We start from the raw sequence: 144,179 nt of genomic DNA, 5'->3' as shown, positions 1-144,179 counted from the left end.
ATGCACAAAATAAACATGTATAAACCCAGCCCTCTGAGGAAGTGTTTGACCAATGAGAACCAGATTGGAGGCTTGGCATTCCTATGGAAACTGCCCTGGGATCCATTGGCCCATGGAGATATGCAGGATTTTGCTAATTTCAAAGGGTTAAACTTTACTCTTCCCTACCAATGGGAACATTTGGAAGCACATCCCCACAGGGACCCTTATGGAGTTTTCTTTTGTAGTGGCTGTTCCAGCCCAACCTTTCTGCAGTGAACTAAACACTGACAACAATGAGAAGTATGCTTTGATGAGTCAAGTCCCTGTAAATTTGGATGAAAAGTTTGGGGGGTTTCCTGCTCATACCCATTTTAGTAGCTGAACAAAACTAATTGCCATGTGGCTCCAGTATTCTAAATACTTGAATGATCAAGGTTCACATTCCCATAGTTCACTGCAGTTGATACCTTTCATTGGCTTATCAATAATCAGTGTGTTTAGTTTACTTATTTCCCTTTGGTAGCTTTGCGGTTTGAGTGGCTGTTTGTACAGCATTAGTAACTTAACAACACACACATGCCACTAGGCTGTCATTGTGGACAATTATTTCATATTCATGCACTTTTATTATCACACTTTTACAGCCTGCTTGTCAGTTTTTGGGTGGGGAAACTTACTATGATTGAACTTGGCATAGCAAGACTCTGATATTGTGAAACAGCTCCGAGAGGCTCAATAGCTCAGAATAGTTTATAGTGGCAGGTGTAGGAGATAAAAGAGGAGTGTCATATTTACTAGGATACGAGATACTAGGATATGCCATAAAATCTGAACCAGTGCAGGAGAACAGAAAGTAAATTATTATTTTATGATCACCTCTTTTTTAACTTGGTATGGAAAGCATTGCAGTAGTTCGAAGTAAGAAGGTAAAAGGGCAGCGCAGAACTGAATGCTTTAAGTTCACCTCAATATGGTCATCAAATTCTTTCCTTTGCAAATAAAAACAAAAGAAAAATGCTGTTTACCTGGGTAAAAAGGGCTACAAAAGTTTTGAGGAGATCTGTACAACTTTTTAGTATTAAAAATGAAAGAAGGGCTGGTAAGGCAATGTTTGGATCCAGATACGGATCTAGATCAGACTTAGAGTGGAGTTTGGATTCAACACTGGCTGAGGGGGAAGGTTTGGGTTCAGGTTGAGAACTAGGTGGTGCTGCCATCTTCTGAGTCACTCCTACAAGAGTGATGGAAACCTCATGAGATCAGAGAAATCCTATGTATCCAAATACAAGTCAAAATGTGAAAGCCCCTAGTTGATTTAGACTGAAGCTACAGCCAGCACAGTAGTGGTGGGTTCTGGTTCCAAGTTTTGAATTCAATCCCCTTCCTAAGATTCAAAAGAGTTCATAATAGAAGGTCAGGGTTTGGTCCATCTCCATTAAGAATAGTCTGTAGCGAGAGCTATTATCATAGGATTTTTACTACTATCTAGAGTAGTTTGTCAGCCACAGTTTAATTACCCTGGCACCTGGAGTTGTAAATGTTATAGCTGGTCAACATTTTTCAATGAAAAGTGGATTTTTTAAATTGAAAAATGGTATTTTTCAAAAAATGAAAACATTGACTTTTTAAATCAAAATTTTTCTTAAATCGTTATAACAGCTGGTACTGAAATGGTTCATTTGACAAATACCCATTTTTATAGACACAATCACTGTCTTAATTTGGTGAATTTTAGACATTTGTCTGTGAGATGGAATAAATCGGAAATGTCTAGTCTGGTGGTTATTTCCTTGTCACACCAGGACCATACTGGCTCAAACCTGCCACTGAGTTTAACAGGACCTGTAATAACCCATTTAAAACGTAATGCATTTATCACTTTGCTCAGATCAAAGGCATGCAGCTTCAAAGGCTCTAGTTACATTGGGAGGATGTAGTGGGCTGACTTTATCTATTGGTTAATGTAGAGTTTGAAATCTGTCTGATGCAAAAAAAAATTGAATTCAAAATTACAAAACTCCTTTTAAGATATTTTCACCCTGGTAGCTAGTAATTGTGTTATTGTAAATCCAAGTGTCCAAAGTTTCCCAGTGGATCCTTTCCCATGTGCCCAGATGGTACCATTCAAGACATAAATATTCATACTTTGTACATAGTGCAACTTTTATTTCTCTTTTTCCTGTCCTCCTTGTCATCTTCCTCATCTCCCTCTTTGACCTTTTACTTTCATGTCCATCTCTCTCCTCAGTGTTGTTAAATGTTGGAATGGAGAGGGAATGTGTGGAATGTTTGAAAATTTCATAAGATTGCCTGAAAACACATGACACTTGCCTATAATTTCAAGTTCAATTTCAAATGCAGAACTCAGGTCAAATTTACTTAAATGCTTATAAACCTTTTGGGCCCAATTTTGATCCTGTGCTGTAGTGAAAATAGTAATTCCAAGTCAAAAGAGTTACTCTTGATTTGCTCAGATGTAAGTGAGGACAAAATTTGAATGGACTGTTCATGCAAGATGTTTTGAAGTTTTTGCTGAACCTGGGGCAGGTTTAAATAAAAATTTGGCCTCTTTGTGATTTTAGGTGGAAACTACAAAAAACTACATACAAACTACACAAAACTTAGCCCTGGTCTACACTATGAGTTTAGGTTGAATTTAGCAGCGTTACATCGATTTAACCCTGCACCTGTCCACACAATGAAGCCGTTTTTTTTTACTTAATTGTTCTTAAAATCAATTTCTGAACTCCTCCCCGATGAGGGGATTAGCACTGAAATCGACCTTCCCGGGTCGAATTTGGGGTAGTGTGGTCACAATTCGACGGTATTGGTCTCCGGGAGCTATCCCAGAGTGCTCCATTGTGACCACTCTAGACAGCGCTCTCAACTCAGGTGTACTGGCCAGGTAGACAGGAAAAGGCCAGCGTGGCAATCTGCAGGTGAGTGCAGATCTTATCAGCAGAGGTGACCATGAATCGCAAAAGAGCTCCAGCATGGATCGAACGGGAGGTACAGGATCTGATCGCTGTTGTGTATTTGGTTGTCATGGGTTTTGTTACTATGGCAACTGAGTTAGACTATTAAGGGATAGCTCAGCCGGTTTCAACCGGCTGAGTGAGCTCTCTGTCTCTGTAAATAAAATGGAGGTTTTGGTTAGCTGTCTGCTCTCTGGCCTCAAGTGATTGCTTCCTACACCGGCTGCCCCAAGGATACAACACTGGCGACGAGGATGGGATCCTGGTGCTGCTCCAGTAACAGAAGGAAGTAGAAGTCAAGGTAAAGACCAAACAAAGAAAAAAAGCTGCTTGTTGCACTGACTGTGAAAGTGAAACTAAAAATCATGGCTACTCTGACCAGGCCCCTGGAGCCTTTTGATGAGAATACAGAGCAGTGGCATGTGTATACTGAGCGTTTTGAGCTTTTTGGTATTGCAAATGACATTACAGAAGCGAAGAAGGTGCCAATATTCTTAACTGTTGTAGGGGCTAAAACCTACTCTCTGCTACGCAGCTTACTACACCCTGTTAAGCCTGAGACTAAATCTTACAGTGACATTGTGGAAATCCTGGGGTCTCATTTCTCCCCAAAACCACTGGTAATTGCTGAAAGATATAGGTTCCACAAAAGAGACCAAAAGGAAGATGAAACAGTTGTACAATTTGTAGCCATTTTAAAAAGCTAGCAGAACACTGTGAATTTAAAGAGATGTTAAATGATGCCCTGCGTGACAGGTTAGTGTGTGGCCTCTGCAGTGAAGCTATACGGAAGTGCCTACTGACAGAGGCTCAGCTTACATTACAGAAGGCTGTTGATATTGCTGTCTCCATGGAACTGGCTACAAGGGAGGCACAATACATCGGTGCATCCCCTAGGGTGCAAAAAGTGTCACAAGAACTGACCCACAAAATGGTGCAGAGTCAAGAATGTTACCGCTGTGGTAAGCTGGGTCACCAGGCATCAGAATGCTGGTGTAAGGACCTGGTGTGTCGACACTGTGGCAAAAAGGGACACATTGAGTATGCCTGTAAACAAAAGAAAAAGAGGCCTGTGGTCTGGCCGACAAAAAGAGGAACCTTGCATACCCTAGAGCAGACCCAGGATGATCAAGGTGACACCTCCTCACAAGAGGAAGTGCCACTGCATGTTTTGTCTTTGGCAGCGGGCTCACATGAATACTGGGTAACCCCTTATTGGAGGGCAAACCTATACGCATGGAACTAGACACCGGTGCAGCTGTCTCGCTGGTTCCGGAGACTGTGTATAAGGAAAAGCTACAGCATCTTCCGCTTAAGGCAACAAAAACTGTTCTGAAGACGTATACAGGTGAAGCTGTGCCCATGTTGGGCACTATTGATGTTAAGGTGGAGCTCAATGGACAGGCGGCTAAATTGCCACTGTTTGTGGTGAGAGGTGACTACCCAGCCTTAATGGGTAGGTCTTGGCTTGGGAAGATTCAGCTGAACTGGGCAGAAGTGCACCGGATGACTAAAGAAGAAACCAGTCTAACCCCTATACTAAGGAAACATGCTGCTGTTTTTGGAGATGATTTGGGAAGTATGAAGGGAATCACTGTGACATTGAACATTAAACCTGGCAGTCCACCAAAATATCTGAAAGCCCGAACTGTGCCATATGCCATCAGGCCAAAAGTTGAAGCAGACCTGGAGCGCCTGGTCACCAATGGAGTCCTAATACCAGTTACCCATAGCTCATGGGCCACTCCTATCGTTCCAATAGTGAAGAAAGATGGCTCTCTCTGGATTTGCGGTGATTTTAAAGTCACTGTCAACCCAGTGTTGTGTGCAGAGCAATACCCGCTTCCCCGCATCGATGACCTCTTCGCAGGCCTGGCTGGGGGACAAAAGTTCAGTAAGATTGATCTGAGTCAAGCATATTTACAGATGCACGTCGATGAAAAGTCCCAAGAGCTGTTGACTATTGTGACTCATAAGGGGCTTTATCGATACTGTCGCCTACCCTTCGGAATCACATCGGCTCCCGCCCTGTTCCAGAGGGCTATGGACCAGATCTTGTGTGGCTTGTCAGGAGTTCAGTGCTATCTGGATGATATCCTGGTCACTGGAAGAAATGAAGAGGATCACTTAAAGAATTTAGAGGCTACCCTACAAAGACTGGAAGAGTATGGCCTAGAAGTTCGCAAAGACAAGTGTGAATTCTTCAAGCCCTCTGTTGAATATTTGGGACACATCATCGATTCTGCAGGTCTTCATAAGGCCCCTGCAAAAGTTAAAGCTATTGTGGAGGCAATGCCGAGGGAGAGAATTAAAATCAACAAAGGGGGTGGGTTTGCATTAAGGAGAAACACACACAACTGTCACACAGAATGGCCCCCAAGGATTGAACTCAAAACCCTGGGTTTAGCATGCCAATGCTCAAACCACTGAGCTATCCCTCCTCCTGCCCTAATCCAGGCAGGACTGAATCTCCATTAAATTTTTCAAGGTGCTCCTGACAGACCTCACCAAAACAATTGTTGGACGTTGATTTCAGGGAGGGAGGGAGAGGGGAGCAAATTAATACAAAACAAATCTGGTCTCTTTCTTTTTTGATCCACTCCATCTCTCTTATACATTTTAGGCTGGCAGCAGATGGTGCAGTATGATTGCTAGCCATCGTCATCTCCTGGCTGATCGCCAGAAGGCAGTGCAGTACGACTGCAGGCAGGACTGAATCTCCAGGAGAAGAAACTTAAAAAGAGAATGACCTGGAGTCACTCCCATTTATGTCCAGGCACCCCTGACAGACCTCACTGAGGTCAGCTAAAAGAGCACCCAGGAGATGACGACGATGACTACCAATCATAATGCACCGTCTGCTGCCAAAAGGCAATGAGCTGCTGCTGTGTAGCAATGCAGTACCACATCTGCCAGCACCCAAGAGACATGGTGACGGTGAGCTGAGCGGGCTCCATGCTTACCGTGGTATGGCGTCTGCACGGGAACCCATGAACAAAAGGCAATAAATGATTGTTTGCCGTTGCCTTCACGGAGGGAGGGAGGTGGGGCCTGATGACATGTACCCAGAACCACCCCGACAATGTTTTTGATCCATCAGGCATTGGGATCTCAACCCAGAATTCCAATGGGCAGCAGAGACTGCGGGAACTGTGGGATAGCTACCCACAGTGCAACACTCTGGAAATTGACACTAGCCTTGGTACTGTGGATGAACTCTGCTGACTTAATGGTCTTAAGTGGGGACACACACAATTGACTGTATAAAATTGATTTTTAAAAAATCTACTTTTATAAATTCGACCTAATTTCGTAGTGTAGGCATACCCTTAGTGGTTTTGCAAGTTTTGACTTGAAACTAGGCAAACCTCAGTGATTTCAGCTGTGTTTAGCATTGAGTGTTATGGATGGTGTGAACCTTAAATTGAAAGTCAAAGGGTGATAGAAAAGTAGTAAAATTTGGCAATGTGCCAACATTTTAAGAAAGGGTCTCAGAAAGCCCTGTGAACTGAGCCCGCTGAGTTTCTGTTTAAATTAACCTGAAAATTCTATAATCAACAAAATCAAGTTAACTACAGTGTGTCACCTCTGGCCACTGTCAAAAATTGTCTGTGAAGTATATCTGTAAGGATAGTTAGTGCAGAGAGAGCAGTGAACAGCAGCAGTATTTCAATAGAAAGGAAAATAGATACCAGAAAAATGATAGCTAGCAATGAATGCAGGAGTAGAGAATAGAAAGATGTGAGAGGGTATAGATGAGGGCTTTTTAAGTGTGGGTTAAAACAGATTATGGGCTACATCAGTAAAAAGTGTCAAGATATAGGACAAGATAGGAAAGCCAGAATGTGATGGAGGTTGAAGGCATGAAAAACAGGGGAAAAGTCTATGTGCAAAATAGTGGCTTAGTGCAACTTCAGAGGACTTGCATCCTCTTAGGGCGCTTTTGGAAAAAAAAATTAAATGGATAAATTTCTTGCAGCTATGTGTAGTGCAAACTCATGTGCTAGAAATTATCATGCACTACTCAATGTGAAATTCTAGAGAATGTGGTAAAGTATGGCACTAGGACCATCCAGCTATTCATGTGGTGCCAGAACGTTAGAACACAGAATGCCTATGTGCCAATGAAGGGATTTCCAGAAAATAAAACAGTCAACCTATCTATTCTGAAGGCTAACGGGCACATTTCCTGATAGATGAAATCTTGTGTGTTTTCCACGGTCAGCAGTCTAGAAACCCTGGAAAGGATATAGCCATTGTGGAACTCCTAGTTGCTATAAGTGAGCAGAGCCATAATTTTTCTAAAAGTTTCAATATCTCTGAGTGTTTGCTGATTTCCAAAACAGTCAATGAGGCATCTGTATCCCAAGTGTAAATGGATGGGGTACTTGTCCTCATTATTTTTATCCTGAAGGATGGATAGGACCAAATATTGCACATTTTCTAGACCAATGAATTGCCATTTGCTTTACAGTTTGAGGTACTTAGGTGAGCTTTGGATGGAAAAACATAAGGCCCACTCCTGAAAACATACATAATCAGCTACTCAAATGAGTAGTGTCATTGAACTCAGTGTGTTTTCAAGATTAGGAGTACAGATTAGCTGTTATTAATTACAGGATGTCCTATGTTTTGGCTAATAATAAAACAGTGAGGTTTTGAGATTCTTTTGGCAAAAATTCTGCTATTATTTAGAAATCTGGAAAGCTGCTACTATATGTGTCATCATTTGCTATTTCAGAATTATGAGGGGGAGCAGACTTATTGAAATTTCCCCCCCACCATGTTTAAATTTGGCGTAAAAGCGCATAAGTGAGCCAGCTGCCTGCACAGAATTTTTTGCAGTCATTTCAGATAATGTAGCTAAGACTTCTCCAATAATAAAGCTGCTGAGTCAATACATTTAAAAACCTCACCAAATGTTTCTTATTTCTATATGGTTAACTGATAAGACCCTATTCAAGGGTTACACCCTTCCGTATTTACAGTGTTAATACAAATATAGTTATAGGAAGCAATTACTGTTAACATTTATGGAGCATATAATAGGCTATCAGAGTTCTCTTTTAGCATGTTTAATTTAATTAAATTTAATTTTGTGTGTGTGCATATCTAGTGCTTTTGAAAGGTGACAGCCCTGGAAACTGAAGAGTGAAGTCCTCAGTGTAGGTATAGGATAGCAGTGCAAGCTTCCCTGTCAGAACTCCCTCTCCACCCTTGTACCTCTACTTTCACCTGAACCTTGACTGCTTTCAGGAGTGAGAGAGTAAGTAATTCAGTCTCCATTTTCCACAAAGTTGCCATTTATAATGCTCCTTATGGTGGAGTTATGAAACCACTTAGCCAGTACCACTTGGATATTTTCCATCTTCTACTGTCTTTGACTCAATAAATAAAAGGCAGGGTGTGGCTCTCTTTATGGGAATTCATCATATTCTTATGATGTTATGGTGATGAGTGCTTTAAAATATACAATCATGGAAAAGTCCTAGAGCGGTGGTTCTCAAACTTTTCTACTGGTGACCCCTCTCACATAGCAAGCCTCTGAGTGCGACCCCCCTATAAATTAAAAACACTTTTTTATATGTTTAACACCATTATAAATGCTGGAGGCAAAGCGCGGTTTGGGGTGGAGGCTGACAGCTCGTGACCCCCCATGCAATAACCATGCCACCCCCTCACGGGTCTGACTCCCAGTTTGAGAACCCCTGTCCTAGAGCAATAATAGGAATGAGCATCAATAAAATACCATAGAAATAACTCCACAAATCTCTGGAACTGAATGATCAATTTTATTTCTAGAATGTTTAAAACATCCTGTAGAATGTAATAGAGAGCTATGGCTCTGCTGTAGAACTCTATATGTTGGTTTAAAAGTTCTATAGAAAGGTGATCATTCATCAGACTTTTCTGGAATAAAACAATGAGTCAAACACTCAGTGGCATATAAAAGCATTTAAATTTTTATTTTGGAACATGTCCGAGATGAAATAATAAATGACGTGATTTTGGTGTTTAGTTGTAAACAGTCACAGTACCAGTCCCCAATCCTGTCTCTTTTTCTTCTAGTCTCATAGATTGTTTCAAGCCAAAGCCAAAATAAGTTCTTAACACCACTGTTTCCATGGTCCCTCTGCCTTGTATGTTCCTCCTTTCATCTTCTGGGTAACTTAAGAAAAAGCAGCTGTTGTGAAAAAACTCAAGCACAGGTGGTCAGGAACTGACTCTAGGATCAGGATGATCTTAAAACCATTTGGAAAAAATGCAGTTATGAGTATTATGAACAGTCAAAGGCTGCCACAAAAGCTGCAATTGGCAATAAAGCTAGGAAGCCCTATTGCATCTAGTGGGTAGAACAGGAGGGTGGGAGTCATGGCTCCTTGCTTTCCAGTATGACTTTCTGCTCTGTATGACTTTTGTCAAGTCCCTTTAGCCTTTTTTGTACGTCATTTCCTCTTCCTCTAAAATGGATCAGAAAGGAATCTTCATAGTATTTTGGCTGTGTAACCTGCCAGAGTGGTGTAAAGAGACCTTAGGCAAATGAGAATCAGGCCCACTGAAGGAGATTTGCAAAGTCACAAATGGCTAGGGTAACCAGATGTCCCGATTATATAGGGACAGTCCCGATTTTTGGGTCTTTTTCTTATATAGGTTCCTATTACCCTCCACCCCCGTCCCGATTTTTCACACTTGTTGTCTGGTCACCTATAAATGGCAGTTATGTGCCTAATCCTCATTGACTTCCCCGGGAGTTGGGTGCCTGACTGCCCTCTGTGTCTTTGGAAATCTCTCCTAATAATACTTATCTACTAGTAAATAACTTCATAGGGGTTTGATGAAACTGAATTTCTGCTTCTAAAGTTTTCAAGAACCTGGGATTAAGGGCATTATAAAAATGCAAATAATTATCAGTTGCTTTATTTTTTATGAGCTCATTAGTGGCTTTTCCCCAGGCAGAGGGCAACATGGAGTAGGGAGGAAGGATAGCTCAGTAGTATGAGCATTGGTCTGCTAAACCCAGGGGGCCATTTAGTGATTTGGGGTAAAAATCTGTCTGGGGATTGGTCCTACTTTGAGCAGGAGGTTGGACTAGATGACCTCCTGACATCCCTTCCAACCCTGATAGTCTATGATTCTATGTTGCTCTGCCCCACTGCAGACCAGAAGGCAGATTTCAGAGTGATGTCTGTATCAGCAAAAACAACAAGGAGTCCTTGCGGCACCTTAGAGACTAAGAGAAGGTAGATTGTGACTGCTAGTCCTGATTTATCCCTGCTCCTCAGGGGGAAGCACCTGTGCATCAGAGGGTGTGGAGCAAAGGCTGTCCACACCTGACACTTACACCTAGGGAACACAAATGTAGTAGCCTTGTGGAGGCTGCTTCCCTTCTCATCCTGCTACCCCTCACTCCTTTGCATTGCTACACAAGCTAGGCCATGATACTGCCCTATTATTTTATTATTACTAGTATAGGTCTGGATTCTTTCACAATTATTCCCATTGAGTATTATTTTGCTCTACATATAGTCCCATTAATTTCCATAGGACTATTAGTGGCATAAGGTAGTAATCAGTGTGAGTAAGGGGGTGGGGCCTGATCTGTGTAATTTATCTCCCTCTCCCCCGAAGACAGAGAGAGGCCATCTTAATTATCACTTCAAAAAGTTTTTTTTCTTCCTGCTGATAAGAGCTCATCTCAATTGATTAGACTTTTCCTGCTGTTATGCATACTTCCACCTTTTCATGTTCTCTGTATGTATAAATATCTCCTGTCTGTGTGTTCCATTCTATGCATCCGAAGAAGTGAGCTGTAGCTCACGAAAGCTCATGCTACAATAAATTTGTTAGTCTTTAAGGTGCCACAAGTACTCCTGTTCTTTTTGTACATAATAGGGTACAGAACATTATGTAAGTAGATGGACTGACTGTGCATGGAGTAATGTTAGCCTTCCACCCTGGAATGAGTAACACTGAGATCATATTTTACCACCTTCATTTTTGTATTCAGTAAATTGTTCTGCAGAAAGACAAAGATCTGCCTTATAAACCTGGCAGGAGGTGTTACGTGTAAAGGAAGTGACAGCCGTGTCATTACTGTCACTGTGTGCATCTTACTGTAGTCAAAACAATCTCATATTGAGCTGCAAACTGAATCTGCAGAATCTGAGTGGGACTCACTTTGAGGGAGAAGGCAATGATTTGAGTAATGGCTCAAGATTGGAGTTTATGAATGAGGCTCTTTCCTTTCATTTAACAATTGCAAGGGATATCCCTGACTCTCTGGCTGCTACTTGCAAATGCAAACTGAAACACCAAGGAACCTAGCTATTTGTATCATTTCTAAAGTGAATCATCAGTATTACAAACCACATTCAGTAGCAGCTGTTTTAGTTTGTGCATGGTATTTCTGTAACAGAAGTTGCAGCCACACTGGGTGGAGGAACCTCCCTGTCTAGCTGTGGGGATACTGAACACAAGGAAATGCTTATGGTTCTGGACATGATGGCATCTTCTGGTATTTTTCTGCTGGTTTTGGCATTGATACGTTTCAATTGGCTGTCAAGAATTTCATAGCAAACGCTGTGTAAGATCAAACACTTTCCATTTTTTACGCTTTTAATACCCCCTCAACATTTTTCTGGTGGATGTAAAGCAGTGTATGAACTGGTTACCGAGGGGCCTGCTTTCCTCACCAATGCCTGCATATGTCGGCTCTTAGTGTTGAAGGCATCATGAGTGGACATCAACTGAAGATTGCCACACCTCCCCCAGATATATTGTGCAAGTACATATATGCCCCCAAAGTGTTTCTAAAACATCACATTGGAAAAATCATTGTACTGGGCAGTAGCTGTGCAGGCATTGCAGTGTGGACTGTGCTCTGCTCTACATTGTGGTGCAACTGCTGTTTTTTTGGTTTCCAAGTCCCAGCAATCTTTGCTGGGGGGTAAGACATTCTTGGTACTCACAAAGCCTGCTGTTCATATTGCTTCTTTAATGACACATTTGGGATCTGTAAGGAATGTTGTGTGGAGATGCAATAAATGTAACTTCCCATGAACTGCAATGAGAACATATTACTTGAATTTTTGTGGGCATCATTGTATTGGCCTAAACCTTGACCCTGTACTACCGTGACTTGACTGTCTGGTAACTTCTGAATCAAGTTACTTTCATCCTGCCTGTGTGATAGACCCATAGCAAAAGCCTGGAGTACACTTGGTTTCTTATTCATTAATTAAGCCTTAAGTGATCTGAGCAACAGTGATGTATTGTAAAAGTTAAATAAAGACCAGTGCTGAAGATGTTTGGATTGAGGCAGATTAATTCTAGGGAAATTATATCCAGGCAGGTCAGTTTATTATTGCTTCAGATTTAAGGCTTTTTAGCAATTATTAATTACATCTTGTCTCCTAGCTTTATCCATCCAATTTGGAAGAAAAATAAAAATGATCTGTACTGAATTTGCCTTACTGTGGTCCTTGTTCATGAACTCAGTGTTTATGTGCAAATTAAATCACAAGGGCTACCGACGTGTGGTATGTATATTCTCCCTGTTTTATCAATGTGCGTTAATGAAAGCTGAACGTGAATGAATGTACCTTTCATTTCCTCTTTAATATTTCCTTAATGCAGGACCACAGTTTGTTGAATTTTACAAAGAGCTTTGGATTTAAAATTGTGGGCCCATAATTAGCTAAATAAGGACATTAAAAGCAGAGGGGATTATGTCACTGTTAGAATCTGGGAGCAGAAAGAGGATTTCCCTAACTTCTAAAATATTTCTGTGAAGAACAATAAGGCTCTGATTTTTTTAGAAGCAATGAGCAGTTCCCATTGACTTCAGCTGGGTGTTCACTGCCTATGAGAATCAGGCCTTATCCATGTGCAGGAAAAGTGACCCATAGATCCACGGTGAATCAATATTTCTAATGATTGGTTGAGCCTCTAGTGAAAGAGATGCACGTGCACCTAAGAGGCAAATAGAAGAGCAAGAATGAAAATAAGCAACCATTAGCCACTCAGATATCAGCTGGTTTTAGACATGAATGCAAGCCAGAAAGTTCTGATCCAGATCTGAACTTCTCCAGAGGATATTGTGCCCAATCCAAGTGTCTAATTACATGTGAAAACAGGTATCTGTACATTCCCATTCAACTCCCCATTCACAGTGGCCAAATGCATATATGGGTTGGCCATTACATGTGTATCTGTATATTTTGTGGATTCGATTTACATGCAAATATTTAAAAAAATAGCCAGAAGTGCTGGGGGTAGTCAGTGGGTTGTGTTCCTACTACTCTGGGGAAGGAAGCATTTGAACTGCTTATTATATTTCTTCTATAGCAAAGCCCTTTGCAACATCAAGCCTGATTTCTTGACTAGCTGAACATTCTGAAACCTATGAACATAGGCATCATGAGCCATTAAACTCCTTGGAACGGCAGTTTTACTGCTTAACTGATGAGAAAGAAGAGGAATTTTAATCAAATCAGGTCTTCTATTTTTTAAAAAAGTGTTTTATAATGAGTAGTTACCATAATGAGAGAGCACTTTTGTTCATTTAGTGTGTCCCAGCTGAGATGCTGATGCAATAGTCTAGGGAACTGTGTAAATTTTAAATATGCCTCTGTTGTCACTACAGCTCTGTATTCAATGTATTTTCACACTGTTTCCAATCTATCCTTTCCAGCCATCAATGCCACACAAAGTTTTCCCTTGGGAAAGAGACTAGGACCAGCCTGCAGTTCACATCAGGGACCTTTGGGGGGGGATGGAAATGGAGAGTGGCATCAGCAGTTTCTTGGAGAAACAAATAACAGAAAGTGTGGAGTGTTTTTTGTTCCCCCTCCAAGCAGAGAGGTTTCCTAGTAAATTTCATTCCTTTCTAGAACTCAAACGCCTTTATCATAGATGACCTAGAAAGAAATTTTCAATTTAATTGATATGGGCTAAACTTTCAGGTCTTTTCAGAGAGATTACTCAGTCTTATTCAGGCAAAATCCAGTGTGTATGGACCGAGTAAACACTGAGTAAGGCCCTCTTAAAATATACAGGGTAGCAATATTAAATCAAGCACCTACACTAAGTTGAGTACAATGATACTTTTCAATAGACAATGAAGAGACTTTGATTTTAATAAAACCAAGGAGACAAAAGTCATATTAAATGAAAACTTGAAGTCAAATTCTGCCCTTCCACCCATATGTACAATACCCATTTAACTCAGTGGAAATAACATATGCATATTTGAGGACAGAATTTTTCCTATGTAGTAGAGTTTATTAAACTGCTGCATATCAGAATTGATAATGGAATGCATGCAAATACCAGCAATTTAACTTTCAGCAGTTCATTTTAAGAAAAATAAAAGATGAAATAGTGGAAATATCTAACTTCCATGTATCAGGAAATCATATGTAAAAATGTTGTTATTACTGGCTTCTTCCAATCTGCTGTTAGCACTGAATCCTCATTAGTGACCTGATCAGGCCGGATTTCAGCCCCTCTACCTGCTGGGTGGAAATGCATGTCGCAGCAGTAAAAGCATCTGCTTCCTCTAGTTCAAAGCTTCTGCAGTGTTTTGTTTGACTTTAAAATCAGTTTTAAAAGTTGTTTGGAAAGTGATTTGAGTCATCCATATTTTTATTTTTGGTTCAGGTCACCCAGCAGTAGCTCTTGGTTACATTCCTCCACTAAAACTGCACATGTTTGCTTTCTTTTATAGCTTTGGAATTACTACAATAAGTTTGTTGTGGTTAACACCCCGAACACCTGGGTAGCAATATCAAACGACATGGCATTTAATTCATAAAACTAGAATTAACATTCTATTTCTTGGAATTATCTACCAATCACACTCCTACCTTTTCAAAGAATAAAATCTTATGAATGGATGATTCATGTTCATGTAGCTTGAGATATCAGAATAAAACCCAGTCATGCACAAATATTTAATGTGAACTTTACCAGCGCACAAATATACTTAGTGCCTTTAAGCACACAGAGTACTGTGCCAGCCACAAAGCTGTATAAGTCACAGGATATTTGATTGTGAGTTTTACCTGGTTCATAAAGGAACTTCTTGGAAATTCCAGGATTAAGAGCTAAGTGAAGACAAAGTTTCTTGTCTTTGTCAAGATAATTGTTCCACTTGTTTTCCTATGGATCTTCTGACTCTATGATGTTTGTATTATACACCCTAGTTAATAGTACCTGTTTAGTTCATATAGCAAGTCTATACCTATATATCAGGAGTGGCCAAATTTATTGACCTGCCAAGCTGTATGTGACAATCTTCAGGCTTGGGGTTTCAGCCTTGCTCTTGTTGAAGCCTGCTGGCAGGCGCACCCTGTAGGGCTGAAGCCCTGAGACCTTCCTTCCTGCTGGGCAGGAGCCCAGGCACCACCAAGGCAGAAGTTCTGAGCTCCCATCCCCCAATCTGACAGGTGTAGAATGTGGGGAGGGACAGGGGGGAGCTGCACTTTAACTGTAAAAGAACCGCATGTGGCTTGCCAGGCCTGGTCTACACTGGGGGGGGGAGGGGGATCGATCTAAATTATACAAGTCGATGTACTTAGATTGACTTCACCGTGGTGAGTCGACTCCCCTCCCCCATCGACTCCGCCTGTGCCTCTCATGGCACTGGAGTACAGGAGTCAACTGAAGAGCACTCGAGGATCAATTTATCGCGTCTAGACTAGACGCAATAAATTGACCCCTGCTGGATCGATCGCTGCCCACCGATCCAGTGGGTAGTGTAGACATACCCACAATGGTTTGGCCACCCCACTATATAAATGTCTATTTTTGTTGCAACTTTAACTGAACTAAGCACCGTGGCACACAACTTCCTTTTGCAAGAACAGGATTTTCAGAAGAAAGCTTTGCCCGCCAGGTAAGACTGTAACTCTAAGAATGATCGGCAGTAAAACAGATGAGCCAAATCATGAAGCCTTTGCTCAGGAAAAAAAGCTAATTGATTTGAGCAGAGACTGCACAAAACCCAAGTAAGAAATTCAGAATTTCTCCCACACTGCTTGGCCAACCTAGCTTAATTGTTTTCTAGAGTACACCACATCCAGAGGGTGAGAGTGGGGTTTAGACTCAATGCCAAGTCTATAATTGGTTTTTACTGCTCAGACTGACAACTAGAATCCTAATTAATACCTCTTATGGATTTTGAAAAATATTGCCTCTTGTTCATTAATAACTGGAATGAGACCATTGATTTGTTTGATAGGCCACTAAAGAGCTGTTAATGACTTCCCATTGGACTGGGAACCGGCAAACTAGGCAATGTTCAGTGGAGGTTGTCGGTAGATGGGTTTCCCAGATGATATACCCAGTATAAAAGACTCTATTAGTAGAAGAGGGTTTGATTTTAAAATATTACCCAGTATAATTTTCCCTTTGTATTAATTTTAAACAAGGCATGATTAAACATGAAATAATATACGTTGATCGGAAAAATGAACTCACGATTTGCAAGCTTTTGTCTTAGATTGTAAGACCTTATGGGTACAATACCTTGTCTATGCAGCACTGAACAGAATGGGGTGCTTTAGCCTGATTGAAGAATTTGGGTGCTTCTGCAACAAAAGTAAACAGATAAATAATAAACCTCTTATTCTCTCTAGGTACTCCAATGTCCCTATCACAAGTGTTGCACACTTTTTATACTTATTTACATTTATTTATATTTACATCTACACTATTTACCTTTTCAAACAGTAACTAGTCAGTCTCTCAACAATATTATTCTGCCCATTGTACAGATTAGAAAATTAAGAGAGAGAGTTTAAGTGACCTAGACTAAGTGCCTGTGGGTCAATGCCATACAGTGATAAGGACTTACTTTTTCCTGGCTTCCAGGCCTATGGTAATTACTTTTGCCCCTGGTGCCTGCCTGGGCTATACTAATAAGGTTTTATGTGTCTCTTCTTTGTTCTATAAAATAAATTTGCAGCCATTTAAAAATAATCCAAAGAGAATTCTCAAAAATATTGGGTAAATGTTTTTGTTGCTGATGGTTACACAAGAAGATTAATGGAAATTATAGATGGAAAAAACCTATGAGGTCATCTGGTCCAAACCCACTGTCAGTGCAATATTATCCATTATAATATATTTTCCTGTGTATCCAAGATAAAATCTAAATACAGTGAAATAGCAGCTGCTGGCCACTGGGAAACCTGATGAAAAGTGTTTGTAATACTAACAAAAAGTTCAGTACCTTTGCTTATGCTTTAATTCCAATAGTTCAAAAAACCAACCAACCAACCAAACAAAAAAACTATTGGAATTAAAGCAAAGTGGATGTGTTTATTGATTATAGGTAACAGTGACCTAATTGTGATATTACTGTCATATCAGATACATTGTTAGGCATGAAGAATTTGATGCCTGCTATGACATTTAATAATATATAATAAGGGACTCCTCTAAAACGATATGGTCACAGAAAAAAAATTAGCTAATAGGAAATGCTACAAATATGTCCCTCGACGTTATAAAGGCTTCTGTATTGGTTTTACATTTTAGTTCCATTCATAATACACTGTTCATTAGAGAAAGTCATATCACAACAGTATATTGAAATAATTATATATATTTTTAGCAAAATGCATGGAATGCTTTATGTGTAAAGATAGTAACAGCATTATTCATCCAGGCCCTCTCCCTCAGCAAAGAGCGTGCCCTTTATTTAGCCATCTCTGAAACTAGAGGAATCCAAAGGCACAAGGGCATAACTGCAGGAATCACAGAAGAAATGAGCATTCTTTACAAATAACCTTGAAAAAACATGAAAAACTGGAACATAAATTAGTGGCCCCAGGGCAAGGGTACTATTGATAAATCAATAATTGGCATGTAACATTTTGGAAGTATTTTATATATACAAGCATACCCCTAGTGTTTTGATCTGGGTTAGTAGGGCATGAGCTCTCCATCGAATGTGGGGGTACTGCAGGAAGTAATGGTGATGGCTCAGCAGTTGCCTCTTTTGCCTCCAAGTTAATACTGATGCTCCATTCTGGAGTTAGGGTTTGTTCTGCCACTAGAGCGCCTGTCTTTTGGATGAGATGTAAAATCAAAGGCGCTGAGCAGCTGTGGTTATTAAAGAACCCGTGGCACATATTATAAGGGTGGGTTCTCAAACCTGACCCAATTACCTCTATAATTTCCCTATGCAGTTCTAAGTAGGCCAGTCGGACACATGCAGGTGTAAGGCCTGGTCTACACTGGGGGCGGGTTTCGAACTAAGGTACTCGAAGTACTTACCCGTCCTCACGGCGCGGGATCAAAGTCCGCAGCTCCCCCGTCGACTCCGCCACCGCCGTTCGCGGTGGTGGAGTTCCGGAGTCGATGGGAGCGCGTTCGGAGTTTGATATATCGCGTCTAGATGAGACGCGATATATCGAACTCTGAGAAGTCGATCGCTACCCGCCGACCCAGGCGGGTAGTATGGACGTACCCTAAGAGTACAGGGGCTAGATCTGTATCTCACAAAGATGGGCAGAATATGGTTGGAACTAGGCATAAAAAAGGAGTTTCCTAAGAATGTTTGTGTGAGTGCACAAAGATAATTCTGGTTGGGTAGCGCTTGATGAATGAAATCTAGCCTAATGTAAAATTAAATTTGGAAAAAAAAAAAGAAATAAGTACGTTATTCGTACATAGTTGCTGTTAAGATATCTCTTAAGGTTTGCATTAGTGGAAGGCTATGTTATGGTGCATGCTGTATATGCCGAGTGAAATATTTGGACACTTTTTCAGCAAAAGAGAATGTATTCTTATATACTGTTAAGGATACAGTTTCCTCATGTCTGAGCAAAGACTTAGGACTTGTGCATTAGGTCTGGGGTTTTGGAGGTGCCTAAGGAAATTAGTTATTCAACTTTAGACTCCTTTGAAAATCTCAGTCTAGATCTAAAATCTGCTGCCACATCCCCCGCCAATAGGAAATTTCACCAAGCATCCAGGTATCCAGGAAAGTGTAGTGCAAATAAATCAATATCATTATTACAGCCTCCATAGTGCTATTTATGTTGATTTTAAATTAACTTTAATTTTACATCACAACCACATTTCCAACATGTATCAGAATTTTGTACTGCAAATGCATAACTGAATTGAAGAGCACACAGTGTGTCTTGAACTTTTCATAAATTACATTAAAAACCCTACGTTAAGGAAATATTAAGGCTAAAAAATCAAGCACTCAAAAGTTAGGAAATTCCACAATTAAGGTTACCTCTGCACCATTTTAGCTGAAAATTCCCAGAAAAATTCTGTTTGAGGCAGATCTCTGGCATGGGAAATTTCAGCCCAAATGCTTAAAAACTGGCAAAATTATAAGCAACTGACAGCAGGGTCTTAAGATAGGAAGTTTGGGGCAAACTTAAGCCATTGCTAATAGCTTTGCCTACAATAAACTTCTTTGGAGAGGGGGAAACACAATCAGAATTTCCACCATCCTACCTCATTGGAGCACCTTCCTGAAGTGAACCCCTGCATTCTCTTCAAAGGCTTTTCAACAGAAGAATTATTCTTTTCCTGTGAAGTGGTTATGGCTAGGCTAAAAATACTGAAATTTGTCAGAGCTGGGCTGGCTGGCACCTAAGGACAATCAACTGTCAAGTGGCTGCCATATTAGGTCTACATCAAGTTGAAGAAAGCAATCAATCCATTCCTTCTATCAAGTAAGATTCTCCACTTGCATGAGTTGAAAAAGGAGCTATAATCTCAACTAGGGTCTTCTTCCCTTTCCAGCTTCAGCGGGGTTAATGCTAAGGAATCACTGGTGCTGAAGTAACTAGTCAGTGAGAAATGAAGTACTAAAAAGGTTGCTATTTACTTTGGCCCATTGCTACATAACATACATGTTTGTCAATGTTCCTCTCTTCAAAAGAGAGGAAGGACAACATAGATTTTGATACTGCTTGTGTCTCTCAGGTCACTATATTTAGGGGTTGGAGTGGGAAATTGAATCAGCCACTTTTAATCATATAGTCACGTCCTTAAGATTAGTTAAGGGAAGAAGATAATCCAAAAATGGTATTGGGCAAAGAATATAAGGCTGGTTACTTAGTGAGAGGAAGATATATAAAATGCATCATTTCAGACATTATATTCTTGTAATTCTCCTCCATTCTCATCTTCATTTTTTCCAGTTCCCATATTCTTGTGAGGATATATTTCCCCAAGAGAAGACATGCATGAAGACTATTATCACAGTGTAATACAATATCAATTCACAAAGCAAGCCTTTTAAGTAGGACTGTCAAGCGATTAAAAAAATCAGTCGTGATTAATCACATTGTTAAACAATAATGGAACACTATTTATTTAAATATTTGTGGATGTTTTCAAATATATTGATTTCAATTACACCACAGAATACAAATTGTATAGTGCTTACTATATATTGATTTTGATTACAAATATTTGCACTGCAAAAAACAAAAGAAATAGTATTTTTCAATTCACCTCATACAGGTACTGTAGTGGAAGCTCTTTATCATGAAAGTTGAACTTGCAAATGTAGAATTATGTACAAAAAATAACTGCATTGAAAAAGAAAACAATTTAAAACTTTAGAGTCTACAAGTCTACTCAGTCCTACTTCAGCCAATTGCTCAGACACCAAATTTGGTTATAATTTATAGGAGATAATGCTGTCCGCTTCTTGTTTACAATGTCACCTGAAAGTGAGAACAGGCATTAGCATGACACTGTTGCAGCCGGCATTGCAAGATATTTATGTACCAGATGCGCTGAAGATTCATATGTTCTTTCATCTTCAATCACCATTCCTAGGACATGCGTCCACGCTGATGATGGGTTCTGCTCGATAACAATCCAATGCAGAGTGGACCGATGCATGTTCATTTTTCTCATCGGAGTCAGATGCCACTAGCAGAAGGTTGATTTTCTTTTTTGGTGGTTCGGTTTCTATAGTTTCCGCATCTGAGTGTTTCTCTTTTAAGATTTCTGAAAGCATGCTCCACACTTCGTCCCTCTCAGATTTTGGAAGGCACTTCAGATTCTTAAACCTTGGGTCGAGTGCTGTAGCTATTTTTAAAAATCTCTCATTGGTATCTTCTTTGCATTTTGTCAAATCTGCCGTGAAAATGTTCTTAAAATGAACATCATGCTGGTTCATCATCCAAGTCTGCGATAGCATGAAATATATGGCAGCATGAGGGTAAAACAGAGCCAAAGACATACAGTTCTCCCCCAAGGAGTTCAGTCACAAATTTAATTAACACATTTTTTTTTAATAAGCATCATCAGCATGGAAACATGTTCTCTGGAATGGTGGCCGAAGAATGAAGGGGAATACAAAAGTTTAGCATATTTGGCATGTTAATACCTTGCAATGCTGGCTACAAAAGTGCAATACGAACATCTAGTCTCACTTTTAGGTGACATTGTAAATAAAAAGCAGGCAGTAGCATCTCCTGTAAATGTAAATAAACTTGTTTGTCTTAGTGATTGGCTGAACAAGAAGTAGGACTTAGTGGACTTGTAGGCACAAAAGTTTAATTTTGTTTTGTTTTTGAAAGCGGTTATGTAACAAAAAAATCTGCATTTGTAAGTTACACTTTCAGGATAAAGAGATTGCACTACAGTACTTGTATGAGATTGATTGAAAAATACTATTTCTTTTGTTTATCATTTTTACAGTGCAAATATTTGTAATAAAAATAATATAAAGTGAGCACTGTACACTTTGTATTCTGTGTTGCAATAGAAATCTATATATTTGAAAATGTGGAAAAACATCCAAAATATTTAATAAATTTCAATTGATATTCTATTGTTTAACTGTGAGATTAATCACAATTGATTTTTTTGAGTTAATCGCGTGAGTTAACTGCAATTAATTGACAGCCCTACTTTTAAGCTAAATACTCAGAACTCTTCATCCCACTTGAAAATAAATGGCTAGTTGGCTCAGATTAAATGAGTGTCATACTAGGAACTAAAGTAATATCATAAAATCCTGGCCCCATTGATGTCAATGGGAGTCTTTCCAGAATTTCACGCATGGTCTTCTCCACTTGCTGGTCAGTCAACCTTTTTAGACTTGGTTCAGGTTTGCCTTAGTGTGCGTTATTCACAAGAGAAAAAATATCACTGCTAAGCAGGCAGGAAGTTTCCACATGAGCACTGGATGAGTATGCATTACTGGGAGCAACCTTTGAATTCTTTCCATTCCAAGCCATAAACACAGCAGGAAACTGATCTCTGCAAATGTATATAGGAAACTTCAAGAAGAACCTTTTGGAGATGCCACAAGCAACCCAAGATCTTAAAAAAGTCTAATCTTTTCCAATTTGGCCTTTGGATACACAAATTGTCCTGGCAACAAATGTATTTCCCAAATGGGTATTTTTATTAGCAGGAGCTATTAGTGCCAATACCAAAATCAAAATAATGTCAGAAAATGTGGAATGTCTGTCAGTTAACCTTGAGTTCAGAGATTTACATATATAGTAGATATAATAAAAACTTTGTCACAACTGACTTGGAGGACAATTCTAAGAGATTGATATTTGGAAAATCATATGTTATCCTCATATAAAAGCACAGGGGGAAAATGAAGTTAATTAAGAATAAGAATTAAGAATTAAGAATCCTGCAGCAAAAATACTTCAGGACCAGAGAAACTGCTGAACTTCAAAAATAACAGGCAATTTATTGTTAGTCTCTAAGGTGCCACAAGTACTCCTGTTCTTTTTGCGGATACAGACTAACAGGGCTGCTACTCTGAAACCTGAACTTCAGTTCATTTGCAAATTTGACACCATCAGCTCAGGATTAAACAAAGACTGTGAATGTCTTGCCAACTACAAAAGCAGTTTCTCCTCCCTTGGTATTCACACCTCAACTGCTAGAAGAGGGCCTCATCCTCCCTGATTGAACTAACCTTGTTATCTCTAGACTGATTCTTGCTTGCATATTTATACCTGCCTCTGGAAATTTCCACTACATGCGTCTGATGAAGCGGGCATTCACCCAGGAAAACTCATGCTCTAATACGTCGTGTCATAAACAGATAGTTAAGGGTTAATGTCTCTTTTACCTGTAAAGGGTTAAGAAGCTCAGTAAACCTGGCTGACACCTGACCAGAGGACCAATAAGGGGACAAGATACTTTCAAATCTTGGTGGAGGGAAGTCTTTTGTTTGTGCTCTTTGTTTGGGGTTGTCTGCTCGGACTGAGAGGGACCAGACATCAATCCAGGCTCTCCAAATCTTTCTGAATCAGTCTTTCATGTTTCAAACTTGTAAGTAGCACAGGCAAGGCGTGTTAGTCTTACGTTTGTTTTCTCAACCTGTAAATGTTCCTTTTTTGCTGAGAGGATTCTACCTCTGTTTGCTGTAACTTTGAACCTAAGGCTAGAGGGGGGTTCCTCTGGGTCATAAGAATCTGATTACCCTGTAAAGTATTTTCCATCCTGATTTTACAGAAATAAATTTTACCTTTCTTTCTTTAATTAAAAGCTTTCTTTTTAAGAACCTGATTGATTTTTTCTTTCTTGTTTTAAGATCCCAGGGAATTGGGTCTGGACTCACCAGGAGTTGGTGGGGGAAAGGAGGACGGAATGGTTAATTTCTCCTTGTGTTAAGATCCAAGGGGTTGGATCGGTATCACCAGGGACTTGGTGGAAAAGCCTCAAAGCTATCCAGGGAGGGGAAAGTTTTGGGGGGACAGGTAGTGTGCCAGACACTGGAATTCTGGTTGGTGGCAGTATTACTGGATCTAAGCTTGTAATTAAGCTTAGAAGTGTCCATGCAGGTCCCCACATTTGTACCCTAAAGTTCAGAGTGGGGTAGGAACCTTGACATGTCTGTTAGTCTCTAAGGTGCCACAGGATTCTTTGTCGTTTATTAAGAATACTGACTTTGGCACATAATGTTGGAGGGCACTGGAAAATTTCTCTTCATAATTATACGGTACATCTCCAGGTTTTCCTTCTTTAGTTTTCACAAACCTGCCATGTAAGTTTTCTGGCAAAATGACATGATCAGATATTTGCTGAGACAAAGGAAAACTGATCTGGTGGAGGCATGATTTATACATTATTTTACATTAATTACTCATTAAAACAATGTGATCATTTTTTCTAAAGACAAAAAGTCACATAGATACCTCAATAAGGATTTACTTGATTCTACCCTTTGAATCTCTATTGCTTATCTCTAAAGTAGGGCAAAATCTAGAGCTGGTCAAAAATGGGATACGTTTTTGCAACAATTTTAATGGAAATGCCCCCTTTTCCATCAAAATTTAAACAAAATAAATTTTTCTGATCAGAGAATCATAGCTGGCCAGAAATGCATGAAATAGTCACAATATTTTTACCCTTTTTATTGAAATTTTATTTGTTTAAATTGCAAACTTCAATTTGCAACCAGGCCTACCTATAACTTTTGTGTTATAACAGTTGCTGTAGCAGCCTCTACACTAAACAGTTTGGTGGTCTAATTGTCACCTTTCAAAAGTGCCACATTCTCCAGAGGATTGGCACTTGAATTAAAGTAGATGGGTTTAGTAAATGTTAGTCTACTTCAATACTATGATGTGTAAGCAGATGGATTCTTGGAACAATTTACTGGGCATAATTTCCTCCAGAATTTTTCTTGAATAACGTGATATATAGGCCAGAAAGACCCATTATGATCATCTAGTCTGACCTGTATAACACACAGCAAAGAATTTCACCTAATAATTTCTGTATCAAGCTCATAACTTCTGTTGCAGCAAAAGCATATCTTGTAGAAAGACATCCAGTCTTGATTTAAAGACTTTAGTTGATGAAGAATCCATCACATAGGTAAGTTGCTTGCACAAAAATGCATATGTATTTCACCGCTACCTTTTTAATGAATTTACTACAATTATGAGTGCAATTTGCACAAATATGAGTATTGAGGCTTATAAACATCCATCTAAATATAATTTTTTTCACAAATTTAAACAAGTTTTGCAATTTTTTGCAGTAAACCTACATGCAAATGTAGGTTGATAAATGAATTCAGATTTCTGTACTCAAATGTTTGTCTTCCTTTCTGAGCCCAGTATGACTACCTGGATAGATATCAATATGTGGTTTTTGATGTCTAACCCCACTCTCATCATAAGTGGTCTTTAAAAATCAGTTCAAAAGATACTCTACATCTCTTGAACAAATTCCCAGTAGTGATTTGCATGTAGGCCTCAAGGCTGGTGTGAATGTACAGCGAGCTCGTACCTCAGTACATGTCGTTTCCCTGTAACATACAAGATTTTGTTCCTGATTCAAATGTCTGGATCTTTAATGCTTCCCAGGTAATGCGTAGACCTTTGCCATTAATTTCAAGGGAGAATTTAAATTCCACAAAAGCTTCCACCCTCTCCTCTCCCAAGCTATTTCACTGTTTGATGTTGTGAAGTTCATCTAGGGCATGTTGTAATCACATTCCATGATTAGCACATCACAGGTTCCCCCCCACCGCCCTTTTGGTGTAGAGGCTGTGGCTTATCAAGATCCCTTTGTCAAAGCTGCAGTAAATTCCCAGGTAGGATACACAGGTTTCCTTGTATGTTGCATATAGCTGTGCAGAATATTGATAAGTTCCCAAATTTCATAGCGCAATCTCTCTCTCTCTCTCTCTCTCTCTCTCTCTCTCACACACACACACACACACACACACTCTCTCTCTCTCTCTCTCTCTCTCTCTCTCTCTTAACTGCTTATCAGTCACCATCTCATTTTTAGCCTTCTCTTAGGAATTCCTTTCCAATGTATTTTGGTTAGTGATGTAATTGGCTACTTGTGCAGTTAAAGCAAACTCTCAGGTCATACACTGTATGTTTACTCTTTGGCTTTGGGAAGAGTTTCATTCAGAAGAAATTGCTATTGTTTCTTTGCCTTCCCATGGGAAAGCTTCAATTTTGGAAATCATTCAACAAATGCAAGGTACGCAGAGACACTACTTGAGTTTGACAAACTTTTTGTTTATAGACAGTGGTTACCAATTACTTTATCTCTTTAGTACAAAAGCTCCAGAGATTTTTATGCATGCTATGCTGGACTGAGCTTTGATTTCTTGATGACCTATACAATTGTTAAGCTTCTTTATTTGCTATAATGATGTGCTTTCTTTCCCTAAAAACTCTGACATGGTAATAAAAAGGATAGAAGGAGCCATGAGCTACCTTAATACATTTTTAAAATTCACCGTTATTATTCATGGCGAAAAACGTACTACTTAACTACAGACATAAATTGTCACAAATTACTGTACTTTAATAGATTAAGAGTCAAATCTATGATGTTGTCCCTTTCAGTTTTTGAGGAGCATGTACATTTCAAAGGCTGGGTGTCTTAAAGGTTGAAAATTCATTAGAAGACTGAATTTGTTTGTGTTCATAAAATGTATTAAAAATAGTTATTTTGGAAGGTCATTAGTATAGTCTTCACACATCTTGTCCGCAGTGATCATTAAACTACAATGTTTCAAGAGTCATTTTCCTGAAATATCTACTACTATCTATTTGCACAGTAAGGTCTCAGTTCCATTGAGGCCTTTCGGGCTTAATATGCAGCGGCACTGCGTTTATTCCTGATGCAGATGAGAAGAAGGTGGGGATGGGAAAGGCCCTAAATGGCCCTTGGCATAATTTAGAGTAACTTCATATTTGTTCTAAGTTACATTGACTTTAGTGAGCACATGTGTTGTGGCTGAAGATCTGGTGCTTTGTCATATACTCAGCCCCACCCACAACAGGCCTGTTACGTGAAATGAGCAGGGGGATAGAACGTGGCCTTGCAGCACATAGAGATTCCTTTGTGTGGGAGGAATCCTTCACTACCCCTTCAGGGCAGAAACAAGGGCCGAGTATTTGTCCTATGGTTTCAAGTGCTTTAAAACATCTTTGAATGACGATAGAGGGAATCTGCTCAAAGTGGACTTTAAAACTAAAGACACAATTTTCAGTGAAGGTGGCAATGGATGCACATACCAGTTGTGGCTGTGAGAACGATGCAGTTGTGCACACAAAATGGTATGTGGGTGACCAAATAACTGATGTGCACATTCCACTTCAAATGCAAATTCCAGGTTTTGCCGGAGCAATTTCTTCATGAATATTTTTTGAAGAAGCACCTGTTGCATCAACAATTGACAACTGAGCACAGAAGCCTGTCAAGTCAATAATCCATATTGGAACAAGTCTTTAAATAAATAGTAGTGTCTACAAAGTTAGTATATTTTATAAGCATACGTAAAATATATGTAACTTCCATATTATATAAAAAAAGAAAAAAACCCATCCCTTCTGGGTTTATTGGCGTGTCATCCTTCAGTTTGGTTCAGGTGTACACTTCTAGTTTTTCTACTTTCATGCTATTATTATAGTATTAAGTTAGTTCCTAGTAACAGTTCTGATCACACCTTCTGTTGTTAATGCACTAGAAAATATAATGCATTGATGTTACTGTCTGTCTGTACAATCAAATGACCAGCCAAAAGAATGCTCAGCTGTAAGTATATATGTCTACAGCTTTCAAAGGTTTAAGGAAATAGCTCCTTGTTTTCATTTGTAAATGTTGATACTACCATACTCAGGGCGATGATCACTTGGTTGGAAATGAAGGATAGGAGAGCTAGGAAAGCAGCCAGCTGATTAATTGCTCTGGAGGAGGAGCTGAGCAGGAACTTGACCATCAGTGGCAATGCCAGGGCAAATATAAACTATAGCACAGAGGAAACAAAAACCAATTTGGCAGATACACCTCCTGTCTTTAAAAAACGCCCAACAGGGGGCTATGGCTCACACCTCGCCTAACAAAATAACATCAAAATAAATGAGGAAAAAACACTCAACCATAACAGTTCTCATGTTAACAGTTCCAAAACTAGACCCAGTTGTCGGTTTTACAAAAACTTTCATTGCTAGTGACAGAAATAGAGTAGGTTTCTGAATGGTAGTGTACTGCATTGCTGTCACAGATTTGATTCTTTGTCCCGGCATTATTGCACCACAACAGTTGAATGATGAATGAATTTGTCTTAGGTGATGGACTTAGGGTGACCAGATGTCCCGATTTTATAGGGACAATCCTGATATTTGGGTCTTTTTCATATATAGGCTCCTATTACCTCCCACAGTGTGTCCTGATTTTTCACACTTGCTAGCTGGTCCCCTAGATGGACTGCTCGAGTTACTTCCACTGGGCTGTTGATTCAAATACCCTCAATTATGAGGAATTTTCTTATTTTATAAGTGTAATAAATCACTTTCTTTGGCTTGAAATGTCTGACTCCATGGGAGCAGAGCTTGTTCCTGAGAGAACAAATGTTGTGTCTTCTCTGCTTGAGCTCTGGCCAGTGTGTTTCTCTGAAATACTGGTGGTGTAAAAATGCTTTGGCCATCAACTTGTGCTGAGACCCATGTCCACTTTGCCCAGTGAAGGCCTGCAGGAAAATATTTGATCCTTTGTTGGTAGAGGTCAGTGCTTCCATGAGGGAGTGCAGGCTGCCTGCTCCCCTGAAAGAAGCTTTTTTACAACCTCTACAATTATCAATTGATGCTGATTATCTTGCCCTGCAGCAAATCTTACATTTTTAAATTATTATTGAAAAGGTTGTGATGAAACACACAGTCTTTGAAACAGCCCTTGACCTCTTTGCTAACCATAGTAAGGCTGGACAAGGCTATTTTTTCTGTGGCTCTATTCCCAGCTTGTTGAGCTCTCTCAGAGGGACGTGTTAGGCAGTGGCTCTCTCACTCTGATGGTGCTCTCATGTGGGGTTCCTCTGAGGTCTATATTGTAACCCCACTTATTTAATATGTATATGAGGCCATGGGGAAAGTTTGTGGGTAGGCATGGGTTGCAGTGTCTCCAGTAGGCAGATGACATGCTGCTTTATATCTCTATCTCCATTGACCCAGTGGGAATGGTTGATGACATTACTCAATGTCTCAGGGAGATTTGGTGGCTGAGACTCAATCCAGATAAGGCACAAGTGATGTTGGTTGGTTGGGGAAAGCTCCTAGATGAGATGGTGATGGTAATTTCTGCTGCTTTGACTGTGGGTGTGCCTCTGCCATCTGCTGATTGGGTTTGTAATCTGAGGTTAGACTCCCAGTTGCTGCTGGGAAATCAGATAACAGCTACAGCCAGGTTGACCAATTGTCATCTACACAGGGCAGACTTTCAGACTGCCATCTGTTTCTTTATCTCCTCAAGATTAGGCTAGTGCAATGAGCTCTACATGGGGCTATATCTTCGTCCAAAACACTGCAGCTGGTGCAGGACTTGGTTGCCCCTGTTATCAGTGTTTCTGTCTGTAGGCATATTAAACTTGTGCTCTACGATCTGCATTGTCTGTCTGTCTGGTTGTCAGGTTGATTTTAAGAAGCTGGTTTTTGACCTGTAAAGCCCCAAATGGCCTAGGAACTAAACTATCGGTCTAAGAAACCGCCTCTTTCCCTTTGACTGACTGCTATAGTTGCAGTTACTGCATTTGAGCTGGATCTGCATTATGATCAATGAGGAGGAACTGCTGGCAGGCTGTTTTCTGTTAAAGCGCTATATCTTTGGAAATAGTCTCTCCAGTTTTGAATATCATAGTGTGATTTGTTAACTTTCAGGGCACCCTGAAAAGCTTATCTTTTCTCCTTAGCCCATAAGCAGAGGGGGAAAGGGTGAGTCAGGGAGGGAAACTCAGTTGGGGAGTGTGGTGGTGGGGTTTATGAAAGGTTTGATTCATTTAATGTGTTCTAAGGGTAACCAATGGGGTCTGTCTATTTTAAGACGTGCATTTTAATTGATGATACAGGTGTTGGACCCCCATACGAAATGAAATCAGAAAAAAAAGTGTTGTATGATTCCTTTGAACCAGCATCAATGGAGTTTTGCACACCTCTGGTATTGACCCTCCTGGGTACCTTCTCTTCACCACTGATCCTGGGCTACATGCAGAGCAATACAAACACACTCTCGTCCCTTGCCTTTATCACTGGGATGGAGTGGGCTGCCAGCATGGGAGAAAATAAGCAGCAGCAAAATATAATAAAGGTGTGGTGTTTGTATATATAAGTCAGGGGCCCCATATCAAATGACTTGTGGGGAGAGAAAACCATTCCCAGGCAGAGGTGTGGTGGGAACTCAGATAAATCTTTCCACTTAGCCTGGAGGAAGGGAAGCTCAGTGTAAAAACTGGTCTATTTAAATGCATCGCTATCCTGCAATCTCTAATATCACGGCCAGCAGGTCTCCATAAGCCAGGACCAAACTCTGGCTCCTTGCAAAGCCTAGTTAATAATCTATGTGAAGAGGTGCTCCCTACAGCAGGGTCCTGGACAGAGACTCAGGGAGGATGGAGTCCTCCCATTCTCCCTTCCCCCACAGACCACAGGGTATGAGTAGAGATGCTCCACAGGCCTATATTATCATCTGCACAGATATGCTCCAGTTTTCTAGGGAACTGTACCCTCTAGCAATGCCCAAGACCCTCCAGTCAGCCCCAAGTCTTTATTGCAGGGTTGTATGTAGGGAGCCTCTACAGGGCACTGATCCATTGCACAAGGAGATGCAGATTCTTCCTTGTACAGCTTCTCCATGGCTGTGGGCCCATTTGGCAGGGGAATCAGACCAGTTCTATGGCCTTTAAAGTTATCAGTAGCCCTGTTTCAGGATTTGCTTCTGAAGCACTGACCAAGCTGTTTCTGAGGCAGTGCCTGAGACTAAGGCTAATGGAGAAGTGACCCATAATAGAGAAAGCCAGATCAATCTGTTGAAGGTCCAGGGCTGAACAGTAGCCTCACTCTCTCTTTACCCACTCCTGTTGTAATTTTTAAAAATACTTTATTTCTTTCTTTCAAGCAAGACTACAAACCCACTCCCTCACCCAAATCACTTAGACCCACTTTGTATTACAGGAGTTGGGAGCTGGAGCAATGACACTATTTCTTCCTGTTCCCTAGTAAACTAATGCTATCACCCTCACCAGGAATTTACTAGGCAAGGATGGGAAAGGGAAAAAAGTCTCATGCTCATGGACTTCTCAGGCTATGGTACATGCTTTGTTGCTGAACATAGGCATTGCTAAACTAGATCAGACCTGTGGTGTATGTAGTCTGGTTCCCTATCTCCCATTGTACCACTGCTTTGAGTATTGACGACAACAGCAGTCCCATGAGTGAAGCAACTTCAGGATCACGCCCTTTAAGAGCTCAAGAAATTATGTGAAACCGCTGAACTGGAATATAAATAATCCAGAGCATGCATTAAGCTTTCTGCTGTGATTAAAACTGAGAGATTTGATGCATCAAGATATAGTTTAATACAAAGTTTAGACCAGTATGTTTTACCTCCAGCAAAGTAGAAGAGATTGAAAGACCTGTTTACCCAACAAAAAGTTCATTTATAAATGAAACTGAATACTTGTGACATCATAACTGTAAAAACCCTTCTTCGTTCTTAACTTTTTTTTAACCTTGAGAATGGGACTTTCTATGGCTTTGAAGTAGTGATTGAAGGTTACAGGGATTAAGGAAGCCCAAGAACTCTGATAGTAGGAAATTAGTAATACATACAAACTTTTTAAAGAAACCTTGATATCTCCTTTCTATTAAAGAAATGATGCAGCATAGATTTCACAGCATACAATAGAAATTAGTGGTTTGGATGTATCCATATATTTTACAATAATTGTAAATGGTCTATGAAATTGTAATGAGTCCTTGTAAGGATCATTGGTGGGGTAGGAATCCAGGATATTCAAACTCATAACATAGATCACTACCACTTGAACTAAAGGACCATCTTCATTAGATGGTAGCTATAGTAGGCTGCTATCCTCCATTTGGACTAGTTAGTAGAAGGGCGCATAACACACACTGTGTAAACTTATGTTACAGGATCATAAAGCATCCCAATCCATCATGGAATTCCTTTAGTAACTCTGTTATAAAGCATTTATTAACAACTAATTACAAACATCAGACACCATTAGAACAAGCACAAGCAAGCCTGTTTTATCGCTGATGTGATACAATTATGTTATTAACACTCTGGTTATTCAGGCTGCCAGAGTTCTGTCCTTATTTTTTTACTCCAAGCCACATACCTAAATAACCTCCTTCATCTCCATTTCCTATTCTTATCTCCACACCGACTCACAAGCTGACCCTTACATCTCAAAACATCCTCATAACTTTGCTTGACACTAAAAATCATGGTCTTAATAAGACACTAGATTTATGGCTTATTACAACAATCTGTAACCCACTAATATCGCCCCTCTTTTTGTCCTATTACTACAGGGGTGTTAACGGTCCTCTTCACCTGGAATGGTCCCTTAGAATATGTTTTGACTACTTGTGCTAAACTACCTGTTCAATCTTGTATTTAGTTGTGACACTCTTAGTACCTTTCCCAGACCCAAAGAAGAGCTCTGTGTAGCTCAAAAGCTTGTCTCTCTCATCAACAGAAGTTGATCCAATAAAAGATATTTCCTCCCCCATCTTGTCTCTCTAATATCCTGGGACCAACACTGCTACCACAATGCTGCATATACACTCATACACACTTCTATAAAACCAGATTGTTCTCTGAAATGTAGTTATGTGATTTTGCTTCAGGCAGCTGGTTGAGTTACAAGTAAATTACTGCTTTCTTCCATACCTGTCTTTCAAATGAGTTCACATATTACAGCAGATTAAGACAAACAATGGGGGCTATTAATGGGAGATGGGAAGGGGGGTGAGGGGAAAGTACATAGGACTATGTTGGTCCCCTCCCCCACACCCCATTATATTTTGGTATGATAAGAGGACATGCAAAGGAGATTAGCTACTAGGTAAGTGCTGAGAACCTGGAGTTCCAAGTGCCCAGTAGTTAGCTTTTAACCTCAATAGTCATGTGACAGAGTTCAGTTACCAATCAATCTTACCAATAGTGGTCTGCATTGCATAAACGTATCTACTATTAAATCTCCTGTCATTCCACTGGGAAGGGATCTTTATAGAATAATGTTCACCTTATATGTGTAAAGAGACTGTTTCAGGCAGTGAGTTTGTGACTAGCCTAGAAAGAAAGGCCATACCTTTTTTTTGAATAAACACTGCATGTATGTCTGAAAGTGAATTATTTATTGTCCCCAAACTTTAACTTAGGACCCCACATTAGCCTTGGTTTTATTTAGAATCCATCCAGTTGTAGCTGACTAACCAGTAAGCTTTTACCTGGCCAGGACTTACTAATGTGGATAACAATTTGAATTTATACAAGGATCACCAACAAAAGGGAACATTTACCAGTGACTGAATCTGAGACATCCAAGTTCTTTCGTCTTCCAAATGGAGGGAAATACTGCATTATTTCAGGTACCACTACGCAGTAACCATTGTTTTGAATGGCAACCATTGTATACCAGCTTCCAATTGAGGCTCAAGGACTTTTCAAACATTCATTAATTCTCATAACACCTTTTGTAGAAGGAAAGTTACAGGACTTGCTGAAGGTTACACAGAAAGCTGTGGTGCAAACTGAGAAAAGAACTGATTGTCTGACTCATAGTTCTGGGTGCTAGCCACAAAATCATCTCTCCCTTACTAGCAGTTGCTTTTTCCATTGACATACGTTCTTTTTTGTTGAGAGATTGAAGGAGAATTTTCATTTTCAAATGTAATTCAATTTAAGGAATGATAAAGGAATGATGTAAATGTAAGGGGACTGTTGTCCCCTTACTAACATTCAGTGGGGGTGTTTTGGTTGCCTAGCTCCCAGTACTAAACGAACGGGGAGATGCCAATGCTCCAGGTCAGCCTGATTGACAGAGCGGGCAGGCTAATCAGGGAGTCAGATTTGGGGGGGTCCTGTCCCTCCGTGTGAGCTGGAATTGCCTGGGTCAGACAGAGTGGGGCTGAGCTAAGGAGAGAGCAGGGGCCCAAAGCTGAGCTGGGGAACAGAGCTGTGCCAGCTAGAGGTGCCTGAAAAGCAGCCCAGGAAGAAGGTCAGAGCTGGGAGCAGAGTCACGGAAGCAGCCCACAGAGCAGATCCTGTGCTGGGAGCAGGGCTGCAGCCACAGAGCCAGAGACACAGCTCAGGGAGAACAGATCCTGTGCTGGGAGCAGGGTTGTAGCCATAGAGCCAGAGGGGCCAGAGAAGCAGCATCAGTCTGAGGCAGAGTGGAGCCGGAGCTAGAACAGTGGAGCTGGGGCTGGAGCAGTCTGAAGCTGGGTGCGGTGAGCAACTGGGGCCAGCCAAGGGGGGACCCTGGGCAAAGGGCCCAGCACAGAAAGATACCCCCAGCCAAGGGTCCTTGTAGGCCAGAGTGGGAGGGGGATCTTAACTTGACGGGAGGTGACACTGGGAAGAAGGGTCCCACCACCCAAAGCCTGGAGGTGTGTGTCCATCAACAGAGCAAGTGTCCAACCCACAGCATCCCTGAAACACAACCAGGGCCTGAGAAGGAGACCTGGGATCTACAAGGAACAGACTGTGACATTCCAGAGACACTGTTTGTAATGTTCCCTGCCACAAAGCAGGGTGATGTGTTTTCCTTTAACCTTTCCCATTTTTCCTTATTCTTTTTAAATTAATTGTTGATTAAATAACTTGTATTTGCTTTAAATTGTATGAAATGATCAGTGGGTCAGGGAAGTGTCCAGTGAGGAGAGAGCACCCTGGAGTGGGGACACCCTAGCCCCTGTCCTAGTTGACCAAAGCAGGGTTGGGGGTTGAGCCCCCCCCCCAGGAATCCTGGGCCCAGCCTTGTCGGGGTTAGGAGGACTTTGCCAGACAGGAGACTGGAAGGGGAATCCTCAAGGGCAGGGAGGCCTCTGGGTAAAGGAAGTGGGAGCGAGGACTCAGATCCTTCCGCCAGCCCAGGGGCAGGCAAACTTTTTGGCCTGAGGGCTGCATCGGGTTTCCAAAATTGTATAGAGGGCCTCCCCAAACAGCCAAGTGTGGCCCACCCCACCCCCTATCCAACCCCTCCTGCTTCTCGCCCCCTGACAGCCCCCCCCAGGGCTCCTGCCGCATCCAATCTCCCCTGTTCCCTGTCCCCTGACTGTCCCCAGAACCCCTGCCCCTGACTGCCTCCCCCAGCCCCTATCCAACCCCCCCTCATTCCTGACTGCCCCCCCGGGACCCCTTCCCCATACACCCCCCCAGTCCCTGTCCCCTGAAAGCCCCTGGAACCCCTGTCCCGACTGCCCCCGCCAGCCCATCCAATCCCCTGCCCCTGATTGCCCCCGAACCCCTGCCCCATTCAACCCCCCTGTTCCCCATCCTCTGACCGCCCCAACCCCTATCCACACCCCAGCACCCTGACCACAACCCCGAACTCCCCTGCCCTCTATCCAACCCCACTTGATCCCTGACAGCTTACTGTGCTGCCTGGAGCACTGGTGGCTGGCGGTGCTATAGCTGTGCCACCTGGCTGGAGCCAGCCACGCCACTGCACAGCACAGAGCACAGGGTCAGGCCCTGGTTCTGTCGCCGCGCTGCCCCAGGAGCTCACAGCTCCACCACCCAGAGCATTGTGCCAGCGGCGGGGGAGGGGGAACCACGGGAGAGGGGCTGGAGGCTAGCCTCCTGAGCCAGGAGCTCGGGGCCAGGCAGGGGGGTTCCACGGGCCATAGTTTTCCCACCTCTGTGTTAGCCCATTTCACTGGAGTAGTGCAGAAGCCAGGAAAGTTCCCCACAATAGCAGGACCATTCCCCTGCTTACATAAATATAGAATATGAGAGAGCAATTCTCTTGCATACTAAATACACAATTATATTCCGTTTCAGAGTGTTGCCTCCTAATACAACCAGTATTACAGTCTTCTGTTGTAAGGTCCCGGAAGATTGCACTAGTACTCTTATGAACGTCGGCAGTCTCAAAGGGACTTGAGTGTAGTGCTGAGCATACTTGGGCCAAGTTCTGAAGTAACCTGGGCCAGTTCATGGTTTTGCTTTGAAATTAGAGAAGCGTCGGAACCAAAATCAAATCACAGATTCGTGCAGCCTTGAATGTTTGGGTCCGGATGCAAACTTTTTGTGGTTTGAACCCCGTTGTGATTTTACTGCAAAATTAGGTGTATGCTGTTTTTTGGGGAGGACTTTCACTTTGAATTTGGGGGTTCATTCAAATTTGAAATGTTGTTGGTAGGGAGGAAGGAGAGTAGAAAAACCTATGCAGATTTGAAACCAAATCCAGAATTTACCCCCAAAACCCAGTGAACTGAAATTGCTAAGCTTCACTCAAATTAGATCTTCATCACAGAAGCTCTGAAAACCAGGGCCGCCCGGGGGGGGGGGGGCAAGTGGGGCAATTTGCCCCAGGACCTGGGACCCACAGGAGCCCCCACAAGAGTTTTTTGGGGGCCCTGGAGCGGAGTCCTTCACTCGCTCCAGGGGCCCCGGAAAACTCTTGCTGGGCCCGGGCCCCTGGAGCTTCTTCCGCTCCGGGTCTTCGGCGGCAATTCGGCGGCGGGGGGTCCTTCCGCTCCGGGACCCGCTGCCGAAGTGCCCCAAAGACCCGCGGTGGGGGGGGTCCTTCCACCCTGGGACCCGCCGCCGAAGTGCTGAGTCTTTGGCGGCAATTCCCGAAGACCCCAGACCCCCTGAATCCTCTGGGCGGCCCTGCTGAAAACAAAGCCTTTGTTCACAATCACAAACTAAAACCTATCTGCTGCTAACATCATAGAACTTCCCAAGATTAGTAAAGCTAATAAGATCTGTCACTTCCCTGCAGTCACTAGCCCAGCCACCATTTGTTTTGTACTGGTGCAATAGCAGAGGGCATGAATACATGCACACGCTCCTTATGATGGCCCTCATGGCCCTGTTTGTTTTCTTTCCAGAGCAGCGTGAAAACCTTGATAATATGTCTGCTTGCAAATGCCTGTTGAAGTGGTGGTGGTGTCAAAGAAAATCAATGGCAATCCTGTAAGGCCGATACGGGCCAGTGGCAAACTGGCAAACATCCCTTCTCCCCAGTATCCAGGAGGAAGTACTCTGTCATAAATGGCAGGCAGCATTAAATGGTCAGTACAGCTAGCCTTTGTCCAGTGGAGCTCATACAGATGGAAACTGCTTCTTACCTGTCTTCAGGGACCAGTTTAAAGGAAACCGAAGGGGTAATAGTTTCCAGTCATAAAGAAGCCTTACATTCAAATTCATTTGTCTACTCTGTGTTACAGTAGCTGAAGTTTATTCATGCTGTTCTTTGGACAGCCCAAGGAATTAGATATGCATAAGCAAATATTTTGCCATGGTTCTGTATCTGTTCATGTTTTTCTTTTGTTTTGGTGTAATATTTCCATGCATTTTTTGTCTATGGAATTGCAAATCCTGAATTAATTAAAAAGTCTTGTAAATGCTTAGACTGATGAAAACACATACAAGGCACAACTAACTTAGGTAGCTCTCCAGGGATTTCCAAAGAAACATCCAGCATATATGAGACAAAACAGAACAGGAATGAATAACAGATTTCTTTTTCTTTAGAATGGCAAGTGGAAAAATATCATTAAATAATCTGTACACAGAGATATGGTAATTGAACACACAGATGCCCAGTAATTTGGCACTCACACATGTAGTTACTGCAGTTTCATGTGTAATCATGGTAACTGCAAGGATAAATTAGTTACATGCATTTTTATACACGTAGTTCTGAAAATGTGGCCCTAAATTCACAATTGTAGAGAAGACTGATGATCATTTATGCTTTCAGCACTCTCATTTTCAGTCCAAGAAATAGTAATTTAGAACTATTTCAGTTATTTATTTATGATGTTGTACTAAGTACTTTCTAACCCCCCCAAAAGGCATAGTTCTTACCTGAAAGAGCTAGGGGACAAAAAATAAAAACAGACAATCAAAGAAACAAAACTCACACCAAACTACTATAAGTAGGGCCCTACCAAAGTCATAGTCCATTTTGGTCAATTTCATGGTCATAGGATTTAAAAAATCATAAATTTAATGATTTCAGCTATTTAAATCTAAAATTTACAGTGTTGAAATTGTAGGGGTCCTGACCCAAAAAGGAGCTGTGGGGTGGTCACAAGGTTATTGTAGGGTGGGTTGCGGTACTGCTGCCCTTACTTCTGTGCTGCTACTGGCGGTGGTTCTGCCTTCAGAGATGGGCAGCTGGAGAGCAGTGGCTGCTGGCCGGAAGCCCAGCTCTGAAGACAGAGCCACCACCGGCAGCAGTGCAGAAGTAAGGATGGCATGGTATGGTATTGTCACCCATCTGTGCTGCTCCTGCAGAGCTGGGCCCTCAGTCAGCAGCTGCCATTCTCCGACTGCCCAGCTCTGAAGGCAGCAGCGGAGAAGTAAGGATGACATGGTATGGAATTGCCACCCTTACTTCTGTACTGCTCCTGGTGGGGCGCTACCTTCAGAGCTGGTCGCTCGGCCAATAGCCGCGGCTCTCCAGCCACCCAGCTCTGAAGGCAGTGCAGAAGTAAGGGTGGCAATACCGTGACCCTGCTTAAAATAACCTTGTGACCCACCCCTGCAACTCCTCTTTGGGTAGGACCCCCAATTTCAGAAATGCTGGTCTCCCCTGTGAAATCTGTATAGTATAGGACAAAAGCACACAAAACACTAGATTTCACGGTCCGTGACACGTTTTTCATGGCCGTAAATTTGATAGAGCCCTAGGTACAAAGAAGGAGTACAACTAAGAAGTAAAATCTTCCAGGTGGGAATTTACCAGAGGATACTACATAATACATTTTTGGAGATAAAAAATATAGATTGTATGAGTTTGCTGATAACCCACCCACGATCAACTGATTAGTTTCTTTTAAAGGAAATTCTAATTAACTGCTTTACTTGTTTTGTATAAATTTCAATTCACTCACAAGGAATCTGCTAATTTAGCCAGTTTCATCCATACCCTGTGCTAATACAGATATTCCTAATATATAGGGTCCAACATATAGGTCCTCAGATAAGTGACATCTATACAACTCTATTACTTTCAACCGTCCGAGAACTTAGCCCTTTGCAGAATTCTATCAAAGATGAGCATCCTATACGCATCCTTCTTTTTCCCCCAGTATAGATTTGTATGTTTTATGTAGATACAAGGCAATGTGCCAGATCCAGGCTCTCCTGTGGCCTCTCTATGCTGATCAACTAGTGCAAAACCACCTGAAAGTCATCTTAATTTGCTACATGAGGTTCCAACTGTCTAAAGGAATCCCAAGGTGGCATAATGCTGGCATAGTAGCTTCCACACTAACCTTTTAAAGCCCTTGGCCCTGATGAAGACAATTTTGCATGACAACACCCCATTCCCTTAACACATAAAGTCCACTCAATCCCACTCTGACTGCTTATTTGTTATATGTACAATGATTTCTCTTTAGATTAAATAAACTTCTTTTACAACTGGGATGTAGAAACCATTTTCCTGGATTGTTGGTGGTACATTGCATCCAGAGGATTAAGTCACCAAAGATGTTTGGGTCTTTGTAATAACTATAGTCATAGGGTAAAATTCAGAGTACCCGAACAAGGCCTAAGCACCACACAAATACAAATTTTGCACTCAAAATAGGGCTTACGTGGGACTTAAGGGAAGCATCGACCTTGTGCTGGTCCCTTGTGTAGGCATGAATTGCACTCATGATAATAAATTGGCTTTGGGTTCTGATAATTTGCACTCCAAAGTGCAATTGGCGATCTGATGAGTTAATTGCATGAGCCCTCAATTGATGTTTATGCTGTGGTTACCTGAAAGTCATGGGAATATATGAGTTCTGAGCTTAGTTATTCCTGATAAAGAGAGACAAAGAACTGGCAGAACAGTGGATAGACTAGTATCCCGATAGGGTTTCCCGCCAATTCCTTAGCATCATAGATATACTCAGTAAGTAATTACTTTCAGCAGACCAGTTTGTTTATGTCACCGCTGCAAAGCAGTACGTGAGGCACAATAGAGAGATGAATCAACGATTTTATTAAAGGAACGTGTCACACCCTTTTAAGATATTCATAATTAGGAATGCTTCCTATATGAAATATACCCATTGTTCCCTGTCCTTAATCTCGTCGTTATAGGGAGAAAGACTCAAGTAGATTACCTGGACCTCTTCTGTTCCTACAGTTCCCATGTTACTCGACAAATGTGAAATTTCTCCAATGCCAAATGACTTTAAAAGACGTGAAAAGCCTTTTGAATTTAGTCTGTGGTGAGGTGAATTCACCTGATATGCCTTACATTCTCAACATCCTGTCTAAGGCTGTCAAATGTATTAGCTCATGTGACACAATGAGGATAATGTGGGTTATTTTCATGCAGTATCCCATATAATAATAGGACAGCATGATTGCAAATTACTGTATAATCACTTTTCAGTACCATTCTTTCCAATGGATCCAGTGAGTGGTTACCATGAGGTTATTACAAAATACCGTGTAATATTTTTGGTAGTTCAATCCCTGTCAGCACTGTGGTATTCAGCTCTCTATTTGCAAAGTGCCAGTACATTTTACAGTGGAGCTGAGTGTACAAATTAAATATTTATTTGCCCCGCTGTAATTTCACAAAACCAAAGCTATTTTGTGTGTGGATGCATTGTAGCCCAATGAGTTCTCTGTGTTGGATTGTCTGAATAGATACTTTGGCATTTTTAAAGGTGTACTATTTATGTAATTTAGTATGTTTTGTGGCATGCATACTAATTTTTAAAAAATGCATCAGATATTACCCAGTAGACTAGAAAGGCTCCTTCGTGGCTGTTATGGTCTAACAGGTAAATACATATTTTGGAACGTGTACTCATTTAAAAAAAACATGAATTATTTATTCAAGAGATGCTATACTAGGTAAATATATATCTAGGCACTTTTTTAAACAGCTGATTTTTCATCCTGAAGAGTCTATATCAGCTTTGAGGGAGCTGCCACCACCATTTATTGGAAAAATAATACACATTTTCAAAGCTAGCATGCATGCCAGAGTGCTAAAACTGCATGTTGTCATGAATGCACATTTACATAGCACCCATTGGAAGTAGGTTCCTAATAAGCCAATATACCATAGTTTTGTGGAATGCTGTCTTTGTTTTGCTAGTTATTGAACTGATGTATTGTTGTTGCTCGGTCAGAAGCATTATGGGTAGTCAATTTAGCTGCCAGACCCACACGTTAATTCCTCAATGCTGCAAAACCCTTAGAACATTTTTGGTGAGAGATTTAAAACAATATAAATACATTAGAAATTAGCATAGTCAAAGTGCTTTACAAACATTAACTACTTCGTCCTCGCAGCCCTCCTGAATTGGGCATGTACTATTATGCTTATTTCACAGCAGAGGAAACTGAAGCACTGTGAGGTTAAGTGACTTGCCCAAGGTAACATAGTTAACCAGTGTCTGAGCAAGGAAGAGGAATGCACTGTCTCCTAAAAACACAGTTTTCTAAACAAGTCTATCACTCTTTTGTTTTTGTTTTTACACAAATACCCAAAGTTTTTATTCCATATTTCACATTATTAAGCTGGGATTCTGAAAATGCTGTTTTACAACAGTTTCTGGTAGCATCTGAAATCACCATAACATATAGGGTCTGTGTTAGATATGCTGCCACTGCTTTCTCCATAGGAGTGCCAAGAGCATGGTTATATTAAATTATATAGCACTAAGCTCAGTAGGTCATTAAAATGGTTTAGAAAATGTCTGTATAATATAGTTATAAAGATAACTTAGCCCTATCTACAGATGGCGGAACTATGACTTTCATTCATGTGCCAAGCATGTACTACAATAATTATGATACTACACTCATAAAACACAATTGCTACATGCACACAGAGCTCAGCTAGAGCTCAGCAGATGGAAATGTGATTATAGCCCCAGCCTCAAAAGAAATCAATCTATGATATTTTGAGTAAAAAAGATGGTGGTGGAAATATTATGCTACATAGTCTGTGTCATTACAAGCCGGTAATTTATGCTTTGCATGCTAACTGAACTGCCTTTCTTGTCTTAGTTTGAGCGACAATGCATTTTTTCATATGGGAGGAAGCAACAAAATAATAGAGTGAAATTAACCAATCAAAATCATGGTAAATAAAAGTCTCTCTCTCTTTCTCTCTTTTTAAGACTCAAGAGGCAGCTGGCACTCTCAGGCTTTGTTATATTGAGGAAAGAGAACAGCAAACTGCATGCAGTATAGATTCAGGCTCATTGAAACTAATGGCATGAATGATCTCACACCATTGTAGTAAGACGGAGATTTACTGTGCTTAGTAGAGAACCCATATTATGGAGAAAAGCATCGATCTACTTCCACATTTTATTCACATGAACGACAAACAAGTTATTCAGTACTATGCAGTCACATTCAATTCCTTAGTGTCTAAGTCACAATGCCCTCCAAGTGCCTTGTATTTTACAGCTGTGTGGAGCACCTAGCCAATAACTACTTGTCTCCATTTTACAGCCAACAGAAGAAGTTTATTAGCCCTCTTACTTGACCAGTTTACAGCTTAGACTTGTGCTTGCTGGAAAATTTTAGCCATAACCTTTGATTCCTACAATAACTTATTCACAACTTACAATGTACTCGTTTTGATGCAGTGAATACAATACAGAGTGCAAAATAGCCATGAACTGAACATTCTGATTCTGAACCCTCACCCAAATAGTGAATTTTGTGCTGGATGCATAGCACAGATAGGACAGCAAAGTTAATCTAAAAATAAATGAAAATATGAATAACAAGAGGTATTCAATTCAATATGGGATCTTGGGCCTTGATTCATTGACAGTTATCACTGAAGCTGTTTGTTTGGCATAGCAAAAGTGGGGAAAGTCATGGCTATTTTACTTAGGTGTCATAATTTTAGGTTGTAAAAGAAACCTGGTAAACTCTGTTTACTTTGCATTATAAAAGTGCTAAAGAGTTGTCATGAATAGTTTAAAAGCATATAAAATTAGTCAACAACCAAAATACTGATATGGTCTGATTCTCTGATGTGGTTGGAATGCTTTGCCTCATAGTATCAGTGCAAACCAGTCCCACCCACTGGAGGATGCCCTTTGCATAGGAGGCTCCTCAGCTTCCTGGCTGTCAGGTCAGGGTTTGTGGCTCAAGGGCAGAGGACATGACTGGCATGTCCCTGTGTGCCAGCAATTCCTAGCTGCTGTAATGAGTTGTTGGGGCCATTGTAAGCTCATGTTGAAGCAGCCTTCAGTGGTGTGTGACGGGATCCCTGGGATCCCAGCAGCCTGGAACTGTGGGACCGCTGTGCCCCCTTAACTCTCCAGCCTGGGCTGTCTCTCATAATGCTTTGCTAGTGACAAGCAGCAAACCCCTCCAGGTGCTGTTATCACTCGGCACAATCGCATGTGGAGCCCCCATCCAGCTAGATTGCATGAATGCTCCCAAAACCACTCATGAATCACACAGAGAAAGGCACCTACCAAATCTCTCCAGCTCCCAACCTCGTACCTCAGGAATATACCATCTTGCAATGCTCAAGACGAGCAGTGCAAATTTATTAATTGGTTCACCACTTCATCAATGGAAAGTGGATATACACCAGCCTTTGCAAACCTGAGCAGATTTACCACACACTTCAGGCAAACTCACTGGTAAAGATAAACAGTAAAACAAGTTCATTGATTACAAAAGATAGATTTTAAGTGATTATAAGTGATAGGCAAGAAGTCAGATTGGTTACCAAAATAAAATAAAATATAAGCACGCAGTCTAAACTCTCAACCCTATTAGACTGGGCAACAGCTAGAATAAGCAGTTTTTCTCACTCCACTGGATATTGCAGTTCATAGTACACAGGTTCCACCCTTGAAACCAGGGCCAGTCTCCTCTGTTGGAGTCTTCAGTCTTCTGAGTGTCCTTGTTGCTTGCAGCAAAGATGGTGGGGGGAAGAGAACACAAGTCCAGGTCTGGTGGGCATTGCTGAGTCCCCAGGCAAGGTTGAACAATTCCCCTGGTGTGGCCTTGTGCAAGTGAATCATTGCATAGTAGCTCCCTTGCTGGACAATGGCTGTTGATGGTTGTTCGACACCCACCTGGGCATTGGTTACTTTCCTTGCTGTTGTTTCTGGGGAGCTAATATCTGGCCGATTCTACAACGTACAGCATGTTTTAGTGACATATAACACAATCTCATATCTTCATATGCACAAATGATAGACATATTTAGATAGGTTATGATCTGCTGAAAGTCATTGTTCTATCTCCTGATACTTCACATGGCCTGCTTTATATGCAACATTGCAATTATATATAAATAAGGAATAGGGAGTTACAAGGTGCTCCCCTAAGGTATAGAATGTCACAAGGTGGCTAAAAGTCATCTTTGCTCCCTACTTCCTCAACCATACCAAGCACTTCTTGGCTACAGCTGAATATCTAGACCATAGAATATATCTATATTGATAATATTGTTACAGATCTATATGTAGACTATCTGTATAGTATGTCTCATTTTGATAAAGCATATTACACATGCCTTAAGAGCCCTGTTATTGATCTCCATTATTTTCTAACCACATTTATACAAAGAAAAGGGGTAAAAAACCATAGGTTTTAAAAATGGAAACCCACCAAAAGTCACGCTTTAGTCATGGGAATTACGGCTGTGAAAAACCTACAGTCTTAGTTATCAGACATACTTTGCACCTATCTGTTGCCTTTCACCCCAGGACATTAAAGAATGATATGTTAAATGACTAAGTAAGCACAACTTCCCAGTGAGTGTGATTATCATGGTTATCTTTACAGGCCAAGGCTCCGTCTGTACTACAGCTGGGATGGATGCTCTGAGATTGATCCACCAGCAGTTGATTTAGCGGGTCTAGTGAAGACCCGCCAAATCAACAACAGTTCACTCTCCAGTCAACCCCTGTACTCTACCCCGATGAGAAGAGTAAGGTAAGTTGATGGAGAGTTTCTCCTGTCGACCCCCCGCAGTGTAGACCCACGGTAACTCGACCTAAGGTATGTCAACTCCAGCTACATGAATAACGTAGCTGGAGTTGCGTAGCGTAGGTCGACTTACCGCTACGTTATTCAACGCGGTAGTGTAGACATAGCCTGAGACACAGTAAATGATTTCCCCAAGGTCAGAAAGTTAATTGGTGGCAGGTCCAGGGGGAGTCTTGCTAACTGCTAGAGGATACCCGGCTGGCTGAAGACAGACACTGAGCATAGAACCAGATAGACATGCAAGAGAGAACTTCCTAGATCCAGAGAGCTTTTTGTGCTATAATTGCATTCTCCAGATTTTCAGTTTGGTTCTGAATTTTTCTGATTGATTCTTGCACTTCACTTCTTATGATGGCATCAAGGAAAAATAAAGGTCTCAGTTTAAAGAAAAAGATAACTTAGTTTTCAGACTAGAATCCATCATTGTCTGGAGCAGAGTGCAAGATTCTTCACAGTTTCCACCAAATAAGTGAGACAGCTTGTTCAATGACTTACTTTTAATGAACCATGCGTGGCCTTGGTTGAGCAATTTGAATTACTGGTAGCGCAATTTCATAATTTTGGAAACATACACAATAGAGCAGCAACTGGAGACAAAGAGTTTTCAGGCCCAGGAAATAAAGGTTGATTGTGCAATGACCTTATCAAACAGTTTAATAAAAGAAAATAAACAGCTCCAGTACTGAGAAGTTCTGGGAAATCAACTCTAGGCACACACACAGTCACATACTTTCCCTTTCTGCAAGACAGAACGGTTCTGAACCTTCCTTTTTTTAAGTGCATGCTAGAGATATTGGAGCTGGATGGGCCTAAGGGACTAATTTTCAAATAGAAATAGCTTTATTCTTTTACCTTGCAGCACCTAAGGCTCTGTGCTGGAGCATGGGTTTCTGTAGAAAGATATGATGGGTACATTGTATGGCCTTGGTTTTCAAACATGGTCTCCAAAATTACAGGTGCCAGGTTGTGCCTATAATTTAATGCAGGTACTATTATTTGCATCAGCCATCACACCGATTTAAAAGTCTAATACCTTATTTTACATACAAAACTCATCCATTTTTTTCTCTTTCAGATGTTTCTCTCTCTCTCTTTCTCTTTCTCTCTCAATCTCTTTCTCAGAAAAATCAAAGCAAGGTTAAAAATTGTAGAATATTGCCTGGCATGTGCTTAGGGTACTGAGATGTTACTTACAGTACATGTGGGGCAAAATTCTTTCATCAGATGCATATTGTGGGTTTCAGAGTTCAGATCTCCTCAAGATCCAGCCTTTTGGCTAGTAATCCTACACTATTATATACTAAGCTGGTAGCTCCTGTAACATGACAATTTGAATATTTGTTACTTTCAAGGCCAAATTCCAGTCCCAATCAAGTCAATGGCAAAGCTCTCTATGACTACAATGGAACACCATTTTAACTCTAATTACACATACAATAACAATAGTAGCCTAACACTCTTCTCTCCCCTCTTGTTCAGTCACTCTATGATTCTCATCCTCACACCTTGTGTCATTGTATTGCCTATTTAAATTGAAAACATTCTGGGTCAAGGACCTTGTTTTATTATTATTATGTCTGTAAAGCATAGCATAGCAATGATGCTAAGCAAGTAAACAATAAGAGTATAATAGGAAGGGTTATTAATAATTAGAAGGATTAGTAAGGAGGAAAAGGGTGGTTTTGTGGTTACTGCATGGAACTGAGAGAGGTGGATTCTATACCTGGTTCTGCCATAGATTTCCTGTGTAACCTGAGATATGTCACTTAACCTCTCTCTGCCTCAGTTTTCCAATCTGCAAAACTGGTGTAAACACTGCTTATCTAGATTACGTCCTGGGTGCTTTGTAAAGTTGAATTCATTAATGTTTGTAAAGCACTCTGAAATCCTTGATTAAAGCCAAAAGGTTCTGCACTCCTTAAACATATGAAACTTTTACTGAAGGTAAGTTCTATTCATAGTAAGAATACATAATGATAAAGTAAACTGAAAGGTATATAGTGCTTTCAAAGTTTGAAAGTTTCCAGTGCTAAGCCTGGTCCTGTCCTCCATTTAACTCAATGGGAGGTATGGGCACTCAATACCTCTGAAAATCAAGTAATTCGGTGCCATATTTTTAAAGGTGTAGGCACCTAATGGGATTTTGAAAAGCACCTAGGTTTTCAGCTCCTCTGATTTTAGGTACCCATGTGCTTCTGAAAATCCCACTAGGCACTTTTCTGCATCTTTAGGTGTCTATGTATCTTTAAAAATCTGACCTTTATTTAGATACTTGCTTACATAGCTTGTATGTCAAATAAGGATTTAGGTCCTTAATTTTAGGCACTGAAGTTTGAAAATGTTACAAACCATTTCACTTTGATCAGCCCTCTGGCGTGTGCTATAAAGACATCTAGTGTCAGTTAGAATTTTGCTCAGAGAACAGTGAATTATTGATTAATTTAATTTTCCTCCTTTTCAATTTCTAAAAAAATTGTTGATGCCAAAAAAATTTCATGTGTCAGTCTACATTATTTGCTTAATTATTTGTGTTATTTTTTCCCTACATAACAAGCTCTGAAACAGTTCACTGGAAGTTTTCAATTTTCAGACTTCACAGCTGATGTGATATTGTTTCTGTTTCCTTACTGGGTGACTTAACAGCATGAATTTTGAATGTCAGATATTGTAATTGTATGTATAATTAGAAATTCATTTTTGTGGCAAATATTTAAGGATTCAATTTTAAATTTTGTTAAGTATTTGTTCAAAAAAGAAAACAGTAATGGACCTTGAATGTGGTTTGATCACATTTTAATTTTAAATTTGAGCAAATATTTATAGAAATTTTCCCTATTCTTTGCTCAGCTTTACGGCTTCTCCTATTGACATGACTCACCACCATACTGTTAAACCCTGCTCATGTGGGGTGAAATAGGCCTTAAGTAGGGCTGAACTGGCTTCCTTCTTTGCTGGGATGAATTTCACTCAAAGTATATAGCTATCATGAAATCTTTCACACCTCTTGTCATACATCTACTCATGGTTCTTCTTGACTTTGATTATTAAAATTTGTTTAATCATATACTGATGCCAAATGTACGATGAAACACAAATATACATTCAAGAAAGTTGAACGTAAATACAAAACTGTGCACTCAGCCAGGTTCCAATTAGATAAATGTACGTATAAGGGGACTACCAATTTTATAATGTTACACTCATTTAGAAAACTAGATACTTGTGTGTTAACAGTGGAATATTCTTAACTTTCAGTGTGCTGTTATAATGATTTGCACTTACACTATATTTCTGATAAATTCTAACTTCAGCTGAAGTGGCCATAAGAAAACAACATTCTTGTGAACATTTTAAGACTTACTATTATATATTATTTGAATTACTGTAGCACTTAGGAGCTATTATTGTGAACCAAGACCCCACTGTACTAGGCACAGTACAAACTCAGAACAAAAAAGATGGTCCCTCCCCTACATGTGGGCTATCAATCTTTTATGATCAAAGTTTTGTAGTTTTAGGCTCATGAGTTCCTAGGTGTAATAGATTATTTTGCAAATATTGACTATGGGAACTTCATTAGAAGAAATGAAAAATGATTGCGAATTTGTCATGTTTTAAAAGGAAAGTTACTGTAAGGTAATACTAATCACACATATTCAGATGTGGCTGATGCTGCCATGAAACTTGACACACATCTTGAAGAACTCCTAAAGAACCTTTATTCAGAGAAAAAACTCCCTACTTAATCCCAAATGCCAGCATGAAAAAGATAATCAGGCTTTTAGGGTTAACTAAAGAATTTAGGGATAACTCAACTGATGACTTTTATTAGCCCCAGGCAACACCTTAGGTGCCTTGGTTAAATGAATGAGATGTGCAAGTATTGTTATGAATTTTTAAACTAAACATGTGTATTGACTATTAATTGTCAAAAGGAAAATTCATGACCACTTTGACTTCTGGGTTTGCTTATTATATTTTTGACTTGCAGATGATACTAAACTGCTCAAGATAGTTAAGACCAAAGCAGATTGTGAAGAACTTCAAAAAGATCTCACAAAACTAAGTGATTGGGCAACAAAATGGCAAATGAAATTTAATGTGGATAAATGTAAAGTAATGCACATTGGAAAAAATAACCCCAACTATACATACAACATGATGGGGGCTAATTTAGCTACGAGTCAGGAAAAAGATCTTGGCGTCATCGTGGATAGTTCTCTGAAGATGTCCACGCAATGTGCAGAGGCGGTCAAAAAAGCAAACAGGATGTTAGGAATCATTAAAAAGGGGATAGAGAATAAGACTGAGAATATGTTATTGCCCATAAATCCATGGTACGCCCACATCTCGAATACTGTGTACAGATGTGGTCTCCTAACCTCAAAAAAGATATTCTAGCACTAGAAAAAGTTCAGAAAAGGGCAACTAAAATGATTAGGGGTTTAGAGAGGGTCCCATACGAGGAAAGATTAAAGAGGCTAGGACTCTTCAGCTTGGAAAAGAGAAGACTAAGGGGGGACATGATAGAGGTATATAAAATCAAGAGTGATGTTGAGAAAGTGGATAAGGAAAAGTTATTTACTTATTCCCATAATACAAGAACTAGGGGTCACCAAATGAAATTAATAGGCAGCAGGTTTAAAACAAATAAAAGGAAGTTCTTCTTCACGCAGTGCACAGTCAACTTGTGGAACTCCTTACCTGAGGAGGTTGTGAAGGCTAGGACTATAACAATGTTTAAAAGGGGACTGGATAAATTCATGGTGGCTAAGTCCATAAATGGCTATTAGCCAGGATGGGTAAGAATGGTGTCCCTAGCCTCTGTTCGTCAGAGGATGGAGATGGATGGCAGGAGAGAGATCACTTGATCATTGCCTGTTAGGTTCACTCCCTCTGGGGCACCTGGCATTGGCCACTGTCGGTAGACAGATACTGGGCTAGATGGACCTTTGGTCTGACCCGGTACAGCCGTTCTTATGTTCTTATGTTCTTATGACTTTCTCTTGGTTATTACTAGACTTAGCTTTAAGGGGTTTCCAATTTGCCAGTCCATTTCTCTTTACTTTACTTTTTTTAAATGACAGCTTTAGTTTCCCCAGCATTATATTTTTCTTTTGTTGTCTTATTTTCAGGAACTATCATACATGTGGGGCTGTGCTGCCTTCCACTCATATGACTGTCAATATGAGATTGTTACTATTGCCACTCTAAGGGCACTCTAAAACTGCCTTTTGGCGACAAAACAGCAATAGCATACACACTGCAATGGGACTTTAAAAAAAAAAAAGCCCAGTTTTGGCGACAAAATACTTCCACCCTGTGAGAGATGTTTGTTGTTTCCCCTCCCTTTATTGTCGACAAATAGCCAATGTAGACACCACAGCTTTTTTTTTTCAATTTTATTGGCCTCCAGAAAGTGTCCCACAATTCCCATGCCACCGTTCTGGTCAGCAGTTTGAACTCCGCTGCCCTGCTGCCAACCCGCCCTTCCCCCTTGCAAGCCCCGGGAATTTTAAATCTCATTTCCTGCTTGCTGGCTTCCCAGATGAGCTTCCCGGGTGAGCATGGCTGGCTATCGCACCAAACATGCTCCCGCTTGGACCACCGCTGAGTTGTTGGATCTGATCAATATATGGAGAGAGGAGTCTGTTCAGTTGCAGCTGTGAGTGGCCTGTAGGAATCAGGACACATATGGGCAAATTTCTTGAGGCTTGTGCGAAAAGGGCTATGATCGGGGCATGCAGCAATGCAGAGCCAAGATAAAGGAGTTGAGGCAGGTGTACCATATGGTGCGGGAGGCGAACCATTGCTCTGATAGTGCACCTAAGACCTGCCTCTTTTATAAGGAGCTGAATGCTATCCTTGGTGGTGACCCCACCTCCATCGCCAATAGCCCCATGGTTACTTTGCAGGCAGCAGAAAGGAGGTAACCCAGAGGCTGAAATTCTGGATGAAGAAGTCGAACTAGAAGAGGATGTGGAGCTCCCAGCAGGGTCGCCTGGTGGGGCAGGCGGCCAAGAACTTTTCTCCACTCCAGAAGTGCTCAACGGGGAGCAGGAAGCAGATGAGATGCCAGATAAGTTGCTGTGGCTTGTGTGGGGAATCGAAAAGTGGGAGGCAGGTGGTGTTTTCTGTGAGCTGGACATTGCCCTGTGTAGCTAATCTGCATGGCCAAGCAGGCTGTCGATGGACCTCAAGACCTGCAGTGAATCCTCCAGAGAGAGGCTCTGGAAAGTTTCCAAGAGGTACTTGTTAATCCTCTGCCACAGATTCCAAGGGATTGCAGCCTTGTTAGTTCCCTCATTGTAGGACTGTACCATGCCATTTAGTAATCACTGGAGTTGGGACCAAAGCGGCACATAGCTGAGCTGCATATAGGCCGGGGTGAAAGCCGCAAGCATGCAGTAGTTGGGCCCTGGTTACCTTCAGCAGTGAGATGTCAGCCAGCAGGTTGACCACCTATGAAAAAGTGTGTGATAATTTTAGAATGAGTTCCCTTCAAAGCTGCCCTGCAAGTCGTGGCCGTTTTGTCCATATGCACAACCACCTTCTCCCCACTCCTGACACTCACCATGATTGCAGTGCTTGCGGAGCTGTGTGCCTGCCTAGAGTCTCAGTGAGAAAGTGAGACTAGCAAAAGGCCCTTGTTACTAAGATGTTTCAGTCATTTGCTGGAATGTAACAATCCCTCTTCTGTGCAACACAGACCTTGAAGAACACACCACACACCGCAGCTGAACAGTTTTGGCAGATAAGGTAGAACCCTAAGCACCAGCAAAGAAGACATGTTCTGGGAGGTGATGCAGCGCGATGAGAAACAGACCAGGGAATGCAAAGAGTTCTGGGAAGCGGAAAGGCAGGACAGAAAAGAGAATGCAGCATTTGCTAGGCAAGTGACAGAGCGGATGATAAAAGTTATGGACCATCAGACAGAGATGCTCAAGTCTTTGTTACAGCTGCAGACTGAGCAGATCTGTGGTCAACCTCCACTGCAGCACATGCACGTGCACAATTCTTTGCCAACCCCACCTCCTCTATGCCCACACATTCCTTTTCACTTCACAGCCCTCCTGAGTTTCCCCATCACTCCACCCCATCTCACAGCTTGCACAATGATAGCTGGAGCTACGCACAGTTGTGAGGTTTTACCCTTTTTAACAATAAATAAAGGCTAAGTTATTTAATGGTACAGTGTTTTTATTCTACAGTGTTCTACAAAAGCGTATAGCAATCAATTCACTCTTTGGAACAGGCTTTTAAAGCATTTTGTTGCATGGATCTTGGGCCACAAAATTGTACATGGATGTACCAGGGAAGCAATTCCAAAGCAGATATGTGTTACTGGCCCTCATTGTCAAAGTGGTTCCACAAAGCCTCTTAGATGTTAATAGCAGCCCTCTGGGCCTCTCTGACAGTCCTAGCATCTGGCTGTTCAAACTGTGCAGCCAAGCGCTCTGCCTCAGTGCTCCACACACGAGCAAACATTTCACCCTTAGATTCACACAAATTATACCAAGTGCAGCACACAGCTATGACCATGGGAATATTATCCTTGGTAAGGTCTAGCCTGACATTAAGACACCCAGCAACCTTTCAAACGGCCAAAGGCACATTTGACTGCCATGCGGCACCTGCTCAGCCTGTTGTTAAAACGCTCCTTGCAGTTGTCCAGGTGCCCTCCGTAAGGTTTCATGAGCCAGGGCTGTAAAGGGTAAGCCGGGTCTCCCAGGATTACTATGGGCATTTCCACATCCCCCACTGTGATCTTGTGGTCTGGAAAGAAAGTCCCCATCTGCAGCTTACTGTACAGGCCACTGTTCCTGAAGATGCGTGTGTCATGCACCTTTCCAGACCAGCCTGCATTGATGTCCATGAAACGCCCCCGGTGATCCACAAGCATCTTCAACACTATGGAGAAGTATCCCTTTCTACTGGTATATTCTGAGGCAAGGTGGGCTGGCACTAAAATTGGAATGTGTGTGCCATCAGTCGCCCCGCCACAGGGAAATTCATCTCTGCAAAGCCATCCACTATTTCATGCACATTTCCCAGAGTCACGGTCCTCCACAACAGGATGCAATTTCTTGCCCTGCACTCTTGGAGTAATACAGCCCCAACAGTGGACTTCCCCACTCCAAATTGATTTGCAGCTGACCGGTAGCAGTCTGGATTCTCCAGCTTCAGCGATTGCAATACACTTCTCTACCGGAAGGGCAGCTCTCATTCTGGTGTCCTTGCACCGCAGGTTGGGGGCCAGCTCAGCACATAGCTCCAGGACGGTTGCTTTACTCATCCTAAAGTTCTATACCCACTGGTCTTCATCCCACACCTGCCTGACAATGCGATCTCACCAATCAGTGCTTGCTTCCCTAGCCCAAAAGTGATGGTCTATCATACGCAGTTGCTCTGTGAATGCACAAAGCACTGATAAGTAGCTGCTGTCCATATCACACTCGGGTGCCTGTGACTCATCCTCTGTAAGTAACTTCACGAGTAACTCTGCGAGTAACTCTGCTGCCATGCGTGATGTCCTCCTGACAGCCAACAGTGCATAGGAGAGAAGTGCGGGATCCATCCTCTCTCACTACAGATGCTAGCGCGCACTACAAAAGGCTGACAGTTGCTAAGATGGCGTGAAAGGAAGCCAGAGCCCTTTGGAGGGCTGGGACACAAAGCGGTGCATGACGGCACATTTTGCATGTCCCAGGATGCGCCGTGCTCCGTTTCCGCATTCCCACAACACCTAGTGACTGATGGTGTTGCCAGGCACTGTGGGATACATCCCCACAGGCCATTGCTCTTGCTGTTGACAATGGTGCCCGGAATGTGGACACGATCTGTCAACAGAGGGAGCAAATGTAGACATGCTTTGGCGACTTTGTTTTGTCGATTTTTTTCATGTCAACATTAGTTTCTTCGACAAAACTTGCCAGTGTATACAAGCCCTAAGATAGGCAAGCTCCAGGTGAGACAAATTTAACACAGCATTTACTGGCTCAAATGGAGAAGACTCCCTTATTGATTCTTCTTGTAAACTTGCTGTTGAGACTCCAAGAGGATCCCATTCTCAATCTCAGCTGTAGAAATGTGCAGGACACACACATGGAATCTAGCCACTGGACAGGGAGCCACTCACTGCTCATAGGCTTACCCAAGCCAAGTGAGTGTCTTCTGGCCAGCAGCGGACAGAATACATGAGGTATCCTACATTACATATGTGCTCTTCAGTTATTATTCCTCTAAGAGCTCTGAATGTTCTAATGGTTTGTTCTGTAGTCGAGGAAAAGGAGAGGACAGATAAGCAGAGACACTGTACATGTGTCACTGGTGTTGTCAAGCTAGCACTTAACACTGACACTATGATGCTATGCAGGAACTGTTCTTTGGATGGTCAGTAACCAAGTGACAATAGCCAGGAAAGTAACATATACCAGCAACTTCTCTGCTCTGGTTTGGTTCATGAACTAGAATAATCTATATGTGGCTCCTAATGATAACGGGACTCCTACAGTCATCATTCTCTTTCATGGTATTTCCTTCATTATGCCTGATACTGTTTCAGGTTGACCTTATTTTAAAAAATGGGTACTGGTAGCATCTGTATTAGTAAAGGAAGATGATATTTCACTAAGATAGAAGATGTATATGATATGCTAAAAGAGTGAAAATCTCTACTGGCAAAGCTATTGACATGTCTTATCTTGGGTGTCAGAAGTGGCTTGTGAAATGTAGTCAGATAAAATCATGCCTAATGTATAGACAGAACAAGCATTTCTTGGAAATTATTTTAACCTTGTTAGACAGCCTTCTGAACAGAGACAGACTCAGAGCACCAAAGACATCTCCTTAATAAAAATGTTTTTTTTTCAAAACAGCACTTAAAATAATACATGTAAATATCCTCTTCTTCCTCTTGCCCATACCTTTCCCATTACCTTTTTCTTCATACCTCCCCATCCTCCTATCCTCTGCTACTTTCTCACACCTTCCTTTGCTTCTGGAATCTCAATATAATCCTGTCCATGATATAGACCTTCATACACACAAATATATACATATAGTGGAAACTTCATGACATATTGATATATTTATTTGTAATCCTTCTATTCTGTTTTTGTTGTTTATTTCTGGTAGCTCCCTTAGTGTGCTGGGAGCTTTCCAAATACAGAAGACAAACAAAACAATAAAGAACTCACAAGTCTAAAGACAGAAAAGCAAACAAAGGGACAGTGGATTGAGTGAAGCAGAGCAACAAATATACCAATGTGAAAACAAATATGTTAAAGTAGGGTATGTAAATTATACCTAAATTATTCAACTGTCAGTTAGTGAGTTTCTTATGTGGTAGACATAATGATGCAGATGGTCGTCAGGAGGGACTTGCATGCAATGATACAGGGGGCTTATGATGAACTCATGAAGGTCCTTTCATGCATAAGAGACTGCATGACAAAGTGGGTTCTAGCCCATGAAAGCTTATGCCCAAATAAATTTGTTAATCTTTAAGGTGCCACAAGGACTCCTTGTTATTTTTGCTGATACAGACTAACACAGCTACCACTCTGAAAGAAGATACAGAAAAATTTGTGTGAGAAGCTGACAAATGGGCGGTCAAAGCTGACATTACTGATGGAGAGGTAATTCTTTTACTTTCTTAAACTTAAGAAATAAAATAAGGTATGTATTGTACAGGGATTTCTTTCAGACTCTTTCACAGAAGTGAGATGTTGGACTTGCTGCAGGTGGTAATGTTGCAGCAAAAAAATAATCTGTTCTCCACTGGACAGGACAAAGAAACTGTGGTTTGTATTAAAGATATGTTCTGACTTTCATATTAGAACAAGTTGTGAATGATAAATGAGAGTACCTATTAAGCTTAAAATACACGCACTAGGTTGTGCAATGTTGATTTGTATGCAACAATTAGCTGAGTAAGAGAGAGATAGGACTACATTTTCAGCTGTTTCTCTGCCTGACCTTCCTTTTGTACTTTTTATACCCACAAATTAACCAGAAGGGTAACCTTTCACACATCCAGTTGTTAGCCATCTAAGTGCTGAAATTTGTGCCTGTTATTTATTTAAGGCTGAAAAAAGATAGAGATGCACAAAAGGGAAGGCCAGGCTTTTGAACATTTAAGACACAAAGTCCACTCCTGCAGTTGTTTTGCAATCAAAATTTGCAATTATTTGAATTGTTAATCTAGAGGCAAAGGCTTTATATATCATGACTAATCCTCTGAGCCATCCATTCCCCTCTTCCCAAATCTTTTGACAAAATAAAAATAGATTCTTGCAAGTACATTACATAAAATTTAGAAATAGCCCAATTGGTGTTAAAATAAAATCAAAATTCAACTTTAAACTACATTTATAATGACCATTTGAAAATGGATTTTTAAATAACATAGCAATACAAAGATATTTCTCACAGATCTGTGTTAAAATAAGTCTGGTTAATAGGCAATCCAGAACATGGGCTGAAACGCGTTCCAGAATTCTACCCTGTCTACACTAGGAATATAATCCTTGTGAATGGTTGCCCTATAGATATAAAGCAAGGCAGCAGAAGGTGGCAAGAACTCCCACTGCTCCATAACCATTTGATGAAGTCTAGCTAGTTGGCCATTTTGCACTCAGCGACGTAAATTAAGAACTAAATCCTGAAGTCCTTACCCAGAACTAAATCCTATGGATTTTAATGGGATTTTGGCCTCAATAAGGACTAATAAACTTGGTTTTACAGCAGTGGTTGAACTAGCAATTATGGAAAGAGTTAAAGAACCCAACACCAAGGCAACGACTGAAGCCTTAATCCCCACAAGTCGATTTGAACCAATGGTCCTTTTTAGCCAGCGGGTCAATAATGAGTATGAAGTGCACTGTTACTAAAATGTCCAGGGGGTTGGCAGGTATTCCTACACTTGGAGGTAACCAATCTTTTATGAACTGTTTTGGCTCATTTCTAATTGAAACACGAGGAATGGGTTTTATAGTCCCCTTTTAAAAGTATCTGTAAATTAACTGGCTGCCTTTAGCTTTACTAAAAAGAGCATTTGAGGGAACTTTATGAATGTGATATAGCTGGAATTTCTTTTTATGGGTCGTACCAATGAAAAGATGAAAAAAAGTGAACTTTTTCCTTTTAATACTATACTGTGTGTATTGCATTTAAAGAGTGGTTCACACTACACCACCCCTTCCCGTTTTCCACCTGTATTGTAGCCTTGCCAGCTAGCATGTCTATCACTAAAGTTGTGTCAGCTTTTCCACTGTAAGCCTTATTTAAGTTATTTTTCAGGCGGTTTAGTCTGGCTGGGAAAATTTGCTGTGGGCTGAAACTTGGCTTTCAAAGGGGTAAGGGCAGAATACACACATGCATCAGGAAAATCCTATGACCCAAAGTCTCACTCTGGAATTATTATGAAGCATCAGTGTCCTGTGAGGAAAGATGATTGTCTCTTTTCTATCTGCATGTAGCACAACAGAATGTGGCCCCAATCCTGAATGGGATGTTACCATAATATAAATATTTACCATTACTCACACTTCAGTGATCTTGTAGTTAAAGAACAGGAATAGAATGAGGAGATTTGGGTTCTATCTTGCCTCTGCCAAAGACTTGTCATTTGGACAAGTCACTTAATCTCAGTTTTCTTATCTATAAAATAGGTAAAATAGTGACCAGCACCCCAGGGGCATTGTGAGGCTTAGGCCATTAATCTTATAAAGAGCTTTGGGAGTTTGGCTGGAAGGTGCTATCAGATATTAAGTACTTCATCATTATTAGTCTAGGGGCCAGTGCTCAGCAACTGCTAATCTGGCACCTAAATGGAGTGGGCAGACTTTCCAAAGTGCAGTTGCAGGCTATGTACCCCCATTTAAATAGCTCAGTGGGTGTTGACTTCTTTTGAAAAAACTGACCCCAATGGCTGTTTTTAAGGCCATCGTCCCCATCCCTCCCATATTATATATTGAATATGTTCCAGTCTCTCACATTCATTTTGCTCCCAGAACTGAGAAACCACTTCTAAAACAAAAATATTGATGTGACCTTCCTGTTCATTTTCACAGCCTGGGACTGAGGGCTTCTATTTATGCACAGAAAAGGCAGTAGCATTGAAAACTTCCCCACCCAGTCCTACCACTATGCCTTAATCCTGACCTGAGGGTTAGAGGGCAGTTCACTCTTTATGCCCATTCAATCCATGGCCTCTCTTTTGAGAAACTAGCGAAGGCACCAATTGTTATGTTTCTTGTGCTGAGACACCACCCACTAGTAACCAGATTGAGACCATGTAGTGAGTTCACACAGTAGACACCTATCAGATGGCAATGACTCTGGGTCACCATTACCAACCAGTGTTGGACATTGAACTGGCAATTTTCAGGTGTGTCTCCCAAGCCCATTAACAATCCCCCTGAGCTAGAGAGACCCCTCTCAAAATAACTTAAAAATACAAGATCTTGAAGGACATTGATTAAACTGCAGACTTGGTCCTTTAAAATTAAGAAACAGAACAATGTTACACAGTCATTAAGGTTTCAGAACGGATTTCAGTACATAACTTCATAAATCTACTTCTTTAATAATACTGGATTCTTTCAATACCTCAGTCTAAGACCAGGGGCAAGTTATCCCCAGATTTAACTATGTTATCATTATACTAACACAAAATTGTGTGTGTGAGGTATGGGTTCACTGTTGTCTTGGAGTTTATCTCTTACTATCTCTTGTCTTCCTTAAAACTGCTTAAATTGTTATATTAGACATATGTGTTTTGTTAATTTCAAGTAAGGGAACAAGAGTATCTTGTTTTATCTTCCTATTATGTCTTATTTTAGTGATTGATATTGTTCTGTCTGAGTAATTTCCATGGTCATTATTAAGTTTAATATTGCATTGGCTTCTGAAAAAAAACAAACCCCTAGAGAGCTACTGAATATGACTCACTTATTGTCAGCACTACATATTAATACATATGAGAGCCTACAGAGGACTACTGCAGATGCATTAGTACTACTTCCCATGTACATAATATGCCCTTTAGGTGGTGCCATTGTGTCTTTTAAGATAAGGCTGGAGAATCTAACAAGAAGGTGTCAGACAGTAACAGAAAGGATGCAGCATACAGTACTTCCTTATACCCTAAGTGACTCGGAAACATCTGAGCGTACAGGGCCATCTTAGTGTACAGGATGTAATGAATTGTAGGCCTTCCGCTAACAATGTTCTCAGAGGTAAATATAGAGCCAGTGTTAAAAATCAAGAAGGCAAAAAGTCAAAGGAAGAAGGCAGATCTGAGTTGCATCCAGCCGCGGATTCTTTATAAAACCTTTTTAAAATCCAAAGAGCAGGCACTTTGTGGCTCAGGCCCATCTCTAATTACTCCCATTTCTAATTACACAGACTCTCTCTCTCTCTCTCTCTCTCTCTCTCTCTCTCTCTCTCTAGTGAGTGTGTGCATGTAATTAGAGATGGGCTTGAGCCACAAAGTGTGTATCTGAATCCAGATCTAGTTCTGAATTGACACAAAATGCAAGGGATTTGGATATGTGGGTCTAGTTGAGGCCCATCTCTGTTTATGATGAGTAATGAAAGTTCAGAAATATACTGGGAGAATTCTTCTAGGGTGAACATCAAAGCAAAACTGAAATATGAAGCAGCTCCCAATGAGCTCCATAATACCATTCCTAGGTAAACAATGTTGTCTAGTGGTAAGGACAGGGGACAAGAAGACAGGACTCCTGGGTTATTTTCCAGACCAATGGCTCACTGTGTAACCTATAGCAAGTCACTTAATCTCCCTGTTTCTCAGTTTATCCTTCATGGGTGTTGTCAGGCCAATTCATTAATGTATTAAAAGTGCTTTTGGGAATATTGGCTCAAAAGTTCCATATACAAGGAAAGGACTGTCACTGTTTAAGCATTGTTCAGATTTTCTTTTCTTAAAAATCAAGGTACCGTCCACCTCACATTTTCCCCACTACGTGCAGATGAAGAATACACATAATACAGTATCTGAAACATTTCTAACAGCTTATGTGGACCTATTTTCCAAGCTCTTTGGAATCTGTTAACAAAACACTTTACCTCCCTCTGATACCTCACGCTGCAAACAGCTTTGAAGGTCTAGACTGAATAATGAAGGAAACAAACAGGGCATCTGGGGTCCATTAGTTACCCTATTTCATAGGGCACTTAAGTCTGCCGCTTGCCTCTTCTGATCAGTGATATAAAATAAATACAAATCCTGAAAAAAGTGAGCTAGTTAGAGTTCTCTGCCTTTCCCACCCCTCCACCTCCTTTTTTCCTCACATGAGATGTTAGTTCCTTCACAGCTCAACGTAGTCATCTCTGTCCAAGACACTCATTCATCCCCATTCACAGCTCACTCATCCCAAAGAATGACTTCCTTGTTTGGGAAGATGCCTGGGACTCCTTGCTGTTATTTCCAAAAGAAACTGCTATGAAGCCTTCCACTTTAGGGTTCCCTCTGATTTTCTGTTCCTAGAGGTGATAAGTAGTTGAATACTTGAGCTTACAGAATGCCAGTAAAAGGGTCATTGTCTTGACAGTTCCCAACATAGCATTTTAAAATTAACTAGGACCAACTAGCAACCAATATATCCCAGAAATCTGGAGACTTTCAAAGCCTAAGTTGCCTACGCACTTTTGAAAAGCTCACTAGGCACCTACCTGCATCTTTAGAGACCTCAATACCTTTAAAATTTTGTCCCTAAGACCCAGATCCACAAAGATGTTTCGGTGCCTAACTCCTAAAAACTCAATTTTACTGAAATCACTACATGACTTTTGAAAATGGGACGTAAGTCCCAAAGTCACTTAGTTGATTTTGAAAATTTTACCCTAAATAAACAACTTAATCATAGGAAAATATCTCTCTAAATGAAAGCTTTTTCACATGTGCAGTAAATATTTGAGCTATCCTCTCTATCTAGGTACTTAAAAAGATCTAATTGTGAAATATCTGAGTGATTACACAGCTGGGGGAACTATAAGTTGCAAGCAATTTATTCAGCAGATGTTGCTCTTTTTCTGTATGATTTGTCCATGAATAGAGTATGATTTGTATTAATTTGTTATATGAACATTGTTCATGAATGTTTTTATAAATATATTTGAGCCTATGGATTTTCCACAAACTGTTCATAGGAAGTATGCACCCAATTATTTGGAATTCACTGTGGGCTTGATTGTACTATTGAAGTCAATGGCAAAGCTTCCATTGACTTTAATGGTGTAGGATCAGGCCTGTGTGGGCTTTGTGACTAGTCACATAAGCTATATGATGTTCTTTTTGTTCCCTGGTGGGATGACCTCTCTTTTATAAACTACTTCCACTTTGGCTCTAAATGAATCTCAGCAAAATCTCAGTCTAAAATTTACTTTTCACAAACACTGATTTTCCACAAAACTTAGATTGCACCAGCGTTCACAAAGAGTGAATCCAAAAGGTGTACAAAGAGGGTGAATTGAAACTGGATAAGCTATTCACAAAGAGCGCTAGGAAACATTCATCTATTATAGGTAAGGAATCTAAGTCTGAAGAGGAACCTAGATGTAAAGCACCCCAAAGTTTGGAGATGCTGTGATCTAGTGACTTGGTACAGCCCATTATAGAAAACAAGGCCATTTGCAATATGTAGATCCGGGTTTGTTTGTTTTTTCAACCTTCCTTCCCATTGTTCAAGAGGCATATGGAGCCAGGGTTTTTGTCTTGGATCAACTTTGTTGGATCTTATTTATCTGAACACGATCCAAAAATAATCTCTCTGATTTATGAGCTCTTGTTTACGTGAACAGTGCTGCTTCCTTATGGTGTTTATAAAACAAATGGGTAGCTTATTTCTCCCAACAAAAATAAGAAATCTCAGAGCTTTCTAGCACATTTTTTTTCATGGGCAATTACCACCTTGTGATCGTGTGCATATGATCTTAGAAAGAGAGAGAGAAACCTCTCAGAGATACCTTGAGTATCCATTTTCTCTCTGTGTCATCATTTTTGTTTTATTCAGGGAAATATCTCACAGGAACTAACCACCAGATTGTTAGCCACCGCTGAATCATATTCATCTATGTGCCACTCTCGTTTCCCCAGGTATTATGGGCACTTTGCCTTGCCATGAAAAATAATTATTGTGCTAAATTATTCATTCATTTAAAAAGCATATTTAAGAATATATGTGAGATTTCAACATACCATCTCCAGGTGGTTTATCCAGCCTCTCTGGTACTTTCCCCTCTTTAGCAAAACTATAACCCCTCAGTACTGCCACTGTTATCCTGAAATCAAGGGCAGAGTATTTGTACAGCAGAACTCTGTCCCAAAGAGCACTCAGACCACCTTATTGTCTAGCATGTTGACACAGGATAAAGAACACAAGTAGAAGACATACTAAATAGCTACTGTAGGCCAAATGCTGCTCATCTTACTTATGCATATAGTTTTGGTAGAGTCAGTGGGACTATTTGCATAACTAATGTGAGCAGGTTTCAGACTGTTCCTATTGAAACTGGTAAGAGTTTGCCACTGACTTCAGTGGCAACAGATATAGACCATGTGTATGGTCTAAGTGAGAGCTCTGAGCTAGAGGCTGAACTTGGAGCTAGGAATGCCAAAAACCCAGGCTTTAACACCAACCTCCCTTCATGCTTTTGGGCAAATCACTTTACCCCTCTGCCTCATTTTTCCCATCTATAATGGGGATAATAATTTTTACTCACATGCCTCACAAAGGTGTTATGAATATCAAGGAGTGAATGTGTGAAAAGTGCTACAGAAATGCTGAGCATTTGTTTTATGAATTACTGCAGCTTTTGACCAACTCCTGTCCTCACACACACACACACAACCAGGAGATGGTTAAAGTCCAGTTCTCATTGCCCACATGTTCAGTACTGGTCTGTTTTTCTGCATAGCTACTAGGATGTATCACTGAGGTGCCACAAGTACTCCTTGTTCTTTTTGCTGAAACTATGTGGTAACTGACTACAGTATAACTAGTCAGTAACTTGCTCTGCAGGCACTACAGGTTATCTCCTGATAACTTCAGTAGGTAAATACTGTAAGTAACTCATGTCACCACTGTAGGTTAACTAACTCCCCCAGGAGACATCCTATCAGATATAACACTTCTGGCATTGGTGCTCTCATGTGTATGTGTGCTTCAGCTGTAGCTTACTGGTTTTTCCCGCTGCTTTTTGCCTCTGGGTTGGTCTTTCCTCACATGTTTTCTCTAACACCAGCTCCCTGCATTTCCTCTCTTGTCCTTCTGATATCTAGAATAACTTGGCCTCTTCCTCCAGACTTCAGTATGCTCTTTGCTTATCTCCTCATATTTGGCATGGTACTCCTTGAGCATTTCCCGTTTGTTTCACTAAATGTACGACTATATTCACATATGAAATGTATTTGATAGGATCCAGATTATGCAATGTAGCCTTTTCAAAGTGATAACATGATCCTAATGACTAGAGCCAGAGACTGAGGGTTAAGACTCTTGGGGCTAGTCTACACTTTCAGTTGTGCAACTTAGTGAAGAAGCTACCTTCGCCGATGGGAGAGCTTCACCTGTCACTGTAGATACTCCACCTCCCTGAGAGGTGGTAGCTATGTCGACGGGAGATGCCTTCCTGTCAGCACAGTACTATCTGCACTGGGGGTTAGGTTAGTCTAGCTATACTGGCATACTATATGGGCAAAGTGCTCCTAGGCTGGATGCAGCTTATGCTGGCAAAGCTGTGCTTTTGGTTGTGTAGCTTATTCCAGCTCGTCCTCCCCCAGTAAAATAGGACACACCAGCAAAAGCACAGATTTGACACTATAACACTGTCTACATTAAGGACTTTTGCAGGCACAGCTATAGGTCAGTCAGGGATCACACCTTTTCACACCCCTGACAGACATAGCTGTGCCAGCAAAAGTTTGTAATGAAGACCTGGTGTGCCTCAGTATCAAATGGATAAAACAATACTTACATCTCAGGGGTGTTGTGGAAATTATTTAAAGTTTGCTTTGAGATCCTCAGGTGAAAGTGCCACTAACGTCATTATCCATTATTTTAATTATGACTGGAATACATTGTTAGGAACGCCTCCTTTCTAATCCCAGTTCTGCCACTGACCCCTTCTGTAGTTTGGGCAAGACATTCAACCTCTGAATCTCAATGTCCCTGTCTGTAAAATGGAGATAATACTAGGTGCCTCTCTCCCACACTGGGTGTTGTGAGGATTAATTAGTGTAACTGAAAAGTGATCTGAAGATGAGAAGGCTAAGTGTTATTTAAACAAATAGTCCACTATGAGGGGAGAAAGAAGGAACACTGGATCTAATTGGATACATCCCAAACGTATTATTATTACTATAGCTATTTAGTCACATTTGTTTGCATGTTGAAATTCCCCCTTCCCCATTCTTTGGGGGCAAATACAATATTTTCTCACATGTCGATAAAGCTCCAGGCACACGACACCTATGGTGCTACAAACAGTTAAGAAATGACAAGCTGTAACAGTGAGAAAGTCCACGGCAATTATTATTTATTATTTGTATACTGTAGATTGGAGCCCCATAGTACCTGGCCCTGTACGAACAGAGTATGAAACTTTTCCTGCTCTGAAGAGCTAACAATTTAAATAGTCAAGACAGACAAAGAGAATATTATAATCCCCATTTTACAGGTGGAGAACTAAAACACAGAGAGTTTAAAGGATTTGCCCTAGTCACACAAGAAATCTGTGGTGCCAGTACTTAAACTCCAGACTCCTGAATACCAGTCCATTGCTGTAACCCTAATACCAATCTTCCTTGCTATTCCGGCCTTCCTCTCCAAGTTTATTGCATGCATTCATGTAGCACTAGTACTTTCACTACCTCTTTTCCTCTTTCTTCTCTCAACCACTGTTAGTGTTGAGCAGGTCCAAAGGGGGGCATAATTTGACCCATTATAGCTAATCTTGTCATAAGGCTAAAAAAAAGTATTCTAAGTTCTAGCCTTTGAACTTCTCTTGTCAATGTTTGTACTTTAAGATTCCTTGATCAAAATATCTGAAGAATACAAGTAGCAATTTAGTTTGTATTAGTGTCAGGCCCAAGCATTAACAGTGCTGTTCCAGACCTGTCTTTCAACCTCCCTCAAAGTTTAGAAATGTAGCATTGCTAACACTGCTTCCCAAAATCAGAAACCAGACACCAAAAGAATCAGGACATAACACTGATTTTAAAATCAAGAGTTTATTTTTTGAGCCTGTATTGTGGTTTGGTTGCTGCTTTCTGAATATCTCAATCCTTTCGGGGAAACCCTCCACGCACAAGCTATAGTTTTGCATGCTATCCTACTCAATCTCTCCCTCCCTTCCCTCTCCAGTACACTCATATTACCCTCCCCAGGCTTCTTCACTTTACCTTCAGTCTCCTGCATCTATCTTCCCCTAGCTACCTTGCATTCCTCTGTCCTGACAGTTTCCCTGCTCCCACATTCTTTTACCACCTTCACTCTCTGCTGACCTCCTCTTCCCTTAGCCTCCTTCTCTTCCACATTCCCCTGCCATCAATCTCCCTCTCTAGCCCTCACCTTAATAATGTCACCTCAATTTTCCTATAGGACTGTCCCATATTCCTCTGCCCACAGTTTCCCTTGCAGAGTCATGTGATAAGATGTATTAATCATGCACCTGGCCCCTCTCACCTGCCATCTGCCCACTAATTAATTAGCACCACGATATTAAATGCAGGACCAGTAACACCGTTAAGGTGAATAGTACACAAACCAGGCTCATGAAGACAGTATTATCTTCTTGTTCTTGTTTATATTATTTTATAACGTCCACCACAAGGTATTTCACTTCTTTCTCTCATCTTTCTTGCTAAGATTTATCACTTTCCTGTCCCTAATAGTCTCTCTCTCTCTCTGTTGCTAAAACTCTTGTGATTACCTGGTCATCTCCTGCCTGGTTTAAACTATTCTCCTCTCTGGCCTCCCTGCTGCTTAGTACTCTGTCCTCTTGTATTTCCAAAATCTGCTCTGATAGTCAGCTTCCTCTTCTATCACTCTGCTTATGTAATCTCTCCTTGGTTCCTTTCATTGTTTTTTTCTCTCTCTGCTAATGAATCCTATTCAAGATCTTCATCCTTACCATCAAACCCATACATAATCTTGCCCCATGCTGCCATCATTACTTCTTACTCCTCAATCTTCCCAGTATTCTTCCCTTGTTTTCCCCTTTGCCTCTTTCCTCTTCAGACCTTAATTCATGCTGCTTCCTAAACAGGTTTCTGTGTCTGCGAAACACCTTCTCAAAACCCACTCCTTCTGAGAATCCTTCTTCCCTTTTCATCCTCACCAATAATCTCTCCAACCTCCTTTGCCAGAACTATGATTTGCCCTTTCAATTTGTCCTATGGCTCAGTCCAGAAGAATCCTTATTCATATGAGTAGGCTTACTGAAGACTTTCATGAGTAAGGGCTCCTCATGTGAATAAGAATTTGATGGAGAAGGCACTTAGATTATGCTCATTGATGTGGGGTGGGGGTCTTGCAATATGTTTGTATAGCACTTTCCAGAAATGTATAGTGATATACAAATTATTTGAAATAATAGCCTTTCTAAATGTGTGTGCATCTATATCATATCTTCATATCTAGTTAAGACTCATCTCTGCTGTAATATCTATGAGAAAATCAGATGGCTAATGATGGTCGATGTTTAATGCATGTATAAGAAGCCTTAGATTGTAAGCTTTTCTGGGTAGGGACTTGTCTCTTACTGTATCTATGTACAGCACCCAGTACAATGAGACCATGACCCCCACTATAACACCATCAGTCGGCATTATCAATCTTTCTACATATATTCAGATCTAAATAAATAGATATAATATTTATTATGGTGCCTGAATCCAATATATTGTATATTATAGTCCTTACTCATTGGTGAGAGCATTAAGTCTTGTGAGTAGCAGTTTAGGTTGAGAGGACTATTCATATAAGCGCTCACCAGCATAAGTAAAGGTTGCACAAAGCTGCCAAAATAGCATAATATAAAATAATATATACATATCTGCAACCTGTAAAGGGTTAAAATAATTGTACTGTAGCTAGCAATAATTACCTGCATTTTGTTGCAAGAATGATTTTAAGCAGGTATGTGTAGTAAGCAGGTGTTTTCCTATAGGCACATCTCACATGCAAGTATGTGTTACTAGATGTACCACAGATCTGACATTCTTCCTGGTGACTTGGGAGGGAAATGGGGCAGAAGAGGGAGGGGGAGCAGAAACCAATCAAAGAACGCAATATTTTTATCAATCATTTTTGATGCTATTCTCTCTCTCTCTCTCCCTCTCTCTTTCATCGCTTTGATCTCTCATATAAAACTGATACGTTGGACTGTTTCCAAACTCTCAGCTTTGCAGTCTGAGAGGGCTCTGGGTTAGCTGCTGAGGGTATGTGTTTGCAATTATGCATTTGAAAGTATTTTCCCTCCTCTGAGATAACATTCTTTTTGTGTTACCACACACTTCTGCTGTCTCGTTTTTCTTCTCCCATGGTACTGTAGTCTGAAAGGCCTCACTGCATTTTTCTCCCTGATCCTTGCAACTGATAGCTGAATAAAATACTTTCCTCTGCTGGTATTTAACCTGCTGAGCCATTCACTTTCTAGCTGTGAATCAGACAAAAAGTGTATCACGCAGAAACATTCTGGCAGTTACATTTCTTAACATGCTTCAGGGGTAAGGCGAGATTGAACAGGGTTGGGAAAATTTGTATCTGAGTATGGGCCTGATGTAACTTTTATGGAACTTCAGCATTTTATTTACGTGACTTTGTTCAGTGGATATAGCTACAGTTTTCCTATTAGAACATCTTCATAAATGAAAGCAATTTGAAATCCCTTGCTTACTGGGTATCTGATTATATTCATTGGAGTTTATAGAAAAGGATGTATTCTCTGCACACATCTTTCTTCTATAAGATATCTAGGGACTACATATTTATCTGACACACTTTGGCATAGCTCCATTGACTCCAATGGAGTTATGCTAATTTACACCATCAGATAATCTGGTGATGATGAGTTAAATAGCCAAACTTTGTGTGAACCTGTTCTACCAAAATATGAGTTATCTGACCTCAGAAATGCTCATTGTGTCTAAAAAGTTAGTCAACTTGCCCAGTAATGAAATATTCTGTCTGCTAAAGAACATATTACATTCAATGACAACAAAAGAAGTTCTGCAAGTGTAATTTAAGCCTTATTTCTGTATGCTTAAAATTACTGAGGTTGATAGGAATGTCAACACTAATATCTTAGGTCTCATATAGCACATTTAATTCCAACTCCCTATCTGTAAATTAAACATATGGGGCCCGACCCTACATTTCTTTCTCAAGCAAAACCCCTGTTGGTTCAGGAGGCTGGATATACAAACATGGACACCCACCTGCCTACCCAATACCTGCAGCTACTGGCTTTTGCAGTGGTGAACAGCGTCAATGGGAGTTGAGTGCAATCTACACCTCACAAAAGATGCTCAGCTCCCTGCAGGATTGTGATTTAAGAGTGGCATAGTCCAAAGTACTCAGCAGAAACTCTCTTTGATTCCAATGGGAGTAGAGTTAGGCCAGTGTAGAGAACCTTGGAAAATCCCACCTGGCAGCATACAGAAATTCCGTGCTACAGTTTAGAACAGGAAATGAGGAAGAACACCATATGAAAGCTCTTGGGAAAGGGACTGAATCCTCTCTTATGTTTGTGAACTACTGAGGGGTTCTGGTGACTTAAAAAAATCCTACAAAATAAAATGGTAGCTCCCTACTCTGTCATCAATTACACATGGTGAACCTCACTGACATCATTTGTATTACATAATGTAACTGAGGGCAGAATTCATATGTATGTCAAGGATGGTCAGGCTAACTCTTACACATATGAGTAGCTCTTACACTTGGTGTAAGGACTATTTGTAGGATTCAGGCTCACAACAGTAATTAAGGCTTGCAAATACAAAAGTAAAATTAAAAATGAATGACTGAATTCTCTTTAGAATAAATTATTTCACAGCAGAAGTAGTTAAATGGCTACTCTGTCAGAATGTAAACTCTTCCCTAATGATCATTCTGCACCTATTTTCATTCATGTTATCACATGATCCATATTTACTTTGGAAAGGAGCTGATCTTGCTGTCCTTTGATATGAGAATATGACTGGGCCCCATGGGGCTCAATGTGTCAATTCACATGAGTAAGGTTTGCCAGACTGGATCTTTATTGCTTGATCCCTGCATACCCTCAACAATTCTTGTCTCTCTCCTGGATCCAACACAACTACAACACCACTGTGTTCAGCAATCACTGAAATTCAAAGGGACACATCCTATTCCCATTGAAGTCAATGGAAGGTTTTAATTGACTTCAGTGAGAGCATAACTGGTCTCAGAGGAGTTGAGGCTGCTCAGTATTTTATGGAATTTGATCCTTAGAATGTAAGGTTTTTACAGACCATGGACATGTCTTTTTCATATCTTATTGAGTGCTATGTAAAACTACTGTGCTATAGAAACAAATAATGATCATTTTAATTTATGTTTCACAAGACTGGCCCGGTACATACACTAGAAGGGCCAGATCCTCACTTGGTGTAAATCAGTGTACCTGCATTGAGGCTGATGGCACCATGCTGATTCACATCAGTTAAGGACATGGCCTATTGTGCAGCAACACAACCTATTTGAGTTTGTTCTCAGCATCTCTGCAGTTGCATTTACAGTCCTGTGCATGATCAAGGAGGTGTTTGCCGAATGATCTTTGATCTCTTCCCATTTCTGACTAATTTCTTTTCAGTATGGGAACAGAATTCTGATACGCGTGACACGAATAGAATACTTTGGAATTAGTTCCATTAAAGCCATGCCATATGCCTTATAGGGTACATTGTGGTATTGATATGCTGGTTGACAGCCTTTCCCTATGGGTGGGGTCAACGTGCATTCCTTAATTTGTATCCTCCTGTTTTTTTTTATTTTTAGTGCATCAAGCAGAGATAGACTTTTAATTTAAAATGACATCATCATGTTGCTGCTAGCTTGTTGCCGGCAGTCCACATATTAACGCTGCTTGTTTCAGTTTTCAATGATCCTATTATGAATTGTAATCTCATTACACAAACCTTGCTATACAGTAGAATTTCAGATGAGGTTTTGTGGTTTTTAGAACTTAAACAGCTAGAACAAGCACAAAGGCAGTTGCGGTCAGGCTGCTTCCTCTCTTACCACAGCAGTTGTGGAGATGCCATTCCAGTGACCACTATTTCTACAATGAGTCAGTTTCATTTTTAACAATCTGATTCAGTTCTCTTCAAAGATGGGGGAGGGGGGCAGCATGTTGTTTCTGCATGATTCTTGTGTGCATGACTCTGTACAAAGGGGTCAAAGCCAACATTAACCCCTTGGGCTCCCGCCAGAGGAAAAACCTTGATCCTACTAGCAGCTGGAATCCGTATTCTTTAGAAATTGCATTAGTTTGAACGTGCTGCAGGGGCACTAGTTTTCATAAACATGCCCTGTGTTTTCAGCTGTCAGAAAAACTGAAGTTTAGAGCAGCCACTTCCCCCAAAGAACTAGCACTGTAGGTGAGGTAATTAGCGGCAAGACATGCATCTTCCAGCTTCTAGACACATGCCATAAGCTTTTGCAAAAGCTCCCAGAGAAATCTGCTGCCTTCTTCAGATGGGAGCCAACAACAAACCAAAAAAAAGGACATAGGCCAAAGAAAAAGAAGAGAAAGATAATAAATATCAAGTTTAAGCAAGAGAGTCAATAATAACAAAAAGGAGCACAATATTTTTGGGCATGGTGTGTTGTAAATCTTCAAACCCCATCAGTAACTGCTAATAATATGCTAGAATTAAATAAGTTAAAGAAAGTTCAAGGTGAAGAAAGTTCCTTTAAGCAGTGCTAGGGTGACCAGATAGCAAGTGTGAAAAATCAGGACAGGGGGTGGGGGGGCAATAGGCATCTATGTAAGAAAAAGCCCCGAATATTGGGACTGTCCCTGTAAAATCGGGACATCTGGTCACCCTAAGCAGTGCTCAGTTATAAGTGCTGAAACTCATTCATGTTAATTTCACAAACAGGGAATGCAGCAGTTTTCAACCTTAATGAAATGTAAGAATGTCTTTTTCTTTCCATATGACTCAGTTTCATTATGAAGTTTTTTAAGCTTCTTCTAAGGTTATGGAGTGGTCAAGTGAAGCGGAACAGGGTTTTTGAAATCAGGAAGCCTGGGTGCAGTTTCATTCAGAAAAAAAAAAAAAAAAAATAGCCCAAAAGCCCTATTCCTGTGTTTGATTGAAAAATAAAACTGCTGCTCTCAGTGAACCTTTGAAGTCCCCCAGCCCAGTAATTGTTTCACGACATTTGCAGCTTGAGGCAGCAAGAATGTTTGTGGTTGTTTTAAAGGCATCTGAGTGTGGATTCCATATGGTTTATTTTTTATTTTGGGTTTTTCTAATTTCTTGCTTTCCCGTTTGGAGCCTCAAATCCTCCTGCTCTGCCCCTACAACCAATCCCAGCCTATACTGTTACTTCATGAACTGCCTGTCTGTGAAAGAACTGAGTGCACGCATTGTAGCACAAAGATTCAAACATGTTTAATTCAGACAAAATCTGTGAATGCCTGTTTAAGTAATCGTTGATTTTAACTGTGCTTTATCGATACTATATTTGGAGTGTGGCTTACTAAACACTGCACAGTGTGCTTTCCTGGACAAAAGGCCTCTTCATATGGCCTGCTCTGAGCATGATCCTCTAAATGCTTACTACTGAGCACAGTGCTTACTGTCAATAGGTAGGAAGCACTATGCCTGGTAGTAAGCCTCTGGAGTCAAATAAAGGGGCTGATTCACCATTATGTTACTCCAGTCTTATACCAGCGTAAATGTTTTTTCTCAATGAAACAGGTTGAATCAGACCCAGAAGTTCTGAAAAGTTATACAATAGAAACCAGAAAACTCCAAAGTGGACCTCAGTCAACTGAACTCTCCAAATAAGAATAAATCAAGAATACCTGTCTCAGAGAAAAAATAAATTTCCCGGCAGTAGCCGTGCAAATCTGGAAGTAGCAGATATACTTGAAACTTTGACAAAGAATTAATGATGATTACAGATGTTACATTAAGTAATACCATGTGTACTAGTTGTGTATAGGGCCCAATTCTGCACTTACTGAAGTCAGTAGGAGCTGGATTGAGCTTTTCTTTATTAATTTAAATAGCACTGCTTGCAAACCTCACTGAACTCCCCATGTCTAAAATAAAAAAGAAACACAGAAACAAGTTACAATCAGCAAAGTATAGAGCTTGTAGTCTGGATGATGATTGGATCTGATAATCATGGGACTGATTCTTCTGTCACTTACAGTGGTGTGACTCAGGAGTAATTCCACTGAAGAGAGTGGTGGTAGCCCAGTGTTGGACCAAATCAAGTGACAGAGGAATGAAGCCCAGATTTCTTCTGTGAGAGAATCTCACTAGGGGCAGCTGCAGACTGGGTCCTGCATGGTGTTGAACATTTCTTAAGAGGTGCTGAGTGACTCCCAGCTCTGACTGATTTCAGTAGGGTTGCCAACAGTCCCTTATTACAAGGGACATCCCATATTTTTTCATCTCTAAACAAGATCAGGAGTTGCTGAGTGCTGCAAAAAAGCAGGAAGAAATACCTGGGCAAATGTAGGTGAGTACCTATTATTTATTTATTTAATTTATTAATGATGTTTGCTAATAATAATATCAGGAGGCAGGGTGGAATGCTAAAACAGTCCCTTATTTTTGAAATACGGTGTTGACATCTCTACCATTTTGTTCATCTGTTCATCTGTGTGTTCATCACTATAATATCTGAGTGCCTATGGTACTTGGGACACTGAGGATACGTCTACACAGCAAAGAAAAACCCGCAGCTGGTCCGTGTTAGCCAACTCAGGCTCGCAGGGCTCAGGCTGCAGCTCGAGCTCTGGGACCCTCCTACCTCTGAGCCCAGACTTCTAACAGCAGTGAAACAGTCCCGTCAGCCCAAGTTGGCTTGCACAGGCCAGTTACAGGTCTCTAGGTGCTATGTTGACATATCCTCAGTATCTTGCACAATCAGGCCTTTAGTGTAGAAGATATGTAAATGAAAGAGATTGGTGGTCCAGCCCTACAAGCACTTATCCATCCATGTAGTCTCTACTCATTTGCGCAGTTGTGTTCTCTTCAATAAAACTATTTGCATGAGTGAGGACTGCTCACGTGAGTAAGGATTTTACAGCTCAGTCTCTGAATGACCAATAATATAATAAAAACAGTCTGCTACAATAAATACCAGCTAAATAAAGCTGCCAGATAGTGGTTAATCAATGAGAGATTAGTGTGAAAACTCCTCAAACAAAAACTCTGTAAAGGCAAATTAGTGTTTAAAATGATCAATGTACTTTATTCAGTGCTGTTTTTTGAAAGGGATTCTGTTGTGCTCTATACATTCATAATATACATCATATGTACCTCCACTCTAGCCATGTTGTTCTATTTATGCAGAATTCAACTGCAAAATAGTGCAGCAGCATACCCAAGGAGAGCACATTCCAGAGTTTCCCTAAACTAAGCAACACATTTCCTCAGTTGATGCTCAGCATGCCATATCCTCAACTAGTGTCAATTTACATGAGTGGAGTGATGATTATTCCCACCAGATGAGGATCTGGCCTAGCTAACTTCTGATTACACCCGTGTCCTCTACAAATCTGAGCAGAGGTAAAAAGGATAGTTTTTAGTTCTTGAGGTTTTTTTGTTTTTTTCATTTTAAGTGTGTTGTTGGCAAATTTAAAATCTGTCACTGGTTTATAGTATAATGATGATTTTGGTAATACTTTGTACTGTAACACAGTCCTTCAGAGGCTCTCAGAGTGATTTACAAACATCAGTGAATAAAATGTCTGTCATCCCACCCCATGAGAGGTGAATAACTATGGAGTGTTAATATCCCTGCTTTATAGATGTACAGAAAAATTAAGTGACTTGGCCAAAGCCACTCATAAAGTCTGTGGTAGAGCCAGAAATAAGCCAAATTCAGGGACTATCTAAATGAACAGTTAGTGGGTGGATCCTGCTATCATGCAGTAAAAGTCCCCTAGTGTGCCTTGATCAACTTCTGTTTCAAAGTGGAGTAGATCAAAGTGCACTATGGAACTTTTAGTGCGCAGTGGGCTAATGTGAGGTAGATTTACACCCAGCTTGCCGCACACTAATTGTTTGTCTACATAAGTCTAGAGTTTGCCTGAAAACAATTTGCTAGCATAATACTTGATACACAGACAGAATATCTACATTGTGAGAAGGAATACACAACTGATTTAAGGTATGCACTTGGAATCAGTGGGAAAACTCCAATCAAAACAAATGGTGTTGGAGAACTCCCATTGAGTTCAATTGGATAAGCTGGGTGAATAAATACTATTCACTGTAAATAAGCATTTGTTTCTAGCTTGTAGGGAGCATCTTTTATGTTGTGTGTCACACATTGTGAAGCACATCATCACTTCACAAAGAATTAATATTACTAATATTTGGTAGAATTAATCAAGGAACCATCCATAAAATACCAAATAAATCCCCTTTGCCATTCAGTCTGAAGATTCAATATTTTAGTAATCCAGAACATATGGGTTCTTAACAAGCATGACGACAGCCACGCATACCCACTGCATATTGTGGAGGAGATTTAATACAGTAATGTGGTACAGATCAAGATATAGCCAACAGAGACAACTACTGTACAGTATATGTGTGGTCCCTGTACAATGCATTCATATTAAGGGTATAACAGTTATATCTTTCATAACTCAGGATGACATTTTGGAACACAATTGTGCTTCCATTTTTTGGAAAAGAAGGAAATTGGGAAGTTTCCTTGTGGAAAGCACTCTGTGTAAACCTCACAGTGTGCCTGAAAATAAAGTTTCTGATTGAAACGATAGAACATGAAGTATTAATGTGCAATGAGTAAACAATGAATAGATATATTGGGCCTAATCTCTTTTATATCTTCCTTAGAGTTATTTTTGATTCACTGCACTGTGAATCACAGAAGAATTGGTCTCAGTAACCCCAGAAGAGAATTGTAACTAATGTCAAATTTTTGACAGGTATAGTGTTCAGCAAAAGTGGAATGGGACACAAAAGAAGAGACAGTATTAAATTTAAAAAATGTTGTGTGTGGGGGAGAGGAAGACAGGTGATTAGTCATAGATGATATAGAAATAAACTGATCAATAAAGGCAATTTAGATTTTTTTAAAAGATAGGATAATTCTAGGAAAATGACTAGGAGAATTCTAGGGAAATATTAGGCTAAAATTAGAGGGGGCCCTATCAGCCTGTACAGTGGCAAAATTCAAACTTGTAAATTACCAGTTAAATCATAAATTTTGTCGTCCTAATCCAATACTCATTGAAGTTAATGAGACTCTTTCCATTGACTTCAACAATCTGTTTTGGATCTGGGCCTACATGACTACAATTGCTAGAGTTAACTTATCCAAAGGTATATTTTTGGAACTGTGGAAGAACTGTAGGTACAGTACTTCTCTATCGCAAAGAGATGTTCAGTAGAGATTCATTAACGTTTGTGAGATGCTCATATACTACAAAGGGGAAGGCTACATAAATATCCACAAAGGTAGATTAATAGTAGCCTTGGAATTTCAGTGTGATACAGAATTTTTGCATGTTTGCTTAAGGGTTATGTTTGGTTTTTTGTATCAAGCCCAGAATTAAGCATACTACACTGCAAGAATAAAGAAACAAAGAATGGGACTAAACAACTATTGGACTTAATGGTAATGATTATGCAATATTAGTTTTAAAAAAGGCTCAGGGGCTACCATCATAGTAAAATGACTCATACTTTAAACTGAGGTGTTAGAAATAGTCATTTTATGCACTAAACCCACAATAAAGGAATGTTTCAAAGACAATGATACAGTTAAAACTGTACAGAATGCATAAAAAGATAAGAACACTCCCAGAATACATTACAGCATTTTTTTGAACTCAGTAATCCATCTTTCTGCAAGGCACCAGATACTACAGTGTTGAGAGCCATATAAGTAGATAGATCGATCGATCAGTGTGAGGGCATAATCCTCAGGGATGCACGAACAAATTATCAGCCAAAGCAAAACAAATTAGACTAGACCAGGGATTCTCAAACTGGGGAGGGGGGGAGAGGGGTCAGGACCCCTCAGGGGGTCCTGAGGTTATTACATGGGGGGTCGCAAGCTGTCAACCTCCACCCCAAGCACTGCTTGCCTTCAGCATTTATAATGGTGTTAAATATATAAAAAAGTGTGTTTAATTTATTAGGGGGCGGGGGTCGCACTCAGAGGCTTGCTGTGTAAAAGGGGTTGCCAGTAAAAAAGTTTGAGACCCACTGGACTAGACCACTGGAACTAGAAGCCATGATCAGACTTAGACACTAACTTGCAAACAATAATGGCTACAATACTTATATCGTAAACTTGCAATAATAATTTTAATTATTTTAAAATATTATCAAATATAGACTATATTATGACAAGATGGATTCTACTCTATAAAGTGTAATCATTACACTGTTGCCAGATGTGTACTGTAGCTGTACTGTCTAGCGTGGGATAGGTATCTACAGTGCTTGCAGGGAGTGCTGTATGCTGATGCAGTGCAATCGGATGGCTAATGTGGGCATGAGTTGTACCAGTTCAGTTTTCTGCAGAAGACACAGCCTTAGAATGTGGGGCAGATTGCTGGAGCATTAACCTAATACTTTTGTGTGACTGGACTTACTTCCACAAGGAAAAACACTTATCACATATCCTATACAGAAGGGTTTCGAGAGTGGACAACTTTTCTTGGCTTTGGCATTGGCATTACATTGTAGTTTGTTCTTGCAAAGAACTATTTTTGGAGGTGCAATGTTCTTTTAATGCTCAGCATTACTGAAAGTGACCTGGTTCACAGAGAGCCATGCAGTAGAAAAGAGCTCTTTAAATCACATCCATTTTAATTAGCGTGGTTTAATTATGCTGTGGTACTCTAGGATAATCTAACTATCCTGTAGAGTAGATCTGAAAAGCTGTGGGGGCTCCATTGTGGTTGGACAAGCTAGGAAATATCTACAAAAGACACACTGTATCTTGACAAGACTAGACTACATTTGTTTCGTATTTTAAATTCCACTAATTTTTACATGTCTTTGAATTAATTATTCCTCTTTCAATATCAAAGGAAAATATAGGACATTTTTACGTTTAAGAGTTTTGTGTTATAGTAATTACCCTATTGCTCCAATGAGAGGGTTACAAGCTTCTTAGGTTTCCAATATTATAAAAGGAAATTCAGCTAATTAGAGTTTGATAGAAATTGCAGATCTGGTTCTTTATTTTCTTGATGGTGGCTGCTCAAAGAGGATAAAATCTTGCAAAGTGGTGAGCACTTATAAATCCCATTAATTTTAGATAAAATTAATGGAATTTAAGACACTCAGAATTCCTAGAACATTCTCAGCACCTTGCAGGATCAAGTTCATTATGATGTCCTTTAATAAAGCTTATTGATTGTATTTGGTGATTCCTACAAAATACATGTTTATAGAAATGGGCTTGAATCAGAACCCAATATATAAGCACCCCTCCCCTTCCAAACGTTGGGGAAGTTTGGCTCTGGATCCAGATCGTGTAGCTGACTTCTATCTCTAGATTTGGCCAAAGCAGAACCCTGGATCTAAATGCTACCTTAACTTGGGGAAAGTTCAGTCTGGATCCAGCCCCCACCTTTGCAGTTCTTTGCATCTCTAGTTAATAGCAAGTTTCACCTTTCTGGTTGTTAAAATGTAAACTACGATGATTCAATGTATGAAACCACACAATGAGCAGATAGATTTAGGAGCATTCTTCTGAATTTCATGCAACTCACCTGTGCCTGGAACAATTTCCTTCCTTCCTTCTGTGTGCCCAGATACTTTATCCTCCTTCTCCAAATCCTTCCTCAAAATTCAGGTCCTCCGAACTAGCATTCCATCAGCAATCTCTGTTAGGTGCTCCCGTCTGCCACTCCCAGGCTTGATCCTGATGGGGCTACCAAATCAAACCCATGGAAACAGGGGAAAAGCACCAATAACCCCGAATTTCCTTTTTTTCAGTGCAAAGTGCATTGACCAAATATTGTCATTTTTTAAAACTTGTACTCATTCTCTAGTTTCATAACCCAAGTTAAGGCAGGAAATTGCTGGGGGGAAAAGCCATTCTGTGATCTAAGGAAATAAACATGCATGTGCTTTGGAAATAAAAAAAAGAGAAGTCAATGTTTAACAGGATGTGTTAATCATGTAGATTTGTCATACTATTACTTAGCTCTTTGGTTTGAAATGAATTAACAACTGTAATATTCCAGAGTATCCATTCTACTCCGCAAGGCTCTTCTTTTGTCTGAAGCAAACTCATCACTAGGGTTTCCAATATGATAATTTTTACATGTTAAAAGAAGCCAGCTAAGATCCCACTCAACCACTATGGAGCCAGGAGTTGGAGGACACATGCCTCATTGCCTCCTTCTCCACTCTCAGCAGCATAAGGGGGGCTGCCCCTTTATAACTTCAGAAGACCCAGGGATGTCAGCATTAGGAGGCTCTGTGAGCTGTTTGAGTTCGGCAGATGGATGTTTGAAGTGGGAAGTGTGGGAAAGTAGGTAGGTGAGCAGGGGATCAGGTAATGGGCACACCCTGGTTGCGACTTTACAGTCCCGATGACAGGGACATCACAGCACATGATCCATAACTGAGCAATAGACTTTCTTGTACCTTACAGCTTCCCCCTAGACACCAGCAGAGAGATTGAGAGAACTGTAGCAGCCCAGAATGTCTCCCGCTCCCCAGAAGGAGGAAGTTTATGCAGCATGAGGGGCCATTGTCTGAGGGAGCAGAATGGATGATTTATATTGTCTTTTTTTAAAAGGAATTAAGAGCACTAAGTAGAAGAGTGAATGAGGCTAGTCTGTGTAGAAGGGAATAGGCAATGAGTTCAGGGACACTAGTTTTACTTGATTAAGGGAGGCAACTGAGAGGATTAAGGATTAACTGAGAGCATAGAGGATTCTGGTTTGATAGGACACTATTGCAATAATAATTATAAAAATGTTTCACTGATTAAGACAATGAGGCACTTTAAAGACTAACAGATTTATTTGGGCATAAGCTTTCGTGGGTAAAAAACCCACTTCTTCAGATGCATGGAGTGAAAATTACAGATACAGGCATAAATATATATTGGCACATGAAGAGAAGGGAGTTACTTTACAAGTGGAGAACCAATGTTGAAGGCCAATTTAGTCAGGGTGGATGTGGTCCGCTCCCAATAATTGATACAGATTAACTAATTGTGGATACAGACTAACATGGTTACCCCTCTGATACTAACCGATTAAGAGCCATCAAGTTGTGCATATTGTAAACTGCTATAACCACATGCTCATATCACGATTACCCTTGTTCTTCTCCCCTTTCCTTTTACACACAGGTGTCTCATCTTTAATTAGTCTCCTATAGTTGCAATCCTAACTTAAATGAGATTCTGGGCAGGTGTAGGAGTCCTCCGTGTGGAGACAGTTGCAAGGTCAGGGCCTTAGATTGTAAGCTTCTTGGAGAAATACCAAGTCTTCCTTTATGTTTTTATAGCAAACAGCACCCAGACCCTGATTAGGGACTTTGGGCACTATTATAAATAAAAACGATCAGACTCATTTTTCATTGATCTTTATGAAAATGTGTTTTGCTTTCCAGAATCTGGTTGATTTTGTGAATAGGGAATGAATCTGGACTTCTTGAGGAAGTAGTGAGTGCAAGTGACAGCTGGAGTGTGTGCTAGTTGACAGTTTTCCTTGGTTCATTTATGTGTATGAGCTGTTGTTATTGGAATGTGGCTGCCGCAGCTTTATCAAATAGGTCATGTGAATTTCAGCAGTAACACATGATCTTCCTTCCCTTCATGGAACAAAGCTGGCCTTTCCTATATCTACTTCTGATTTCTGACTTCAGTTACATCATCTTTCCACCTACATGATGTGAAGTTTTCATCAGTGCTTCTTTAGAAAGCAGACACACAAAATATGCACCTGCATTCTTGAATGAAAAATCCATCCACAACCGAATAGGGTAACAAACAGAAAAAGCATTTGGTGAGGCAGTGCATAAAATCCACTGTACTGAAGGCTGGACCTAGAGAAATGATATAGTGATGTCACAGGAATCTTGAGACATGGAGGTTAGAACTAATGAATGTGTGTATGGGTGAGAGGCTGCCAATTGGGAGTAGTAAGACCAGACTGTGAAATGAAGGAATCTGTTGCCAGAAACTCCAAGGAAAGTGTTTTTCTATAATTATTGCTCTACAATTTGCTAGTCCTGCTTCTCTTTTTGCCAAAGAAAGATTTAGAGTTTCCTGTGGAAGATCCAATAAACACCTGTTGCTACTATTCTCCATGAAGGGCCTCCAAAGCCCCAAACCCTTGCTAGACTGGAACCAGCATAGAGACATTTGTACTCTGCTCTGGTTTTACTTTCAGAGGATATGATAGTTTAACAAGGAAGGTAAGAGAGTTTTTTGTCATCATAGATATTGGCCACATATTGATAAGAGTTGTACACACAGATGGAGGGAAACCTACCCCTCATTTTGTTGTTATCCCTGTTTTACAGAGGTGATTTCCATGATCACTGAACGGGGATGATATCACCTTACCTATCAAACATTAATTGTCACATATACAATGATTTCAATGGTGTGCCACCATCACTGACTGCTCTTTATTATTTGTATCTAAACTTAAGAAAAAAGAATCAGGTTGATGCCATAAACACATGGTATCAAAACCGAAGAAAATTCTCAAGGGAAAAAAGATGAGGACAGTCCTTTGATGATGGGTCTGATTCTGTTCTCAGTTAAACTGTAAGTCAGGAGGAAGTCTACGGAAGCCAATGGAGTTTCCCCAATGTAGAATTATAAGGTAGGTCCATTGTCTCTGAATGGCTATGTACATGCCAAAAGACAACATGATCCATTGGTCTCTTACTTTTTTTTTTTTTTACATTTCAAACTGTAAATGTTCTCAAACAAAATTGTTGAATGAAAATAATTTGAGGAAGGAAATCTGCAGTTATAAATTACAGAGCAATTTACTCCTCAGGGTTCCTTTCCAATTATAAACACTTTTGACTATCTGGGATATTCATTTCCAAGGATGCATTCTTTCTATGCCTGATAGATGGGTCTGAAATCTTAAAAGTGGTTTATTGCAAGTGGGTAGGAGTGAGAACACAGTGAAATGGTTTGTAAGTGGGGAGGCACCAAAAAGGTTTTCAATAATTTTCTCTTATTTCAACAACATTCTTTTTCATGATGTCTAGGAATTAAAGAAAGGAAATATTTACATTGTAATTATATTTCCGTTTGTTTAATTAAGTATTAAGCAGCTCCTTTTAGTTCTGATTGTTTCTCCGAATGTTGAGGAGGGCGAAGGGGATTTACACCAGTGAGAGGGGAAGCAGTGAAACTGATTGCTCAGCTGCCCCCTTTGAAACACCACAGCAAATCAGTTTCACAAAACAGGACAGCAGTCTGCAAAAGGGGCTGGGAGTGGGAAGAAGCAGACTATCCAATAACACAAAGAGGTCTCCCCCTAGTTATTAAACAGTTTACACTGATCTGAATACAAAGGGATATTTACCAATCATTCCACAAGAGATTTTTTTTATATCTGGGATATATATATATAAACATAATTTTCATGGATCCGTATATAAAGTTTCTATTAAAAAAGCATTTATGGTTCAATTTACTGCTTTTACTTAATTTACAACAATTTCCAAACCAATGTTTTCACATGGTATCTATGCTCTTTTCACCTTCATTTATTTAACTGAAATGCCTCAAGGATTAATTTTTCATTGCTCTATTTTAAGTTGAATTTCACAGTTCCGGAGAATGACAAGAGCTATAAAAAAAATCAAAACAGCACCGTTCTTCTCAGTGCACTCTTAAACCTAATGATGGATCTATAGATCTACCCGTCTATGTAATCTTTCTGTTTAGGTTTCTATCAATCTAGTACCTGAGCTCCTCACAAATAATTCATTCCCACTAATGGCTAATGGTCTAACCATCTAGTGTTCTTCCCAACTTACTCTAAGGCATTTAAGGCCAAGGTTTATATTCTCTTCTTTCTTCCCTTGTTCTCTATATTTCCTTCCTCCCTTTTTCCTCTTGTCTTCACTGCTTTTTAATCCTCTTCCACTTTCTCTCTCCTGCACTGTTGATTTCAGTTGTAGCTATGAGAACTTTGAGTCCAAGTGAGTTTTACAATTCATTCTCATGGGTCCTTCTGAGCTCCTCCAGAAATCAGTGTCATAGCTTTGGCTCTGGGCTCTGTCTGCCTCTTGCATGAGACTTGCCATCAAAGATAAGACTTCCATGGTTGCTGTTTGGCTCTCAGAGGAGGACTCCACAGGGGTAGAGGAATTATTTTAGGAAGCTTGGGTCAATTCCATGGATGGCCTTGAAGATTAGGATTGAAGCCTTGACTCTGAGCAGCTGTTTTATGTGGGGTCTGTGTCATGAGTGGCATCCCAGGGGACATGTTCTTGGTGTTTGGTGCTGCTAAGATGGAGAGCTGGACTAAATGAAGCCTTCCAAATGTCTGTATGTTCATAGCTAGGTGCACTGAGTTGCAGAAGACCAGTGGTTGCAATTTAAGTAATTACTTCACCACTGATCATTTGAAGTGATGCATGCAGTTAATGCCATTTACCCCATGTAAGTGGATTCATTTGACAGCATCTATTACATGAGTAAGATTAAAAGGTGTAAAACTCAGAGAGGGCTTTATTGTAAAGGGGATGGAGTTTTGATCATTTTTTTATTTCACTTCAACACCTGCCATGGAGAGGGGTGGATCTACAGACACTGGGATGCCTCCAGCAGGGAACTGAAGGAATGAAAATATTTGGGGATACTGCAAGGTACGAAGGTTGAGGATATTAAAGAATCTCAAAGAGGGGGAGCAGATTTTTGTATTTTAAAGAATTAAAAAGCCTTTTGTAATGTAAAACTACTAATGAAAAATATAAACGCTCTAGTTACAATGTCAGTATTTTCATGTGTACTTTGAATCAAATGACAGTAAATAACCCCATGCATTTTCCAAAACGTTCCACCGACTCTGGCAAGGAAGTCCTACAGACTTTAACTTCTACAGATTTTCAGTATCCCTACACAGAGACATTAAACAGCTGGAGATTCTATTTCACCGGCGTATTTAAAGTACTAACTGAAGGGAACAAATCGGGTGTGTGTGTGGGGGGGGTGGGAATGGAAGGCAATGGCACTGACTGCACAGGAGTCATGGAAGTTTTCCCCATAACTATACTACGGACAAGATCTGCCCCAATCAGCTGAGTATGTACTTCCCCATCTAATGAATATCAATGAGCCGTATCATGCCATTGATATTAATGTAGAAATGATCTATTAAATCAATAGTGAAATCTATCCAAAAAATTGCATGATATCAAATATATATAATTAAATATAAACTCTTGTAGAGGTAGAATTGGTAAGAAAGTATATTGCTAAATCCAGAAAACCACATAGTGATATTAAGTTGACTGCTTGGTAACAAGTTGCAAATGATGAACCTCTGAGGTATTTGATATAGCATAGATAAAGTGGGGATGCATAGCAGAAGTAAAATCAATGAGCAATCTGGCGATGTCTATAGTAGAGGATTAGGACCACCTCCATTTAAGACGTGTATTTGTCTGTTACTTCCAGAAGAGATCATATTTAAGTACAACATGCAGCATATGAATAATAATACCATTCATAATGAATGTATGCTAATACATGTATTTCTATAGGCAAAGACCTGCGTGAGGGGTGGTGCATAAGCTGCACTGATTCAGATGGACTGGCCGGGGCGGAGCTAAAACTCTGGCCATTCCCTGCCTCTCACAATGTAGCTCATTTCATCTATTGGCTAAAACATCCCAGACTCATTAAATAAATGTAGATTCAAATACAGAAGAATTAAAAACCCCAGCAATGAAAATCAATGTAAAACCACGAATGAACTCCCTAAGTTGGGAGGTATTCTGAGGTAAAAAGGCTTTGAACTCTGCTTTTTTAAAAGGGCTACTTCCACGGTCCCCCTCAGGTTAAAAGAGAGGACTTGCAGAATGTTGAGCCTTCCTCAGTCTCCAACAGCCCCCCTCCTCTTGGATCTTAAGCGATGCAGTGGTGTGCAGGGACAAAAGTGATTTGATTCATCTGAGGCTGGGCTTTGCTTGCTCTTCACTCTTTTAAGGTTCATTTAAAAACTTAAAACAGAACATTGCTTTAGGATGAGTGTAAGGGATCAGATCTAGGGGTTTCCCATTGATACAGCTTTGCTGCCACCCAAGCTGACAGCTGCCCAGTTGGCTGAGAGTATGGCATCCACTAGTAAGGGAAACTTCTTGTTCCAGCTGGCACTTCCTTATCTAACAGTTAGAGCTTTGTAAGTGTGGACAGCTGCAGTTTCAGGAATTGGCTCTATCTGTATCAATTGGATTTGTGAAGTCAGTAAAAGGCCATGAAGCAGATTCATGGGATTTCCTGTTGGTATTAGTAAATGGAATCTACTGCCGAATTTTAAGAGAATAGGAGACCCAGTCTATGCCTTTTAAATGAGGTCTGTGGTTAATGCAGGCTAGAGAAAATCACTGATCGGTGAATGTGTGCGAGGTATGAGCTCAATCACACTGAGAGAAATGCAGCTATGTTATCTGTTTTTGCACAATGGGCTGGAGTTGAAACAGCCTCTGTTAATATTGCTTAAAACCTGATGGTCAGCAGGTGACATAATGCATCAAGTATCTAAATATACATCTAAGGTATGTCAAGTATTTGGCACTTAGGTGTTACAGTAAAGTGAGTTAGGACTCATGGATATGAATCTTGGCTCTGCCACTGATGTGTTGTGTAGCCTCGGGTAAGTCACTTAACTTTTCTCTGCCTCAGTTTCCCAACCTGTAAATTGGGATTAACAATGCTAAACACTGTAATGAATTTGGTGAAAAATGGTATATATGCATGATACTATTATTATGTATTAATGCTGAAAGGAAAGTGTCCATGAAACTTTCATTCCCTTTTTTCTCCTTTACAGGACCTAAAGGTTAAAAAAATACTTACCTCCTTAAATATAGCTAAGAATCCAAGTATACAAATTCCCTAAAATGTAGCAAGTGCCCAAGATCTCTTGTGATGCACAGGTGGACATGGTGACAATGCACTTGTTTGTAAACTGGGGGATTCCCAAGTTTCAAACATTTTATAACATGGCCACTTTGGGAGGGCTTAGTGTTGTCCTACACTTGCTCACCCAGCAGTAATATACTGTAGATCAAATATTTCAACAACAGCATTGTATTAAATATTGTATGTATAATGTATGTTTTTACTGGTAAATAATAAAAGAGATGCATTTACTTTGCATTTATTATTTGAAAAATCTCAACACACATTGCTATGATTGAGTAATTCTCATGACATCCCTGTGAGGAACGGCAACATTATTATCCATAATTGTCAGATGCGGGAGACAGGGGCGTAGAAAGGCTAAGTGAGTTGCCTAAGGTCAGACAACAAATCAGAGGCACAGCTGGGAGTAGATCTTTGCTCTAACACAGGGGTTCTCAAACTGGGGGTCGGGACCCCTCAGGGGGTCACAAGGTTCTTACATAGGGGGTCACGAGCTGTCAGCCTCCACCCGCTTTGCCTCCAGCATTTATAATGGTGTTAAATATATAAAAAAGCATTTTTAATTGTTGGGGGGGGGTCGCACTCAGAGGCTTGCTATATGAAAGGGGTCACGTGTAAAAAAGTTTGAGAACCACTGTTCTAACTGCTAGACCATATTCTAGACCGTATTCCCTCCTGGTAAACAGATAAGATTCACCAACCCTTCATACTAATGGTATTTTATGAATATTAGATTAGAATATTCTAAGATACTAAACCTTTGCATGTTGGCCACAACCTGATTTGTATACACCAGCTTCCTACTATCACTAAACTCAAAAATAGTTGAAATTTATCTAAACCAGTTTCATTATGTTATAACTAGTGTTTGATGATTTTCCCATAGATATGCGGATAAAATCTACAGCTGTGATGTATGTCATTTTCTTATGTTAGGTAACGCAGCATGTGATTTTTGCATAATCTGTTGCTTCCTGGTTGGACTATTGTTTCCTTAGGAAGTGGCAAGCCATGATGATTGCTTTATTTCCTGATAACCCAACAGATAGCAAATTTCCCCACCGTGGACTGAGTCAGCTGAAGAAACTGGTGTTTTATAAATGCTAGCAGATGATTTTCATACATTGATAGTTATCAAAATCCCCCTGCAGTCCTGCATGTGGGGTAGAATCTTAGTAGGTGACAATTCAAAAGGGCTTGTGTGATAGGACAAATGAGTATAAAAGGCCAGACTTCTCTCTCACAGTCCCCAGAAGTAGTACTTTTTTTGGTCACATGATTGAATGGCACTGAACATTTTAAAGAATAATAATCAACAAAGAAATTATTGTCTGCATATTTTTTATGAGCCAAATGGTTTCATAGGGCCCATATGTTCCTCTTGCATGCAGATCTGCAAAATCCAAGCAAAGTTGCTACATAGGATTCCTTGGGATCCAGAGAGAAGTCATGTAGGAAAAGTGCTTATAAAACAATGGAGGGCTCAATCCTGTAAGGTGCTGGGCACTCTGCTCCCAATCTGGCACAGCAATTAAGTGCGGGTTTAACCTTAAAGCCAATGGGACCTACTCACATTCTTAAAGTTCAGAACATATGTAAGTACTTTCCTGGGTCAGGGTCAGAGAGTTGCACACCTTGCAAGATCAAGCCCTAAGAGACCATAGAAGAATCCCAATGGTTTGAATATGCATGAACTGATACCACAGAAGTGCAACAGGACTAGACCAAAAAAAAAAAAAAAGCTTCCTTTTCATTATCCAGCACACAATTCCCAAGTATTGTATGGGTCCCTGTTTTAATATAGAACTGCCTATTGAGCAGTATGGCTGTGATCTCAATTTCTGAATAATCCTGGTGCACAGCCTTTCTCTCTTTGATGTGCTACATACAGTTTCTTTTCTGCCTTGCTTGAAAACAATTCAATAAATTTTTAAAACAAAAGGAAGTGGACTCATATTTACTTAGAATTAAGCCTGCAGTCATCCTAGAAAGCTCAGATTTTCAACCCTTAGTGAGCCACTCAAAAAATGGGGGTGGAGTTTTGAGTCTGTAACAAAATGTAAAGCTTAGTGAATTTCATATGCTTTGGGGATGTACAATGAACCTTGCACAGATCTAGTGTCAAATCTAGTGACTCAAACAGGGTTTACGCTGGTAAAAAATAGTTTATGAAGAATGTTGCCAGTCTCTGTAATAGTAACTCTGATCCTGTGAGTCTGACGTTGGCAGCCAGCAACCAACAGTTAAGCATCTGATGAAATTTTATCCAATAAAGTATATTTTTATTTGGAAAATATGATTAGGGAAGCTCCTTTTTGCTACTTATTTCCTCTGACTTAGTGCAGCCCTTGGCTGTTTCCTGAGCTAAAAGCTGCAGCTAAACAGACTTTTTTGCTGAACAGCATGTCTCAACGTTTTCCTCTCAGCCATCATGTAGGTCTAGTTGCATTGTTGATTCCCATTATATGTCTGCTGGGATGTAAATTATTTCAATTCCCCCCCACTCCCCTCTGTTCTTATACTTTCAAGAGGTTTAATCCGTGAAGGGGACTACTTCAAAGCTCTCAGAAGAAACTCATTTCTTGATGGATAGAAGGGCCAATAAAACAAAATTAGATTTTTATCTCATTGTCTCTATAGGAATGAAGTATAATAATTATTTCAGGCAAATACATGTTGGAGACAATAATTAAGATTGATATCATGCCTTTATAGACAAGTAGATTCTAAAATAAGCATTAGTAATAGGATTAAACATTATTGTGGTGACCCTCTTCCCCCCTGGATCTCAGCATTGCCAAAGTGCCTAGCAAATTTGAATGTAAGAAGCTTGTTCAGTGAAGGAGAAGAAGGGGGGAAAAGGAAATAAATATAATTGTGTACCTAAATGTTTTTACAGCAGCTCCTGTAGCCTTGAGGCCCATTAAATATCTTAGTCTGTATTAGGAATATTTGTGGAAATGTTGAAGAGAACAGTTGCTCAGTATAATGCCTGCAAGTGTTATTACTCACGCGTAGTAGAATGGTTAGATAGCAACTTGGTCTATCAAGATTATATAAAAGTACAATGCACAGTCTAAGTTAAGATTGCCACAGTGTTAGCTACAGGCACCAAGGGAAATGTTACATGCCTTTACTCCAATAATCTGGAAATAAGTCTGTAGACAGCAGCAGAGCTGACCTTAGGTGCACTGGTACACTAGGTGAAGATAGGGAGATTTCCAAATCCTATCTCCAAGATGCTCACGCTCTTCTTGCTTCTTTCTAGAGTGACCAGATGTTCCGATTTTGGGGTCTTTTTCTTATATAGGCTCCTATTACCCCCTCCCCCTGTCCCAATTTTTCACATTTGCTGTCTGGTCACCCTACTTCTTTCTCTCATTTCAGCAACCCATGTGGTCTCCTACCTGAGTCATTTTCTCCTCCCCAAAATGTGTTCCTGTTCTCAGTTGTGTGAATCAGGGGTATTTGGGGTCCGATCCTGTTGACCTTTATTTCTGGGAGTAGGTCTATTTCTTCATTGAGTCTACTCATGGTAGCAAACACTGTGCTAAATAGTAAATGTGTTTAGGCTCCTCCTTTATTTTCCAAAAGTGCACCAACATCTTTAACACTAGCTGTGGTGGTGATGCTTTAAAGGAGGTAACTACTATGGTCTGGCCAGCCCCCAAGCAGGTGTTGGAAGAAACAGCATGTAAAATTCATTGAAAGAACGTGTTCATCTTACAAAATGCCTGCAGAAAGATACCTCAAAGAGAAACTTTGTAAACATCAAGTTCATTGGTCACTTCTTGGGAAACATAGAACAGCATTTCCAACTGCAAGCATTCAAAAATCATGATTCAGGCACCAAATAAATAACGAGGAGCTTTTTAAATACTACATTTTGGTTTCTTTTTCTTTGACTTCTAATTTCTGAGTCTGTAGAGTGGACTCACTTCATATTTCAAGTTTTGCCTTAATAAGGATTGAGTGAGGACTTCAGGATTGGGTCCAAGTTGGAGACTAATTAGCTGCTCAAAACATTCTTTTAGAAAGACATTGGTCTGTTACCCCTTTGTGCCACTCAGACAATAGTGGAGTTAGTCCCATACTCCTAAATGGAAGTTCTTTCAATATGGGAGTGTCTCTAGAAGGTCAATGTAGAGCTGAAAAAGTCAGATCCTCCATCCGCCAACTTGTAGTCCTCAGCACAGAGACCATGCTGGGGATAATGAAAAACATTTTGGGATAAGGAAGGATGGATAAGATGCATGGCCAGAGTGCTCTGGCTATGCTCAGCTCACAGATGGTCTTTGGTGACTCCTGCTACATGGAGCTGCTCTAACCTGTGTCCAGTGTTGGAGTTAGGCAGAGATTTGTGAAGCCCCAACTATTGCTTCCCCATTTTGTTGCACACACCTCAATCCACCCAAATTTGAATCCCCAGACGTCTTTTCTGTGGGGCAAGGTTATCTAACCACTTAGCCCTGCAGCTTGAAACATAACAGACAATTCTGTAGTATTTCTTCAAATCTTCATTGACATTTTCATTGTGAAAGCAATGACAGTAGAAGCAACGGCAGCAAGCACTTGCCTATCTACTCTAGCCTACCACCTACCTGATTTCTTTTCAGTCAGAAGTTTAAATGGTTGCATAAAGCAAACAAACTGTCAGCAGAGCTCCTGGCTTGGTATTAAACGTAAAACTCCAGAGGTGATGCCTCTTTCTAAATAGATTAAGACAAAAATAAGTGGAAGCAGCAAATACAACTTGGTTGGCCTGGACCAGCCAGCTCAAACCTACTGTGAGCTTCTTGTTCAGCCAGACTTGCCCACAGGACAGAAATAAATAAATACTGCCAACTGGCACGACTTGCTATCCAACTTAAAATGTATTTAGTGAATTTTTTCCAAACAGTGTAAAACAAAATAAGTGGCAGCAGCAAGCAAAGCTCTAACTTCACCGCTCACCTCAATCAACAGAGCCAGCTACCATGCCGAATGCCAGGCTTATTTAAAGGGAAAGTGGGGGCCGTGGGGAGGGGGTAAGTTCAGACTGGACTGACTTGTTATAAAACATAAAATTCATTCAGTGGCTCTTCAGCTTAACTCTTTGGAATAAAACATTAAGAACGAGGGATATTAATTTGGCAGGTAGCAAAAGTTAGTGTTTGGTAGCAGCTGAAACAGCCCTGCAATGCCACAGAGCTGGCCCTCCCTGGCTTCAGACCGTTGAGTCTCCCACTCCATTCTTACTCTGTTCTTTCTCCAAGGTGATATTTGTTTTGGTCTCACTTCTTAATGCTTCTTATACAGCAGCCTGAGGACAACCAAGGTTTAATATCCCAGTATCGGAATTAATGGCCAAACATGGCTTCCTGGGCATTTGGACCAAGAACAATAATAATAATAATGCTTAGCACTTACAGTATGTACCATTTTACATCTTCAGGGTTCTGGGTAGAGACTCATTAAGCCTAGCAGTGTGCTATTTTATCAGAATGATTATCTGAAGGGGATCTCCCCATACTTCCTCTCACCTACCGGGAGTCTGAGAAAAAAGACAGAATGGGAAGGAAAGAGGTAAGACTTACAGAAGTGTGGGACCAGAATGTGAGAAAGTAATGAATTGGTGTTGGTCCTCATTCACTAAGAGATCAGATAATAATGTATTAGCATTAACCTCAATTCACAACAACAAATGTAGGGTTTGTCTACAATGAGAAGTTAATTCAGATTAAGGTAGGGTGTGAATTTAAAGTGGAATAACTGTTCCTGATTAACTCTGCATGGATGTTTTGATTCTGGAATAAATCAGGAATAGTTACTCCAGAATAACTCCCTGTGTAGACAAGCCTTTAGTTCCCAATGCACTGGAACCAGTCTTCATGGCAGGTTCAGTAATTGATGTATGTGGCCTGATTCTCTTCTCACCCCAATTTCACCTCGGTGTCAGTGGAGTTACTCCACTGTGGAGCCATAGGTGTGATAGCTCAAATCCTCATCCACAACGAGCTCAATGACCGATACACTGGCTGTAACTGTTGTCAACACTGCGATCAGTACGTGCAATAGTGTCATCAATGTTTTGTGGATACAGTAGCACTAGACTTTGTTCCCAGTTAAGATGACTCTCATATATTCAGAATAAAGAAATGCAGGACTAGACAGCAGCTCTCTTTTGGTAGATGTTGTGTCTGCTGGAAAGCAACTGCTTTCCCCTCCACTCCTACCCTGATGCCAAGTGGCTATGAAACGTCAATGAGGCAAACAAAGAAAATATGTAAAAACTTTAAATGACAAGTTTGTGTTGGCACAATTTGTTATGGGGTGAAATGAATTGCTGTTCAGTGCTCCAGCTGGAGAAAGACAATATAAGAAGTGCTATATAAAGCAGATACCTTTGTAGCTCCCACAAAAAAAGGCCCAAGACAACCAGCTTAACATCCCTTTTAGGCTGCCAAGTTCCCGGACAACACATTTGTGAAAACAAACCAGAAAGCTTTTTGTCTTGTGCGGTTATGGCTAGAAAAGTGACCTTACAAAAATGGCAACTTCTTACACAAGATATCTGCTCCTTGTGTGTGTTTCTCCTATCTGCTTTGATGACTTTACTGGTAAAAAAGCTGATATTTCTGATACCACTGCAGAATTAACACTACTTTGGAAGAGTGAGCCGGAATTTATTCTGCCTTAAACCTCACCCCGTGAGTTGTCAGATCACTTCTGACTGAAGACCCATTGTAAATGGAGGAGGGGCCTGAGCCCAAGCCCAGCTTCAAACACACTTAGACTTTGAGGGGTTGAGAATCCAAATCAAAATCCAGTTTTGAACTTTTTCTAAAAGTCCCTGGTTTGGAGGAGAGGGGGATCAAAACACAGGTGTGAAGCTTGTATTGTGAAGGCTTACGTGTGCTGATTCTTTACATGGGGATTAATTTTAACCAATGTCTTGTTTCCAGACACTTTTTTGACCATACCTGTTCTTACTGAGCTTAAACATAAGGCCTCCAGTGCAGGGGAGTACAGCAGTGACAGGAAACCCCTTACTCCTCCTGCGAGGGCTATTTGCAGTACCAGAGCCTGCAAAGAGGAGACTGCAGCTGCCACCAGGCTTCTCCTTCCTCTCCCATCCAAGTAGGCAGTGAGAGGGCAGGAATGGGTGCAGCCAAGTCTCTGTGCCTTCTTCCCATGCTGGCCAATGCACCAGAGCTGGCATGGAGGGGTAAGTAAGGTGCCACCTAAAAGACTTACTTTTATAAATGGAGTAAAGTGGAACCAGAGATCAAATTGTGACTCTGAGACACACTTTAGAACCTGGCCTGTTCCTGGGGCAGCACAGCTAGGCACTGCTTTTTATTTGCACTGAATTGCAGAATCCAGCCCAACATGAGTATATGAAGGAGCATGGAACATGTCTGATTGCTTGTATACATGAACATTTAGTTTGCAGCAAGCGGTGGTATGAATCTACCCTGCACTAGTCTGCTGTGAACTAATTGTCCCTGTCAACGCTGCTAATGCACATTAACAGTGTGTTAATGTGCTTTGATTGAGGGCAGGTCTACACTACAGCCTGGATCGACGCCCTGAGATCAATCCACCAGCGGTTGATTTAGCGGGTCTAGTCAAGACCCGCCAAATCAACAGCAAATTGCTCTCCAGTCGACCCCTGTACTCTACCCCCGGTGAGATGAGTAACCCTGTGATGTAGACCCTGCGGTAACTCAACCTAAGGTATATTGACTTCAGCTACGTTATTCATGTAGCCGGAGTTGCGTAGAGTAGGTCGACTTACCGCAGTAGTGTAGACATAGCCCTAGTCTTGTACTGAGAACATCAAAGCACATTAATGAACTGTTAATGCACAGTAGCAGGGTTCACATGGACAATCTGTCTGAGTCAGGCTAATGCATGGTAGAGTCCCACTAAATATTCACATAAACAGGCCCCAGTCACTTGATGAAGTTAAAAAAAAAGAAAAAAAAAGAATCCAGCAACAGAGAAGAAGTTCTCGCTGTCATCACTGCAAAACAACAATCCAGCCCAGGGTAGATGGTGACTAGAGATGGATGGGGGAAATGCTTTTCCTATCCTCTTAATATTCTCACCAGTTTACAACATTTTCCCATCTTGAGACAGGGTGAAAGGTGAAATCTTGAAAATATTCACAAACTAAAACACCCATTTAAAAAAAAATGTCAAAAACCTTTCGTTTTCAGTAATTTCAAAATGTTTTGTTTTGATTTTGACCTTTTTTTAGTCTAATAAGCTAAATTTCAAAACAAAATGTCATTTTGAACCATAAAACCAGAATTTTTCAGTTAGAAAATATTGAAACAGAATGTTTTGATAATTTTGAAAAATTGCTTCTCAACACTTCTAAATTGGGAAATTTGCCAGTCCTGACCCTATTTTGCAAACAATTTTACTTTTAATAAATCATCATCTTTCGAAAAATAATTAGTCAAAAAATTCCAAAACAGCTCTAGCAGTGACCAAAAATCACCATCTGATTGCTGCTTGGTAGCCTATGTGAGAAATGCTGCTCTAGATAATCTAATCTGACCTCGTGCCATAGAACTCCATCCTGTTACACCATACTGAACCCAATAACTTGTGTTTCACTAAAGCCTATGTTCCAAAAAAAAAAAAATCTAGTCTTGATCTGAAGGTATCAAGAAATAGAGAATCAATCACTTCTCTTGGTAATTTGCATGAGTGGTTAACCATCCTTACTGTTAAAAATTTGTGTCTTATTACCAGTTTGAATTAGCCTGGTTTTAACTTCCAGCTATTGGTTGTTATACCTTTCTATTCTAGATTAAAGAGACCAAATACATTTCTTAGTCTCTAAGGTGCCACAAGTACTCCTGTTCTTTAGTATTCAGTATTTTTTCTCCATGAATGTATATATTCACTGTAATTAAGTCATCTTTGGCTCTTCTCATTGATAAATGAAACAGATTGAGTCCCTTATGTCTTTCATTGTAAGGTATTTTTTCCAACCCGAGTCAGTGACAGGTTCTACCAGGGAGGAAACAGCAACAGGGGAAACACTGCACTGAGGAAAGACACTAGCAGGGAGAAGACAACTGCCTCCTCCCTGCCAGAGCCTTTCCCTGCCGCTGCTGGAGCCTTTCCCTGTGGTGAGGAAGAGCTCCAGTGGCAGGAAGTTGCCCAGGTCTTTCCCTGTGGTAAGCAAAAGGGGTTCACAATTGGTAGCTGCCCAAACCTTCCCCTGTTACCTCCCCCATGCCAGAACCTTTCCCCGCTGGGGCAGTCTTTTCCTGTGGTGGGGAACAGCTCCAGCGGCGGGAAGGCAGCAGAACACTATGCTGTTAAAAGTGGTGTGCGAGTTCATAACCTACACACTCTCTACTCACCCAAACTGTGCCAAGCAGTGCGGAGGGGAGACACAGTTTGGGTGAGGAGAGAGCATGTAGGGCATGGGCTTGAGTACATGTCCACACTCTTCAGGCATTTCTGGACTCTACCCCCCCTAAGCTGTGCCTCATTCGTTACATTGCTGTTTATACCCGTGCTAGGAGGGCTACATGTGTATGTAGTTCACACAACACCAAAAGAAGAGGGCAGTGTAGCTATACCTTTGGTTCGGTAGCTGGGTGAATAATTCAGAACAAATATAACTGTTTCTCACTTTTCTTTTTCGTGACTGTGGGCAGATTACAAATTTCTGGAATGTATTATTTATTCAAAATGATTTGTCTGAATAAAGGACCAGATTCTGAGTTTGCCTCTCCCTTTGTGCATCTTCATCCTTTTAAAATCAAGATTGGATTTTTTTTTTAAATATACACTCTAGTTAAAAATATATATATATTTGGGGAAGTTCTATGGCCCTGTGTTATACAGAAGGCCTGACTAGATCATCACAGTGGCCTTGCAATCTATGAATTTATGAACTCTATGAGTCCTGGGAATGGAAAAGAATGGGCAAAAATGGCATTTCCTGATATTCTTAGCCTGACTGCAGACCTGCTCAGCCATAGTGTACATTGCAGCAGCCCCAGGGGTTGTTCTAACTTATACTTTGCTTACTACAGCCTCCCATGGGACACCAAAAGAGGAAAATAGCCAGAAGTCAGTGTACTTTTGTTATGTCCTCTCATTCACTGATGCGTCCCCTATGGCAGACGTTGGGCAGGGCAGGGGCCAGTGACGTACCCTTACAGTCAGCTGTATGATGGCCACGGATGTCCCTGGCTCTATGAGGGTATTTTCTCTGAGCCATTCCCACCCTCTTTACCACAAGACATGTGATATGATAGTGTTCCCTCACTGGATGAATAGAACTCTTTGAATCAGATTTCTCCTGCAAATGGTCACAGAAAGCAGTTTATCTTTTTTTCTTTTCTCCAATATTCTGCAATAACTGGTCAAGGGGTTTGCCTGTTCAGCAGAGATACCTCCCTGTTACCATGGCCGCTACAATAGCTCTTTAGGGCCTGATCCAGAGTCCACTGAAGTCAGTGGGAATCTTTCTACTGATATCTCGGGGGGTTGGATCAGGACCAGAAAATGGGCACAAAAGGGACTACATGTTGTAAAGTCTGCAGAGTCAGGCCCTTAATGTGGTCAATAAAAGACAAAGAATGCAGCAGACATCCTAATCTTTTAGTTTGGACTAGACCACAGTGAGCTGTTTCATCAATGTACTGGGGTTTGTGTACTGGGATGAGATGGAAAGATTTGGCCATGTGTATGTATGCAATGAATTTTTTATTTTATACACTTTTTTCTTTGATTGTGTGAGTCTAATCTTCATGAAGAATGCACTGGAGACTAAAGTCTTATATGAATCCACAAAACGGGTACCAGCAGTGCAAATTTCTCTGCCCTGCCCAAACAATGCATGCCTCAGTCCCGACCTGAAAAGACCACCTGTAGGGGTAAAATGTTAGTTTGGTATCCATGGCCCATTCATTGCTTTGCCACTCAGCTAAGGCTGCCAATTAGTGCCAACTGTGGTGGCAGATTTTGTGATGTGGACACATGTTCGCTGGAAACTGGACTGGGATATCCGACTCATTTCACATAAGGCACAATGAGTTCTTTGCTCTGTGCTATACAAATGAGAATTGTCGAAAGCTTTCCTCACTGTTAGCCTCTGTACTTACTCTGAGCTTACTGAGTGTAAATAAAAGGGAAATTGGTGTTATTGCAGGGACAAATTAGCACCAGAACTGAGCTGTATTTTTTAAAATGTGCTGCTAATTGTGCCCAATTTGTGCTGCAGTGCTCACTCAAATGCAAAAGCAGAAAAACAACTGAACACATTTCGAGGTGCCAAAAAGAGCTTGCACTTTTTTCTTAGCAAATTATCTTTCCAGTTTCACACTACACTAAGTGCCAAAGGGTCCCACTAAGACCTTTATCTGGAGTAATCAAATTAGCACTGCATGTTAGTAAATTAGGTTTTATTTACAATGGTTGATATTAGCCGCAGATTTGGGCATTAAAGGAAAGCATTTCAAAGATTTCACTTAAAAATTTTATGCGAGTTACATTGCTTCTGTCCACGGAATTTAAAAAAATACAGGGCTATTGAAATGGAAGAAAAGAGGAAAGATAGTAACTGGATTCTACTTACACAGAAGCATAGATTGGGAATTACAGATGTTACTAAACTTAAAAGTAGAGCTGAAGCAAACTGCCAGTTGTAAACATTAGGGAATGGGCTTATTTTCATTTTGACCAGATTCATTCTTCCCCACAGTTCTTAAAAGGTCACATTTCTGCCATCAGTTATACCCATGAAATCAGTGGCGCTGCATGGCTATAACTGAGGGCAGAATATGGCCCAATATAGCCATTAGGCACATCAAGCAACCTGCCACTGCCAAAAAATATACCACTGATACAGTGTGAATTTCAAACTGCTGCAAGTGTAGGAGATAACAGAATTGCCAGAATGAAAGGAAAAAATACAGGCCAAATTCTTCCCTGGCAAATCTCCACCGAAGTAATCAGAGTTATGTCAGGTCTGAATTTGGCCCATTGAGGTTAATTAGCGAATGTACCATTCTTTGAAGATATAATAAAATACTATGTAAATGCTAAGTATTCTTAAGGCATCACATCCCAGGAATTTGTATTTTATCTGATGAGTGTGAAGCTAGCCAAGGCTGGACTGGTCGTGCGTCACTGAGAGGGTGGTTATAGGAGTGAGTAGAGAAAAGAGAGCTAAATGCAGAAGTAGATTCTATAATGGTGGCCAGAGGTGACGTGTACGGGAGGCATGTGGGGTCAGCTGCCCCCCAGCTTGGCCTGCTAGGGGGAGGGAGAGCGGCTCTGTCCTCCCGCTGTGCCTCGCCCCTCCCCCCCCCCCCCACCACATGCTTGGCTCCTGTCCCTGGCAGCTGGGCTGGGTGGGGTGTGGAGGGGCCCAGACCAGCCACTTCTCATGCTGGCCACTGGGTCACTGCTCCGTGCAGCACGTCGGGGAGGCGACGGCTTGCGCCAAGCCTAGGTCAGGCTGCTGGGGACAGGGACAATACCTGGACAAATCCTGCAGTAACAAACCTGTACACAGACCCCATGCTTACATGCAGAGATCATCTCCAAAAACACAAGTTACTATAGAAGAACTCTATTAACTGATAATAGTAGCAGGCTCTTATCTACTCAGTATAGGCCAACTACTTGAGGGGGACTGTCACACAGAGACCCCCTTGGTGCAGGGTCCCCTGTTCTTTGCAAAACACTCTGACCTCAGACCTGACAAACTCACTACATGAAACATGTGATGTATAGGCTATTTATCTATAAAGAATAACATGTAAGGTATCTACAGAAAGCTTGTAATTTGTCAAGATTCATAACCATTGAGGGATGTATGTACAGGTAATTTTTAAGAAATAATGTATTTATATTGAAAGTATGCTTTATGGACTTGGAGTAGAAATTAGTCACCAGGAGGTAATGTGGCTCAGTGATGATCCATGCAAGCAAGAGGGAGCTCTCACTCCTTGCTAGTCAGCCAGCGAGGTCATGCAAAGTTCTATTGTCTACTGTGGCCATGTCCAAGAACAGTCAATGGAAAACTATCAAAGACAATTGCATAAGATCAAAACCAATTGGAGTTAAAAAGAAACATTATAGCAGGCAGGAGATTGGCCTGCCTATGAATAAAGACCACAGGCTGTTTCAGTATAGCAGACTGGAGGGTAAAGGCCTCTGGATCCATTCACTGAGGAAATCGCTTGAGAAGCAAGGGGTTTTCATGAACGTTTGAGTCCTGGTTCTTGTGAAACCAGCCAGTTCTGCAATAGACTGAGCTATGGGGGCATTGCCTACTTAATTAGATAGGAAAGGTAACTCTTGAGAAGTGTAGACCCAGGTTTGCAATTTATGATTTTGTTTTGTTGTTGTTTCCTCGTTTCCATAACTTTCTCTCATTCCTAGTTATATCTTTATTCTTTCTTAAATAAACCTATTTTTGTTCTATTACAAGTGCTCACAAGGGCTGTGTGGTTTACAGGAGCAGTAGTTTAAGGTAAAACTGGTAAATTGGGCAACACAGGATCTGGAATTTCTGTGAGTAGCCAGTGTCGGGGCTGGATATCACAAGGGAACAATTCAAAGGGACTCGGGGACTGGGGTACACCTATTATTAACCTGCAAGGCAAAGTTAGGGCTGGCATAGGCCAGAGGAGAGTGCTTGAGTGGCCGGAAGGCTGCTGGTGTCATGGACTCCTTCGGCTGTCTTTGTTGTGATGCTTTCCACATTCTGTTCTGCTCATCCAAAAGCTACCTCTAAATTGGGCAGTTTCATCGCCTACATTACTATGGTGCCATATATGATCTCAACTAGCAGGAAAATCTGGAAGGACAAAGACCAAGACATGTAGAGTCCCACAGAATTAGCAGCAGCAGTAGTCTTGGATAATTGGGTCACCAAAAATCATAGAATCATAGAAATGTAGGGCTGGAAGGGACCCCAGTAGGCTTTCTAGTCTAGTCATATGCTGATGTGAGATATGATGAGATCCGCAAGCAAGGAAATGGTCACTTTCTCACTCTAATTTGATCCATAGGAACCTATGTTCTAGAATTAATCATATATATGAAAACATGCACTATTTTAAAAGCCCACAAGCATTGGTGAAACAGAGTAAACACTATTAGTCTATCAAGCTGAATTTGGAAAGGAAAAGTATTTTTCAGAACAGTCTCTGATGTTAAGCCCTTCTCCCTGTATTTTATTCCATGAGCCAAAAAGAGGGCCCATTCTTTCTAACAATGCCCTTTCAGCTACTTTGATGCTAAAAATAAAAATGTTTGATAGTTATCCAAGCAAAGAAGGTGAAAACAGTAATTTCCAGCTTTTCTAAACCTCCATAGCTGTATCCACATTACAAAAGCATTGCACCAGTAGATGAAGACAGATTGTTTTTTCTGCATTGTATACCTTCACTTCTAACCCTGAAGAGTCAGAAATACTAAGGCTACTAAATGATTAACATGATTTTTTTTCATGACTTTGTATAGATGTCTCAGTGGAATCCCTACCAGACCAGAGGTCCCCAAATTAAAATGCCCTTGATAGCTAGTTCAGTACAGCAGGCAAATGCCTGTTTGTTAATGACAACTTGCAAAGTGGCTAGTGTTACTTTACTATTTAGTGAGGGTGATACCTTTTGCTTGGTGACTAAAGTTTGTGGTGTGACTAAATTCATACTGTGGGTTCCAGAACTGTGACTGGCTTGAGGAAAATGACAAGAATTACTTTCTTAGCTTTGCCAGCCATTCCATGGCTGTCTAGGGAAAGATTTTTGTAAAGACATTTTGTCACTGATTTACAAAAATGCCTCTACTGGTAATATGACTCAACTTTAGTAACAAGATTTCCTGAACTGAGGACTATGGCTGCTGCTGTGTTATCATTGTCTTCATGTAAAGGGAAGCACGGAGAATTAGTGCTAGCAGAAAAATTCTGTTGAAACTGTTTTTTTAGTGGAAAATTTGGTTTTCAACTAAACAAAAAAGCCAAAAGTGTTTGCTTAACAGTAAATGTAGATTTCTTGTTCAAAACCGTTATGTCTGAAATATGTCAGTTTGAATATATCACCATAGTGCTTTATAGGAGTTGAAGTCTGGTCATGTCCCGATTCTCCCCCGTATACCAACGCCTGAGTTGGACGTCACCTTCCATGATACACCATGGCTATGAGACTCCCTTGATGCATGACCTCCCCTTACCAAGAAGAGAAGCCATGGTGCACTATGGGAGATGTAATGAAACCAGGGATCCCAGCCCATTGAGGAAAATGGGATCATGAGGGACCCAAACTACAGCTCCCATGAGGCTGAAAAATCAAAATTCTCTATAGAAAATTTCAACTAAAAAGTCTGTTTTAATTTTCATTGACATTTTCTGTGGAAAAAAACTCCCGTTTCACACCAGCTCTGCTCAGAATCTCAGCTTAAAAGGAAACTGTTTTGTTTTGTTAATATTGCTGGTGAAATTAATGCTCATGAAAGTAAGATACCAGTTACACTGCAGTAGGATGCCAGGTATTGTACATTCTTTTCTCATACAAAACACCTTAATACTGATAGACAGGTCCCTAATATTCCAGTTCTAGGTTTCTCCGGAGCTGATTACTTACAATTGTACTACATTGTTTGATGGATCTGTGATGATAAAAAACCACAGCAGACTAGAATAGAGGCTATCACACTTATTTTCCCTTGTGATTTGAGTCCAGATTTGAAGCCAGACTAATTCATTAACCTACTGTGCCACTCAGTCCTGCTTCACATGAAATAATGCTTTGCTGAAAAGAAGAAAGAAAATCGAAAATCCTTTTGTGGCAATAGCTGAAAACATGCCTAATATGTCAGTACCTAAATACATTTCTCAGTTCAAAAAGATTTTGTAGTGTCTGCCTCTCTAGCTAGGAATATATAAAGCTTTTAAATGAACTGAATCATATGGAAAAAATGATTGAATTCCTGAAATGTCTAATTGCAGCTGATAAATGGTACGTGCCTCCTGTATGCCTTATTATGGGAAAATTCCTGCTGGGAACTGAGAAGTGTTGAATTCTTTCTCTGTTTTGTACTGGCCAAATCCAAGGCACCTTGAAATGCTCACCTATAAAAGGGGACCAGGAAATGGAAAATGAAAAGGAAGAGGTTCTCCCACATACAAAGAAGACCTGGGTGTTATTTTATTTTTCACAGGTTTGATTTGGGTTGAGGTTAGAGGGAAAAATTTCAAAAGCACCAAAATGACTTAGGAGGCTAAGTCCCATTTTCACAAGTGACTTAAGCACTTTAGTGCCAAAGTCTCATTGACTGCTGAAAATGAGACTTCATCTACTAAGTCACTTGGGCACTTCTGAAAATGTTACTCCATACCTACCCTGTTTTACCTCGAAAACTCTATGGAAGACTAGAGAACTGGTAGGATTATAACATTTCAAAGCATCAGGGAAGTGAAACCTCATTAAGAATTCAATCATGAGCCACCTAACTCCCCTGTGTGACGTACCTGAAGCAATGGTCTTTGTGCAGGGAAGGAGAGAAGCCACTACTAGATGGAGCCCTGGCTCTGCTGCCTCTCCCCCCAAATACACTGGCCAGCGGAGCTGGTGCAGAGGCAGAGGTAGGCTGTGCCAGGAAAAGAGCTGGCACCACTTACTTCCTCTCATGCAGCAAAAGGGAAGCAGGTTCCAAACTGTGACTCAGTGCTCTGCTCCTAGGGATATGCAACTAGACTCTGCCCCTTTCTTGGGCTGGATAGAAAGGTGCCAATCCAGTCCTTAATGTGACTTTACCTTTAGAAGCCTGTTTCTCCAAATACAAGAAGAAATCTCCTGATCATTTTGTCATGCTCCCAAATTCCCTGGACAGTATATTTGCTCCCCTATCCTGTGTGAATCCATCACACTATGACTATTTGGTGCAGGAGCTGAGAGCAGTGGAGCAAAGAAACAGCACACATGAAGAAAGTGATAATTCACTTACCCTCCTATCTGACAGCCTCCACTGAGGAAATCTACCCCTCTGTTATTGTTACATCCCCAAGATTGGATGCTTTTCTAAAAGATATGTTTTAATTCAACAAGTAATTATTTTGAGGAAGTTCTATGGCCTGTGTAATGCAGGATGTCAGACTAGATAATCACAGAGGTCCCTCCTAGTTTTAGAATCTGTAACTCTACAGAAGAGCTGCCAGTATGCAGAGAATGTGGGAGAATGGAAGATTGTTGGGAGGATGTTGGGGCCAATCTCCAAAATTTAGATCTGGAGTGTGAACACCTCAAAGTTAGAGCCTGGTATTTTGGATTAGCCCATTATATAGAGAGAAGGGTGACATCTGAAACTGCGTTTATATTCCTAACTCTCCAGAGTTTGGGGGTGTTCAGATCCATGGTTTTGGTTTCAGCCCATCTTTGTCTGGAAGTTCATGGTATTCCTCAGGATGAGACTAGCCTTACATGGTTTCAGAAAACCTTCTGTTAGCCAAATAATTCTTAACAGGCCTGGCATTCAGATCAGAAACATGCAAGCTATTACCAACCTGCATTATAAAGACATATCAAGCTTTCCCTTCTAATGGGAAAATTATTTGGATGAATAAATGCTCCAAAGCTTGTGAGTTAACTGACATTCACCTGGGAGGCTTGTTCCACATCAACATTCTGAATATGTACTGTCAGCATGTGATAAAGAGCAAGCCTTACAAGGAAAGTTTAAAATTGCACCATCATGCTGGCGGGAAAGGCAAACCTGTGTGAACATGGGAGCCAGTGGCATTGGTGAGACTTCAGGGAATGTTCAGAACAAGAATATTGCACCATAATCTAGTCCTCATCAAGGATTACTTTAAAGCAGCTCCCCAGGGCTGGATGACATCAGAAAGCAAGGGAAGTAATGAAGCAAGGAAAAGAGTTGGACTTGAGTCATTAGGGGTTGTGGTATCTATTTGTTGAGTGCCATTCATTAATTGCTTATGCTAGTGGTATTAATTCATACTGATATAACAAATCTTACTAGCCACGTACATCATTTTTTGGATGGTCTCTGATAGTTCTTAGGGCAAATCTTTCTTTAGCCTTTTTTTTTATTGTTTGTTTTGCACACCTAGTTCACCCCATGTACTCAAGAAGGGTTCTCTGAAACTTGTACACTATTTTCATTGTCAAGATTTACTTATCTTTTCTTTTTTCCACTGAAGCACTAAGCAGCTCTTACAGCAATGTAGGTGTGTTTGAGAATTATAAGAACCTTCAGTTCTCATACCAAACTACACCCACACAAGTCAATTCCAGTTTCAGTGACTAAAGGTCATGTGAATGGCAAAAAATAACAGGTAAGAGCCTCATTATCCTATTAAGAATAACTGAATTTGCAGCAGTGGCTTATTAGAAAGGGAGCTACCAGCGCAATCGGTAAGTCTTGCCTTTCCTTACATTTGTTAGGTATGCTCTCCCATTACTAGTTGTTTACAAGTCAGTCCCATCCCATGAAAGATAAAAACATAAGGTGAGTTATGTGCAAGTAGTGCTGGAAGGACATACCCCTTCGCAGTGCTTAATTTGTGCCAGGGCTTGCTATCGCTGAGGCCCAGCACCTCTGGGCTTGGCAGTTCATAGGTCCAGCGCCTCTGGGCTTGGCATGTCAGTTATACAGTTAAAACAATTGCTTGAGCCCTGGCTACTAATAGCTTGAGCCCGGGTACCATTTTCATTACAAATTAAGCACTGCCCCTTTGACTTTTAACAAACCAGGAAGAGAGATGGACTGCAGCAGATTTGGTTATCTGCAAAGTGGGGGCTAGCCCCTTGCCCAGGGATAGATCATGTGCACCACCTAATAACTTGGCTTGGGAGTGTCAAAAGGCAGTACTGGTAGTATGATTTCAAATGACGTGGATTGTCAGGTTCCTGGGGCTGATGGCATCTTGTACATTTGTCACTCCTTTCCCAAGACTGCATACTCATGCTTGGCAGGCCTGACTGAACTCTCTAATCATAGTGGTTCACATTCTCAGCATGCTGTTTTCTCTTACACAGGAATTCCCCAGTGTGGTGATCTCTTCCATTCAGTGTTCTCAAAGGGGTCTTTGACTCTTGTAATATTTGAACTGAGCTGTAAACCTGGGAGATGTGTTAGCCTGGATGCTTTGGAAGCCAAGATAATCTACATTGTACATAAATGATTAGGAACATCAGTTTATAAGGCTGGTCCTCATGGGAACAGACTTTGCTTTTAGATTCTTTGAGAATACTACCTCAGAGAGATGCTCCATCTCCCCTGCTATACTGTGTTGTGAGGCAATCTGTCTGTGGAAATGGTGCATTAGATTGCAGTGTTCTCCTCAGCATTACCTCAGGCTGGCATACAACATACTGTGGATGTTTACGACTTCTGTCTGAGCACGAATTTCATTTTATTACATCACAGCAAGCTACCCTTAATATCAGTCTGTAGCAGTGAGGCCAAATATTTGGCCCGAAGGTCAGATTAGCAGCTTGTAGGTCATATCAGATTCTGCAAAATCTAAGATTTCATGAAAAAAAGTTCTAGACCTTTTGGTTATGAAGAAAACCTTCAAAATATAATCCTATTTGATGGTGTATCTCTGAGTCTTCAGACAGCCTGAAACAATGGCTGTGATATGTGTTTTCTTCCCTGACCTCCATTAAGCTGTCTGGGACATGAACTCGAAAGCCTAACAATGACACTTTAAATGTTAGTGTTCACTATTTCATTGCAGAAGCCTGGGAGAGCAGTAATTGAGAGGTGCTGCAGGGAAGGAGAAATGGAGGGAAGGAAGCAGGAGAAATACAAAGGACAAGGAGGAAAACACCAGGAAGGTGGGGGGAAAACAGAAAATGGAGGATAGGAAAGGAAGAGAAGCAAGGTCGGATATCATACTAGTCCTAAAATGGAGCATATTTTCACCCTGAGTGATGCAGAATATGGCAATAGTAAAAAATAACTAAAAGTGTAACTACTACATAAAGGCCACATTCCACCATTGCACTTTGTGCACACCTCCTGTTGACAACTGAAAGAGATTCACTGTGGATTAAGGGAAGCACATAGTTCTAAATTTATACCATGAACCATGATCTGGAATTCATCTCTCTCCAGTGAATGATCGATCCCCTGATCGATAATGAACAAAGCATCTACCTCAAATCTGTTGAGATTTTTTTTCTTTTTGCACATATTTTTTGGTATGTATGTGTCCTATGAGATTTAAATAAAATCCTATCTCCCTAGCCCACTGCTATAGTCAGTAACACTCAATAACAAAGCTCAATCCTGGATTCAAGCAAAATAGGATGATTGGTCACAACACTCCTGTTGGTCCTGCTTGCACAGTTCCTATATGCTTCTGACCATGTTTATCTACTCTGCCTTGGTGGTCTAGTCAGCACTGGTGGCGTGGTAAATGATAGCTCCCCAATGACTGCCAAATCCACTGCCCCAGTCTCAATTGAGGTGGTGTTACCAATAATTACATCTCCCTCCTAAGTCCCTGATACTCTTATGACATGAAGGTTAAGTCGTTGTTTTGAAAGAAAACACACTTTATTGACACCTAAAGCTGCCTTCAACTGGATATTCTGTAGCATTAAAAATGATTGTTAATAATAATTAACACTGGGCTCAATAGTGTTTGCTCACAAAGTAGGGAAGAATAATTCCCTCCGCTGCAGAAATTAGTGTGTCAAATACCGTGCCCTGCATTATGCAGGAGTTCAGACTGAGAGGTCACAGTGCTTACTTCTGTCCTTAAAACCTATGACCATCATTCAATGCTTCATCTTAACAAATCTGAATTAACACCTCGGTGATTTAGGGACCGAAAGGATTATTATCCTTATTGTAACACATGTGATCAGGATTCAGGCAGTGGAGTAGGCAGCAATAGTGGTGTGGTTTACCAGCTCATCCCCACTCTACTGGTAACAAACACAAGGCCAGATAATCTGATTTCAGGTCGAGGTTGGGGAGCTAATTGGCCAACTGCATGGGAATAAGGATTTCCCTTTTTTAGTTTTAATTTCAACCTATATGGGCTACTTCTATAGCAAAATTACCTGAAGTTTTCCATTGTCATTCCATAAACTCCACCAAGGAAAACATGGCTCTTAGTATTTTACCCTGAGTTTCTACAAAATCCCAGATTATGTGGTAATACCAAAAACAAAACAAAACAAAACAAAACTGTTTGCTTAATCATATAAAAATAATTTCTTCCCCCATTCTAATAGTCTTAGGTAATAGTAGGCAGCAGGAGAAGGCAGTGAGGACACAGGGCTTTTGTTTCTTTTTGAGCTGAAAGCAATATTTACTTTCTGACTTTTGCTGGTATTTTTTTTTTCATTTGTTAGGTGGAGCTTTGTTTGCAAGAAGCTGCTACCTTTTTAAAGCAGGAGAGAAGTATGGCTGCCAGCAACTGGATCCCACAGTAGGATTTTTTTTTTTTAAAGCGAAGATGGGCCAGCAAATGTGAGAAATCTGAACTGAGGCCGTTTGGTACAGGCAAACTCATGTATAGTTGTGCAAGATGGAAGATATGGTTGTTGCTGATTAATATCTGATATGACAGGTTGCAATTATAGGCCTGTCAGTGCAATCTCTGCTTTGAGTCTCATTCAAATGAAAAAAATTCACAAGTATTTTAGAGTTTGCATTGTGTGGATCTGATCATTGTTTTCAGTGAAAAGTAGTGAAAAAACTGGATTAAGCATGGCTTAAAATCCTATTATTACTGCTTGCAGTGATTAAAAAAAAAAAAGTACCACAGTGGGTGTGTTTTGCTTTGTGTGAATGCTTCTGCTTTATATGACGAGGAAGAAAAATGTTAACAGTAGAGTATAGGTTAGTTTGATTTGTCTGTACATTTAAAACACTCAAATAAGATGTCTAAGTGCCTAAAATGAAATATCAGCATCGGTGACTGTCTCCATAGCATTGATAATAAAAGTTGCTTTAAAATGGATATATATTAGGTTTGATTCTTTCTTCCACTCCCTGTTCATTGATTTGATAATGGAGACCACACACCAGTGCCCCCTGGTGGGACCATGCAGAAATTTAGTGGTCTTCCCTGCAGTGTGGCCTAGCAGCTGGTATGTTACTTCAGAGTAGCTTAATATGTCTGGTTTTTGAAGCAAGCTAGCTCAGTTACTCCCACATTGCATTTTTCTTTGGCATCTGAATAGGAGACATTCATGCTAAAGCACCATCAGTCGGGGACCAATAAATAAAAAGGTGAGCAGAGAGCTTTGTAAAGGAATGTAATCCACTGAATCCTCCTTAGTTCCTCAGGCTCCCAAATACCTGAAGATTTGTCTCCCTCTTCCAGTTCAGGAGTTGCATGAAGTCACGGAATATAGAGACCCTCTCGGGCCCAGATTCTGCTCTTAATTACATCTGTGAATTGGGAATCACTCCACTGAAGTCAATGGGGGGGGTGACTTCTGAATTACACTAAAGTAACTGAGATCAGAATCAGATCCACAAACCAAGTAGGAGTCTAGTTGTTTGCTCAAAAAATAAATACAAGAAAGCTAAATTAAAGCAATCGTTAAAGACCAGATTTAATGTGCTATTTAAAGGCCTCATCCCAGCAGGGGCGGCTCTACAAAGTAGGCTGCCCCAAGCAGCGCGGAGCGCTGCGCCGCCCTTCCCCGGTCCCGCGGCGGGTCCCCTCTTCCCGCGGCTCCGGTTGAGCTCCCGCCGGCATGCCTGCGGCAGGTCCACCGGAGCCGCGGGAAGACGGGACCCGCCGCAGTCACGCCTGCGGCAGGTCCGCTCGTCCCGGGCTCCGGTGGACCTGCCGCAGGCATGCCGGCGGGAGCTCCACCGGAGCCAAATGCCACCCTCCCCAGGACGCCGCCCCAAGCGGGCGCTTGGCCCGCTGGTGCCTAGAGCCGCCCCTGCATCCCAGTCTCCAACCTGTCCTGTTAATTTTGTACCTGCAATATATTTTTGTGCACAGACAAAATCTTCATGTGCAAAACACAGTTCAACAGCTCTTTAAGCTTTAGCATTTGAGTACTCTAAAGTGTTTACATCAATCTGGACACCATCTTTGAAAGATTGACCCTAACTAGCCATCCAAAATTTACTACCCTAGGAAATTCATTCCAGCTGGCCCCACTGTGCCCACTTTATCTTGCCAGGAGCCTTACCCATGTGTTAACCACTTCAGTAGGGACTAGCCACAACTGCAGGTCCTAAGCCACTGTGGTTGCTCCCTAGCAGTTCTTTATATTGCTTTCACCATCATGGTATTTGAGCTCCTAGGAGAGAGTGCACAGTGATGGGAATTTTAGGGACAGAGAAAAAAAATAGTCTTCAGTTTCTTAGCTTTTGTGGGCCTAAAGAGCTACAGAATCCTCACTGGAAACCATTGAAATCATAGGGTTAAGTCAGTCACAGTCCATCTTGAAATTTTGTCAGAAAGGCCAACACCACAAAACTGTGAGGTGAACTAGCCTGGTGTGGACATGAAGACATTCATTCCTTTTCACCACTGTTGTCTATCTATACGCCAGACAATGAACATATTTTATTTGGCTCAGTGACACTTTTCCTGATTCAAGGAGAACAATGCTGATTCAAGGAGAACAATGTGGGAAGGAAATCATCCCGGGAAGCAATACTTCATGGAGGTTTTTCAAAGGCATATTAATTCCAGGGTCTCCCATCTGTAATGTTCAGCCTGCTGAGGCTCAAATGTGTGACATGTTTCGACTATGCCATGGTGAGACAGGCCCCAAATGTGGGAAACCACAAAAAATGGCAGCCTCAGAGGTGGAAGGTGGTCAAAATGTTGTGGGATTCACTGCTTAAGTACGCTGTTGTCAATAATTGACACTAAGAGGCAGGGGGATAATGGCAAATGTGTGGGGCAGAGAGGTAAAAACTGGATTTAATTTGAGCCTGTACCTTATACTGAGGTATAGTTGTGAGGGATGAGGCTATCTCATTGTACTTCTGGCGTTTCATTATATGTGTGTGGGTGGGGAGAAGTTGCTGCTAGTTCCAGTTATAAAATGTACCTTTGGCTCGTAGTGCGCTTGCTGAGTTGAAAATAAATATGCAGAGAGCCAGTTCTGTGCTGGTATAGGCAGGCATAGCTCTATTATGTCAACCAAATTGTATCTACTTATGCAAGCGCTGTCTGTGGCTAGTATAATGTGCACAGTACATTCTATTATAGAATGGTGTGATTTTGCTCTTCCAATATGAAAGTACAAGAAAAAGCATTATAGAATGATTTATCATTGAAATACTATACAAAATCCCAAATGGGACTCATGCTTAATTTATTCAAACTGTAGTGCAGCATATGTGTTTAGAGTGATATCCTGGGCTTGCTGAAGTCAATGGCAACACTTCCATTTACTTCAGTGGAGCAAATATTTCGCCCATAGTTTCTGGCCAGCTCTACACTAGAAAAGCTTTGCCAGTATAATTATACCTGCATAACTTTACCAGCAAACCCTCCTAGTGCAAATGCAACTTTATGCTGGCAAAAAGGTGCTTTTGCCAGTATGGCTTATACGGGTTTCCCAAGTGAAATAAGCTACAACAGCAAAAGGATTTTTATACTTGTGGAACTTTGTCTACACTTGGGCTTTTGCCAACACAGATATGGTGTAAAAAAATCACATAGCTAATTGACATTACTCTACCAGCAAAAGTTTCTACAGTAGAGCTTGTCTCTATGAAATCAAATAATGCAACAATGAGGTTAAAGGTACAAGAATGAAAAGGTGGCTACTTTCCTGGACACTACATCGTTTTTTAGGATAGCGAGATGACAGCTGATGGGAGAGTTCCCCACCCACAGCAAATGAGTGCTTAAAAATAGTCCACCAAGAGGAGCCTCCTTTAAAGTAATGTGGGATATTGGTATCCATATGGAGGGCCTCATGGTACAGCACTGTGGAGATTTGTTTCTGAATAAGATGTTTAGTTTAGTCCAGCACTGAAAAACAAAGGATATGCTGCTGTCACACTAATCAAAAACACTAATCTGCTGCTCAGATGTGCCAATTGTAACTGCATTGTAGGGTAAATGTAGTTATAGATGTGAAAAAATATATAGGAAAATATTCAGAAGAAAAGCTTATAGGAATAGGAGCTCTTCATGTACTTTCATGTACTTATTCTGGTCAACATGGACATCTTTCTACTTGCCATCATTAGGCATGTCAGGTTATGACACCTTTCTAGGGAATAAAAAAATAAAGAAGTGCCAAGCAGCTAAAGCACACAAAATGATGACTGGAGGTAGGGAAAGTCAATGGAAAATCAGTGAGTTGTGTCTTTTGCTCTTTATACACCAAAAATAATATGAAGAAACTACATATTTGGGTCCCAAATAACCATGCTTACAAAATACTTATATTCATGTAAGGCCTCACAACATACATACCTGCTCTGACTGGTTTCTGGAGGATCTGAAACAAAGAACACAGTGAGCAATACTACTACACATGATTTAAAGGGATAGTATCCTATTACTTTACACAAATACTTGATTAACTAGCAGGCTTTTTTTGAAGGGCTGGATTATACCTTTTGAATGAGTCAATAAAGCCAATGATCTGACCACTATTATTCATTAAAGTTCCCAAGATACTTTTTGTAGGAATCCCTGTATTGTTATCAAATTACAGCTTGGATCATTGCATTTTATATGAATACCTCCTGCTAAGGCTCCCATCACAGTAGTATTCTGATGGTCTAAATTCCTCCTGCAGTTTCAGTTGGAATGGTATTTCTCACTTCCTGTCCCAATGTTGTGCAGTAGCATTGCTCTGGAATGTTAAAGAGTTGCCACATTCCATTCTGTTGTTTAGTGTAGTCTAATGTAAAAGTCCCAAGCAATAGTCTTTCACCATAACCTTTGGGAGATTATGTCATAGCTTTGTAGGAAGTTTCGGGAAGTTTTCCATCATATTCTGCTAAATTTTCTCTTTCTCAGTTTTGAACCATTACTCCAAGTTATTATTTCTGCTGTATACACCCTTCACATATTTGTAGGTTGTCCTGTCACATTAGTCATCAATCCATCATATACATACATGTAAGTCAATGGTCTGAATGAGCTCTCCCCTGCCCATTGATGAACTGGGGTAAAAAAATTCAGGAGCAGACCAAATTTGCATCGACACATCTACTTTGTCTAGGTGGCCAGCAGACAGACCTGCTATGCAAATGTGATCAATTTTATTGTGGGTTAATATTCACTTAAGTCTTGGATCCAGGGGCAATGAAATGTTGTTATCCATACTGTATGACTAAAAGACAGCAAAACGGCATTTAGTAGTTCTAATGACACAGTCAGAGTAACCACACTCACTAAGCATAGGGCAGTGATGCCAAATTCAAGTGATAGAGAGGGAGGTGTTCTGAATTGGTGGTGTGGGTTTTGTTTAAAGGCTATCTGAGCCTTCTTCTTCAGAGTTTATAGACCGAGCTGAATAGGTTCAATTGAGAGTCCATGTTTCTGCTCATTGATTGCTACAGTTGAAATAATTGATAAGCAGGTCTAGGGGGCTAACTTTTAGACCTGGAGTGGGGACTGTGTTCTGGTGAAAGACAACACAGAGGAGGCAACTGCAATGGGGTTCTCCACCACACAGTGAAATCACTTAGAATTGGGCTAGGTAGTGGGACCTTAGAACAACTGATGGCAGTGGTAAGCAGAGATGTTAGCAACAGTGGCAAGTAGAAGCATCTGAGGTGACAGCAGGGTGCAGAGGTGGCAGTGACACTGCCAAATAGTGTCAGCATCAGAGGCATCATTCATCCAGTGTGGGAGGTGAACCCACTTGAAATCTGGGGCATCTCTGACTTCAGACAACAAAACATGAGGAGGGTGTGGTGGAGGGAAAAAGAGCAGTGGTTTGTTGAAGACACGTTTGTGTGTTGGGCTTTCACACTGAAAGATGGGAAACTGAGGCAAAGGACTTACTTCCCAAGATACTGTGGGCTGGATGTCTACTTATTATTTGCATACAAGTTTTCTTTTGTAGTTCACATACTCAGTGATTGTGAGTGGGAAAGTATTGTCTCTGAGAGGTACTCAGGGGTGGTGGTTAGTTTTCCCAGATTTCTAAGTGGGGGGCTCAAACTGTTTCTGTTTTATAATGCTAAGGGGAACTTCTAAGTATTGAATCTGGCCCTTCCTGCTGCTGGCTACATATATTTATATATTTATCTCCTTTTACTCTTTCCTCATAAATCAGGCCCCTACCCCCAGCTCTCTGACCATTTTTGCTCTTCATCTCTGAACTCCCCACAATCTGTCAGTATCTTTCTGGTGATATGCCCAGAAATGAATGCAATATTCCAGGTGTTATTGTACTAAAGCCATATAAAGAGGGTATGTGATATGATGCCTTTGGAGATATATCCCAAACCAGCTGTGCCTTTTTTTGTATCCATATCACATTACAACATGAGAACATAAGAACTGCTGTACTAGCTCAGAACCAGTGGTCCATCTAGCCCAGTATCTTGTCTGACAGTGGCCAGAACTTTAGTGGGAGAGTACAGAACAGGGAAGATGGAGTGATCCATCCTTCCCCTCCTGGCAGTCAGAGGTTTAGTGTTGCCTCGAGGTTGCATCCCTGACCATCTTGCCTAACAGTCATTGATGGACCTATCCTCCATGAACTCATCTCATTCTTCATTTAATCTAGTTATACTTTTGGCCATCACAACATTCCAGGGCAATGATTCCATGGGTTGTGTAACAATTGTGTTAATTGTGTGAAAAATTAGTCCCTCTTGTTTGTATTAAACCAGCTACACTTCTATCCCCATCAGTTGTCTCTTTTTAAAGATGAACAACCTCAATCTTTTTAGTCTCTCCTCAGACAGAAGCCTTTGCATACCCTTGATCACCTTTGTTGAACTTCTCTGAACCTGTTCCAGTTCAGCTATATCCTTTTGAGATGGGGCGACCAGAATTGGACAAGGTGTGGGTGCACCATGGATTTATATAATGGCATTCTGGGTTTTTTTGTCAAATGTCAGTGTCTTCTCCTGTTCACATCTGGCATATTTCAGAGGTTACCACAATATAAATAATATAAATAATATCTAATTTACTCTGCATATTATGATTTCTAGGTCTCTTTTAGCATTACTGTTTCCCATTGAATATATATGTTTCAGATATTTTCTTCCCAGGTGCATTAGCTTGAATGTTTCCAATTAGAATCTTTTTTTTTTTTTTAATTCTTAACAGGGCCGGCTCCAGCTTTTTTGCCGCCCCAAACGGCAAAACGAAAAAAAGACATAAAAAAAATAAAATAAAGCTGCCATTGGTGGCACTTCGGCGGTGGCTTTACTGCGACTCTTAATTCTTCGTCGGCAATTCGGCAGCGGGTCCTTCCCTCTGAGAGGGACTGAGGGCTCTACCGCCGAATTGCCGCCAAAGACCTGGATGTGCCGCCCTTTTCCATTGGCCGCCCCAAGCACCTGCTTCCTTCACTGGTGCCTGGAGCCGACCCTGATTCTTAACATAACTATCAGCAATTTTTTTTTATAGACGTTTCAGATAGGCCAAAGAACACCACGATTTGAATTTCTTAGCAAAACTTTGATCCATTTTATGTATTGCACAGGAATAATGTAATTCATACACTTTACTCTTTATCAGGATACAAACTACACAGATTCCATTATTTCTTTATTGAAGCATCTAGTAGTAACTGCTATCATTAATGTTACCAAAGAGTTTCTGACATCATGAAAGAACCAGATTTTGGGTTGAAATTTTCCAAGCTTGTTTGTTGTCCCAAGGTTACTTAATTTTGGATAAAACACTTTTAAATAGCTGAAATGGTTTGAAAGTTGCAATTTGCAATGAAATTGCCCTTAATAGAGCAGTGCACAGCTTTTTGGAGGAAATTGTTTTGGTAACCATTTTAAATTGGCATCTGTGGCATTATGAATTCTATTTGATATAAGGGACTTTGTACCTGTGTCAGACTGTGAGCTCCATTCTGAATGTGGGGCCTATCTGCCTTCTCTGTTGTCTTTTTACCTGCACGTTGGACTAAATTCTCAGGGATGGTATGCTAACATTGGAAGGTCATTAACCTTGATGGTCATCTATTCACACAGAAGCCCCCTTAGACGAAGAGTTGGCTACTGCTGAGGGCAACCCAGTTTTTCATGTCTGAACTCCAGGAGAGAAGGAAACTAACCAAAGGGTCACGTGGTGGAGGGCTTTGATCATCTGATGAGGCTAATTAGGGGTCACCTGACTAAGATGCTATAAAAGAAAGGGTCTCTGATTAGCCATTTTAAAGAGCAACCTAAAGCAGAAAGCTGGCTGCAGAAGTGAGAAGAGACTCCACAAGCCATGTGCAGGAGGGAAGGAACAGCAGAAGGCTCATATGCTGCTTAAAAGACTGACCCTAAGCCCAACGAATACCTGAGAGATGAGGAAACTGGAGCAGGGAAATACATTGAGGATTTTTTACTGTTTTGTCTAAATCTGTATATTGCTTGGTCTGTCTTTTTGCAAATCCTATGTGTTATGTGCTTCCACTGTCATGTGTTCCTGGTGAGGTAAATGGTAAACCCTAGAGAGTCTCAGGGGTTGGGTGGAAGTCAGCACTGGTCCGGGAGGCCTAAGACAGCTGGACTGCGAGATCAGACAGTCTATACCAAAGAAGTATGCCATGGAGGGAGACCAAAGAAAGAGCCAGAGACCAGAGCTTACTGAGACCCAGGGAAGTTTAAATGCGTATGAGCCCAGTGTGTGTGACTGAAACACAGTAACTCCCAGCAGGGGCAACTTTACCAAGGCTCTGGCAAGCAGTGCACAGATTTTTGCTGAAGGAAATTGTTTTGACTACCATTTTGAATTTTCTCCTAGGCCCACTTTTGTTCCCTGGCAGCCACTCAGCAGCCATCTTGTTTAGTCATTGGACAATCAGAGGACCAGTGCTGGCAAATACAGATGCAACTGATTTTGAAATCCCAGCTGTCACTTTTCCGTACCTGAAGGTGCCCAAGAAAGAGGAGAGAGACAGAGGCTACCATATGCTGCCCCTCAAGCAGAACCATCACTGCCAACTCCTTTGACATGAGTGGCTTTCGCCATTGCTGCTGCTGTCACCAGCACGGCCACCATTGCCAAAGTCTCAGCACTGACAAGATTTTGTGGCTTCTTGTCTGATAGGGTAGCAGGCAGAGAGCAGAAAGAGCAGACACATCACCCATCAGGTGCACGGGAGTAGCAGCTTCATGGGCAGCAATTCAGAGACCCACCAAGACCAATAGTGCCCAATAGAATATCTGAGCATCACTGAGGAAGAGCTTAGCCCAGAGAGGCATCCAAATCCCACTGAGGCTGAGCCAATCCTGTGGGAGCCCCGTGGCCATCACCAAAGGTGAGTAGATCAAGATGGAGCTTAGCAGCCAATCTGAACCTGATTTAAAAGGAGCACATTCCATGTGGGCATCTGAGTACAACTGAGAAGCTGAGCTCCACTAGTGAGGAACCAAATGTCGTGAATCATGCGACCCCCACTGAGGAGGTGCCAAGGTTAAGGGTGTGTGGTGTTGAAGGGTGTGTGTGGAAATTTGAGCTTCAGTGAGGGCAAGTGGAAACCAGCAGACCTTGGTTTCTGAGTGGAACTTAGGAAAATAAAAGTATTCTCTCCCCCCCCCACTCCTCCACCACCCTGCATTCATTGAAATAATACCTGCCCTGAACCTTCATCTGAAACTTGAAGTGCTGTTTAGATTGATTAACTTTTCCCCTCCTAATTTTGATGTTCATGCTTCTCTGCATTTCTTCATTTCAGCCAGGGCTGGAAGTGAAAGTTGCCAAATGCTGCAACAGAGGTTATTTTTGTGGTATTTATAATTCTGAGGGAACCAGGAAGTACTGGAAATCTCACATGAAAGCCTGTTTCCAGCCAGATTTCCTAAGCAAAGCTAGGTCAGATAAATTCAGGTGAGCATACAAACTGAGCCAAGCCTCTCACACTTTATGAGATGTACTCATCATTAAAGCGAGAGTTTAGCCCTTTGTGACACTGAGATCTGGGGATCATACCAGGTAACATTTTGGTCAGGTTCAGTTGTCACAGCTGACTGTATTACAACAATGATATTCAGCAATACATCATCTTTGTCTATGTTTTTGCACAACACAGTGCAGTTTTTACCTGGCAGGACTCCTCGAATGGAGAGAGATGGCATGGCATGTTTTTCTGGAATGTTTTTTTGAACCAGCCCTTACTGTATTCACACTTCCAATATAGCAATTGATTTCTGGGATGGAAATGTAGGTGTTTTTTTTTCATTTGAAGTCGTCAAGAAATATTTTTTGTTTATTGCTGAAAAGGTGAAATTGCTTCCAAGAGGTGAGAAGGGGTGTGTATGTGTGTGTGTTTGTGTGTGTGTGTGTGTGTGTGTGTGGTTTGTTTTGCACAGCTTTCAGTACTGAACATTTTTTTTCTAACAGTCCCTTCCTACACACCCTTTCCACTCCATACAGAAAATTATTGCATTTGTTATAAAATGTGTTCAGAAGTCAGTCTTTTCTTCAACATTATAAATGAAAGTGCAATCCAACTGCTGATGGATCATAACCTCATTGTTTTGGCAGTGCTGCTTCATTTACTTTTTTTTTTCTTTTATACTAACTTGTTTGCTCAGGCATTAGAATTTAGAGTTTTTCCTTCTTTTTAGAAATTCACACCCTTCCTGGCAAGGTTTGAACTGTTTTTATTACTAATAATTATACCTACAGGTAAAATAAATACTTTCCCACGGATGCGCTGGAATCTGGTGTGGTTATACGTTGATGTAGCTCTAGAGGCTGAGTTGTACAACTAGTATTTCTGCTGTTCAGTCTTTTCATTCTGACAGATCTTAAAGACACAGGGTGTGAATCTCCACTCACTTCCTGTGGTGTAATCTGGAGCAATTCTACTGAAAGCAATAGAGTTACATCAGTGTGAAATTGGTGTAGGAGAGAAGAGGATCACTTCCACAAAGTAAAGTAAAGAGCTCACAGGCTATTCTGAAGGCAGAAGAAAAGTGCTTTTTACCCATTTGGAACAAAAATCATACAATATATTTTGCACTTAACTGTTACAGGGTATAGCTTTCTTACACACATTAAAAGAACATGATAAAGGTTTCAAACACTTAAAAATTAGGAAAAGCCAGACTTGGGTTGCCGGTGCTACACATTATTCATTATGATACAGTCTTTAATTATATGATCACATTCTAGTTTTTCCATTGGACATAGTAGTATGTGATCATATCATTCAAAACTGTATCATATAACAAATGCATAATGGGCCCAAATTAAGGTTGCCTAGGCATCCTTAATTCTAACTTGCTAACTTTTGCATGCCTTACTGTTCAACCTTAACATTCTTTTAATTTATTAGTTCATGTATCATTTCCTAGCCTTTTAGCAAACTAAAAAGTCAAGACATTTCATTACATTGTCGTTACATGACATCTACAAGGTTCTTCTATAGGGTTGAAATCTTTCCACGATAAACTTATGCCACTTGTGTTAGCAGAAGAGCTAATAGCAATAATAGGTTGTCATCCTCTACATACAAGTCGGGGGGGGACACTTTGCCAGTGGGTTTCACAGGTATTTGCTGACAGCAGAGTAATGGTGAGACTCAGGAATTTTGGTTTCCATTCCAGGCACTGAAGGAGAGTGGTGGTCTGTCTGTTTTCTCCATGCGTGACCTCTTCTGCCTCAGTCCTTCAAACTGTACCTGTCCAAATGCTGTATTTTTCCTACCCTGGCTTCTCCTCCAGTCCCATTGGCCTCACCTAGCCAGTCCCAGTATCCACTTCCTAGAGTTTTCATCCCAGAACCAGTCTCCTTGCCCAGCAAGTCCTAGTCTCACTCCTCTGGATTCCCTGTCCCATTTTCTCTTCCCTTGCTTTCAGTTGCATTCTTCTTACTCAGCCAGTGCCACTTACTTCCTCCCAGCTCATCATCCAGTCTGTCTCTCCCTACCCCCCACCCCCACCAACTTCCGTGGTCCCTTCCCTACCTGCCCTTGTTTTCCATTCCCAATGGCTTCCAGTCCAATTTCCCCCACTGAGCTTCTCATCCAGACTCAGTGTGTCCTTCTCCCTGGCCTCTTGTCCCAGTCTTTCTGCCCAGCTTGTCCCAGTTCTCCCCCCACACTCTGGCTCCTCATCAGCTCTGTCTGTCATCCCCTTGCAGCTCCTTCCCATTGGCTTCCAATCCCAATCTCCTTGTCTAGCTAGACTCAGTTTTTCTTTCCAGCTCATCTGATCTCAGTCTCCCTCACCTTAACGACTGGCACTTGTCCCCCTCCTCCATTTCCTTCCTTGACTCCTAGTGTCAGTCTCCTTGCCCAGTCAGTCCCATCCCTCCACCCCCTGCTCCGGGCCCAGTTTTATTGTCCTGCTAGTCCCAGTATCCTCCACACCCTTACTCCCAGTGCCAATTTCCTCCTTACCATGCCAGCCTCCAATCCCAGCCCCTCCCCTATCTAAAGGTGCCTTGTCCAAACCTATCCCTCAGGTTCAGCTCTTGCCACCTCTGCATTTGAATCCTGCAGCTTCCTTCTTCACACTGCCTAGGTGTGAGCGGTGGAGAGGGGTCATTGAGAGTACAGGAGAGACAGGCTTCCTGCTGTCACTTCCAACGCTTGGATCTTGCATGGTCCACTGCAGTTGCGGGGGAAATCTACTCAGATGCATGCTGGAGTATACCCACTGTGGATAAAGACGTCTCCACAGAGCATTGGCTAGCTATGATTTTTTTTCAAAGGCTTATAGCTTGGCCAGTTTTAAGTGATTTTCACAGAGGTGACCAAAGGAGCATCCCTCACACATAGCCACCCTCCCCCGTCAAGAAATTTCAAGTCCCTGCTCTGCAGCATGGGCAGGCTAAAACTCAAAGAGGTTGCTAGATTTTTTTAACATAGGCAAAACAACTTATTTTTCCTTACTATGGTTCTCAGAAGTGGCTGAACCATTTTGCCTGAAAATTTCAAAATAATATTCAGCTGAAGGCAGACCCCTGGAATGGAAAATTTCAGCCCAAATGGCTAAGATTTGGAAAAGTTATAAGCAAGTAAAAACAGCATCTTGTAATGGAAAATGTCAGGCAACCTTAATAATAGATGATGCTACCAGGCCTGCCTATTATTTGAGTCTGTCACTGATTTCACTGGGGCAGAACTGAGCCCTTTTTTTGCATCTGTCTACTAGATCTGGGCCTCAAGGGAAATGCCAACTCCACCCAAACACTCCTTGTACTTTGGAATGGTTGAAATCCAAATCTGGAAGAAACTGGCTGATTCAGTGTCTTGCAGGGGTGGATGAAATAATTCAGATGAACGGAGAACCTACCACCACCATGAGCCTTTTCTCCAAACTGGAACTGACATCAGGGCTAGCTTAATTTTACATTCAGAGAAATCCAATTAACCTTTTCCCCATTTATTTGTAATTTCAGGTGATTACTCTTCTGATTTCTAGCAAATACTGGATGCACGTAGTACCAAAATGTTGCAAATAAAGGCTGGCCTTGCAGTATTTCTGGCCTAGCTAGAAGCTTGTGTACAGAATATCTCATGGGACAGCCTGTCTTTTGGAGATTTCCAGCCAATATTTGCAGACAGAAGTGGTTTAGTAACACTTTTTATAAGCATCCCTCCCCTTTCTTGAAGGAGTGAAGTTTAATATTTAGAGCAGGGGAATGGGATTCAGGACTATTCCCATATCTGACACTAACTTGCTGAGAGGTCTTTGGCAAATCACCATACCAGTCTGAGACTCAGTTTCCTTATATGTAAAATGGTGATAATAATATAAACTGATTACCTCACAGGGGTATTCTCAGGGTCCGTCAATTAATGTCTAAAAAGTCCTTAGAGATCCTTGGATGCAAGATGCTTTAGAAGCACAATGTGCTACTAAACTGAATTTCTGAATCCTGTGATCATCTTGTGTCACTAGTGTCCCACTGACTGGACCAGATTTGCAAGAGACAACTTGACAATTCATTTTGCATGCCAAAGTGGGCTTCTTATACAATGCTGTGCAGAAACTGAGAGCCTGCAGAAGTTCAGCCATTGGCATCTTCCTACAATGAAGTATAAGCGACAGTCCCATACAATATTGTATTCTCATCTCAAACAATGTAACTCTAGTAATGGGGTTAAGCTTCTTTGTAGTTACAGTTATGCCTCAATGAATGAGGATGAGACTTGGTGGCTGTTGTGCTGTTTCATTGTTTATCTCAGAAATAGCTTAGACTGATCACTGTGGTGTATACTTTGGATGATGTGTTCCCCTTATTTTCCTGCAAACCTAATCTATTTCCATGTTCAACACACCTTCAACTCAGCTATGTATTAGTTGCCTTTAATGTGTCTATAAACTTGAATTCAGAAGTAATCTGAATGGCACTTTAAGTGAGAGAGGTGCTGTGATGGGTTGGACTAGGCCCAGAGGCCCCCTGCTAGAGGCCTCAGGGTCGTGCCACACTCATCTGAGGTAAGGAGCAGTAGAGAGGTCCTCAAAGCAGGCTAGAGTGGCTGTAGGGGAAACAGCCAATCAGGGCCCAGGAGGGCCCTATAAAAAGGAGCTACAGAGACAGAGACGATGCAGTTCCTCACTAGAGCTGGAGGAGCATGGATGGTGTGTCTGGCTGAGGAAACTGCAGCACAATGGACAGCCCAGTGCTAGTAGGGACTGGGCGAGCAAGGAAGAGCTCCTGGATGGCTACTGGGCCTGAGCTTAGAAGAGCCCTGAGCTAAAGGTAAGACATCAGTGAAGGTGGGGTCCTGGAGTAGTGGGCGGGCCAGGGTCTTCCCTGCTTCTCACATATGCTACTGGGGAAGGGCCTACAACCGGACATCAATAAACCCTCAGAAGGGGACTGAACTGGCAGGAGGTCCAACTGAAGACTGGGGCCAAAACAGACTAAGAGGGCAAAACCATTGCCTCTGATGGCAGGGTTGGGACTGGTTTAAAGACTGTGGACACACCCAACGAGAGGGGATGCTCACAAGAGGTGGTTTCTGACCCTGTTATAGGTGTTTTCTCAGTTATTAAATTATTGGGACCTTTCATTGCCCTGTTCCATAACACACACACACAGCCAAATAGACTTCAATTAACACCAGCAGTTACAGTAAGTCTTTTGAAAAGCAAACCTGATAGTCAGTTGATGGAACTTATTTCTGGAAGCAAAAATTGTTACCACAATGAGGGCCTCATGCGCCGTAAAGATGCTGAGTTCCCTCAGTTCCAGCATCAGCTTAATCCACAATGCTCTATTGTATGGGAAGGAAGCTTCATAATTTTCACAGGTTTTGAAGCTTAAATAGATGCATTTTAAAAATCTTTCATATACTGGTCTCCAGAGGGTTGAATAGAGTAGGATCAAGGAAAATAATAAATAAATAACCTACTGGAACTGCAAACAGAAAATAGGAAACTACAAACATATTATGGAGTTGTCCAAGAATCCAAGACTTGTTGGGTAAAGTCCTGTAAACAATTCATAGGATCGTTAAAGAAAAATATAGCAAGTTTTTCAACTCTGTGTATCCCAGCAGACTGTTCAGTATTGTCAGGCATCCAAAGGCCAAATGGTTTTCTCTGATTTCAGTGGCAGCAGAAATAAAAACTATCATCAGACACATACAGCAACAGAGAAGATCTTGGATTTTGGACCTAACATTTATGACAAATATATGGTATGGAGAATAAAATGATGGATTTCAGTGGGAATCATTTCTAAATTATATTCAGAGAAACAGATAAATATAGAAGCAGACTCTTAAGTATTTGGTGGTTTACTGACCATACTTGGCACATACGGAAGTTTTTTTTTTGTAATGTAACTAATTGCCAAGGGTTGCATTGAGACATTGCTCTTAGCCTATAGCAAGGGGCTGCATGCAGCTATGTCATCCCAGGAGCATTCCAAGGATGGACCTATGATCCAGAGAGCTATAGTCCCCCCACGTGAACTAGCTTGGAAGTATTTTGCTATTGGCCTATGGGAGTAGCAGAGTACTTCCTCCTTTGTACCAGCTCCACTGGTTAGTGCATTGTGGGGGCTCTTTGCTCATTTCCTCTTCTCACTCATCTCTCGACCTCCTAAATGGGATGGAAATAGTGCTCCCACAGAGCCTGCTTCCCCCGCCTACACTCAGACTGGTGATGCAGGTAGCATGTGGAGGGGAGCAAGGGGGCATCTTATACCTTCTTATTCCCCTGTGTAGGTTCATATTATTTTATTATTTGTAGTATTGTACTGCCTGGGAGCCCCAGTCATGGACCAGGACCCCATTGTGCTAGGAGCTGTACAAACACAGAACAAAAAGACAGTTCCTGCCCCAAAGAGCTTACAAGCTAAATATAAGACAAAAGGCAACAGATGGCCACAGATAGACCAACGGGGACTGCAAGGAAACAAGGAAAAAATACTGACCAGCATGATAGTCTCAGCACACCAGCAGCCTGACCGTAGTAAAAAAAATTGTAGGCATCATGGTAGAGGAGAATTTTAAGGAGGGATTTGAAGGTGCATATGAAAAGTGACAGTCTTGTTCCAAATGATCTGATTCTGCACTATTTAACTCAATATAAGTTTCACCCTAATCTATCTGAACTCAATTTTTGTTGTCTTAGTCTGAAACCCATAGTACTCTGGGAATAAGTAAAAGTTAGGCTCCAGTGTCATCAGCATTGACCACATACTATGATGTTCTGTACAGAGTTGGATGAACCTTGAAAAATTCAGAGGTTTCTGTTCCACCCAGAAGTTCAGCTGCTTTTCTATCTATTAGTCAAACCAGCTGGACCTCTTCAGTCTGCATAGCTGGGTTGGAATTACTAGGCCTGACTGGGCTCTCAGTGAAGTCAATGGTAATATTTGTGTTAGCTTTAATAGGATCAGAATGATCCCTGCTGCCAGACTAGACTTTCTTGCTAGATTTCCATACTTCCTGCTTCAAGCTGGGCTGGAAATAGAACAAGAGTAGCCTTTCTCACAGTATCTTGGCACAGCTCTTTCCAGGGGGAACCCAGAACAAATAGGAAACAAGGGAAAGTACCAAACTTGTATGAATGTCAAAAAACTCTGGTTTGCCTATGATTTGAAGTGTGGTGCAAAATTTTGGGTACTCCTCACTTTATCCAAACCAGTTCACTCATCCCTAACTTTGGACTCTCACCCATTAAAGAACAAGTTCCTGGAACTCAAAAGTACTTATACAGTTCTGAATGCATGATGTTCTGTCACTTAAACACTCCATGTCTCAGTATCTCCTTTACTGGTATTACTAATATAATTTGTCCTGGTACTTTACTTATATTCCTGCCCTTCTTTAGCATCTTTCAGCCAATGATAATAAAAATGCTATAACAATTATTCCCGCAACGCTCTTGTGGGTTAGGTCAATACCACCAGCCCCATTTTACTAATGGGTAAACTGAGGCAAGGAGTGGTTTAATAACTTATGTCAATAGACATAAATAGTAGGTGATAGAGCTAGAAATAGGTAACCAAGAAATTCTAAATGCTAATGTTCAAAGGGCCTGATCCAAAGCCCATTGTAATTAATGGGACTCTTTTAATTAACCTGACTAGGTTTTGGATAAGGCCCTACCTACCAGACATGGCTTTCCTTCCCACAGAACTTAATGGTACACTTTTGAAACACAAGCAGACAAAGAGAACTAATGTTTAATGACCTTCCCCTTTTTAAAACATGAGCTGAAAATCAATGACAAAAACCATAGGCAGCATTTGACTACAAAATGGAAGGTAAATGGATTAAAAGTATTATTAGTTTAATTATCCAGAACTATTTCTTTATTAAAATTGTGTGCTCCATTGTCATATGCATGTAATTAATGCAAAGCAATAGTAACATGGGTTGATCAAAATCAGCTAAGGCTAAACAACTCAAACCTATAATCAACTTCAAGTAAAAATGTGCCCCACAATTCCCGCTTTGAGCAGAAGCCTAGGTAAACAGCTAGGGTTTGCCCAGGAATAAATACAGATGTTCAAAAACTAATGTTTACATTCACACCCAAGAGCTCTGTATTTCAATGTACAAATTGCCATTTTTGCCCTGACACTCGCTCTAAATTTCTTTGTTAATGTGACTTTGGCTGTTCCCCAGCTCATTTAAATGTAATCTAAGCAATAACACTCTTCTCCTTGCCAAGATTCTTCTAGCCTTAGGTCCATATCAAATGGACCGTAACCCTTCTTCCCTTGCATCAGCTACTTATCCTGCCTATGATAGACAGCTGTACATGTATGTATATTTTTCCTTACCACAGAGATTAAGTGATAACGATGGCCCAAAGTTAGCAATAGACTCTTTTGTGTTTGGTTGACAAGAGTTCAGCTTCCTCAGCAGCAGCTACACCTTTGCATGCCTACATACACTAATGACTAAAGAAGTAAAGGGATGACCATGCTTGGTGATGCAGAAGTCAGCTGTGAAGAACAGGAGTGTAGGGTAGGAAGATTGCTGTGGCTTTAAGACTCCGTCATATAGCTTTTGTGATTTGCATGATTAGGACCAGGATCATGGGCGGCGGGTGAACCACTGGCTCGGGGAGGCTAGTCCCTGGTCGACCCCACCCAAGGCCTCACCTCTCCCATTCCCCTTCCCCAGCCGGAGCCCAGAGCTGCCCCCCACCTCGCCCCCTCCCCCAGCCCCGGAGCACCAGGCATGTGGCGTGCAGCCCGCCCCCCCCAGAGCACTGGGCAGGCAGCCCCCCCCCATCCCCCAGTCCCTGAGCACTGGGTGGCACAGACCCAGCGCTGGCCACCGCAAGTCCTGGCCACAGGCTGTTGGCAGCCACCCCAGCAGGCTTTACTGGAAGGAAGAGCAGCCTGATTGGGCTGGGACCAAGAGGGAAGGGCAACAGGAAGGGGCCTTGAGGCAGATCATGGGCAAGGCCATGCCTGGCTGTTTGGGGAGGCACAACCTCCCCCAGCCTATGATACATGTCACCCATGACTTCAGGAGGGATTGTCCTTGTGAATAAGGTCTGCAAGATCAGGTCCTTAGGCTGAAACATTCCCATCTGTCTCCAATATAAAACCTTCAGCATTATTTACCTGGTGGGTTTTTTAGTATTAAACCCTTCTAAATGCAAGTCTATTCATTGTCAGACCCTGCTTCATTTTCCTTTAGTCTGGACTCCCCCAATACTGTTATGTAAGAGTATTCTGACTCTCTTCTAAAGGTCTTCCAGGTAGAGCGCCAAAGAAAACCTCTTTAAATAGTTTACTGGAACTATTTTTTTTCCAACTTAAATGAAATATTCAACAACAAATAAATGCAGTTCTAGACTTCTTTTCAAAATATACTTTTGCAAACAAATATTTGTCAAAAGAGCAACTCCAGGCCATGCACTATTACTCCATAATTCATTGCAGTACTTGGTTGGTTGAAAGCACTTTGCCTTTGCCTCATGTCTCACAGTGCACCCAAGGCATGTGAGTATGGTACAACAATGCATATTCTGTTGTGCCTTATTGCTTACTTGACATTGTTTCCTATATGAATCAACTGTTTCCTGTAGCTCTTCTTGTGAAAACATGTATACTGATTAGAGCATAACTAAAAACATGTCAGAAGCATTAATTGTATGTATTTAGTAATAACAATTGGCTCTCCGATAGCACTTCCGATCCAAGACTCTCAAAGCACATTGTCACTGTTAATGGATTTTTCCTACAACATGATAGTTAGGAAAGTATTAATTCCCATTTTACAAATGTGGAAACTGAGACCCAGAGAGACCAAGACCTAGTTCTGTTCTCGTTTACACAGGTGTTAAACATTAAAGGTGCAAAACTAGTATGTGTGAGATCAGAACCAGTTATGCAAAGGACTTTTTTATGCCATTTTGGCAGTATAAAGGAGCTCTAAAGTAGGCAGAAATGGCCCCTGTGCAAAGGGCTTCCCTGGCTGGTGTATATCTGGTATAGAGACTCTCTACCAGCTTTGTTCCCATCTCCTGGCAAAAAGGGTAGATCATAGATGTAGTTAGAGAACAATACTCTACAGTTATTCCCTGTTTCCCAGGCCCATGGATTACAGAGCATAGGTGAGAGCAGTCCTGAGTTTGCTGTAATTTACACCAAGGGCCTGGCTGGCACCTGCACTGCTCCAGAATACGGGAAGTACAAAAGTGGCTTAAAGCTACTTCTTTCTCCTACCCCATGTGCTCTGGTCTCAAGTGCAGGAACTAAGTAACTGAAAATCAGGCTCAATAAACATATGGCAGCATTAGAACTATAATCCAGCTCTATTGATATATACCTCTGTACTAGTGCTTAATCACCACTGCATCTTTATATACCAGGGGACCAATCAGTATCTCCTCAGAGTTATCCCTGAAGCTAATAGTAATTATTATTATATATTCCTGCTACCCAGCTCAGTGCACCATTCTGAAACTTTTGGGCTTCTTTCTGATGTCCATATGTGCACTCGGTAAACCCATAAAATTATTCATTTCTTTAGATTAGGAAATTTGTGTTTTTAATTGCTGTAGGGACCTGTCAGAACAAAACTGTTTGCTCTTTAGACATGAGAATCTAGGAACAAGGAACCAAAATGTTGTGAAATATGTACAGTGCCATTGCTATACCGATGCCATTAGTGATTATGTAATATGTGTTAACTAAATGCATGAGCATACAGAATATGTGTTAACTAAATGCATGAGCATCAGCTTCTCTTTATATAGCATTCTTTGGCAGCAGAATACACTTCATTTTTAAGGGAACCATCTACAACAAACCATTTCAATAGGGGTATTTGGATATAAAATTATTAGATTTTCTGAGCTAGAGTTCCACAGCCTCCTAGCCACTCTTCCCTCTTTTCTGTCCATGACATTGCATTAATTTTCTGGTATTTATGTGCCAATAGCAGGCTATTTTAGCAGAACTATTCCTGCAATAAGTGAACGTGTCAATGTAGTTTTATCTTTGGTATCTGATAAAATTATTTGAAGGATACTAATGGAAATAATAATGATACTTTTCACCTCTAAAGCATCTTCCAGTGCTGATATAACTAATTAATGTACAGTGATCATCTATCACTGAAATGAATCTACCTTTGGGTAGGAATGCAGCAGTTGTGTAATAGCTCAAAGTCTTACTAGTACAAGAGTTTATGATCAGGTCACCATACCCAACTGAAGTGCAGAATGTATTCGAATTAATTGATGTTTGAGTCAGGATGCTGCTGCTAGTACCCTTCCTCTTCCAGAAAGTGTAACAGAATCTTTAATGATCTCAAGTGCTCAGAACCATTGTTCTACATCTTATGTGAAACATGGCAGCTCTAGGGTATAGCACGCCTTATGCTACACCATGCAGAAGCATTGTCTAATACTGATTTAAGGGAAAGAGTGACACCATTTACCTAGAGTGCCTAGGTTTTCCTTGTTTGGCATGGCAGTCTCCCATCTAAGTGCTAGACCAGGCAAGCCTGTGGGATCTTGAAGATTGTCATGGTAGTGGGCTTCACTGTCTAGGAAATAATCAGCATCTAACTCAGGAAAAAATGCTGAGTTAATTTATTTTTTGGTCAGCCAAGTCTTGCCACCATTCCCATCCCCCAGTTTATGGACCTGATCCCAAACCATTTCTATTTTAGTGTCATCTCTTCCATATAGGTTCTTATACCTCTCTCATCACCGAAATGTCCAAGTCCTGGCCAGTAGTGCATTAAGGAACATGACGAACACTGATGTGTGGTTTGTTCTCTCTCTGATCCTTTCTTGAGGGAGTCTTTGAGTCTGTCCATTGACTTCAATGGGCTTTAGATCAGGCCCCAAATTAGCATGAAGACTTTGGGATGAGTGGTATTTTTTAAAGTGTCTGTGAATTTTGCCAGCAACCAGCAAGTGGTAAAGAGAACTGGAAATAAAAAGGAGGAAATTGTTACTGGGATTAAGGTTATTAGATGGGAAGATTTTTTTTAATAACATCTTGCAGCTGCAACAATTATTTCTGTTGCTGCAGTGTTGGCTTTTCCTCCCGCCCTTCTCCGCCAGTCTGAGATGGTGGTGAAAGCAGCTTGTCTTTCTGCCTGATGAAACATCATTCCCACACCAATAATAGTAGCCATATATTTTTCATGGTGGGAAAGAATTTGTGGTTGTTAATCTCTATTTATCTGCCTGTTTCTTTCCATTAGAGCACTGGATGGTATCTTCCTCCCAAGATCATTATTTTGTATGTAGAATTTCTGTCTCTTGAGTCTATTTTAGCCTCCCTTCTGGATAGAACATCTAAAATCATTCTCTCACCTGCACTCATCTGAGCATTTTACAGGTGTTGTCTTGCAAAATTCATTCAGGTGAGCACAAAGACTGCCATAGTGATTAGCTCTTCCTTTAGTGTATCAGAGGGAGTAGAGGCTTCTTGGACCCTTCCACCCTTGAACAGCCATTATGAGATGGGCACAATCCATTCCCAGATAACGAAAAACCAGACCCAAAGCCCACTGATATCAATGGGGATCTTTCCCAGGTTCTAACTTACTACCATCCTGTAATTATCTTGCTAGTGTGCATATGTATGATGGATGGACTAAGAACTGTTTAAATGTGTTCCATAGGCCTTGTGCTGCTAACAGCTAATGTCCTTCAAATGGAGGTAGGTGCGTTGTGGGAAGGAGGAGCTGAGTTCTGATCTTGCCATCACTGTGAACTTCTAGGGGGTGATGGTGTGTGGGGGAGTGCCCACAAGAACAGGTTGTAAATTTTCAAAAATTAACAAAGTTGGTTGAAAAATAAACAAACTTTACCAGTTTTCCCCACCAGCTCTAGTGACAGCTATAAACTCCCAGGCAGCCATGCAATTCTTAAAATATGGATACCTGTGCATGTTCAGGGTTTTTTGTTGTTTGTTTTTTTTTCTTCATGCTCTGGTAAAATTTCTAAGCATCATGAAACCATATATTTGCTGTTGACACTTACAGCACAACACTACATAAAATTATATTTATCATAATTGTATGTAATGAAATATTTCATTCTAGAAAGATTCCAACAGCAGATTAGAACTCAAATACATTAAGGCCATATTAATAACAGATTATACCCCAACCCCTGCATGGGTTGGCTTCTGAAACACAGTTTAATAAAACTAGCTTCAACATAGTATGTGGTTTGTGGCCCAAGTAAAAGATTGCTAAATTGTTGTCATCAGTAGTGGTTATCCATGTAAATGCTCAAGGATGCATTATTTGCTCATCATAAATCAGTAAATGTATCCAAGGAAGACATTAAATTCATCCTTTTCAAGAAAGGAAAATATGTTTTTGAAAGTTTGGCTAGCTGTAGAAGTAAGATTAAAATATTTCAAACCCTGATAGGAACAAACAAAGCATAAGAAGTATATGCCTTCTCTTCTCATAGAAAGACATAGAGTTCTGAAACATTTCTACTATAGTCATTTGCTAATCTCAGGCTATGTGTGATGCTTGCAAATTTTAGGGCCTACTTCTCCACTCACTTACACTGGCATGAAGTGGGAATAACTCCACTGAAGTCTATGAAGCTGCACTTTGTAAGACCAGTGTGAATGGGGAAGCCAGCCTTTAGAGAGAGAACGTCACTGGATCCTGCCACTCACTTATCAGACAGATTAGTAATGGAATGGATGAAAGGGTTCCCAGCTATGGTTCAATTTGGATAGGTTTGGATGCTTCTGTTTAATTGAATCTAACCTATTTATGCATTAACATTGCCATCACCAGTGTGGTATTGGAGTTCCTCCAAAGATTTACTGATCCATCTGTGTGTGCAGTTCAGAGCTGAGATGGGAAACTCATAAGAAAAGGTTTTCTCAGAAGACGTCTGGCATTTTGCTTGCAGTCCTAGCTAGAAAAGGCCTTCTCTGGCTCTAACCTGGAATTACAATAATAAATCAAAATGGAAAAAAAAAGCCAAAGGTTATTCATGTTACCCGAAATTGGGCCAGCTAGTAAGCTTAGGGAGGACTAATGACCCACCAGAGTTTGGCAGAAAGCAGCATGTTTATTATACTGCTAGCTAAGCTCAAAAGAAGCGGGAGAGGGGATTCACACACACTCGTATACTCACACTCCCAGGACAGGCACAGCACTGGAGATGTCAGGATCCTTCAAGGTAAGTGTCCCACAGTGCAGCGATGGACAGTGAGATGAAGATAAGTCTTCCCGAGACACGATGGAATGCAACGTGGCGAACCACTGGCCAGGCGGTCTGGGTGAAGGGCCTTCACAGGAGGTACAAGCTTGTGAGTGCACTGCTGAGCACATGGCCCCTTCCCCTTTTTAAGGACCTGCTCCTCATGGCTTGCGACTAGAGATGACTTGGCCACAGCTGGTTGGTCACACTCCACCTCGGGCAGTGTCCATGCAATGTCCATGCATTGGGTGTGTGAGTGCTGCCTAATTAGAGTCCCAGACACCTTGTCTACCTGGAAGTTCTTCTGATCTTCCAGCTGTTCAACCAGCCCATTCATCCCACAAACATGCAGGAGGGAGGGGGAGGGGGAAAACCACTTTGCAGATATTCAGAGAGGGAGAGGAGACAAAAGGTGTGTGTGGGGGAAAGTATAACAGACCTTTTGAGCATACAAGTTATACATAGGATAGTTATACAGATCGCTGCTGCTCCTACAACAATTCATATTTTTACTAGAAATAGACTAAAATTGTGGATAATTCTTCTTTATTCTGAACTGGTTTTCATATCTAACACTAAACAAAATGTGAATCAGTTCAGTCACAACTGGTATATCTTTGCACACAGTATTCTTGGTAAGGAGCTTGATTTATGTGAAAATCCCCCTGTAATTTTTCAGTAGGCCAAATGTATCCCTGTTGTAACACTTGGGGAATCTTATCTGAAGGTACAGCAGGGATTAATTTAGCATAACTAGTTGTTTTAATGTTAGGTTTTTAGAGAGGCAGCCAAGTTTAGTGTTCTGAACATGAAGGGAAAGAGCCAGGAATTTCTGAGTTTTAATCCTGTCTCTGCCAGTGAGTTGCTGTGCAACATGGTAGAGTCATTTCACCTTTCTGGGTCTCAGTTTAGTTATCTTTAAAGAGGGATTGATAACATTTATAGAACCTATCCCATCGGGTTTGTGTGAGGACTAAATAGTTAATTTTTATAAAATGTTTTGGAGCTATGAAGTCCTTTATAAGTGCATGAATGTTATTGTTTTACTATTTATTGGAGATGGACTCAGATTGAAACACAAGATCTGAAAACATCTAAACTTTGTGGAAGATCGAATCTCATTCCAGATCTGAATCTGAGCCTCAAGTCTTGAGCCAATCTCTCCAAACACCAGACTAGATCACCAAGACACCTCTGAATGCAGAGAAAGCTTGCATCGAGAACTAAACCTAAATCCTAATTTCCCAATCCTGTTCCATTAACCTCCAGTAAGCCATTTTTTTGTATATTTATAGCACTCCAGAAATGGTGGGGTTTTTTGTCTGCACAGAATATTCTCATCAATTCGCTTGCACAAATAATTGGCCAGATTTGGATCTTTGTTTTGTGTAAATCTGGAATAACTCCAGTATCTCTTGTCCCTGAGGTTAAAATCTGGTTCCCTGTATCTCTCTCATGCTGTCTTTTTGAATCTTCTGTTTTTCAGTAAACAAGAAGAGAGGGAGGAGAAAAGGAAGGAACTCTTTAGAGACTTCATATGGTGCAAACAGTTTAATTAGGAAATAATGCTAGAAACTGTTTCCCTTCCTTTGCTGTTTTCCAGGCAGGATGCATCCTTCGGAAACGATAATAGAACTGAGGGTTACAAAGGCTTTGTATGCATCACTGTAAGGTGGCCACACAGGAAAGTGAAATATGGGCGTGCTTTTATGTAACCTGGGTGGAAGTTATTCAACATTCTGTGAGGAAGCAGAAGAGAAATTCTTGTTATTGAGGCAAATATTCATGTCAGGATGAAAAAAGAGACCTAACTATTTGATCTCATCTTTCTTTGCTAACTTTGCTGATTTTATTTGCCTCAACCCTGGCTTCAGAATAATTACATGGACTAAAAATAACTATATGTTTGGTCCTTAAATATGATTCCTGTCAGTCTCTGTGACACAAGGTCAAACAATAATGGGCATTTCCTACTCTTTTAACCTTTGTAGCAAGCAGAAGGAAAAGTGTTCAAAAGGGCCACTGTTATTAAGGGCAGCCTGAAACATTTGACCCTGAACTGTTTTGTTTCTTAAACTCTAAATGCAAGGAGAGGTATGTGGAAGCCCATGAGACAACGGTTTTTAACTTCTGGATCTCACATTTCTTTATTCACCATTTATAACTGTCATGATCTCTTGCTATATATTAGCAGTGCTTGCAAATGCTAGCACAATTCAACCTTTATTAACTGAACTCTGTGGGCCTGATCTCAAACCCAGTGGAACCAATGGAAAGACTCCCATTGACTTCACTGGCTTTTGGATCACAACTGGGAAGCAGTGTTACCTGCTGGTTAGAACTGGGTACTGGAAATCAGGACTCCTATGTTCTATTCTAGCTCTTCCACTGATTTGCCATGTGACTTTAAGATACTCACTTACAGAATATTTCTGAACCTCAGTTAACATATTTGTAAAATAGTTATAATATTTACCTACTTGACAGGCTTGCTGTGATAGTTAATGATGGTAAAGTTGCTTTGAGGTGCTCCGAAGAAAGGACTAGAAATGTGCAAAGTATTATTTCTCTTAACTCAAAAAAACACTATTGCGAGTATTGCTTTTGCTTCCAGACTGCCAGAAAGTGTCCTCAGTAGAACAATATGAGGTTCAATTCCCTAAATATCATGGCAGAGAAGCACTCTGCCGTTGCATTGTATCTAATCTCAGTCAATCTGGGAAGAGCAGTGGAAGCGTACAGACAGACAATGCATAACTGTTGATAGTGTGTGTGTGTGTGGGGGGTTGCTCAATTTAAAGGTTTGGGTGATATGTAGCGGGGTTCAGGATCGGGCATATAAACCTTGGCAGAAATCGGTGGGGGCGGGGGACATGACCCCGGAACCCTGCAATCGCAGTTGAGAAGTTTTGACTATGCTTCAGATATTCTCCATAAAACATTCTCCATTTCTGGCAGCCATCAAGTGTGATTTTTCCCATTCTCCCCTAATAAAATATTGTCTGTTTTCTTGTTCCAGGAGCTGCAAAAAGGGAATATTCTTACACAACATCTCTAAAAGTTGTCTTCTCCCTTTCTGTTCGCACAGCCCAAACTCTTTTCCAAACCCTAATTTTTTTCACATCTTGACTACTGCACCCTCCTACTTTCTTGATTTGACTACTGCAATTTTATTCTCCTCAAGTCTATTCACAATGCTGCTGCTAAAATCATCATTCTGACAACATCTGTCATAGGTCTCACCCCCACTTGGAGCTGTTGGGTTCCAATGTGGGGACCTGCATGAATTCTTCTTCTAAACTAAAATCCTAGTTTAGAGCTACTACGCTGCCACCACTCAATCAGGAAATGTGGATTGAGACACAGTCCTTCCCCAAAATCATAGGGGATCCCAAGAGCCCCAAATCCATGGAGTTCTTATACCCAGGAGAAATAAACCATTCCCCCCTGCTTCCTCCCTCCTCCCTTTTCCTAGGAGAGACACCGGAATTTAACTACAGAGGGATACCTCCCCCTCCTCTTTCCCTGAGAATCCACCCAAGGAAAGACCAACTAAGTCCTTAATAGAAAAGAAATTATTAAAGAATAAAAAGAAAGTAACTGGTCTCTGTAATCCAAGATAGAACAATACAGGGTCTAAACGTATCAAACTCTGGAGAGAATCCCCCCTCCCTTCTTTCTCAGTAAAAGCAATATCAGCAAACAGGAATAAAGAATTTCCTTTAGCAAACACACAATTGCAAATATAGAAAGCAACTCAAAAGACTAATTTGCCTTTCTAATTAATACTCACTATTAAATAGTAGAAACTACTCCAGGAGAACTTGGAGACATGACTGTCCTCTCTTAGATCCAAAGAGAGCTCTGAGCAAACAAAAAACACAGACAAAGGCTTCCCTCCACAGAGATTTGAAATTATCTCGTCTCTGATTGGTCCTCTGGTCAGGTGGTCATCAAGTACTGCATGTTAACCCTTTACAGGTAAAAGAGACCTTAACCCTGATCTGTTTATTTATGACATGCCCCCCAAATCGCAGACAGTGGGGGAACCACACTGGCGGTGATTTCCTTCTAGAACTTTAAAATAAACAGATTAACAAAACACATGCACTATTACATATACTACTAAGTATGTAAACAACAAGATATTTGACATTCAAGAACACTTTTTAACCATTTGACCGGACATACTTGGCAACGTCCTTGCCCATTCCCTCCCAGTGGAAGGACTTCCCCAACCTGTCCTTGGTTTTGTTTACCCCAGAATGACCACTGGGATGTCATGGCCCAAGCTTAAGAGCTTGTACTGGTACTTAGTTGGAACTACCAACTGTTTTTGAGGATTCTGGCCTTTCTGGTGTCCACCAGAAAGAATCTTGTTATGTAAAAGTCCTTGTTTTACCACAAACTGGGATCGATTAGAAGAGCTGAGAGTCGATGGGTTGCTCCGTGCCGCTGCCCATGCTTTTTTAAGGCTGTCATCGGCTTCCTGCTCAGTCTGGAACTGTTCCCTTGAGGCTGGAGACACCAGTTCCTCCGTAGACTGTGGACTTGGGCTGGGTCCCTCTGGAAGCGATGTAGGTGATGAGGTTGTTTTAGTTGACTGTGAACCGCTCTCCGCTGGTGCACAAGGTGATATTTCAGGCTCTGGCTGAGCCTCTTGGGTAGAGTTGTCTGCTGCTTCTGCCAGTTCAGGCCCGCTGGTGCCCTCTGGCGGTGGAGTTGTAAGCGCTGGCGTCAGTGCTGGCGCTGGTTCTGCCGTTGGTTGCTCTTCCAGTTCCGGTCCTGGGACTGGATGTATTATGGCTGCTGTAGTTGTTGGCATGAGATCCGGTTCCTCCACCTCTTTCTTTCTCAGTGAAAGCAAAGTAACAGCAAACAGGAATAAAGAATTTCCTTTAGCAAACACACAATTGCAAATATAGAAAGCAACTCAAAAGACTAATTTGCCTTTCTAATTAATACTCACTATTAAATAGTAGAAACTACTCCAGGAGAACTTGGAGACATGACTGTCCTCTCTTAGATCCAAAGAGAGCTCTGAGCAAACAAAAAACACAGACAAAGGCTTTCCTCCACAGAGATTTGAAATTATCTCGTCTCTGATTGGTCCTCTGGTCAGGTGGTCATCAGGTACTGCATGTTAACCCTTTACAGGTAAAAGAGACCTTAACCCTGATCTGTTTATTTATGACAACATCAATCCGCTGTGGGTACGTCTACACTGCAGCTGCCTGCCACCTTGGGTAGACAGACTTGTGCCAGCTCATCTCAAGCTAGCATGCTAAAAATAGCCATGTGGACATCATGGCTCAGGCAGCAGCTCAGATTCTCAAGCCCACCCAGCCCCCTGGGACTAAGCAATTCAGATAATAATAATGTCCATGGCAATGTGTGAACTGCTGCTGCATGTCTGCTGGCTTATCTACGCAGTCACCCCACTAACTAGTGTATAAATCATTTCCCTGTAAAGCACTTTAGGGTACGTTAAGTGTTAAAGGATATATATAAAACCAAACTCTTTTTCTGTTCCATGGAATGTGAATTGACAAATGCTTTCACAAGAGACTCAAGTTATTTATTCAATACAAACCCTGATACCAGGTTCAGCAACGGGTGTATAAGTAACAAATTCTCTCAGTCACAGGAGCAGTAACAGAAAGTGCATTTCTGAAGCTGTCAGCAGCTATGAATGAAAAAGGATGAACTATTCTTCAGCTCACATACCACAGACATATCTCGCCCCCCTCCTCCCCAAGGCCAGTCTTGGGGGAAGGGGGTCATTGAAACTAGAAGCCCCATGGAGCAATGAAGTGAGGAAGAGCTTCCTGCAGATGCAAGTACATGTGTGTCTGATTCATGGCACTAAGATTTATTTTTGCTTGGAGGCACCAAAGATTCTAATGGCAGCTCTGAACAGGACTTCTAGTGATGATGCAGAGTGTAAGTGGCATTGCTTTCATGCTACAGAGTCAGACCATTTTGCATGCCATCTCGTACCAAATGCCAGGTTATGATGAAACATTTGACTCCTGTATTATTTATGGCATCCTTAAGCTCTAAGGAGACAATGGATGATTTGGTTTGAAATATTTCAAACTATTTCTGTTAGGGCTGAAACACCTTCAGTTGTAGAAACAGCTTTGTGATCTATACAAAGAATTAGCCCAGGAGGAAATAATTGTATACAAACTGGTGCACCTGCCTGGGCATCCTGCCATTGGGAAAACATTGCAGTTTGTGTCCTTGTGATGTCACCTCTAAAAGTAGGGGAACTCAACATTCTGAATCTTCTGGGGAAGTTTAGAACCACATTTGAATCAAAACATTACAACCTTGGCCTATCTCTATACATACCCCTTCATTAAAGCACTGCCAGGTTAGCTGGAGGGAATTAATTCATGGAACACTAGTTGCTTCCAAGCGTACTTATGTGTGTATGGTGGGGAAGAGATTTCTGAGGCTTCCTAATAAGGTAGTGGATATTTTCCAACCTCTTAATAGATGGGACTGAGCATTCAGGGACCAAACTTCCAGCTCCAGCCCCTTCCTTCAGCTGTAACATCCAGCAGTTTAGCTATAAAATGAGGTGGGGGGTGGAGGAGAACCATCATTTGATCAGACAAAAATGTGTAAAATTATTATTTAAAAGGTCAAATTCTCTTTGGGAATGAGGGCAGGTGTCATGTTTAGTCAGATTTTCCAGCTGAGTCTTTCTGTTGAGTTCATCGTCGTATTGCCTGTTCTCTCTATTGGCTAAATCCCGTGAAGTCCTGGTGTGCTCTAGAGTGCCCTGCATACCCATTGAAGCCACTGACAGCTGAGGATACATAGCACCCTTCCAGAGATTTTCAGTTCTTTGCAGAATCAAGCCCTATGTTAGGCAAGTTAGACTGTGGATTTCATTTCTCTATAAGAGACCCATAAAATCTTTTCATGGCAATTTTGCATCCAATTTTTAAATTGTGTGTGTCCTATGTCTCAGTGAAAGCTTATCTTCCCATTCTGCTGTGAAATGCCAACCCAGAAAAAATGTTTGGTGTTAATCTCACACATGGTGAAAATTGTCTAGTAAATACGTATGTATATAAAATATATAAACACAAAACAAACAAACAAAAGCACAGAAAACCTCTATCAAAATAAACCACTGCACTGTGCACACTTCTCCCGAGGAGAAGATGAAAGGACAAACAACATGTGACAGTTGTTAGTTATGTTGCTTAACGCATTACTGGAAGGTGCTCAGATAGTACAAGAACCTATACAGAATAGAATAGGGTGACTTTAATCTGGAGTTTGCTTTGAGCTAATCTCTGTGTAAAAAGAACCCAATAACTTTTGCAGAAAATAAGAGTTAAAGGCCTCACAGTGCACTTTATTAACAATTTATAATTTGGAACCTTATCATAATCTATTAATAAAGTATTAATGAATGTTCTAAGCATGATACAAACATGAGTATTGTTAGTTATAGATGGTTATAAGTGCATGAGAAGAAAGTGTTATAGATTATTACATGCTATGATTATAAGCAAACTGTTGACCTACTGGACTTTATAATGTATTAACTGTTTCAAAAAACATCAATTATTCATGTATTAACTATTTATAAATAAAAACTTAATTTAAAGCGTGATCAGCCTCACAAATACCAAACCTGGAAGCACTGGTGATAGCATGGTTGTTCCACAGTAGTTTAAAACCAGATCCTATATTATGTGGAAATGCATAGAGAAATGATGAGGTTTGTTGGTTGTTTCGCAATAAGCACTGAGATCAGTGTGCCTTTAGAGAATAGAATCACTAAGTTCAGAGAGAGACTAAGAGGAGACTGAAATAATATTGTGTTCGGAGATGACTTTTTTTTTTTTGAAGACTGTCCTCTATTGATTCATTTCTGTTTCAAAGAGCCTGCATCTCATCTGATTTATACTTGTATAAATGACAAGTAACTCCATTGAAGTCAGGGAAGTTATTCTACTGTGGAACTGTTGTAAGTGAGAGAAGAATGAAGTCCATAAACATACCAAACAAGGGTGTGCTACTCTTCAAAGTCAACCCTTTGGAAGTTGTGAACACTTTAATTAGGATTTTTTTCTTTATTAATTCACTATATTTTCATTATATAAAATGAAGATATTTGGAGTTATGAGCCTCACACTCCAATTCTATGCAATGGGATGCCGAATTAGAAAGTCTTGTACAAATACACTGGGGATTGGGTTAACTTCTGCCAAATACAGACATTATTTTACATATTGTAGATCTTGAAAATTGACTTGGAATTGATACCAGGTACTTTCAATGGGGGAACTTCTTATTAATTAATTAAAGATAGTCCATATTGAATATTATGTCCATTTTTTGTTTGTATTGGTGGAAGCCAAACAAACTTGAACTTGATATTCACCTCCAGTCAATGGGTGTTTTGTTACTAAAATCCTGCACTGGATTTTGAAAATATATTTATACAAGTAGGGAGACAGGAAACAATCCCACATTTGGCCAGGGTGATTCCTAACATTACATTATAGATTTTCATCTCCCATTTCTATGATTCTCTTAAACATAAAGGTAAAAAAATAAGGAATTATTCATGTGCCACAACTGACCAGCAGGCCACACCTCGTTCTTTGCCTTGGATGGTATGGGAGCAAAGAGAGGCTGCACAACAAAATTGAGAAACATAATTTCTCACTGCTTTCATTTTATCTCCTTCCCTTCTCTCATCTCTGTGTGTGGTTGGTGGGGGATGGGAGGTGAGGGTGAAGGGGGAGGATAAGGGTGGAAGTTTCCTTCATGCTTCAGCAGTGGTGCTGAATGTGAATGAAACAATAGTTTGACTCCAGGCATTCAGTTTGGCAAAAGCTGTTTGAGTAACTGAGCACAGGCTAGTAATTTTTTTCAGGTACCCACTAGCAGTGGCTGGGTTACCTGTAGACTATTTGGGAGTATATGCAAGCAGTGGGTATTTGGACCTCTGATTTTAAGAAAATATCTTTTCTCTCCAGCCTTAATGTGCTTTATTTGCAGAATAATGCCTTGGAGGTCAGCTCAGGAGACTTCATCTTCTTCTGTGAAATGCTACACTTGGTTTGATCTGTATCAAAGAAAATGAAAGTTGCTTTCATGTGCTCAGGAGGGATATGGAAAAAAAAGTCATTGCTTGGGTGTTGTCACCAGGAAGAGAACTATATCACTGCAATGGAAATAAATGAAATCAACATGCTCGTAGTTCTGTCACAAAACAACCAAACAGCATGCTGTGATTGCCGGTATTGACCGTGATTAGCAGGACTGAATTAAAAATAGCTACCTTGTAAAAAAATGTCTGGGCAAGCAGTCACTGAGAAATGCAAGCAAACGCAATCAACGGTGTTTGTTCACCAAAAGTAATGACTGCCCACCTGGGCCAGATGGAACCCAAATTGTTGACCCAGAGGACTCATCTATTTTCCTGTGCTTTTTATGGGAGGAAAAGGATGATTGCCTAGCGGTGGAAGCTTATTATTTTGTAATATCCTGTTTTAAAGGGGCACATTTCTATTACATGAGTTGGGATTGGTTTGGATGAGGAAGTCCTCTTTTGTTTTTTTTACTTAGTTCTGTGTACTTTAATACTTGTACAAGTTCTAGAATCTAGGGATGGAAGCTCTTTAAGGCATCTGACTGTATGAATAAACCAATAAAGCTCTTGTGATCTGAAATTTTGATACAAAACTGCTAGAAATGGACCAAAATTGGTTAGGAGAAACTTAGCCATGGTAATGCATGGGGGAACTGGCCTTCACAAGTGGCATTTCATACAGAAGGCATTTCATGACTGGGCCCCAATCACAGTGTGTTGAGAATTTCAAAGTGAGAATGAAGGCATTTGATTTAAGTCCAGGCTACTCTTGGACTCGGAAAGTACCTTCCTAATGTCACATACTCCCTGTCCTAACTTTTTAATATGGATGAAAGCCATTGCAATTTATGTCTTCCTGAATCTAGTGATGGAAGGATTCCCAAAAGGCTAGGTTTTATGGTGATGGGTGTTTTAGAAATGCCAAAGATAGACAGGGAGTGATATGCTTTGTCTTAGTTAAGCAGCCAAAAGTCTAGATACTTGTCAAATCTTATTTAGATTATTGAACCTGTTTGGTCTGCAGGCCTCACTTAGATATCTTATTGTAGGGTTTCTCTTGAGATTCCAAGAATTTCTTATTTCTGTATTTTGCCACCTCTGTCCCCAGCCAGAATCATGATGTACTGAAAATGTAAACAAAATACTAACTGAACTGTCTTTGAACTTCTCTTAAGCTTTATTTGGCTACAATCATGGGCAAGATATAAAAATGTCAAGCTTTATTTAGGCCTTGATTGTGCCATTTAGACACAACCTGTAATAAGGTCTTGTAAGGAGCTCTACCACCTCATGTGATGGCCCTTGGTGAAGGAGTATGCTGCCTAGAAATCCTGCATATCTAGAGATTTTGTGCCCACAACTTACCTTCTGGGAGGCATGAAGGGGTGTATGTCTATTTTACCCGCTGGATTGGCGGGCAGCGATCGATCCAGTGGGGGTCGATTTATCAGATCTAGTCTAGACGCGATAAATCGACCCCGGAGGCTTCTCCTGTCGACTCCGGTATTCCACCAGGGCAAGAGCACAGGCGGAATTGACAGGGGAGCGTCAGCAGTCGACTCACCACAATGAAGACACTGCGGTGAGTAGATCTAAGTGAATAACGTAGCTAAAGTTGCGTAACTTAGATTGATTTCCGCACCCCCCCAGTGTAGACAAGGCCTAAGAGTTGTCCAGCTCTGCTAACCAGCCTGCCCGTTCTGAGGAAGTAGCACCTCTTTGGGAGTGAGGTGCTACTCAGAATGCTGCCTGAACCTGATGCAGGCTGCACAAAGGTGTTGAGGTGGGGAAGAAGGCTACTTATGTCCTTCCTTCCCTACTACTAACCATCCACACTGTGCAACTGCATAAGGGATGCACTATCTGTCCTTTTATTTTTACATTAAAAATATTACTCTGTCTCTGTCTCTCTCTCTCTCTCTCTCTGTGTGTGTGTGAATAACTCTCCCAAAATCCAGAGTTCCAACTATCTATCTCTCTGGGCAGGACTTTCAAAGAAACATGAAAAATGATTTGTCTGTTTTTTTAACAATTTGAGGCTTGTGAGCATATTGGTTCCATCCAAGCTGAATAACATTTGTCTATGTTCAAAGCACACACACACACACATACAGCAAGTGACCGTACCCTAGCACACTGTCTGTATTTCCTCTGTGCACTGGGCAGGGGATTTTTCACTTAATACATCATTCGCAGGTCAGTCAGATCATATCCTTTAGATAGAGGAATACGTATTGTGTTGCTGTTGTTTTGATTTCTGGCATGGGGGCCATGGATTTCAGTTTTGTTTGACTGTAACAGGACAAGCTGCAATGAAAGCCAAGCCACAGAACACAGAGAAAAGAAGGAAAATACATAAATTTTATAAGACATGGTTGTGGAGGCGAGTCTGCTGCTGTGAACTTGGGTTTATCAAACTTTTAAGAACTCCAGGGGTGAAATCTTGACCACACTGGAGTTAATGGGAGTTTTGCCATTGACTTCACTAGGATCAGGATTTTATCCCTGAATCAAAGGAATGTAACCATTGAAAAATGTGCATCGACACCATCATCACATCCATTTCTCAAGGGAAGAATTGACACCAGACTTCCCCAATGCCTACGTACAAACATTCAACTCTGTAAAGACACGGTCATGAAGCCTGAAGACCATGTCTTTTGTTCTTCTTTTTCCAGCTTCCAGGTCAGGTCTTGGGTCAGGTCATAGGTGTTACCACTGGGGAGTAGGAAGGAAACATGTCCTACTCACACTGATCCATGTAAGCTTCTTCTTTTTTTTAAGCATATGTATATGAGTTATGTCCTGCCTGCCCCTTCAAAAAAACAATACACGCTTAAAAATAGAATCTCCTTCAGTTATTCCTGCACAAGATTCTCACCCTCTCCTCACAGAAAAGTACAGCCTAAAGTATTTTAAATGAGTGAATGGAATGTGTTTTATACTTTGAAACTTCTCTGAGTTATTCCTTACTTAAATCTGGCTGATTGTTGGTGACTGGAGATGGGCCCATGCCATCCTCAGTTTAAACTGCCCTTAATTCCAGTCACTTTGCTCTTGATATTCCACTTCAGATCCTTCTCTGATGATGATAATGATGGGTTAGCAAATACCAGCTGAAAAGGCCTTTATGATTTTTCCTGCTATGTTATTGTATCTGCAGAGCATGCTTTATGCCACTTACCTGACTTTGGGTGGGTTCTGTTTGCACAGTTAAGAAGCTATCTTTTCACCTTTTTTTTTCATTACTCTTGATGTATCTCCTCCCTTTCCTCATGTTTCTATGTTTACTTTCTGACTTCATGCTTGGCAGTGGTGCTGAATAGAGATGAGACAATATTGGCTTCTGGACCAAGAAACCATATTTATGGGAGGTATCAGGAGGTGAGGATACTTGTTTAGGTACCAGGTCTTTTAACCTGTCATTTTCAGGTTTCAGAAAGGACTGGTTCCCTGTTGTTTTTATAGTAAGTGCAGGTACTCAGGCAGATTGTGTATTTCATTCTAGACCTTCTCTAATTTTGATCATCCTTTTTTAAACCACCCTTGTGATCAAAGTGCAACCTTATGGGAAATCAAAGTATCTGTCTCCAGTTTTCCAGTTAAACAATTAACAGCCACAAGGAAGACTTTCAGGCCTTTCATATTGCATGAAAATCTTATTTTTCCATTATCTGATTTGACACATAGTTTATAAAGTTCAGCACCTGTATGTGAAAATGGCCTGCTGTAGAAATTATGCAGCCAATTGCACATGCATTTTTTAATGTGGCTTTGGCTTCACAGGTTTTGAAAATCAGGGCCTGAAGAATTTGGGAGAGATCCTAAGCCAGTGTGTATTGGCATGGCTCATTGAAGTCAATATGCTGATTTTTCACTCTCTGGGGATCTCTTAACTTTGTATTTAATTTAAACATAAAATGCAATAATAAAACATTGTAGGAAGCATTCAAATTATTTTATTTAAACTCAGCACTATTCCTTTACATTCTTGCATTTTTAGTCTTTCTGTAACGAGCTTGTAAAAGTGACAGGAGAGGCTCAGATCTTTGCCCGGCAAACAATATATATTATTTGCTACATGAAAGTAATGCACAACTCTCTTAAATGTTCCCTAGCAGACTCCTATTGCATTCCACAATGTGCCTGCACTTGAACCACCTCCATTCATATCAGAATCTTTTTATCCCGGCACACATTGAGCAAGCTGCTCTGAAGCTTAATTCTTCTGACCCTTCAGTGCAGTCGGATATTGTCACCTAATCCCTTTTTTTCCCTTCTGTCCCATGTGTGGTTTTGACTTCTTTCTCTTCTCAATTCCTTTTTCCTCTTCCCTTTTTCTTTCTTTCTTATTCTATAAGCCTCTCTCCAGGCTCCACATTCCAGAATTCATCCTTGCATTAGTGCTGCAATACAATGCTTTCCCAGTGTTAGAGGATTAGACATTAAGGAGACTGTGGCAACTCCAGCGTTACTATATGCACAGGGGGAACATAAGGG

At 40.9% G+C, this 144,179-nt stretch overlaps 2 long non-coding RNA genes across 3 annotated transcripts; both read left to right on the top strand.

Annotated features, from left to right (window-relative positions):
* The first annotated feature begins 33,254 nt into the window (after positions 1-33,254).
* On the top strand, positions 33,255-42,042 carry LOC120404585. The gene is made up of 3 exons (XR_005598046.1): positions 33,255-33,349; positions 36,821-37,003; positions 41,970-42,042. It is a non-coding gene; the product is annotated as an uncharacterized LOC120404585 (long non-coding RNA).
* Positions 42,043-44,614: 2,572 nt separating this feature from the next.
* On the top strand, positions 44,615-107,223 carry LOC120404586. 2 transcript variants are annotated; one of them, XR_005598047.1, is made up of 4 exons: positions 44,615-44,882; positions 55,074-55,229; positions 55,484-55,576; positions 106,687-107,223. It is a non-coding gene; the product is annotated as an uncharacterized LOC120404586 (long non-coding RNA). The 2 variants fall into 2 exon arrangements; XR_005598048.1 differs by lacking the exon at positions 106,687-107,223 and adding an exon at positions 105,057-106,642.
* Positions 107,224-144,179: the final 36,956 nt, after the last annotated feature.

Source organism: Mauremys reevesii, linkage group 4 (genome assembly GCF_016161935.1).
Source record: "Mauremys reevesii isolate NIE-2019 linkage group 4, ASM1616193v1, whole genome shotgun sequence".
In the NCBI taxonomy this organism is placed as follows: Eukaryota; Metazoa; Chordata; order Testudines; family Geoemydidae; genus Mauremys; species Mauremys reevesii.
This window is presented reverse-complemented; position numbering and strand designations above follow the sequence as displayed.